General features: G+C 49.9%; 1 protein-coding gene and 1 long non-coding RNA gene across 2 annotated transcripts; both read right to left on the minus strand.

The window, feature by feature from the left end:
* Window positions 1-4,517: 4,517 nt before the first annotated feature.
* On the minus strand, window positions 4,518-33,220 carry LOC129643782 (uncharacterized). Its single transcript, XR_008710509.1, has 3 exons — window positions 32,792-33,220; window positions 5,166-5,250; window positions 4,518-4,579 (listed from the first exon to the last, which is right to left on the minus strand). It is a non-coding gene; the product is annotated as an uncharacterized LOC129643782 (long non-coding RNA).
* Window positions 33,221-55,121: 21,901 nt separating this feature from the next.
* EPHB3 (EPH receptor B3) lies at window positions 55,122-75,982 on the minus strand. The gene is given in 18 exon segments (XM_055570316.1): window positions 55,122-55,657; window positions 55,660-55,723; window positions 55,900-56,002; window positions 56,107-56,262; window positions 56,353-56,546; window positions 56,638-56,787; window positions 56,899-57,114; window positions 57,580-57,827; window positions 57,941-58,063; window positions 59,414-59,466; window positions 59,836-59,944; window positions 60,026-60,185; window positions 60,345-60,469; window positions 60,634-60,975; window positions 61,753-61,908; window positions 64,440-65,112; window positions 66,218-66,282; window positions 75,871-75,982. Coding segments are annotated over 18 exon segments (3,156 nt in total). The 3' UTR covers window positions 55,122-55,550.
* Window positions 75,983-143,574: the final 67,592 nt, after the last annotated feature.

Raw genomic sequence — 143,574 nt, forward strand, 5'->3', positions numbered from 1 at the left:
CTTTGTGACACCATGGACTGTAGCCGGCCAGGCTCCTCTGTTCATTGGATTGTCCAGGCAAGAATTCTGGAGAGGGTAGTCCCAGCCCAAGGATTGAACCCACCTCTCCTGCATTGGCGGGCAGATTCTTTACTACTGAGCCACCAGGGAAGCCCACCTGGCATATGACGGTGTTCAATATGCGATAGTTTTCTTTCTGGGAACCTCGCTTTGGAAGTCAAAAGATCCAAAGATGGGGTGGGGCGAGGGGGGCGGTGGTGGTGAGAGAGAGATTATTACTAGCACTTGGTGCCTTGAGCAAGAGCAGCCTGGCAAGTCCTGAGGAGTTTAGAGTTATAAACTATAAGTCACCTACCAAAAAAAAAAGAGAACTTTTTTGGTGACATGCTCACTTGACATATACCTCACAGTGATGAGTTTTGATGATAAGCAGGGCTCATAAATGACTGTCACTTGTATGATCATCAAGTGGCAAGTCTGAGTTCACTTGGGCCCTTTTAATTTTGTTAGTCTCCGATGTGCTCAACTTTATTTCCCCAATGGTGGTTCTCAACTAGAAGAAAACTTCAGAACTAGCTGAAATTTCTAAATATCCAGAATTCCTGACCCCTCCTCCAACCTTCCTCCCACCCCACCCCACCCCAACATCTGCTACATCAAGATCCTTGGGCATGGCCTCTGTCACCTTGCCAGGTTCTCCAGGTAGTCTCAGGGCAATTCCCACCCCATCTCCCTGGAGATCCACTGGCCTTCATTTTGCAAGTCCTATCCCTTCGGATATAGAAATCAATTGGAATTCATGGACAGTATGACCAGGATGCAGCTCCTCCTCACAAAGACTGTGTCTTATTTGTCCCCATGGTCACTTCAGAGACCTTATCTACACACCCTTAGCAACCAGCTTTAAGACTGGTGAAAACAAATGCCAAATGAAAGGACCAAGAATCTTGCTATCAAATTGCTATTGAGAAGGGGAGCTCAGAAAAGAGGTGACACCTCCTTGGCTAGGCCTTGAAGGATTTTGGTAGTGGGTGAGGGGGATGAGGTACCTCAGACAAGTGAGTCACCATGCTATGGGAGACCGTCATGTATAGCATCTCTTCATATTGGCTCAATGTTCCTTATGGGAGTCAAGGGTAGAAAAGCTCTGTGTGACCCAGAGGGATGGGGGGAGAGAGAGAAGGCCAGAGGATGATATGGTTTGCCCCAGAACAGCCCCACACTTTCACTAGCCCAAGCTGCAGTCCAGGCCTCCAGGCCAGGATATACAAGGTCCACGGTCTATGATACGGGCCACAGTCCATTCAAGATGTAAAGTCCAGGACTTCCCTGGTGGTCCAGTGGTTAAGAATCTGCCTGCCACCACAGGGGACATGGGTTTGATCAATGGTTCAGGAAGATTCTACAAGCCTCGGGGCAACTAAACCCATGCACCACGACTACTGAGCCCGGGCTCTAGAGCCTGAGCTCTGCAACAAGAGAAGTCACTGCAATGAAAAGTCCACAAATCACAACTAGAAAAGCCCTTGCGAAGCCACAAAGACCCTGCACAGTCAAATAGATAATTTTTTTTTAAGAGGTAAAGTCCTATCCTGTGATGCTTGAGGGAGAAAAGCAAGTACTATCAGGGTTGTGCATACTCAAGGGTTAAGTGCAGTCTTTCAGGTTCAAAGGACAATGAAGGCCCAGATGAAAGGGATGGGGTGAGCCTGCAGGAGGTGGCTTCTGGCCAAGCTGGGGAGTCAGTATTCTCCCACCTCCCTCTGCCACCTCAGTCCATCCATTATATTTTCTCTCACACTCGAAATCAGACCTCCAGCTTCCCACAACCCGGCCAGGATAACCCTGACCCAACCTGGCCAATATCACCTACCCATCCAGAGGTCCCCATCATCTTGTGTGGACTTGGGCAGCTGGTTCACAGTCTTCTGCATCTCAACATCCTGGGCAACCTGAACGTCCACATGGACATCCTCACGCCCTCACTTGCAGGCTCCTCTGTTTCCTCACCTCCATCGACTTTCTCTCCACCTCAGCCACCCTCATACTGCCTGGTACAGCTCCTATAAAATTTAAAATTCCAGTTTTCCCCTCTCGGGGCACAACTTTTTTCTTTTCCCTCTATAAAACTTGGTCTCCTTTCACAGAGATTTCTCCAGTTCTCCCATCCTGTCTTGCTCATTCAGCTATAGGCTGGAGTGCCAGCTTCGGCCAAGGCACCCTGCCAGCTGTCAGCTCCTTCCTGACTCGATTTCCTCCCCCATCGACCTGGCCGGGATTGGCCACATCATTCATTCTCGCTGGCATACTGGATTCCCACATCCCCTCGCCTTGCCTTTCTCAGCCCTGGAGGATTCCAGTCATCTGCTTTCCCCATCAGGATTCCCAGGCTACAAGAAGGCATAGGAAAATCACCCAACCGTGCAGCCTGGTGCCACTCCGGATTTATGGTCCCTGACGTCAGCCTGGCCCTCGGGCCACCAGGCCCCTGGTGGTCAGCTCCCATTCTAAACCTTTGCCACCCTTTCAGCTCCCGGCCTGCCCCGTCCCTCATGTATAATTGACAGAGAAAACAGAGATCCTCAGACCAGAACGCCCCCAACTTCTCTCTACTCCGCCTCCCTGCTTATCACAGACCCGACCCTGCCTATTTCCAATACCCAGTCTTCATTCCACAGACCACCCAGTCCCTGTGAGCTTCCTCCCAGACGCAGTGGCACCGAAGCCCTCTCTTAAGTTTCTAATCGGCCCTCCTCTTTCCTTTCACTTACCTCTTCTCTGCCCAGTGTGTCCGTTTGGTCCCCAGGGCTCCATCGACGACTTCTTTCAGTCTTGCCCTGCTCCTACACCCCACACGTTCTCATCTAACCGATAGCTTCTTGTTCCAATAACTCTGATACCTGTGGCTCTTTGTCCCCACCTGTCCTGATGTCCTGGATGTTTGTCTGTCCGTCCCATAGGCAACACCAAAGCAGCATGTCCCCAACTGGGCCTCTTAGTTCCTCCCCGCAAACTCTTCCTCAGTCTCTGGATGTTCAGTTAGAGTCACCATCCACTTAAGCCAGAGACCTGGAAGTCTCCTCAGCTCTCTGCAGCTCCCATCTCCGCCCCCACCGCCAGATCCTCTGTTCTGTCTCTGAGACGGTTCCCAAGTCTACCCTATCCCTTCCATCCCTCAGATGCTCTCTTATTTCTAGTCCTTACTGTCATTTGCAATTGGCTCTAACTGGTCTCCATTCCTCTCTCACTGCTCCCAGCTCCTGACTCTCTTCTACTTTTGTATTTAAGCCAGGCTTCCTTCAAAGGCCTCAGCTCTACAAGTCCCAGCCACTCTCTGCTCTCTCTCTCTCTCCTTTCTGCTTTTCTCCCTGACACCCCCACCCACCTGGGAGCTGCTTATTTCCCCCTGCCAGTGCATCTGCTGATCTTTATGTCTAGAATGCCCTCCCTCCTTTCTCCTTGGCTGGGAAACTTCATCCTCCAGAAGCTAAATCAGAGATCACCTCCCAGATAGCCCAGCCCCTCAGGAAGAACTCACCGTGCTCTTGGCGCTCTTCTGCTGCACTCAGTTTGCCCAGTCTACACTATCTGTTGGTTCTGGTTTGGTTCTGTTGGTTCTGGTCTTCATGACCAATGCCTGCCATGAACATTCCTGTCCATGAATCCACTCTTGGGGTGTGCATATCTTTGACATGACTACTGATGGGCTGCTTCCAAAGATGTATCTGAGAACTCCTGTTTCACATCTTCACCAACACTTTTTTTTTAAATTTTTTAATTGGAGGATAATTGCTCCAAATTTAAGAAGCCAACAATATTGCGTTGGCTTCTGCCATATAACACCGTGAATCAGTCTTGGGTATACATATGTCACCCCCATCTTGATCCTCTCTCCCCACCCCCTACTCCATCCCACCCATCTGTGTTGTCAGAGAACACTGGTTTGAGCTCCCTTTACCTATACAGCAGCTTCCCACTGGCTGTGTTTTACACATGGTAGGACATGACTGAAGCAACTTAGCGTAGCAGCAGTGTATATACATCAATGCTACTCTCTCAATTCGTCCCACCCTCTTCTTCCCCTGCTGTGTCCAGAGTCTGTTCTCTATGTCTGCATCTCTATTCCTGCCCTTCAAATAGGTTCATCAGTACCATTTTTCTATATTCCATATATGTGCATTAATATGTGAAATTGATTTTTCTCTTTCTGACTTACTTTACTCTGTATAACACCTATTTGTATCAGATTTTTATATTGTTGCTAATCTTTTTGAGTACTGTAGTGAAGTCTCATGAGGAGTTTCCTTGGTTACTAATCAGATCGTGCACATTGTCATATATTTTGGCCATTTGGATTTCCAAGTGTTCAGCTCTTTGGTTCAATTTGTCCGTTGGGTTGCACAATCATTTATAGGAGTTCTTCACATAGTCAAGAGATGAAGCTCTTCTTGGTTGTACGTGCTGCAATCTTTTTCCCACTCTGACTTTCCTTTTCACCTTTTCTTTTTTTCTGCAACATGTAGGATCTTACTTGCACGTGGGATCTTAGTTCCCCCACCAGGGCTTAAACCCATGCCACCTGCCAAGGAAATGCCGTCTTAACCACTGGACCATCAAGGAAGTCCCCCTTTTTACCCTCTCAGTGATGTCTTTGGAAGGACAAGTCTTCTGGATTTTAACATACTCAAATTTATTCATCTTTTCCTTTATGGTTGGTGTTACTTTTTGTGTATTGTTTAAAAAAACCTGCCCTACCCTGAGATCGTGGAGCTATTTTTCTACATTGTCTTACAAAAGCTTTATTGTTTTTCTTTTCACAGTTAGGTCCACGCTCTACCTGGAATACCACAGCACTTAGCACCGATTTCTACAGCACCGCTAACCCCATCTGTTTATGTGTCTGTCTCCAGCCAAACAAAGACGTTCTGTAGGGCAAAGTACAAGTGTACGTTTTAAATCTTTGTGCTCAGACGTTCTAGCACATTGTCTGGTGCACGGGAGCCACTCTATAACCGCCCTTGAGTGTGTGCATAGCCAAGTCCAGGCACAGCTGCTTTCAGGTAGAAAGGTGCTGTCCTCTGGGGGCCCCACCTCCCCTGACTCCCAGCCTCCCCTCAGTAAGCTAATGTTCTTGCCGATGATGGCTCAGTGGGTCAAGAACCCACCTGCAGCGCAGGAGATGCAGGTTTCATCCCTGGGCCAGGAAGAGTCCTTGGAGCAGGGCAAGGCAATCCACTCCAGTGTTCTTGCCTGGAGAATCCCGTGGATAGAGGAGCCTGGTGAGCAACAGTCCATGGGGTGGCAAAGAATCGTACACGACTGAGCATGCATATTGGCTACCGGCTTGTCCCAAGCAAGTCCCAAGCACCTACTGTGTGTAGGCTTTGGACACAGTGCTAGGGACGAAGAGCTAAGGATTGTGAAGTCTCAGCCTTCAAAGAGCTCACTGATTGGCCCCCAGTTTCTTGACACTGGCCTGAGGCCCACACGCTGATGTGGGAATCCAGACAGACTCAGATTCCAATCCCAGCTCTACCATCTGCACGACCTTGGGCAGCTAACTTCCATGTACTGGGTTTCAGCTTTCTACTCGGTTAAAGGAGAACAGTAGGTAACTTACTGATTTATTGTGAAGGCTGAATGAGACAGTAAATACAAAATTGCCAAGCAGGGCTTGGCCACACAGTGGGTGTCCAAAGACTGCTGAGTAAAGACAGAACGAAGGACCAAGTAAGGGAGCACAGGGGCCAGAAGGCGGGGAGCTGGGTGGGGCGGCAGCCGCAGGCCAGCAGCTGCCCGCGGGGCTGTGGCCGGCCTTCCTTGCTGTCATAGTAACTGCTGTCAGCAAACGTCTCCAGACAGGAATCCCCTTCAGGGCTCCCTTCCCCAGCCCACTGCATTTGTTGACTCAAAACCTCTCCACTGCCAATTTAGCCTGCAGTAAGGAAGGGAGTGGGGAGGGGGAGAGGTGTAGGAGGGGGTGGAACTGTACAGAAAGGGGTCTTTGTCTGAGCCCTCTGTGGCATTTCAGATTTCGGTGGAGGATTGTTTTTTTTAACCTCCTAAGGAGTTGAGTGGGCTGCAGTTGCAATAGGAGGTATCTGAATTAGACAGCAGGAAGGACTTCCAGTGGGCTCTCATTGTTGGGTGGTGGAATGATGGAAAGGGTTGCCAAGGCCCTGGGAAAACCCGCCTAGGGTTTGGGCACAGATTCAGAGCATCGTCCCAGTGAGGGGCTCTGAGGGGCTCCTCTCCCTGCTGAGCTGACAGCTCGTGAAGCCTCTCTGGACCCTTCTAGGCCATCTGTCATTCTCTGGTTTGGGGTCCCTCTCCTGGGGCTCCTGGGGATCAGCTCTGGATCCTGAAGTGACCGAGACCTGACCCAGGCTCTCCCCTGACCCCACAGAGCCCTTCCACCCAGCCTACTTTCTGGCTGTCCCTCCACCCCCAGCTCACAGCCAAGAAGAGGAGCCCAGCAGACAGGCCCTGACCTCCTCCTACCACCCTTATCGCAGGCCTGCCCTGGCCCCTCCCAGAATCAGGCTTGAGTCTTGCCTGTCTCTTCAGGTGGCCTCATGGCTTCCTCCTTGCTCCTGCATGCATGTATTAATGGCCCTTCCCTCAGGCATCTTGGACTCACAAATGTGTCTTTCTCCTGATATTTGCCCCCCACCCACTTCCTGTCCTCTCTGCCTCCCTCCCTTTTTGTCTCTCTGTTTGTCTGTCTCTGACTCTCTTTCTATGACCCCATTTCTCTCTTCGAATCTGTCTGCCTCTCTTGTGCTGTCTGCCTCTCTGTCCCTCTTCTATCACTGTGTCTCTCTCTCACTCCCGGAGGCCTCTCAGTGTCTGTCTCTGGTTCTCTCCTGAGGCTCTCTCAGCCCTTCCTGCTCTGAGCCTCTCTCTCCTGCATGCTCACAGGCCAGTGTCAGAGCCAGAGGCTACCCAGTGGCCCCTGCCTCCGACACCACTGCTGGGGACAGGCTCTGCCCACAGCCACCAGGCGAGCACAGGCCTTGCCTTGTGTCCCCAGCCCTGCTCCTGAGCCCGAGTCCCAGGGGGTTGCAGCCAACCCTCACCCAGCACCTGCTGAGACCTTTTTCCCATCTCCCCACCCCCCACTTTTCTCCCAGACTCAAACTTGCCCCCTGAAGTCCTTGAGTGCTGACTGTGAGCCCAGCACCACTCAGAGCTCCCCAGGGCCCCCTGGCAGGAACTCTACCCCGCACCCTGCAGGAGCTCACAGGCCAGCAGGGTGACCCCACACCCACACGTGGAAAGCAGTGTGGACAACACGGGGCAGAAAAGTCTGGGGCCAACCATAGGCCACAGGATGGAAAATCCCAAAGGAAGGGAGAGGTGAGGCTACAGATGGAGAGGGCACGAGATGACGCTCAGATGAAAGGACCTGAACTGGCAAAGGCCTCGAGGGAGAAATAATTAAGGGACCTTGAGGGGCAATGGTTTAAGGGCTAAAATTAAGGCTTGTGTAAGTGCTGGAGAGAGAAAGAAGATGAAAGCTAGCCATGTGATGGTAGGTGAGGGGAGACAGATATTTTCAAAGCAGATGATGACATCTGAGTTGGATTCTCATTCACCCAAGGTGACGAGGAGGGACAAGTCTCCGCGGGCTGAGGAACCAGCATGTGCCGAGACAGAAGGCACGGGCTGGCCCGCATACTGGGGCGGAAGGAGCTGGCTCCAGATGGTGCAATGGATGGTGCAAGGGACCTGCTGTGCCACCCTCGGACTCTCTGCCCCTCCTGTGGGCTGCCAGGGAAGGGCTGGGAGCAGGAGAGTGACGTCGTCAGAGCTTATTGATTTTTACTTTTTATTAAATCACCAGCAGCTGTTTGGAGGATGGACTGGCAGGAGAGGAGACTGAGGGTTAGGAGACCTGCAAAGACCTGGCAAGAGCGTAGGACAGGCCAGTCAGGGCTGTGGTGCGACGGTGGGCACCAGAGGATGCTCGGTGGGTACGGGGCGGCACCTTCTGCCCACCATCCAGAAAGGGAAGGAGTAGTGTGACCTCTAAAGTTTCCAGCCTTGGAAACACAGGGAAGAAGGAGACATTTAGAGAATAAGACCAAACGTTGAGGGTGTGTCTGTGGGACCTCCTAGGGGTAGGACGCCCTCCCCCCAGCTCTTGGCAGGTGTGAAGGCCTGAAGGCCCGGAGCCGGCAGCCCTGGGGTTAAGCAGAAGCTGAGCTGGGTCTCATCTATTTATGGCTGGTTGCCGCCCCCAAAGCAAGAAAGGGGGAAGAAATGACTCAGGAGAGACACTGCCTGGTGTTCCCTCATGAGTCCTGCTTCCTTGGTGTCTTCTCACCCACACCTCCTACTGTGCCTGCACCCTACATACACACAGAGACACACACACACACCCTGAACTGGATCAGCAATGGCGCCAAATGTTTCAGGCTAACCAACAAGTATTTTCAAATGCAAATTCCCTCCCTTCCACCAGGTCCCCCACACAACTGCTCTCTGAGCAGCTGGAGGCAGAGTCGGGGGGGTGGTGCAGCAAAAATAAATCCCATTTTCTGCTCCTTTTCAGTACTGGGCTGCAATCCCCTACTGCCGCCCCGCCCTCTCCACAGATGGGGGATTAGCTGGGCCTCAGGTTCGGCTCTGTCTCGAGGGGAGGGTGACGGGCAGGGCAGGGACTGAGTTGGGGGGGTCGTGGTGGAAGGCTTCAGTGACAGGGCTAAGAATAACAGCTTCCATCAGGCCTGACACCCTCTCCCACTTGCCATCGCTCAAGTTGTTCCGGGTGTGCAGGAGACAGACAGACAGATACAGCGTGTCTGCATGGGGCTATGTGTATTTATGCATGAGACAAAGACTGAAGCTGGGGTGGGGGGTCAGGGGGAGCTGACAGGAGAATGGCGTGGATGTGATGGGGAGAGGCTGGAGACAGAGCAGCCCTGTGTGACAGTGAGGCGGTGAGGGAGAGAGGAGAGACCAGGGGAGACTACGTTCCATGTGCTTGAGAGAAAGAGAGAGAGAGAGAGAGAGAGAGTGTGTGTGTGTGTGTGTGTGTTAGAGGTTGTAGGGGGGACATACTGTGGTGAGAGAGGCTGCTGATGTGTGGGAGAGAAGCCCAGACAGGCGGTGGGGGCGGGGGGCGCTGGGCCCAAGCGCGCGGTCATCGTCAGGCCGCACCTTAGTGGCCTGGGTGGGGCTGCAGAGGGCTTGGCACGAGGCCTCACTCTCCCTGGGGCCACCAGGCCCTCTCCCTTCAGAGGGACAACTGCAGAGGGAGCGTGCGTGCGTACAGGGGTGTGTCTGAGGGTGTGGAGTCTGTGCATTGCATGTAAAGGTGTGTCACATGTTAGTGTCTGTGCAGCTGTATATCCGCATATGACAGTGTGTGTTAGAATGTGTGTCTCTGGGCATAAGTGTGTATGGTCTACTTTTGGCTGTATGTATGGTCTGTTTATGAGTCTGTGAACGAATATGTCTGTGAGTGAGCATGTATATATGTGTGCCAGAATGCATCTGTGTGAGTGTGTGTCTATGTGATTGTTTCTCTGTGTGTCTGTGTGTGTGTCTATATGAGTGTGTCTGTGTGTCTGAGTGTGTGTCTGTGTCTCTGTGAGTGTCTGTGTCTGCACATCTGAATGTGTGTGTCTGTGTAAGTGTGTTTGTGTGAGTCTGTATATGTGTGTCTGTGTGAGTGTGTGTCTGTATATGTGTGTCTGTGTGAGTGTGTGTAGACAGATGATGGGATCCATAGGCCCTCAGCCTGCCCTGCTGCCCTTGTTGCCTCCAGCTCCCAGCAGATGTTAAGGGAATCCTGCATGTCGGTCTTTAAATGTCTCCAAGTTTCCGTGTGGAGTGAACTAAAGATCAGGCTGGGTCGGTGGGGGGTAAGAGGCTGTGGCATTCCTCACCCTGCCTAGGAAGGGGCAGGAAGGACCAGCACTGGTATTCACCTTATCACGATGCTTACGCCCATTCACCTCCACCCCAGCTGGCAGTTGGCAGGGCAGCGATGCCTCAGTTTACCAAAAGTACATGTTGGGGGAGGGGGACATCTAATCTGAATTTCTGTATATGAATCCCAAATGCCATGAGAGGTGCTCAGAACAGACTAACGGTGCATTCCTTGTCAGGCTGGCACTTCACGTGGCATGTGGCACCCCAGCCCAGTCCCGGCAGCTGTCTGAGCCCCAGACCTTGACTTTAACAGCTGGGAGGGTCCATGTGGCACAGGTACCCATCCATCTAGCACATCACCTAGAGGGGTTCTTTAATTCAGAACTTTATGAAGCCAACGAAATGGTTCATTGAAAATGACTAAACTCAACCTTGGAAAGAAAATCATAAACATTTTACTACCTAGCTAAGCCAAGCATGATTGCATATGGAAACTATGGACGCTACTCAGCGGGATTTTGATATTAATTTCCAATTTCCTCTTCACCGAGGAACTGATGAAAACCCAGTCTCTGCTGCTCTCCAGGCTAGAATCAACATCTTCGTTCACTGTCCATCCCAACTCTGCTGCTTCTCACCCCAACTCTTTGTCACTGGCCCCCCCTCCCCCCCAGTACCACACTGGCTACACCAGAGTTTTGCCTTGACCATCAGTTTCCAAGATACATACGCTCAGAGTCCATTTAAGTGCAACTTCTGTCGGTTGTATCAAGGAGAGCTGCCTCTACTCTCTGATCAGGCGAGGCCTGCTGTCTCCGGGGAGGGCCTCCCTCCACGGGCACCATGCTGGTCCTCCATTCTGCATCCTGTTCCCGGCGCCATATGTCTGCTTGTTCTGGCCTGTCCCTCCTACTCCACACTGGGGCATCACCTTCTGCCCCAGTGGGATAAAGGGAACTGAGTATTATCCCCTGCTTTGAGCAGGAAGCCGAGAACAGCTTCCCCCATCAGGCAGGTACAAGACACCTCAAGGCTTCCTGCATTGTACCTTTGCTATCCCTGCTGGCAGAAGGAGCTGTCACTCCATGTGCAATGTCATGGCGATGCCACTTAACCCCCACATTGCATGGAACAAGTAGCTTCAAGTGGGAAATAACTCTGGGGAGGGGCCCAGAACAGAGCTTGGAGACAGGCACAACTCAGTTTGACTCTCATCCCTGGCCCCATGTGACTGGGCAAGTCAGTTATTCTCTCTGTAACTAGGGTACATTCATAGGGTTCTCACAGGTATGAGAATGTAAATGAAATCATGTATTCATTCAGAAAGCTGTGGTACCCAGTAGGCATTCTGTAAATGATACTTATCACTATTAAGCACTCCATGGACCGAGGGGATCTTGAAGAACATCCAACCTTTCTGCATCAGTCAACTGGGAAGCTACATAAAAATGCAGATCCCGGGGCCCAGGGCCTTTGCCTCAGTGGGCCAGGCCTCAGGGCCTGCATCTGCCCCAGATTCAGAGTGCCAGGCAGTCTGTGGAAAAGGCTGGGCTATTCCAGCCTCCCACTCTACTTGCATTTCAGAGCTCCCGTGGCCCCAATGTGCGCCGGCTCCAGGGGTCACCTTGCCAGGTGAGGCCCCAATTGAGTCTGACATTGTCTTCACCTGAGAGCACCCTGGCGGCCACTTTGGTTTTGATCACAGGCAGCCCGGCACAGGGCAGCCATGGCCTATTCACCTGAACTGCCGGCCTGCGGCCCAGATGCTAACAACACAGGTACGTACTTACAGATTTCCCAGGAACAACAGAGATAATTTGTCTGCTGCATGGTTTGTTAGGAGAGAAACTGGGCTCTGGTGACTGCGTGGCTTGTAGACTAGGCCCATGGCCTTTCACTTCATCCTGCTCTTGCCTGCTGGTTCTCCCAGCCATGCCGATTAGAAGCGGGAGAAATTAAGATCTCCCCCTCGCTGCCCACCCGCCACAGGCTGCAGGAGGTGAGGCGAGGGATGGGGGCCCAGCTGCAAGGCTAGGCAAGGCTGAGGACATCCACAGAGTGGGGGTACCGGCCACCTAGCCTGGCACATGTGGAGACAGGGCGGACAGTGGGCAGGAAGCAGGGTGTCTCTCTGCATCTCCATCTCCCCTAGGGTCACGCCGAGCACTGAGGCCATTGTGACATGCAGTGTCAATAAGCCACCTGAGCAAGCAGGGGAGGGATGAGGGGGTTCATAAGCAAGGGCTGTGAGAGCTGGAGACGGAGCTTCCTGGGGTTCCACATGGAGTGGCAAGAGGGTGAGACACCCTGATGTTGGTCTTGACTGTTACAGGGTGTGAGAGAGTGTCCTATCCAGCTAAGAACAGGGTCTCGCCAGGACCCTGGGCCTGAACAGATTTATGTAAGAAAGGCAATGTAGATTTGGCAGAGCCAGTCTCCCTAACGGCAATGTGAGTGGTCCCTGATCAATCAGGCTTTGGGGCTGAAAGGGCCTCTCTCCTTGCTTCCTTCTGCCTGGGGGGATGAGAAGAGGGGGATAATCACTATGATTATTATGAACGTCGGTATCCCTTATACTTTTGTGTGTAGTAATGGTACTAACAGTTACCATTTATCAGTGGCCTACTGTCTGTGCGCCAGACAATGAAATAGGTGCTCTGTGTATTTGATCAGGTCTATAAGAGAGGCCGTGAGGTCCAGATTACAGATGAGGAAACTGACACTCATTCCCTTGACCAAGGCCACATAGTAAGATGCAGAACAAGGATTTGCGCCCAGGGCCCCACGTTGTTCCCTGGGCGCAGTTGACAAGCTGTCCCTCAAGGGGCTCCTCCCATCGTTGCTCCTTTACCACAGAAGCAGGATGCAGGCCTTGCCTACCCAGGCATGTTATTTTCTGAGAGCCTTATGCCTGGGGCAGTCTGGGGGGATGAGCTGTGTCCCCTAAGAAAAGTGTGAGCAGACCTACAGGGGATTCCAACCTTATTTTGGACCAGTGGAAACTCCATCAGGATAACCTTGCTGCACACCCTGGGCCACCCACCCCTCCCTCCATTCCCTCCCCCGGCCCTCTCCCTCTGTCCAGTAAGTTGCAGGCAACTTTGAAGGTAGATGGAAACTGTCCATGAGGGGATGGGAACCTAGTCTCCCCCTAGTGCAGAGGCCAGCCTGGCGTGGGTGATCACACAGGTGAGTCTGCAGTGGGGCTGGAACAGGAGCTGCTTGGCTGGCAAGTTGTGTGTGTGGTGGGGGGTGGGGAGCGGGGAGCTGGGTAGGGGGTGCAGTTGATGAGTAAAATGACAATGCCACCCCTTTGATCACCTGCTCTCTGATCCCTGGATTTGCTCACACTGCATCCATTTACATCTTTTCATTCCAGTTTCACTAATCATCATCTCTTTTCATTCCCTTTAAAATTTGTTGAAAAGCTGCTAGTTTGGAAGAATTTGTTCAAAGCAAGGAACTTCTGCCCACAGTCATCCCTTCCATCTCTCCACTTCTACCCTTGGGCCTAAGACTTCACTGCCTCAGCTGTTGAGTAGACTTCTCTTGACATCATTAATGTGCCCAAGATGCCCTGTTTGCACATATTTGTGTGCCTTCCAATTAAAATGATTCATTAAACCTCCGGTGGAGTTCGTTTTTATTCCGCAATAAGAACACTCAAATAAATACATTCAGCCATGGAAAGAATCCTTTGAGCAAGCCCATGTCCTAATTTTGGTTTGGGGAATCTAGTCCTGAAGTTGTCATCTGGGAATGTGCTGAAGAGACTGGGGGCCAGTTTTGCAAGGGAGCTGAGCAGGCCGACCTGACTCTGGCTACTTGGAGTGGGGCTGAGCAGCTTGGCTCTGTCCGGCCCTGGGGACAGCACGGCAGCTCCTGAGGATTCCGCAGGCCCTGCAGCCCTGTGGCCTAGAAGCAGGGGCTCCCTCTCTCCTTTGGGAGATTGTTGTGGAATGTAGTTAACACCAGCCTCAGCAAACACCACACTCCGCACACCGTGATGCTGCCTGGGGACAACCCGCAGCTATAGTTTCCATCCTGAGTGACTGGGAAGTAGCATGTGTCACTCCCAACCGGGGGTCTCCACAGAGGAGGCCAAGTGGCTACTGGATGCACCTGGATGGGGCTCACACCCAGTCTGTTCCGGGCTCTGTGACCTGATGATTTGGGGGTCCTTGCTGCCCCTCTGAGTTGCAGTTGTTTTCCAATGGAAGACATCTCTCAGAAACCTACCATGCTACCCAATTCGTATTTCTAAATCTTGCCAGCAATCCCACTCATTCCTGTTTTACAGACAAGGAGATTGTTGCTCAGAGAGATTCACTGACTTGACCAAGAGCACATGACTGGTAAGGGAGAGTGTCCAGAAACAAATCTAGGACCCATGACTTGGGATTCTCCTGAGACCTCAAAGGCAGCCAATGATCAATGTACCCTGAACCCAAGGTCCTTGCTGCTCCTGAGAAAACAGACAGGGTTTAGGGACTATAGGAGCTGGGCTTAGACTTTGAGGTCAGCTAGGAGTACAGAGCCTAGAGAAAGAAATGGCAACCCACTCCAGTATTCTTGCCTGGAGAATCCCAAGGACAGAGGAGCCTGGTGGGCTACAGTCCATGAGGTCACAGGATACAGACCCGGCTTAGTGACTAAAACCATCCCCAACCAGGGATTAAACCCAAGTCCCCTGCATTCGAAGGCAGATTCTTAACCACTGGACAACAGGGAAGTCTTCTCAATTAGTTTTAGATGGTCATCTTCTAAGCCTATTAGGTAGAAAGTGCAGCCAAACCAAAGGGAAAAACCAAACCACACTCTACCTTTGGACCCTGAGTTTCTAATGCTACACTGTAGACACAATGCCAATATTTTTTTTTAAGTTAATCCTGTCCACAGCCCTTTAAGAAAGCTTTATTATCTACATTTTATATTTAGATTAGGATACCAAAGGACAAACATTTTAAATAACTAGTTCGAGATTGTAAAGCTGACTATGTAAAACTGCTACGTAAATCTGTAACTGTGTAATCTACCATAGAATTCTACGTTGTGGTCATATTGTGGCCTTCGAGGGATAAATCACAGAAGTCTGTACTGGTCAATGCTCCTTCACACATGCTGCTTCCTGGAATTGGGACCCCCATCCCACTCCTACACCTCTCGTATTTGCCTAACAAAGCCTTCAGTGTATTCTGGAACTATACTTTTTTAGAAGCAATTTGGCAACATGTTTCAAGGGCCATAAAAATGTTCATAAATTTTGACCCAGTATTTCCACTTCTAAGAATGCATTTGTTCCAAGGAAATAACCCAAAAGGGGGGAGAAAAACCCTATACGCTCAAGGATGTTCATTACAGCTTTAAAAATAAGAAACAACCTAAAAATCCAACAATAGGGGAACGGGTAATTAAATCGTGGTCTACTCAATGACGTATCGCACAACCATTAACAGTAGTAATGTGAAAAAGGGCTATGATATAATACTATATTAAAACAACAAAATATATAATCAAACACATTATTAGATTGCATACTTGTGTTAGACTTCTCAGGTTGTCATAACAAAATACTATAGACAGGGTGGCTTAAACAACTGAAGTTTATCCCTCACAGATCAAGGTGCCAGCAGGGTCCACATGAGGGCTCTCTTTGGGTTGCAGATAGCTGACCTCTCATTGTGCTCTTGCATGATCTTAGTGCGTACACAAAGAGAATGTACTCCAGTGGCTCAATCTTCTCATTAGAGCACTGATCCCACCATGAGAGCCCCACCTTCACAACCTCATCTAAACCCGCTGCTGCTGCTGCTGCTGCTGCTAAGTCGCTTCAGTCGTGTCTGATTATCTTCCAAAGGCCTCTATCTCCAGATATTATGACATTCAGTTAGCACTTCAACGTAAGAATTTTGGTAGAACACAATTCAGTTCATAGCAATATTTAAATATATATGTGCCTTGAGGAAAAGACTTGAAGGGAATTTGCAAAAGTTATTGGCTTAGGGTGATGGATTATGCAGGTGGTTTGTCCCTGTTATCCAAATTTTCTGTAATGGTGTTATGCGATTTTCAACAGAATTTGGGGTGAGATTAGAATAAAAATGATCCATCTTTCAAGACTCAACTCAAATGCCACCTCCTCTAGGAAGCCTTCCTTGGTTTTTCCAACCACATCTTTTCTGAAGTTCTTATTTTACTGGACCATGTGCTCTTCTGGAGCTAAGGCCATGAGCAATTCTCCTTTGTTCCTGAATGACAGGCAAGTGTCACAGATCGAGAACTGACGAGGAGCCCAGTGCAGTAGAGGTGATGAACACTGGGGGATGTGTGCGGTCAGGACTCAGGGATGCGATCTAAGCAACAGGTCCAGGGCACCAGCAGACGCAGGGCTTGGAAAGTAGGGGCATAAATTGCTGGCCATTGAGTAAGAGCTGGTCTTTCTAGTTATTTTCAATGTGTTGTTGTTATTATATAGGTAATACATGCATACACACTCACTATAAAAGAAACTTAAATAGCTCAGTTAAAGCCCTCCTTGGCTCCTACACAGGCCCACTCCCCTCCCTAGGGACTGTCAGTTTGATAGGTATACTTTCAGAATATTCTTCCTCATGCACATAATTTCGAAGTCTGCATCCCTGTTTATAAAAATAAAGCCAGATTATCCTGTGACTTGCTTCTCTCTGGTAATGAGACCTTGTCACTTGAGGATGCAGAGGTCTACCTCATTTGTTTGAGCCTCAGAAAACCTTTGGGCTTCCCAGGTGGCGCTAGTGGTAAAGAACCCACCTGTCAATGCAGGAGACATAAGAGATGCAGGTTCGATCCCTGGGTCATGAAGATCCCCTGGACGAGGCATGGCAACCCGCTCCAGTGTTCTTGCCTGGAGAATCCCATGGACAGAGGAGCCTGGAAAGCTACAGTCCATAGGGTTGCAAAGAGTCAGAAACAACTGAAGCGACTTAGCATGCACACACCCAGAAAACCATTACTGATGTGGACATTCAAAAATGTGTTTAGCCATTTGTCTACTAATGGCCCCTTGGGTTGTGTCTGATTGTCCCATTTCCGCTGCTGTCACCAACGCTCACTGTGGTCGAGCTTTGTGCACTTGGAGCATTTCTCCAGCCAGAGATGTGGACTCACTGTGGTGGACAGTCTGGGCCCTTCGCTTTCCACAAGCACTGCCAGATCAAGTTCTACAAACACCACAACACACTCCATTCTCGCCAACAGTGGAAAAGGTGTTTGTGCCCTTAAATTGCTGCCAACAGTAGCTATCATGAATCTTTTTAAAATTTTACAAATCTGATGAGTAAAAAATGTTAGCTTGGTGTTATATGGCTTGCATTATTTTGCTGACTAGCAAGGCTGAGCTGTCTTCATTGTTATCAGCCATCTGCAGTTCTGAACTATTACTCGATTTTTCTTTTGAGTGGTTTATCTTTTACTTACTATTTGTAGCCATTCGTTATATATCCTGAATACTAATCCTTTCCGTTTGCATATGTTGCAGATAACTTCTTCCAGACTGTCACTTGTCTTTTAACAGTATTTATGGTGTCCTTTTTTTCTTTTAGATTTAAATGTAATCAAATTTAGCAATCTTTTCCTTTATGGTTTCTGTGTTTTATGTCTTGCTAAAGAAAGCCTTTCCTCCCCCAAGGTTATAAACAAATTCTCCTGTATTTTCTTTTAATAGTTTCATAGTTTTGTTATTTATTTATTTTTTTTTTTTACACATAGCTCTCTAATCCATCTGGAATGTATTTTGTAAATGGTGTGAAGCAGGAATCAACTTTGTTTTTTCACAAGGAGAGCCAATTGTCTCTACACTATTTTTTTTGAAGAGTTCATCCTTTCCATACTGTTTCTACTGAAATCCTCTTTCTTCAAGAATCCTCTTTAAACTCCCTGTTCTGTGACCTTGATCCATTCATTCGTCCTGTCCCGTGCCAGCACACCGCCATTTTAATTAGCACAGCTTGGCGGTGTTTTGTTATCTGATAGGCAAGTCGTCCCTCATCATTCTTCTTCAAATATTTCTTGGCAATTCAGACATAGTTACTCTTCCAGCTTAGCATTAGAATTGGCTTGTTAAATTTTACACACACACACACACACACACACACACACATATCTTGTTGTCGTTTTGATTGGCATTATGTTGAATTTATAGAATTCTTTGGTCAAAACTAACATCTTCACTGTATCAAGTATTCTAACCCAAGCGGCTCTGTGTATTTACCTAGGGCTTCTCCTGTGTCTCAGGCCTGACTCTGAAGCCAACTCCCCTGCTTACCAGCTCTAGGGTGATCTAGGGTGGGGCTCAGCCTCTCGGAGCCCTGGTTTCTCTGTCATTTTTGATGTAGGAATAGCATGTCCTGTCCCAGAGCTGATGGAACAAATATGTGGAAGCCCTGGATGCTGAGCTCCTAGAAGGCAGGCCTTAGCCTCACTTAATCTGCCGACCCAGGACAGTCAGCTCTCTGGCGAAAGAGCGGAGTGCAGTGCTTTCATTTAGAGAGATTCAGGGGGTTGGCCCATCACTGTGTTAGGTATTTTGCATGTATTATCTCATTTGCCCTCAAAACAAGCCAGTGAGGTACCTTCTATCATTTCCTTTCTATAGCTGAGAAAAATGAGACTCAGGGACCTGTCTGTACTCGGATGCAGGGCTCTAATGAGCCACAACCCACACCCTCTGTCCTGCTTAGTTTGGGAGCCAGGGCGGGCCTCTCTTGCTCATAAAGCTAAAGCTTCTAGACGATCTGCTGCTCTCCTGTCTGAGGTCTAATGAGCCTAGGCAGACCTGGCCCCAAAATATCCACTTGAGCATTCAACACTCAGCACAAGGTCTAGCACATACTAGGAGCTTGTTGAATCAGATTAGAACCAAGTCCAAACATCACACTATGAATGCCCCAGATAGTACAGAAAGTGTTAGACAAGCTCAGAGGAAGAAAGGGGCTCTGTGGACTGGGGAAATCATGGAAGGCTTCCAGGTGGTGGTGAGACATGGAGAGGATTTAGACAAACATAACAGAGCATTCCAGAAGCAGAGTTAGCAGGGCCAAGCAGGTGAACCAATTGGCTGGATAAGCAGTGAGTTTGAACAGAGAAAGGCATTTCTCCACGACCAAGAGCTTGGCTGAGCTGGGCAGCATCTCCAGGCTGGAGCAAGGCTGGAAGGCTGGAAGGTCTGGTATCTTCTAGACCCTTCTAGCTTAGCTCCCCACAATGTCCTAAGGTTAAACTTTACTTTTTACGAGCAGCCTGTTGCCATGGCACCAAAACACACAGACCAGCCATGGGAAGTTGGCTGGGAGGGGCAGGAAGGGGCTGCTTTCCTCATGCCCTCTGCCTGCCCCACACCGCGTCCTGACCCTATCTCTTCACTCTGACTTTGTCTCCCCACTCCGTGCATAGCATGTAGATGTGTGGGCACTTGGGCATGAGCTGTATGCCCTTAGGTGAGTGCCTCAGCTTCTCTGATCTCAGGAGATAATAATTTCCAGGTATGCACATATTCTCTGGGGGAGTCTACCTTGCTCCCATTAGAATAGTGGCATAGCCACAGTTAAGACCTTCACACACTCTGAAAGGAAAAGGGAAGAGAACAACAGTGCGGGCCAGGTGTTCTGTACACAGGAAGCCAGATCGACTTTGGGGGTTTAACAAACCAAAGCACATTGGTTCAGGTCCTCTGAGAAGCCATACCCCAAATGGGATTAGATTTGCAAGAGAGTTATTTGCCAAAGCATCTGTGAGAGAAAAAGGAAGCGAACCAGAACTGTCAGACGGTGTTGTGGGTCTGAGCCCTGTGAGGGACAGAGGGAAGGATGGAGCTGGGATGGGTACAGTCTCAGACAGCAGTGTAGTTTTTTTTATTGGTAATATTATTTATTAATATTTACTTATTTATTTGGCTGCACCAGGTCTTAGTTTGGAGAAGGAAATGGCAACCCATTCCAGTGTTCTTGCCAGGAGAATCCCAGGGACGGCAGAGCCTGGTGGGCTGCCGTCTATGGGGTTGCACAGAGTCGGACACGACTGAAGCGACTTAGCAGCAGCAGCAGCAGCAGGTCTTAGCTACAGGGATCTTTAGCTGTGGCCAGTGGGATCTAGTTCCCTGATCAGGGATTGAACCCAGGCCCCCTGCATTGGGAGTGTAGAGTCTTAGCCACTAGACCATCAGGAAAGTCTCTGAAGTGTAGTTCTTAGGAGGGTTCAGCCAAGCCAATAGGAAGTTTGTGAGCTAAAGAGAACTCTCAGGAATAGGCTTGTCTTAGTAACCCTGTTGTGCTCAGTGTTGGGCAGAGGGAGCAGCCCTCAGGAAGTGAGTCCCCAGCAACAACGCACAGCAGCTGGGGCCCTGGGTCAGTCACACTCCCCACAGTAGGAGATCTAATCAGTGCATTTTCACAGCCACCACCCAAAGCAACGTGGAACTACCACCTACTTCATAGCCCAAGGAAGTCTAGGGTTTGAGGTAAAGACAATGAGTTTGGGCAGAGTTCACTGTGAGGCCCCTTTGCTTACTATGTGATGCCAATTAGGTTTCTCACTAGCTTGATTTTCAACTTTTCCCAAAAAATAAGGTAACAACACTTTTCTTGGGTTGCTACAAAGATAATCTAGGACCCAAAACCCTCCCTCCCCAGCTCCAGTCAGGGGAAAACTAGATGGAACTGACTGGCTGCGAGTCTCGGTCAGAAGTCCAGAGAAGGAGAAACATGGAGAGAAAAGAAAGTCACCCTGAGGCCCACTCAAGGTAGACTAGACGCGGCACAGTCACTTGAGGGGGAAAGCACAGACTGTTCTGCACCGTCTAGACGTGAAGTGCTTCATAATCTCATAAAAAATGTATAGGTTCTACAATTATCTCCAAAAGTTTGTGGATAAAAAGTTTATTCACAAAATTTATCCATTAAGAATGTCTTTAGTTGCAGAAAACCCAACTAATTGTGTCTTAAGGGAATTCCCTGGCAGTCCAGTGGTTAGGACTTGCTGCTTTTACTGCTATGGCCCAGGTTCAATCCCCGGTCCAGAACTAAGATTACCCCCAGGCCATTATTTATTTAATAATAAATAATTTTGTCTTAAGCAGTAAAGTCATTGAATTACCTCACACAATAAGAAGTTTGAAAGTAGAGAGATCTGGGGTTAGTTTAATGCCAGTTGCTGGATCCCTGTCTCTGTTGTCTTGGCCTTTGCCTTGTGGTCACAAGATGGATGCCATATCTCCAAACATCACACCCTCATACAAAAGTGTCCCAAAGAAGAAAGAGGAATATATAAAGTGGGTATTTACCTCTCATTTTTTTCTTTTCAGGGAGAAAAACCTTTCCCAGAAGCCCCCTGAAATTAGTCCTTTAAGTCTCATTGGCCAGAACTAGACCACTCCCCAACCAGTCACTGCCAGAATGATCTCTGGACACATAGATGCTTGAAAAAGACCAAGATCTGTTAGCAAAACAGACTGAAGGAATGTCTCTTGAGAAGGCAACAAGAGCATCTTCTGTAGGAAAAATTTCTGGGAAGAGAATGAATCTTTCCATATTTCTGAGCATAGCTAAGGAGTTACACAAGCCCATAAATACATACAATGTAATGGGAACAATGATAAATAATGTACAAGACACAGGAATCAGGCTAAGAAAGACGTGTATTCAATCAATGAAGGGTGGGGACTCAGGGGTGACTAGAATAGTGGACATAGTCCATTATAGTGGAGATGACAGACTCTTTGTCCTGGGGGTGGGAACAGGTCAGAGAAACCGTCACAGAATCTACGTCTGAACAGAGTGCTGCCAGATGAGTAGGAGTTCACAGCTAAACTGTTTTGGAGATGAGCAGACTCACCCACGAAGAGCTATGTTTGTGCAGGTGAACAAACGGTTTAGTATTCTGAAAGGCTAAGGTCAAAGGATGGGCAGTATTGGAGAGGAGGTCAGATCATGCAGGGGCCAGGAATTGGATAATGGGTAGCTGTTGAAAAGTTGTAAGCAGGAGACTCAATTAAATAAGTGTTCACTTTTAAATGATTACAACATGGAAAGAATTTCAAAAACATGTTGCCAAGCAAAAGAGTACAAACTATATGATTTCACTGATGTGAAGTTCTATAGAATAGGCAGAACTAATCTACGATGAACAGCATCAGAGCAGTACTTCCCCAGGGGATCAGAGATTGACCGAAATGGATTACGAGGAACATTAAGGGATGATGGAAAACATCTATCTCTTCACTGGAGTGGTGGTTATGTTTATTAAATGCAATATGTTTATTAAAATTGTAATATTTTATTAAAATTTGTCAGATTGCATACTTAAAATATGTGCTTTCACTATACGCAAACTGTATCTCAAATTTTTACAAAGTATTGGTAAGAAGTATCCTGATGGGTGGACTATGGGAGAATCTGAAGGCGGGGAACCAGTGAGAATGCTGCAGGCACAGTCTAGGAGGAGCATCCCACAGCCTGACCTGGGGCAGGTGTGGAAACAGAGGAGGGATGGGGCTGAAGAAGGGACAAGGCTGGCTTTGGGAAGGAAGGTGAGAGAAAGAGAAGACTCAAGATGACTTCTGGCTGGGGTGAATGACATGGGTCACTGAGACAGGAACTCTGAGAGGAGGTACGAGTTGGGAGGAAGGAGAAATGAGCTCAGATGTGGAAACACTGAGTTTGTGATGGAGATGTTTCTTGGGCTATTGAACATGTGGATCTAGATTTCAGGAGAGGGAAAGATGGGCCAGAGAGAGCTTAGTCCTCAAAATATGGAACTAGATGGGTCATCCAAAAGGAACAAACCGAGTGAGAAGAGGTGGGCAGAGGCAGGAGGGGAGAGGGCCCTGGAGGGTTTCAACAACTAAGTGCTGGTCAGAAGAAAGGCACCTGCTCAGGAAATTAGGAAGGAAAGATAAGACGAGAGAAGAGCCAGGATGTAGGGTGTCCTCACAGGGGACAGAGGAAGGAAAGAGGGCAAGAAGGGGAAAGTGGGGACTTCGCTGATGGTCCAGTGTTGGAGACTCTGTGCTTCCACTTCAGGCAGCATGGGTTCCATCCCTGGTCAAGGAACCGAGATCCCGCATGCCATGCAGTGTGGCCAAAAATAAATTAATGAATGAATAAAAACTAGCCAAAAAGAAAAAAATGAGAAAATTCTGAACAGAAAATATTAAAAAGAAGAAGAAAGGATCATGGAGTTCCTACTGTTAGAGACATTAGGAAAGGGAAGGGTTGAGGCCCCAAGCCTCCTGCCAGGGGTGCAGGGATACAGAGAAGCCAGGCTGGATGGAGAAAGTCTTCACTGTGAAGGCAAGTTTAGAGATGATAACACATGCCTGGGAGCGCTGGGGCCTCTTGGAGAGGTCTTGAAAAAGGCCTTGGCAGGGCTGCCTGGACATGATCCCACCAGACCAGAGGAGGGTTGGGGAAACCACAGGCTTCATGGAGTCTGGGGGTTCAGCTTGTCCCACGTAGCCCTCTCTGCCCGGAATGCCCTACAACCCTCTTCCTGGCAAATACCTGCCTAACTTTGAACACCCTCAGATATGGCTTTCTTGGAGAAGCCTCCCCTAGCACAGAGGCAGAGCACATCACACACACACTATTGTCTTCATGCCTTGCAACTGCCACCTTCTATGTCATTAACCTGATTTCAAGTCTGTGTACCTTACCAACTGGTGTGTTCCTCCAGGCCATTATCAACCTGACTGTCAGGAAGACTCACCCACCCTGTGAGCCCACAGCTGGCAGGGCCCCAAACAAAGAGATTTTAGAGGAAATGAAGGCGTCCAAGAACAAGCAAATGGGTCTGTGCATGAAGAGATCCCCACACAATAACCAAACACTCCAGTGAGGACTCCCCCTCAGTCCAGTGTGGGCACCAGTGACCAGACCCAGGTGCTAGTTGCCTCCCCAGGCGTCACCCCAGTATGTGTCCTGGGGACCAGGTGCCAACTAGGTTTGACAGTCACACACTAAAAGCCCTGGAGAAGGAAGGGTTTTGAGAAAGGGGACCACCACCTGAGAGAAAGGAAGAAAAGCAGGAACTTAAACAAGATTCCGAAATTGGCCTTTCTGAAAGCTTTCTGCACCAAGCTTTGAGAACCAAGATGAAAAGCACAAAAACTGAATTTAAGAATGAAAAGCACCCTCTAAGGAGAAGGGGCCATTTCCACATAAGGCAACAAAATTAGGAGAAGAGAATGAAACTCTTCTGATGCATAAAACAGCTCAAAGGGACCCAGAGATTACTCATTAGTTATGCAGAAAGCTTCTCAGAGAACTAAAATGACTACGGCCGTGCCAAAGAAAGTGGAAATCAGGCCAGGTTACAAAGGAGGGGTACATACAAAAAAATAACAAAAGGCTGTGGAGATAAAATCAGAAGAGTCGTTCAGAAAAAGAAATGAGATATAACTTGTACAAGGCAGCAAAAGAATGAGAAAAACATTTTCTAACTCTAACAGGCCAACAAAATGGGATAAGGGGATTGCTGGCTCATTTTGAGTTGGGGAGAGAAAGCCTATAAGCAATGACACTAAAAATGCAGAGGCTTTTAATTTTTTCTTAGCTTAAAAAGGTCAGCTGTGATCTAAAAGCTAAAAGAGGCACCGCATGGGATCATGAGAAGGCAGAAAGCCAAGGGGGGAATGAGGGAAGAACTTGTGTATTCACATCCACGGTCCTGATGACTTACATGCTTAGGTACTTAAAGAATTGGCCCAAGGTGGAATCAGATCACTAGCTCTCACTCTAAGGGGATTTATGGGGAACTGGTGAGGGGCCTGGAGACAAGAGGGAGACCCGGGCAGCCTGTTCCTGCCTCTCTTTAAACCTGGGGGAAAGCAGATGCCTCTGCAAGTGCTGGGCCCATCAACCAAGCTGCTATAATAGAAAACTACTGGGACACGTCGTCAAAAAATCAATCTGCAAACACTAGGTCATAAGGAATTAGGTAATAACCAGCACTGCTTTCCAAAGAACACATTTTGTCAGAGTAATCCAATTTCCTTCCAGGACAGAATGATGGGCCTGGTAAATCAGGAACGGCAAGAGACACATAATCTTCCTTAACTTAAAGAGCACGGCATTTAATTTCACCTTCCATGAGAAGTCTCAAAGGAAAAACTGGGGAAATGGGGTCTATGGTTGGCCTTTCCAAGGTTGGCCAAACGGAAAGAAGTTGAAGGGTTAACCCAAATAGCAGTTCTTTATGGTCTAAGTAGAAGGCAATGGCACCCCACTCCAGTACTCTTGCCTGGAAAATCCCATGGACGGAGGAGCGTGGTAGGCTCCAGTCCAGGAGGTCGCTAAGAGTTGGACACGACTGAGCGACTTCACTTTTTCACTTTTATGCATTGGAGAAAGAAATGGCAACCCACTCCAGTGTTCTTGCCTGGAGAACCCCAGGGACGGGGGAGCCTGGTGGGCTGCCGTCTATGGGGTCGCACAGAGTCGGACACGACTGAAGCGACTTAGCAGCAGCAGCAGCAGCAGTGCGGATGGCTGAAAATGGGCAGAGGTAGGCATGGGTGGGGTAACTGCATTGGTGGTAACAAGTAACAGAAGAGTTAGGAGAGATGAGAGAGGCGGTGAAGACGGTACTAGTGACAAGGGCGGTGATGTTAGTGGAGCTGAGGACGGCAACTGTGGAGAAACGGCCAGTGATGATGGAAGTGGAGCTGGAGGTCCTGGCTGAAATGACGCTGACACGGATAACAGTGGCGCAGGTGGAGCTGGTGCTGAGAGTGGAGATGATGGTAAGCAGTGATGGAGATGTTGCTGAGGTGAATGTGAAGGTGTCTGTGGTTATGGGGATGAATACGGGCGTGGTGGCTGTGGTGGAGATGGAAACAGTGATAATGCTGGAGACGGGAGTAGCGGAGGCACAGGCGGCGGTGGAGATGCTAGTGGTGATGGCGGGGGTGATACTAGCAGAGGGGGTGATGGCAGACGCGATGTGGCCACCACAGTTGACGTGGAGATAATAGTGATAAGACTGACAGAGATACTGACACCGGCGGGTGTAGAGGGGGTGAAGATAGAGGTGGTGGAGACAGAGGAGATGGTGGTGGTGGAGATGGAGGAGACTGTGCTGATGCTGGAGATGGAGGCAGTGGTGGCATGGCGGTCATAGGCTAGACCTGGTAAATCTGGGTTTCACAACTGTCCCTTGTGATGGACACCCTCAATAGTGTGTTCTTTCCTCATCTTTCCTGAGAGAAGTGAGCACAGACTTTGGGTCGTTTGAGGCCCATCCTGATTCTGACCACCTCAGCATTGCCCTGTTAGTCTTGGGGCTAACAAACCGCTTCTCTGTCCAGATAGACTGGACGGCAGCAGACCCCAAGAAGTCTGTGGGATGGGAGGGTTTCCTCCAGCCCAAAAGGGGTAGGCATGGCCTGAGAGCCCTCCCTGGCCAAGGAGAGGGAAAAGCTCCCAGGGCCAAGTGGAGAGACCGGCTGTCTGCGCCCTATTGACTGAAGGCTATTCCCAGCTTGGGAAGTTTTGCAAGCTGGGGTCTGGGAAGGCCTTTTGCGGGTTCTGGTTTTTACACCTATTTCCAGCCTGAATGACTGCAGCCCATGGACTAGGGTTTCAGAAGGGTGAACTAAAAGACTTCCCTCCACCTTGGTTTCCGCCAGGATGTGGCTGTTTTGTTGAGTGGAAATAAAATTAAAATGCCCCCCAGGTGTACGGGCCAGTGTGTCTCGGAAGCCCTGAGGGTGGGAGAGAGGTGGGTCGTTGGAGCCTCTGGCAGGCTTCATGGGGTGTGTGGTAGACAAGGGGGCTGCCAGCGTGGGCTGGACTCCCTGAAAACATTCTTGAGACTGGGAACTCAGCTTCAGATTGAAAAATTCTTGCTCAGTTCCTTGCTATCTGCACAGTCCAACTGGCTGTGTGATTGGGGGGAGGTTCTTGAACCCATTTGGGCCTCATGATGTTGCCTTGTGCCCTAGAGAGTTGGATGAGATGATCTCTGAGATCTTGTCCCCTAAACCTGCTTCACACCCCAGCAATGTCCACAAGCCCATCCAACCCAGCCCTTTTCACTCATCCTCTCTGCCCATAGGGCCAGGGCCCTTACCCACTGGTCCTGACCAAAGGTCCAGCTCAAAGCCAGTTTACCTACAAAGACCACCTAAGCTGGGCAAGAGGAAGCAACTTCTTCATCTGCTAGATCCCCATGGCCTTTGTCTACCCTTTGAATTGAACTATCAGACAGGAGGGGGCCAGACTCTGCCTTCACCAGTTTGCCTGGACCTCACAGACTTGAACATCATTCACATCCTATCCTTCTTGGCAACCAGCACATGCCTGGCAGAGAGAATGCTAGAAAAGTGGTGAAGAGTGTGTGAATTTTATACCTGGAGGAACCAAGGCCCCAAGTAGTTAAGTAATCAAGACTAGAACCCAGATCTCTGGGCTCCCAGTGCATCGGCAGATATGGTCCAGGGCTGGAAGACCTGTCATAACAGAGCTTCCACCTGTCTAATCTTTGCTTCTTCTTCTTGCTGTTTAGTCACTAAGTTGTGTCCAAATCTCTGTGACCCCACGGACTATAGCCTGCCAGGCTTCTCTGTCCATGGGATTTTCCAGGCAAGAATACTGGAGTGGGTTGCCATTTCCTCCTCCAGGGGATCTTCCTGACCCAGGGATTGAACCTGTGTCTCCTGCATTGGCAGGTGGATTCTTAGTCTTCCAAATGCGTATGAACATACCTCTCAATAGGAATTCTCATAGATCCCGTCTATGAGCTCCCAGCAGTTCACAGACCCTGTTTGCGCCATCCCAACTTAAGGAACAGAAGTCCTAGACCATAAAAATGTTTAACTGCAAAGAGTTCTATCTTTATAACTGCTAAATTATTTTCATATATTAATGAAGTTTAAATCCAAATTTAAAAAACATTCAGAGAACTTAGGGATTCTGAGAATCATTCACAGGAAGGTGTGAATGACTGACATGTCCTTTTTACTGTGTTGCTAGGTCCCAGGATAATCTGCATTTTCAAACATACCCTTGGAAAGGACAATGCGTTAACTTATCAGGGAGCCCCATAAGGTGAAGTGACTGTCTTTGGGTCAACCAAGATGGTGAGAGGCTCTAGATAGCCTTCAAAATAAGCTCCATCCAAGGATACCAGCTCATGCTGTGCTTAAGTTGGGGGTAGATATGTGTGTGTGTGTGTGTGTGTGTGTGTGTGTGTGTGTGTGCTAAGAGGAGAATGTAGGGGAGAAGAGGTTCCAGGGAAAGGATGACTTCCCTAGATTCCTCTTCTAAACAACCACTCTGCTTCCCAGTCAGTCCCGTTGACAAGGGAGGGATTGGCAGACAGCCCCTTTGCCTGCCCTACCCACATACACACATACATATAGCTTCTCCCTTCTGGCTGCACTCACATGCAGAGATGAGGCAAAAATTTCACTCCCTCTAGAACAGCAGGAGCCTGGAAAAGTGCCTGGTTCTGAGAGTCACTGAGTAACCTTGGACACGTAACAACTCTGTACCTCTCTTTCTCCATCTAAACGACTTGTTTTTTTTGTTTTTGTTTTTGTTTTTTTTGAGCCCAGGCCCCAGCATTTGAAGTGCCGAGTCCTAACCATTGGACCAACAGGGAACGCCCCCTTTCTATGTCTATAATGAAAGAGAATTTGGATTAGATGGTTTCAGAGGTCCCTTCTAGTCCTGACCACTCTGTGCTGCGTCATTTCTCCTCTCCTTATGTCATGAAGGTCCTGTGGTGACATGGAAGAGGCTGGGGCTTCAGATTCATATGCAAATTCTTCAGATTCAGTGCAAATTCTGACTCTCGTTCTTTTTTAGCTGGGTGATCTTAGCCAAGGTACTCAGCTTCTCTGAACTTCACTTTTCTCATCTTTAGATTAAGAATAACACCTTCTTTTACATAGACTTGTTGTAAGTATTAGAGACAAAAATATAGTGTTCTTGGTTTACTCTCAGTTGCTGCTGCTGCTGCTGTTGCTTCAATCATGTTCGACTCTGTGAGACCCCATAGACAGCAGCCCACCAGGCTCCCCCGTCCCTGGGATTCTCCAGGCAAGAACACTGGAGTGGGTTGCCATTTCCTTCTCCAATGCATGAAAGTGAAAAGTGAAAGTGAAGTCGCTCAGTCGTGTCTGACTCTTAGCGACCTCATGGACTGCAGCCTACCAGGCTCCTCTGTCCATGGGATTTTCCAGGCAAGAGTACTGGAGAGGGGTGTCATTGCCTTCTCCGTACTCTTAGTTAATGGTAGTTATTATTATTATACTGACTGAGGAAGGCTGTGAAAAGCCATGTGTATAATGGCTGGAAGCTTGGCCTCTGAAGCCCCATAACCTGAGTCTGAATTATAGCTTAGCCACTTTTGAGCATCACAACCTTGGGTAAACAACTTAACTCTATGCCTCCATGTCTTCATCTCTAAAATGGGGATAATAATTATACCTATCTCATAGAATTATTGCAGGAAAAAATCATTCAATAAATGGAAACACAAGTCAGTGTCATATAATTAGTACTCAAAAATATCAACTATGTTATGAATACCCTAGGGATAGGAATGTACATAGGTGTATATGTCTGGGGTGGAGGGGTGGTCCCACCATTCCCCACCTCCTCCCACCCCCACTTTGGCTAAGTCAAGAATCTGAAGTCCTATTCTCTTTCCATCATTCACCTCTTCAGCCTATGGACCTCCCAGTTTCCATTGAGCACTCAGAACCTGGTGACCCTCATCTTCCCTGGCTCCTTCAGGAAGCTGAACTCATTCCTGGGCCTTCCCTGAAACCTGCCTTCCTCTGCCCGTGCAGCCTATTAGCTTGTTCCTGTAGCCTGGGCCCTGGTAGCCAGCCCTCAGGCTTCCTAGGTGCCCCAGTGGTAAAGAATATACCTGCAATGCAGGAGATGCAGGCTTGATCCCTAGGTCAGGAAGAAACCCTGGAGGAAGGAAATGGCAACCACTCCAGTATTCTTGCCTGGGAAATCCCATGGACAGAGGAGCTTAGTGGACTACAGTGCATGGGGTCGCAACGAGTCGACATGACTGAACGACTAAACAACACCAAGCCAGCCCTCACTCAGTGCTCAGTAGGCATCTGATCCACCCGGAGTACAGGAACGTGCTCAGAGAAAGGAGCTGAGCTGCCTCCCTCATCTAGGTCCTGATAGCATTCACTGACGTTAAGCTCTTCTTCAGCGCTGCCCTACGTCTCTGCAACTCATTCTTGAGTTTGTCTTCAGGTTTTCACAAACAATGCCTCCTTCAGCTAAGGGCCTCTGACTGAGCTGCAGAGAGTCAGGGAAACAGACATGAAAACAAAAGTGAAAGACTCTATTTTGCTCATTAGATTGGCAAATATGTATATATATATATTATATGATACTCAGTGGCAAGCCTGTGAAAGAATGGGGACGCTCATACTTTGATGGAGAGACTGTAAATTGATACAGCCTCTTTGGAGGGATGTTTAGTACTATTCATAAGAACTTAAAACAAGCATATACCTGATCCACTGATGCCACTTCTAGGAATCTATCCTGTGGAAAAAACTCTTTCTGCTCAAAGATATTCTTACAAAGATGGCTGTGCACTAAAGCACTCTGACTGCAAAACTGTGGAAACAATAGAAACGTTCAATGGTAAGAAAAAAGTAAGTAAACCGAATAACCATACAAAGGAGGAGTACACAACTTTAAAACAGGTGTATATACGGAAATACTAAGATAAAATGGCATTTTGCAGAAAAATATACATGGTTCAGTCTCATGTGGGGGAAAAAAAGCCCACTCTTTCCCCTTCCCCACCCCACCCCCCTCCCCCCATCTCAGCGGGGTGGAAGTTTCCTGCAAGTTCAGCCGGGCTCAGGACAGACCGCACGAGTCGAAAGCCCAGCCCTTCCTTCCAGCCAAATGGGTCAGTGCCCCAGGATGGCCACACCTGGGGAAGGAAGGACCGCCGAGGCCTCAGGGTCAGAACTCCTGCCCAGTGGAGCAAAATGGAAGCAGCTTCCGGTCTGAGGCAGAAAGACCAGGGTTCAAATCAGGCCTTCATCTCTTACCAGCTATGTGACCCTGGGCAAAGATCCTCATCACTCTCAGCCTCCATTTCCCCATCTATAAAAGGGGATTAATAACACCTACTGCTCTGTGTGGTAGGGAATTAAATGAAACAATGAATAGAAGGACATAAGGCGATCTCAGGAAACGCCAGTGCTCTCCTCTCACCTCAAAGATTTACTTTGCTTTCAAATCCTTGTACTCTAACCTCAGCAGCATCCTTGCTCATCAGCCCTTCCACCCTGCCCACTCTACTCCCAATTCTGTCTCCAAGGTAAATTCTTCCCGTGTCCACGCTTACTCCTCACTAGATGACCACATTGAGGCCTCCTCCACCGCTGAGCTGAGTAAGGCCAATGAAGCGTGTTCCCTGCAGGTCAAACAGCCTCTCCTCCTCCCACCACCTACCACTCCAAAGTGTCTCCAGTTCCTTCCCACTTGTGGTCTAGCTCCCACCCTTCCACCTGCTTCAGGACATGACCCCATCAGTCAACTCCCCTTTCTCTCCTTGGCATCTTCAATCCATCTCTCCCTTCCACCCCAACCTTATATTTAAGCTCCAGCGGGTCCTACCATAAAACACCCACTTCTCCTCCCTCCTGCCCAGCCCCCTCTCCCATCTTCTTTTACCACCGACCCTCCTCCTTCTGACCTGCTGCCATCAATCCGGGGACCCTTGTTGAGTTTCCTTCCCCGGGGCCCGTCACTTTGACTTGTGGGCACGTTTGACAAGTGGCTAACAGTGGGGACAGTCAGCCACAGGCCCTTGGAAATACGTCTCTGGTTTTTATGACTCTGGATGCTCTGCAACGCCCAAGATTCTGCCCTCTGCCATGTACCTCACACGTCCCGAAACTCGTCCCCTCTCCAGCCTCCACAGCAATCTGAGGGCTGGACTTGTTGCTGAGAGTGACCACCCTGGGAAGAAACTTGACCCGTGTCCCTTTTTTCAGAAAAGAAAACTGAAGCCCAATAGCATCTTCAAGTAACTTCCCCGAGGCCACTCAGCCGGGTGAGTAGAGCCTTGGAGCCTTTTATCATGGAATCAAGTGCTTCCGGAATTTTCCTCTCTCCGGAACTCCTTCCCTTCTACACTACCCACTTTCTCCGCCCTAGAAAAGCTTAGCCAGGTGCATATTAGCATAAAAACGTCTCTAATTAGACTCTATTTCCGCCTGAGGGGGTCAGACCCGGCAGCCTGGGTCCCAGCCTCTGGCCCGCGCACCACAACTCCATCCTCCCCTGGGTTGGGAAGCCAGAGTACCTGCCCCGAGAAGGGGCGGGAAGCGTCCACTGGGGCCGGGCCTCTGCCCCACCCTGGCCCCCACCTCCGGCCCTTCGCCCCTCGCCGCCCGGCGCATTCAGCGCGCGCCTCCCGAGCCGGGGACGGCTTGATTGACCTTGGCAAGAGGCAGCCAGGCCCTCCAAGGCCCCAGCCCCTCGCGGCCGCCCCGGCGCCGCGGCTCCAGTTTCTTTTACCGCCAGCTCTGTTTCTCGCCCAGCCGGGGCCCGGGGGAGGGGTGCTGAGAGGAGCCCCGTCCGACCCCCGGCAGCAGCGCTCCGCTGCCGGAGACGAGATCTGATGAGAATGTCTTCCTGCAAATTAAGCCTTCTCGGGACTCTCCATCCGGTGCCGGCAGCGAGCCCGGCGCGCGGGCAGCCAGTCCAGCGTCGGCGGCGGGGCTCAACACTCTTCCCAGCGTCTCCCCCTCCCCCCTGCACCCAGGGCCCGGCGGCTCCGGGTCGGAGGGTGGAGCCCACCTACCAGTGCTTCCCAGAAAGAGTGCCAGCACTGCCCCTCTGCCCCGCGCGGCCTGCCCAAAGTGTCCCCTCACCTTTCCTTCTTCTGCCGGTGGGGAGACCTCCTCCTGGGCTCTAGAGAATAGACCCCTGGGATCCAGTCTAGTTTCTACTCCGAGATAGCAGTGGTACTTAGAAAATTGCTTCTCTGTCTCCCCGGGTGTAAAAGATGCTAACAGTACCCTTTTTGGTTGGTTCTCGTGGAGATTCATGATCCTGTGGGCGAGGCACCCTGCTCTGCATCCAGGATTCTGTAAGCCGAGGGTCCTACCCAGAGTCAACCCTAGAGCTCAGGAACTCCTCCCACCCGGGTGTTTGCAAACGCTAACCACCTGAGCTCGTCCCTGAAAGGGATCTGAAGTCTTCTCTCTTATATAGAGGAGTCAGCAAGGGGTGCGAGAGTTTCAAGTGTATTTGTAAAAGGAAGTAGAATTCCTGGAAAATGTTATTCTCTTGGAAAAACCATAGACTGCAAGCTTTTCTCCAAGAAAATAAAAAGCTAATGTCCTAAAGAAAGAACTTTGCCTTGCACTGACTATAGGCAGTTTTATAGGCAAAAAATTTCATTATTGTTTAATAATAATTATTATCCCCATTTTACAGGTGAGGGAACTGAGGCTCAAGTGATTCACCCAGGATTACAGATTTGTTTAAACAATGGAGTTCCAAGTTGAATCTAGCCTAATTCCAAACCTTATTCTCTTCTTTGCTACCCTACTGCTGTCTCTGGACAGGACTCTTTTGTGCTATTTTTAGTTTCCGCACTTACCACTTTTTTTCCTTAGTGTTGGTGAATTATTTTAAAAGATTCCTGCTTGTTTTAACTGTTCTGAAGGAACACAAAGAGGAAAGTGTGTGTCTGCACTTGCATCTGAATTCAAAATACCAACTCTGTTGGGGGTGTTGGGGTTGGGTGGCAGTGAGCAAGTGGCAGGGAGGGTGAGATTCCAGAAGCTGGAGTGGCCAGGCATCTTGGGAAGCCCCTAGGGACTCCCTCTGGCTCTAACCAAGAAGAGCTAGTGCCTTAAAAAACGGTCCTCCCACACTCCCCACACCCGGGATCCAGGTAAGTCAGCAAGCGCCCAGCCCTAGGCCTGCGCAGCTCTGCAGTGGGGAAAGATGCTTGGCCCAGAGCGGGCCCAGCACCAGGCCAGCTCCCCTCAGGAGTGTCTGCCTGGTAGCCAGGGCAGGACGCACCTCTTGGAGGACAGAGAGGCATTCAGCGATTGAGACAGGGACAGACAAAGGTGGGGAGGAAGCAGCAGAATAAGAGGGAGACAGGAACCCAGAGGGGAACAAGGGAGCTATTCAGAGTTAGAAAGAGTGGGAAAGCCGCTGGGGGGAGAGAGAAAAGACAGAGAAAGAGGGGCGAAAAGAGAGACAACCAGGCAAGGGGGTGGTGGACACGAAAAGGGAGAGAGAGTGGAGGAGTGAGGAAATGGGCAGAAGCGGCAAAGCACGGAGATTCGATGAGGCCGGAGGAAGAAGGCGGAGGCAGAGACCAGAGCTGCGAGTGGGAAGAGAAGAGAGCCAGCGGCGACGAGGGCTGCAGGGTGGTGGGCGGGACCATGCGCTAAGCCTTTTCTTTCTCTTTTTTTGGGGTGGGCGGCGGATCTCCGCCGAGATAACCCAGCCAAGCCCCCTGCCCCGCGTCCCAGCGAGGGGCCGCAGCTGTATAAATACCAGGGGTGGGGGAGCGGGGCTGCTGCAGAGGGGTCAGCGACACCGGAGAAGGCTTTGCTGTCATTAGCTAATTGAGCCCCAGATGTTAAGAAAAGGTTACGTCCTCCTCCGGAGAGTTTTTCTTTTTAAACACTTTACTCCGATTCCCCGGCCAAAATGGCCGGGAGGCGCCGCGGCCCTTACCCACCCGGTCCCCAGCCCCCTCCCCTCGTCCCGCCCCCCCAGGGCCCCAGCACCCTCCTACCCCAGAGCTCCCGGAAGCCGCCCGCCGCGGCCGCTGCCCCTGTAATCCCAGTGGCCTGCCCGGAGGCGCGGCAGGCAGGAGCGGGGACCACCGGCGGCGGAGCCAGCCCCTAGCCCGGGCCGCCGACTGGGAGGTCAGCCCGGAGGGAGGGCGGCGGCGAGGAGTGGGGGACCCCGGGGAGAGGGGCTCTCAGGCTCTTAATCCCCCTGAAGGTTGCAGATCAAAGACGCTAGCACGGAGGCAGAGGCGGTGCGGGTGGGGGTTGGGGGGCCGGCTCTGGCCGCAGCCTACCCTCCTGAGCTGCAGGCTGGGGCTCCCCGGCCCCGGACCCCAGGCTGCCAGCCCAGGGGGAGGGGGCTCAGCCTGCGGAGTGAGGTCCGCAGGCCCACTGGAAAGTCGCCCCAGCGCTCACATATGCCTTCAAGAAACTTCCCCCTCCCCAGGGGCTGAGGAAAGGATGTGTGAGCCTTCCACACCCCCACCCCCGAGAACAAAACTTCAGAATACCAGTCACTTGACATGTATTCTTGTTTAATCTCACAGCAATCCAATGGGGTTGTAGAAATTGTTATTATTATTGGTTCATAAATGAGGAAACAGGCTTCTGAAAAGTTACAGCTAATTGCGCAAGGACCCACACGACTAGAAAGTCGCAGCGCTGGAATGAACTCCACAGGGTTCAAGGCCCTGCCCTAGCCCTCACTATATTCTTTCAGCCAGGTTACCCTTCCCTCTTCTCCCCCATCCTCTTCCTCTGTCCTCCTGGGCTCCTACCATCCGCCAGCAATGGAGCCACCCACCTGTGGCCTTGGCAAGGAGGGCGGGGTTGGGGAACAGCCTGGTGCCAAGGGCGCGGCCAACGTGGCAACAGCTCCAGGCTAAATGTGCGGGATGGGGCTGGGCAGGCATGTGCCTGGGTTGAATCTGAGCTGAAAGAATGTTCCTGTTGCCCCTGCCCCAGAGGTGGGGCTCCCTGCTCAGAATAGAACCAAGCAAGTTAGAGCTGGAAGGGGCCTTCAAGATGATCTGATCCAACCCTCCTGTTTGACAGATGCAGCTGAGACCAGAGGTGGTGTGTCCTCCCCAAGATCACATGGCTTGTTGGTGGCAGAGCAAGAATGAGAGTCCAGGAATTGCCCTTCACGGAGTGCCTCCTTGGTGTCGCACACTGCAATACGTCTGTACACACGATCTTCAGCAACACGTATAGTGGAGATTATCACCTCCCTTCTGGAGATGGGGAAGCTAAGGGTGCTCGAGGTCTCCCATCTAGAACTTGCCAGAGCTGGTTTTGAACTCAGATCTTCCTAAAAACTTCCCCTTCCACACTCCCAGAATATTGGGGCTAAGGAGTGGGGATTGAGGGCTAAAGAGGGTGTTATGAGCTCAACATTTCTAGGGACACAGGGGAATGGGACACAGGCTGGGAAAAGTCCCTTCCTGTGACTTTAGTCTTGATTGGCACTCCATACCTCCCTGAGTGGCCCAAATACTGAGGTCCTTCAAGAATTCCCTTTTGAGTGTCTGTGGAAGGGGGGGAAACTTTGGCTGGTGGCCTTTCTGGGTTCTGAGGGTCTGGAGATGTAAGACAGGCTTGTATCCACAGATTCCCCCTGATTTCCTGCCCTGGGAGGAGGGGGGCAGGGGACACAGTTTGAGTACAGGCAAGTGATGATGCCCTAGAGTTTAGCCACCACATGCCAGAGCCACACCTGGCTTCTCAAGGGCCAATAATGCCATCCCACCCAGCTCCATAGACGGACTCCAAAGCTTCATCCTCATACCTCTCTCCCTTCCTAGCCTCCTTCCGTGGCCTGCCTTACCTATTCTTAGCTTTCCACTGCCTCCAATTCACTCATTCGTCCATAAATATCTTCATAAAAATTTGTCAAGTGTGGACTATGTGCTAGCATTGTGCCGGGCACTGGGGCGACAGCAGAAAGCAGACTACCCTTTGGAGCTTGCAGTCTAGCCGGAAGACAGAATTAACCAAAGAGACATGTAAATAAATTTAAAATTACAAATTGGTGTTAGGAAGGAAAGTACAGGGTGTTTTGAGAAGTTATAACAATAAGAGGTCTATTTGTATGGGAAGATTATTGAGACAATAGAAACTCAATGTACAGGGTGTTTTGAGAAGTTATAACAATAAGAGGTCTATTTGTATGGGAAGATTATTGAGACAATAGAAACTCAATGATTATTACTAAAAATTATCCAAACAGGAGGGCTAAGGTAGTATCATGCCCCCAGAGCACCTGCAGTCCTAGGGTGGGTCTCCAGTCCTCCCCCAGCAATGACTACCCAGTCTGTCCCTGAGGGCCCAGCTAATGTGGGCGGAAGTGGAATGATTACACAGTGGTCCCAATACTGAGTGTCCCCTCTGCCGCCAAGCTTACACTGAGGGGGTGCCCAGTCCAGAGGTGAGGGGGTGAGGCAGCTGGGGGCAGGGGTGGGCTAGGTCTGGACAAGGGGACAGTGTGCCCAGCTGATGGGCGTGTAAGCTTCTGGCATCACTCCAGGGAAAAGTCCCTGCACTACCTTCTAACCTGGTTCCAAATAGGAAAAGGAGTACGTCAAGGCTGTATATTGTCACTCTGCTTATTTAACTTATATGCAGAGTACATCATGAGAAACACTGGGCTGAATGAAGCACAAGCTGGAATCAAGATTGCTGGGAGAAATATCAATAACCTCAGATATGCAGATGACACCACCTTTATGGCAGAAAGCGAAGAACTAAAGAGCCTTTTGGTGAAAGAGGAGAGTGAAAAAGTTGGCTTAAAGCTCAACATTCAGAAAACTATGGTCATGGCATCTGGTCCCATAACTTCATGGAAAATAGATGGGGAAACTGGAAACAGTGGCAGACTTTATTTTGGGGGGCTCCAAAATCACTGCAGATGGTGATTGCAGCCATGAAATTAAAAGCCACTTACTCCTTGGAAGGAAAGTTATGACCAACCTAGACAGCATATTAAAAAGCAGAGACATTACTTTGCCAACAAAGGTACATCTAGTCAAAGCTATGGTTTTTCCAGTAGTCAGTATGGATGTGAGAGTTGGACTATAAAGAAAGCTGAGTGCCGAAGAATTGATGCTTTTGAACTGTGGTGTTGAAGAAGACTCCTGAGAGTCCCTTGGACTGCAAGGAGATCCAACCAGTCCATCCTAAAGGAAATCAGTCCTGAGTGTTCATTGGAAGGACTGATGTTGAGGCTGAAACTCCAATACTTTGGCCACCTGATGTTGAGAGCTGACTCATTGGAAAAGACCCTGATGCTGGGAAAGATTGAGGGCAGGAGGAGAAGGGGACGACAGAGGATGAGATGGTTGGATGGCATCACCGACTCAATGTACATGAGTTTGGGTGGACTCTGGGAGTTGGTGATGGACAGGGAGCCCTGGTGTGCTGTGGTCCATGAGGTCGCAAAGAGTTGGACACGACTGAGCGACTGAACTGAACTGAACCTTCTAACCAGGTCCTGCCTACACACGTCCTGCATATACACTTACGCTTGTGCACTCTTGCACTCTCCCTGACACTTTAGGGACAGGCTGGACCAGCCTGTGAAAAGTATGGTAGAGTGGGATGGGCCTTGCCTTCAGGTCAGACAGCCTTGGTATCAAACCAAACTTCAGCAGGTTCCTGACCAAGTGATCTTCAGGCAAGTCTCTTGGGACCCTTGAGCCTCCTGTCCCCTCTTTGTTCCAGGAGAAAACAAGAGCCTAGACATGTATTGGAAGCTCAAAGCCGTGCTTGAGCTCATGCATGGAAAGCACTGAATATAGTGCCTGGCCCCATGGTTCACCATTAATAAATAACAACTGTCACTCTGATTATATAACATGATGATTAATATATAATGGTAATAAAAGAAACCTCACTCCTGCCCCCTGGGCTCCCACCTGGTTCCCTGAGCCTCTCTGGGAGGTCACTCCCATGGTTGACCTCTTGTGAGAAGGAGTTTTACAAGTCTGTGAAAGTCATCTCGACAACCCCAGAACCTCTTGAAGTCAAGGCCAGACTCACCTGAGGTGCTCAGCATTGACTGGGGCAGTGGAGGGGGGTGCTGGGGGGCGCTGGGGAGAGGTGGTGAAGCAGTCTGGGAGACGCCCATGTGTGCACCTCCTGGCTCTGAACTCTAGGCTCCTGAGCACAAGGTGGGCTGTCCCACCATACTGGGTAGCCCTGACCCCACTCTTCATTCTTCACAGGCTGGAGGGTCAGGTTGGAAAGTCTGGCCCGCTTGAACCTCCAGCCAGCCGGGCAGAGTCACAGCCGCAGCCACCGTAGCTGCTTCAGCGGCTGCAGGGCGCACTGCACACCTGGAACCCATTAGGCCCGGCCAGGAGCTGGTTCCCTTTCTGCATAAATTGAGTGAAGGGTTTGTTTTGACTACTTTAAATGGTACAGATTTTAGGGCCTGAGAATTGGAAGCCCTCAGTGCTCTGATGGACAAACAGACCATGAGACAGAGGGCTGAGGCAGTGGGAAGCGAGTCCAATCTGGTTCTGGTTCCTTGTCACTGTCTTCAATCAGCTGAGATTCCAGTAAGGATACAGCCACACTCTATGGATGGGTGTGATGCTTGCTCAGGTGTCTTATCTCCCCAGCAACCTCCAAAGTAGCATAAGCGGCCCTGACTTGTAGATGAGGAGGGGCAGTGAATTGCCCAAGGTCACTGGGCCAGTAAGTGACAGGCCTGGATTCCATACCAAGCTTCTCTGACGCCAAGACCAGTGGAGGTCTTTCCAAGGACCACCAAGATTGCCATGGGGGTGGGGTGGAGCTCTGGGTAGGTGTCAGGAACTCCAGACACATAGAACTACAGTTGCTCAGACCCTCAGCCCAGCCAGAGGACAGGAGTCTGGACCTCTGCACTGGCCTTCTTCTCCCAAGTCACCAACTCCTGACCTCAACTGCCCCAGGCAATGGTGCCCCCCAGGTCAGGGTCAGGTTGACCTTGGCGGGAGAGAGAGTCTGTGGGCCCTGGGCTGCTGCCAACGCCTCACGAAATGAAAGGGAACCTTGTCCAGACCCACACAAGGCCCATTCTCTGAGCATCTCGCGCCAGCCCAGCCCCCATGGACCAAGACCTGATCCCTCTTCGCCAACTATTCATAGACTCGTGGAAGAGCATCCGTTGCCAGGGGCAGAGCCCTTAGAAGTCCCCAGGCCCAGCCCATAAAGTTTGCATTTAGGGAAACTGAGGCCCCGGGAAAAGGACTTCCTCATTAGTTAGTGGTGAGCAAAGACTCAAACCCTGTCCCTTACTTCCCAGGCCTAAACATTTTCCGCAGGATCTAGGCCTCACCCTAAACAAGCAGCCTGCCTTATCTCCCTCCCTCACAGAGGCATCCCAGCTGTGCTCCCCAACCCCTCTTCACTTCCACAGAGGGACCAGCCTTGAAGGCTTGTCAGACGCTCCATTTCTAATTTCTCAATCATCTCAACCACCCAACTTGGAAGGGGCTACCTTGTGAGTTGCCCAGTCCTTGGGAATGGTCAAGCAGAGCCTGGTTGCCTGCTTGTTATGCAGGTTGCAGAGTGGGGACCCTGCTGTCTGAAAAATGGTCTCTCGAGACATTTCTAGCTGAGCTGGCTAGACTCCTTAAAGCTCAGGGGCAACTCATGTGAAGATGAGGCCTCTTAAGGGCAGCGGCCCCAGCAGGCCAAAGTGCTCCCACAGCATGCCTGTACTAACCCCATCCTCCAGCGGAGAAGACAGATTTGTCAAGGTTCTCTCTGAGAGCCTGTAAGCCAGCTCCTCACCTCCAGGCTTCCTTCACCATGGAGAGTCCACACCTTCAGATATCAGAGGTCTGGTCCCTACAAGAGCCATTCAGTGAAGTCCAGGCCTTCTTAGGCCTCTGATTCCATCATGGTTCTCCTATCTTGGGGCGTGGACCCTTGGGGCTGAATTAGGGTATGAAATCCCAGAGGAAGGCAGGGCCTCCTGGGAAAGGGGAACCCCTTCCCCTTCCAGTTCTCCCCAAGCTGAGCCCTTGGCTTGGCCCAGTCTAGTGTGTCTGTTCAGACTCAAGAGTAGAGACCTGGAGTGGCCTGGACCATTGTCTCCCCACTCCCTAACCATCCAAAAACACACTTTGTGGGTTTCCCTTGATGAAAGGGTCTTGCCACCTGGAGAAGAAGGTGAGCCTGGGAGTGAGGAGGGGAGCTGAGGGTAGAAGACAGGTTGGCCAAAGTGATTTTCCTGGGGAATAATCATATAATATAGTTGCAAAGAAAATACTACTTTCTAAGATATAAACATACTGCTGTCCCTCGGCATTCTCACAGAGGCACATACTGTACGTCAAAAGTCAGCCCGTTTTGCTGGTTGCAATGTCTCCATGTACCATATCAGGGATCTAGTTGAACCGGGTAAGGCCTAGGTCCAGTTGGGACTGGAGGGCAGCCCAAAGAGATCCCCAGGGGCTCTGACAGTAACCAGAGGGGGGACTTCCCTGGTGGTCCAGTGGCTCAGAAACTGCATTCCCCAAGCAGGGGGCCCAGGTTCAATCCCTGGTCAGGGAACTAGATCCCACATGCCGCAACTAAGAGTTCACATGCTGCAACTAAACACCCAGTGCAGTCAAATAAATATTTTAAAAAAACACAGGGATCTGAATGGGGATGGAGTAAGGACCAGAAACAGGATATTGAGAGGAGTACCTAGAGAGGAAGGACTGAGAAAATGGCATTGTTTCTTTGCAGGAATAGGTCAGTGACCAGCAGGACTAAAGCTTAGGACAGCAGCTGATGCTCAAGGGCACGCGCTTGGCTGCACCATGCTGGCGGCATCATCCTGCCAGAGCCGAGACCTTTGGTGATGGCCCATGAGGCACAGCCCTGAGTCCCTGTGTCCTGAGTGCAGCAACGGGTCAGGAGGGCACCAGCCAAGCCAGGATGGTGGGAGGAGAAGCACAGAAATCTCAGGAGTCCTTGGAAATACTGAGGGGGGCAGGTTGCAAGGGTTTCTGTGTCACAGGTTTGGAGCTGGGGCCACTTGATAGTTATCCTTGGAAGGCTAAAACTTGCAGACACTCAAGAGGTGGACACAAAATAAACAACAGCCTTTAACGAAGAAGCTGCCATCCCAAGCACTTAACATGCATTGTTTCACTCACTGGTGTAACGGCCCCCACCAGGGAGGCATTATTAGGCCCATCTGACAGATACAGAAACTGAGGCTCTGAGAGGTTATGTGTCCAGCCCAAGATCACAGCTATCAAACAGCAGCACCTTGACTATTGTCTATTGTCGTGCCAGCTCCTGAGCAATATTCTTTGCTCCACACAACAGTACCGAGAAGAGCTGGGGTGCAGTGTCAGGGCTTGGCAGAGTGGAGCCAGACCACTTCCCACGCCCATCACACACTCTCTCACATCTGAGGAGACTGAGGGGTCTGGAGAGGTCAAACGCTTGTCTGAAATCACACCGTTCCTCGGGAGCTGAACCAGGCCAGAACTCAAGGCAATAAAAATGTTCTGAATAGCTGACCAGAGGGAAACCCCCATACCCATCAATCTGTCACAGCCACCCTGGTTCAGCTCCTGTACTTGTAACTTGTTTTCTCAGACTCCCTCCTTCACACACACACACACACACACACACACACACACACCTGTTGTTTTGAGGGGCCTGAGGCAGGGCCTCTGAGCAGGATGCTACCCCTCATTTCGGCCTTTTCTCCTTCACAGCCCCTCAGATGGCTTGCACCGCCCCACTCTCTGCCCCAGCCCCCAAAGGACCCTGGGTCTCTGGTTTTTGTCAGGCCTGAGAGCTGATGGGATTGATTTATGAGAGGAGCCCCTGCCCCCACCTCACCCTGAGCCCCTTGTCCTCCTCCCCCCTTCTCCTCCTCTTCCTCTTCCAACTCCTCCTCCCCTGCCTGACTGCCTGCTCAGTTTTCCACCGAGTCAGGATTTCCCTGGGGTGGGGGGCTCCAAGCCAAGAACAACACAAGACCGGTTCCCCCACCTCCCCTGCCCCTCCCATCCCCCTCCAGCTCACACACCCGCCACAGCAGCCCCCTTAGTCGAGAGGAGGGGTTGAGAAGAGAGGTCCGGGCCCAGCCTGATTCCCCAAAGGAGGAGCCAGAAGCCGAGGCCTCTCCCATCCTGAGCCATGACTCCCTAGCCCCGTCCTCCCCAGTTCCCTCAGAAGTACCTTTCTTCAAGGACTCCTGTTGGAGAGGTCATGGAGGAGGACTCTGGGAGTGTGCACTGGGCTGAGGGGGAAACAGGAGAGCTTGCTGAGATGGGGGGGTACCCACACTCTGAGGGGGCAGGTCAGTGAAGACCCCCAGAATCTACACTGAGGGCAAAACAGGAAGGCATCCGGTGCCTCTTGTTGGCTCTGGGAGGGGGCGGGCAGGGCAGAGAGGCCTCCAAGACCCCCACACTGGAGGTGATGGGGAGCAAGGTCTCTAGAAGGTGAGTGGGCTCAGGTAGGAATGGGGACAGGGATCCCCATCAGTCTCTGGTTCCCTCTCCACAGCTTGGGACTTGAGTCACAGGGAGGAAGGAGATAGGGACAGAAAGTTCAACAAAAGCAGAGGCCAGCCTGATGGGGGTAGTGTCAGAGGAGCAGCCAGCAGACAGACCCCAGGGTGGGGATCAGGCTAGCGGAGGGTCAGGGCAGAAAGGGGGCCAGATCAGGGCTTGAGTCCAAGTCCTCCTTCCATCCCATTCTCAGACTTGATTTTGGCCCTTGACTCTGGACCAGGAGGTATGGGAGTTGGGGGTTGAGGAACCTTGCTTCCTCCTGGAGAAGGGGTCCAGACACCCAGACCTCTCCCGAGAAGAGCGCTCCCTGCGGGACAGGAAACTAGCGCTGGAAGAGCAACCTACTGTCCCGCCAGCCAGCCTCTCCCTCCCTCAGCCCGTCCTCTAGCCGCTCCCCTACCCCGCCCGCATCAGATGAGGCCTTCATGCCTCTCCAGGCAGCGTGAACCCGGGTGACCCCTCAAAGGTTACCTCTTTCACACAGCAGCTCTTTGATGGGTCTCTGAAGGCCTTGGTTTTTCCTGACTGTGTGCCCCCGCCTGGCCCCGCAGTGAACCCCCCATTGCCCACCCCTCCCCTTCTTTCCGACCCATGCCTGGTCCTGGCTCTGACTGGGGAGGAAAGGCCCTTCCCCAGACCTCCCAGGGCAGCTCTGCTCTGTGAGGGGCACCCCCAAGACACCTCCCCAGTTAGGACAAGGAATGAGAATCTGTTTTTTAAGTCACACCTCAAAGCCTTAAGCAATCCACTCCTTTGCGCCGGGCTGAGGGCTCAGCCAAGTTCATCCGTGTACCCTCAGGCTTAGAACAGAGCAGGAGGAAACAGAAATTTTGAATGAATACTTGGTAAGACGGGGAGTCACAGGGGCTCCTCTGCTTCAGAAGTAGAACAGGAGCAGGGACGGGGCAGGGAGGCGGCAGAGGCACAGCTGTGCAGTGCTCGAGAGTGGCAATGGTGGCCTAGCCCTGTCCCCTTCAGGAAAGGCGCAGGGGTGGCTGGGGCACCTGGCTTCTCCCCCCTGTGTCACAGCAAGCCGCCCAGGGGACGGCGGCCCCTTCTCCCCATCACAGCTCAGGCCTGGGCTCCTCCTGGGAACACACATCCAAATCCTGTCCAGCCCCTCCCCCCTCATTCGGGGCCCAACCTCCTCCCCTCCCCTGGTAACCCCCCCTTCCCCTCAGGCCAAATCTGGCCAATTTGTTCTGAGACAGGGTTCTGGTTTCATAGCCTCATTTGAATGATTTCCAACCAGAATTCCTGCCTCCTCCTTTGCAAAGCTCTGCCCTCCCCTCCCCCAGTCTCCCTTCTGCCTAAGCGGCTGGCTCAGCCAAGGCCTGTGTGGAAGAAGTAATGAACCCCCCCACACACTGACCCCTGAACCCTAACACCCCTTCTCTGGGCACTCCCAGCCTCCACACAACTTGTGGCCCCCAGAAGGAGGGTGGTCGCTCAGACCTCTGCCTCAGGCCTGAGAATGTGGGCGCTGGGGCTCTGCCAGCTGTCCTTCCTGGGGCCTGGTTCACCCCACCTGTGCTGGGAGCAGAGGATGTTCTAGAGCTGAGCCCAGAGCCCAGCCCTGCCCTCAGTAGAACTTAGCTGCCAAACTAGATGCAAATCTCCATCTTACTAGCCATCCCTGCCTGCCTCAAACACATTCTCTAGTCCCCTGGAGCAGAAAAGCTCTATGTTTCGGGTAGTGCAGCAGGGGTATCAAGAGGAAGCTGGCCCTGTGCACAGCTAGCCTTGTGAAAAAAATCATAGGCAGCCCCCCCAGGGTGCTGGTTCATGCTTCCTAACTGTCCTCACCAGCAGAAAGGTCAGGCGGAGAACCGGTTCAACTCCCACCATTCCCAAGACTTTGCTTTGGCCCAGAGTCAGACCCCCACAGCGTAGAAGGTTTCTTCCTCCAGGCCCTATACACAGAAGGTAGGCAGAAAAGGTTTTCTTCCTTTGTTTATAAAAAAAGGAGTTTGAGGCCCAGAAATATTTAGTAATGTGTCTAAGATCACAGCAGGACTTGAGCCCTGGCCACCGCCGAGGCTGAGTTGCCCACCACCCTGCACTGCTGGGTCTGGGTCAGCCTGGAGGCCACTCTTCAGCCCAGGACACCTGGCCCTCATAGGGGCTGCTGATCAGCCATCTGCAAACCCCTATCCTGGGAGATGATCCTGGAGATGGGTCCAACAATCTGTTCTGCAGTTCAGGTGTGTCATTTCCTGAGCCCTCGGGTGGGGGCTGGTTTGGGTACGGCCCTGTTGGCACTGATTCAGCATCTTCATTTTGCATATGCAGAACTAGGCTCCTAGCACAGAGAGGCATGTCAAGCCACAGCCCTGGTGCTAAGCCAAACAGAAAAACACTCCAGTATTCCCTGTGCCGCTGGAGCCTCCTGCCTCCTCTCCCAACCCCTGTTTCAAGGGCCCCTTTCTAAGTACCGCTCTTGTCAACTGTCAGGTACCCCAGGGTTCAAATTCAGGCTCTAACCTTCAGTGGGCATGTGACCTTGGGTGAGTTACTTCCCTGAGACTGTAAAATGGGGTAATAACGTGTTCTTCATAACCTCATAGGGTTGCGGTGGGTGTGAAAATACATCAAGTCTAGCACAAGATGTAATCATTCGCTTTTCCTCCCTTCATATATTCTGCCCAGTACAAGCCTAGTTTAGGAGGAGAAAGTGCCCCCAGCTGAGTCAAGTTCAGCTATTCAATATGAGAGCTCTCTGTGAAACCCAAGGTAAGACGCCCAGCCTCTGTTCTTCCACCTGAAAACATGTCAACCTGGTGGAGATGAGACAAGAGAGGGGAAAGGAAGAACAGTGGGAAAGGAAAAAGGTATAAATCTCAGTTTCTCGCTTCCTTTGATCAACATGCTCCCCACACACTCACAGGCTGTGGGAGAAGGCCCATTCCTGGATCGGAGGGGGAATCCTCTCCCCTTCCTTCTTCCCCAGGCCATTCTAGGGCCCCCATGACTCATCCTCCACAACAAGCAGCTCTTTTTCATTCAGCATGGAGCAGGGTGCCCTGCCTGCCTGGCGCCTGGCCCAGAGAGGGAGGCTCGGGGTCTGTGGGGCTGGTCTGGCTTCCTCAGGGGTTCCATGGCTGGATCCACTCCCACCTGTACCCCGATGCCACTGCTCAAGCCTTGAAGATTCCCAAGGAACTGAGCTAGTGGGGGCAGAAAGCAGGAGAAGGCTTCACCAGGAGGTTCCCATGACGCTATGCTGGTTCTCCGAGGCCACGGGGACCTTATACCCATGACATCAATTATCCCCCCAAACCTATACTTCTTCCTAAACAGACACAGAGCAGGGAGTCCTTAGCTTATCTTCCCCAGAAAAACTGAAACCATCACACATTATTACTTCTAGGAAGCATCTGTTACTGTGTGCTACACATTTTTTTTGCATCATCTTGTTTCATTTTCTCAGCGACCATGTGAAGCGGCTGCCATTAATTCCCCTGTGGTAAAGCTAAGGACTTCTAATTGAATGTCTTCAGAGATGGAGCCTGCCTCATTTCTTCTAGCTTGCCTGACCTGACTGCTATTCTGAAAACGCCTTCTCTACTTAAGAATAGATGTGGCTGTCCTGCCAGCCCCAGAGAACACTCCTTTCTCCCTAACACTGTGCCCCTAACACCTTCTGAGATGCCTGTTGGTTTCCCACTTTAATCTCAGCCTTCCATCCTGGCATCTGCTTGGGTCCTGGGGCCCTGGGTTAGGCCTATTAAAGAGACCACACAGGGGATGGAGCGGGGAGCACCCATCACCCCCATCCTCCCCCTCAACCACCACTCGCCTTCTTTCTAGGCTGGTTATTTGGAAGGTGCTTTCCCTGGACATCAAGGCAGAAGACCAGGAAAGGAATCAGGATTGCTGGAATGCATTCCAGGATGTCTCTGTACTGGGGGCTGTGGGGAGGTGTTTAGGACCAAACTTTGGTGCTTGGCTGTGGGTTTGCAGAGGGTGGGTAAGGACAAGATATACTCCATACACCAATGTGGAAGAAATGGCTAAGAGAAGTCATAGCTACATAGAGGGAAAAGGATAAAGGCTATAATTTGTGGGTTTTCTTATTCTCTTTTATAGCCCCAAATATAAGAATTCATTCCTTTATCCAGCCAACCATCTAAACATCCACTCATCCATCCAACCATCCAATCATCCAGCCATCTAATCATCTAATTATCTGTCCATTCATGTATCCTTTCATCCATAGGCCCATTGTCTTATCCATTCATGCTACCATTAATCCATCTTTCCATTCATCCATTCATTTATCTACTCATCCATCCATTCACCCATTCATCTGCCTAACAATCTTCTCATCTATGCTTTTGTATCCATTCATCTTTCCATTTCTCCTTCTATCCTTCTATCCACTCACCAACTCACCTATTTTTTCATCTCTTCACAGTCATTTATCCGTCCATCCATCCATGCATTCTCTCATCCATACACCTGCTGCCTATCCTTTCATTCATCCTACTATTAATCCATCCATATATCCATTTATCCATTCACCTACCTGTCATCCATTTATTCAACAATTCATTCATACAGACATTCACTTATCTATCCATCTATCCATCCTGCCACTTATTTTTTCCTTTACTCATTGATTCATTAATCCATAATTCATCCACTTGTTTCATGTATGTGTGTATATATATGTACTACATATTTTACTCCATCCACCGAAACATTTATCTATTCATTCATTTATATAGAAATAAATTAAATAACCTAATAATGTTCTTAGCACAGTGCCTGGCACAGTAAGCATTCAGTAATGGCAATCAAGAGTAGCTGATTTTATTACAAGATTTTATTTGAGAAGCAGAATAGTGTGGGAGTAAAATGCATCAACTTTGGACTTAGACTACCTGGATTCACATCTTAACTCTTACTTCCACTTGATCTCGAACAAGTTATTTAACTTTTCTTAGTCAAGTTTTCACATGTGTAATATGGAAATGGCAAGAGTACATTTCCATTGAGAGTTGGAAATGTTAAGTTGTCCTGAAGATTAAATGAATTACTAAATGTAGAGCACTTAGAAAGGTGCCTGGCACATAGTAAGCCTTCAACATACTACTCGGAGAAGGCACTGGTGACCCACTCCAGTGCTCTTGCCTGGAAAACCCCATGGACGGAGGAGCGTGGCAGGCTGCAGTTCATGGGGTCGAGTCAGACACGACTGAGCGACTTCACTTTCACTTTTCACTTTCATGCATTGGAGAAGGAAATGGCAACCCACTCCAGTGTTCTTGCCTAGAGAATCCCAGGGACGGAGGAGCCTGGTGGGCTGCCATCTATGGGATCGCACAGAGTCGGACATGACTGATGCGACTTAGCAGCAGCAGCAACATACTACTATAATCATTCTTCCATCCTTCAGGCATTAATGAGCTTCTATCTTGTGCCAGACCCATGTATATCTTCCTGGGAAATATGCGTTGTAAGGATGTGTTGCCTCCTTCAAGGAGCCCACATCCAGGGAGAAAAGACAAACAGATAATTCATGTGATAAGAGCTCTCAGAGAGGCATGAAGGATGCCTAGGAACAGTGAGGGGGCATTCCCCACATACCCACCTCAACCTCTCTTCTCTTCTCTGTACAACTCTCTTGGGCAATCCTGCCCACGATCTGAACTTCATCCCTGGACTCCACGCTGTGCCTGGTACTCCAATTCAGACCTCTCTCCTGAGCTCCAGATCCATATATTCAATGGCTTACTGGGCACCTTCTTTGAAAGCTTCAACCTGAGCCCATTGTTCTCCTTCTCATATCCTGTTCTTCTTCCTGTACTCCTAAATCCATAAATGGTACCAAAGGATGCCTGATTGCCCAGTCCTCAGAATCTCCCAGGCTCAGACATCTACTGTATCTCCCTTTCCACACCCAATCAGTCACTAAGCATGTTGCTACTTACCTTTGCACCTATCCCTCACACCTATCTTCTCCTCATCATCTCTGCAGCACCTCCTCACCCCATCTCCATCCAGGACTTACTATCCTCCACCTAGACTGTGGCCTCCTCCCCTGTCTACCTGCTACCATCTCTGTGTCCTCCAATACATCCCACACTGGCCTCACTTCACTTCCCAGACACTGTGCTCATGACGTCATTCTCCCCTTCAAAATCCATCAGTGACACCTGGAATATCCCTATATCACTCTGTCACTTGCCTTTATATTCCCCTGCTGGAGGCTTCTTGAAGGCAGCACACTTATCTCCATTGCCTGCAACTCAGTGCCTGGCAAGAATGCATTATTTTAGTCAAGTAGGAGGTAAGAAGGGAAGAAGGTGCAAGTGTGGGCTCAAGTAGCATAGAAAAGTCTACACAGCTGCTGCAGAGGGAATTTTATTGGAAATGAGCAAAACAAGAAAAACGTTGCTCAGAAAGATCACGGTGGGATTGTTTGGGAGTGGGAATAGTCCAGGTTGGGCTGGGAGAGAAGTTTACACCAGGAGGCCCCCAAGTGGGGAGAAGGGGTTTGGGGACCAAAGATTTTGAAACTAGGCAGAACAGGAGGAAGTGGTGGGAGCCCAGGGTATCAGACTTGCAGTCTGGAGGAGATGGCTAAGTGATATAACCAGGATCATAGAGTACTCCAGTGTGCTGTACTAAGTGGAGGCCAAGTAGGAAGGAGGAGGAGGTCACTGCAGGTGAGAGGTCAGCATCTGGGTGTGAAAGCCAAGAGGCTGGAGCCAAGAAGAGTCTGGTTGGCCAGGTACCAAGACTGAGAAGAAGCCTAACTGTGAACCTGAGGCTCAGAAAGGTCAAGGGAGGTGAGGTTGGGAGGAAGGTGGGACAAGGGAAGAGTGCAGTGGTGACTTCAAAAGTAGGTGGAGAGGATGTGGGAGGACCATGCCCGGGAGCGGTGCTGGGGTGGAAGGAGTGGTAGGCTTGTGGGAATCAGGGGCTTCAGGGGACAGCAGCCTCCTGTACACCCCCCACGGTCCCGCAGACACACCCTTCCTGGTCCCCTCAGGCAAATGCCACCTCTTTCATTCACATGCCCCAAGTTCAATGCCCAGGGAAGGGAGAGGGGTTCAGGCAGGGTTGTCTCCTGCCTTTCTCCTTCTTCCTGTCAGGCCAAGACAAAGTGGGGAAGGGGGTCTTCCCCAGCCCCCAATAGTCAGGGTCAGGGCAGCCACCTCGGGGCTGATGTCACAGCAGGCCTCCAGCCAGATCTCGAGTCTGTTTTCATTCCTGCTCCATGAGACAGGAATAATTAATGAGAAACAGAGAGGGGCAGGGAGGCAAAGTGGAGGGACAGAGCTGCTTGCCTGTCAGACCTGCCCCCCAAGGTGGAACCCTATCCCACTCTTGGACTGTACTCCTGACAAGGGCCTTCAGCACCTGGGGGCCTAGCTCTCCTCCTCTTTCTTTCCCTCCCTTCTCTGAAGAAGGAACACTGAGGCAGCCTTTGTCCACAAGTGCAGACCCCCCTCCAGGGTAGGGTCAAGGGGAAAGAGTGTCACTCTAAAGTGGTCCAAGTGCGTTTCTAGGTTCCCTCAGGCCCCCTTCCAAGGGATCTTGATGTAGTGGGAAGAACACAGAATCGTGGATGGGTTAAGTCTGATTCAGATCCAGGCTTTGCCATTGACTGGCTCTGCGACTTCACCCAAGCCACATCATCTCTCCTGTAGAATGGGGATAGAAGACAACAGGTGCTCAGAAATGCTGCAGACAGATGTGCTATGTGTAGCAGGGAACAGGCAGAGCAGAGGGCTACAGAAGTAGGAGAGGATAGGATGCTTGAGTTGTAGACCTGCTGGAACCACATGCCCAAGACTAGCCAGCCCTCTGGGCTGTGAGAAATGGATGGCCTGATGGAGGAGGAATCATGGCAAAGGGGAAGTCTTTGTCAGTGTCATCTTTCCATGACCCTGTTCCTTCCTCATCCTGACTTGGAATGGCCTCTGTGCCCTGCTCTTACCTAGCCTGGGACCTTTGTATATACTGCTCTCTGCTCCCCTCTTGCTAACTGCAAACAGCCTTCAAGGCTTAATTCAAGCCTGGGTCCCTTCCTCCAGCCCTGGGTGCTTACATAGCTGTAGTACTTACGCACCACATTGTATTAGTTGGTTTATATATCAGTGTCCCCCTGTGAGCTGTGTCCCCCACACCTTAAGGGAGTGGGAGCTGTAACCAGTTCATCCCCACACCCTCAGCTCCATACACTCGGGCTGGCATATGGAAGGGACCAGTGAAGGTATGTTGAATAAATGAAGTGAGGCAGGGACAGAGTGAATGAAGATATACTCAGAGTCAGATACCAAAAGGCTAAATAAAGGGACCTGGAGAGTCATGAGGGCCCCGGCTTCCTCTGCGGGGCATTAGAGGACGTTCGACTTTGCACTAGACTAGTTCAGGTCACTAGAGCTGGAATTTGATCCTGTACCAGTAACATTTACCTTGACTTGTAATTATATACATTTTTTTTTTGCATTATTATTTGAAGAGCATCTATACCCCTATTAGACTAAGCTCTTTGAAGCAGCATCTGTCTTTGTTCTTGTTCATCACAGTATCTTAGTGCCCAGCACAGTGCTTGACACACAACAAATATCCAGTAAATGTTTGAAGAATGAATGAATATTGGAGGGCAAGAATCCCCTCCCCACCCCAGACACACCCAGGATCAGTGCACTAAGAGGTCACATGCAGAAACCACGGTCCCTCAGCCACTTGCTACATTCTCTACCCCTTAGTGAGCTTCAGCACCCTCACTCTCATTCCTTTCCAACCACTCGGGCCCCAGTAGAACTATCCCAGGAAGTGGGCCAGCCTGGGCTAAGCCTGCAGCAAAATGCCAATCATTCCCATGGCCAGAATGGGGTTGGTGGATTTCCCCACCCCCTGCCTTAGTTTACTGGATCCCAGCTATGCACCAAGCACTACACGGCATTTTCCTATCTGTTCTTATATTTTATTCAAACGTCATACTAATAAAAATAGTAGCTGACATTTTTGAGTACTTACTATGATCCTGGCACACACTTTACATGTATTAACTGATTTCATGTTTGCAACAATCTTATGAGGTAGAAATGATCACTACACCTTTTTATAGATGAGGACATGGAGGCACAGAGAAGTCAACCTGTCCAAGGTCAAAGAGCAAAAAGCTGGGCTCTGACCCCAGGTCTGCCTGTACTCTAAATCTGCAGCTGCCCTGCCCCAGGTGCCCCAGATCTCCAGATTCGAATTCAGGGTCTGGCCACCCAGGCTTAGATCTAATAGTTCCTTGTCCAGGACCCTCTCCCTGGGGCCACTGTGGAGGAGGGGGATACTGTGGGGGGCTGAGTACAGCCTAGAGTAGCTTACTGTCTTTACCTGTCCCTACTCTCTGCACTCAGGCACAGAGAGGGGCATGACATGGGTCATTTGGGGCTGCAACTGCCTCTCTGGGGCAGATGGGATGAGGGAGGTGAGGGGAAGCAGCCCCAACTCTAGGCTCAACACTCTCCCCCACCCCAGCCCTCTGGCTTCCCTTTTCAAGCACTAGCTTGGGAGATCAAATGTTCTGCCCCCAGGAGTGTGTAATTAAGGAAGACTCTAACCAGATCAAGACCTCACTACATCTCATTCCTTCCCTGCCCCCAGGAAAGCCAGACTCCTCCTGAGTATCCTCATACTTCCTTTGCCCTAACCACACCCCATCCCTCTACATCACTGCTCAAGGACTGAGAACACTTCTCAGACCCCAGTGAGACACAGGTTGTTAGTAGGGTTATGAGGCCCAGGTAGGAATGCACTGGGGGGAGGAGCCTTCAATGAAGGGGATGGCTTTTGTTCTCCCTTCTTTGCATCCCTTCCCCCACCTCTTCTCTACCGTGGGAAGCTCTTAGGGTGTGTGGGCTGGGAGGTGGGGCCAGGCAGAGTATTGTAAGGGGACGTACGAACACGGGTAAGGACGTGACTTGGGGACATGGTGTGCTTGCAGAGGAATAACAAATCCGGACACAAGTGAAGGGAGGTATGTGTCCCGTGCTGCACAAGGCACATTCAACAGAGTACTTTATGCCCCCTTGAAATCTTCGTCCTGGAGCGCACCCACCAAGTGCCCCCTCACTGTGCGGCTCCCAGACCCCACCCCTCCCTCGGCGTTCAAAGCCCACGGTCCCGCCCTCTCTGCCTACCCACTGCGGCGATGCCCTACCTCTTCGGGCCGAGCCCCCATCCCAGAGTCCCGCTAAAATTATTAGAGTGAAGGAATAAGTGAAGGGGTCACTCCAGGAGACGCGGGCCATGGACCTTCCCCCATCCCGGGGCCTCAAGAGTAGGAAGGGGACACTTGAGCAGGAGCTTGGAACACCCCCTCCCCTTTATCTGAGCTCTCAGCCCGGGAATGCGGCGCAGGACAGGATGCGCAGGACGCCACTCAACACCGCCTCCCCTCCTCACCTCGCGCCGATGACAGCGGCGGCGCCTGGGTCCCCCACCTCGTCCCCTCTAGCCCCCGCCCTCGGCAGAGTTCCCAGCTAGGGAAGAGAGGAGGGCTCTGTCCCAACGGGTCCCGGATCCCCGATGCTTCCCGTCCCACCTCCCCGCCCCCACCGCCCGGGGCCTGAGCCTCGCGGGGCGCTTTTCCCCCGGGCAGCCTCTGCAGCGCCGCTGGGCTCCGTGGGGGGAATACTAAGGAGCCGCGCTACGGGTGCAGCCCCAGCGCGGGAGCGCGCGGCGAGGGACGGAGCGGCCCCTGCCCCTCTCCCTGTCAGGCTTTGGGCTCGCGGGTCGAATGCCTCAACCTCCGCCTTGGACCAACTCTACTCTCGCCGGCCTGGTCTGCCTTCCGGGGTCTGGCCCCCTGCACCTGAAATAGCCTCCCGTTGCCTCCAGCCCTTCAGCATCGCCAAACCCTAGCTACCGCCCACACTTAGAATTCCCCTACGGAGCTCTGCCCTGCCTGGAAAGAAGTGCGGGACTGCTCCGTGTGAACCAGGAGATCCACAAGGCTTTGCCTACACTCCCTACCGGGTACAGCCAGACTCTAATTTGGGATCGACAGGTTCCTTGGAAACCTGTTCCATGCGCCACAAAGGTTTACTGCCCAAGGTTCCCTCCTTCTGAAACTGGGAAAGTCACTGCATATGCACCCCCCCCCTCCCCCGCCACAACACACACACGTTTCTGCATCTAAGGGGCCTCTGAGTCCCCATTCCCACTCCACCCCCTTTTTCCTTTGACATTTATTTTCAGAAGCTGTTTTCCTAACCCTCTCCCTGGTTCTGGTTATTTATCCTCTGAACCTTTCGAGTGTGCAGGCAGTCTCAGGGTGGGAATCCCAGCCTCAGGCCTCACTTACTGGCTCAGCGACTTTGGGCAAGTTACTTAACCTCTCCCCTTCCTCCTCTGTAAAAAAGAGATAAAAATACTTCCTTCCCTGGCTCAGTTGTTGTGAGATTAAATAAGACCCATGTATAAATGGAGCATTTTAGCCCAGTGCCAGCAATATGGGAATTGTTCAGTAAAGAGTAGCCTTACTTCTCCACTGACACTTGCTGAAAAGGACTGCCCTCTGCATCTGAACACCAGTGGGGTCCCATCCTCTTTGTCCTGGGCCCTGTGACCCTGGGGGCTGATCAACGCCCTCTACCCTCAGCTCCTTCTAGACAGTGAGTGTGAAAGGACTCAGTCTATGAAACACCATCCAGAAGCAAGTGTCTGCCCAGACAGCCCCTGGAACAGGAATGGCTGGGCCTTAGAAGGAAGGAGCTCTGAGGGAGTTTGCTCTATACTGTTATCACCCCACTTCCAAGAAGTTAGGTGCAACAAGGCTGAAACACAAAAAGGAAGTTGAGCCTGGGGAAGCCTGGATTTGGCCTCCCAATGACTCCTGGGAATTCTGAAGGGCCAGGGCTGAGGGGCCATGAATTTGGGAGGTGGAATGAGGAGGGGCAAGAGAATCATCTTATTGCCTTTATTCCGCTGACGGCCCAACTGGCCCCACGTCAGGGCACAGGGCCAAGCCTTTACACACTCACCCATGCTCTCTGTGCAGGCCAGTGCATGCACACATACGCTCACACACACTCACACACACACACACACACATCCGACCTCTGGCTCTGAGAGTCAGTCTCTGGGGGGCAAGGGGCTGCTCCTCAGCTGGCCCCTGCTTGCCCTTTTATGACAGCACCAAGGGCGGGGGTGGGGCAGGGCCCTCAGCCCCCAGAACAAGTCCCTGTGCAAACTGGAGGTGCCAGCTGGCTTCCGGCGGGGGGCTTACGTTTCCCCATTCCCAGGGTTCCCTCCTCCAGTTCCTGAGGGAGGGACTGCTCTCTGCCTACCTGGGGGGCCAGACCCCTGCCAGGGCTGGGCCCTGGAACCCAGGCTTATTCCCCACCTGACCATGCCAGGACCTCCAGCACTGATGAACAGCCAAGTCTGAGGTGGTGGGGATCCCCCCACCGGCGAGCAGGAAGGCCTGGGCCCCGAGGGGCTGGGGAGGGGTCGTCACCCCCTCTCCTAATCCATCTTCAATATGAAGAGGTTTGGGGCACACTTCCTGGGGAGGGAGCACAGGCCTGGGGGAGAAGTCCCAGCTTGGGCCTTTCCCAGTCTTCCATCTTCTGGGCCACAGCCTAAGGCTGGGCATCCAAAAGTCCAAAGTCCAGTCGGCTGGTCGGAGTTCCTGCACAGTCCTTGGTGGAGCACGCACCCAGTGGGAGTCGGGTGTCAGACCTGCACAGGCAGCGTCTGGTTCATCTGCAGCCGCATGTCCTGGATACTGCTGAGGATCTTCTTCTGGTGGCCCGCCAAGGTGACCCCAATCCGGAGCAGGTCTCTGCAGAGGGGCCAAGGGCAGCGTCAGTGCCTCCCCTCCTGCCCACCACCCGGGCCCAGCTCAGAGTCCCCAGCCCCAGCCCTCCAAAGGTGAGGCACACTCACTCTGCAGTCATCTGGGCCACCAGGTCAAAGGATGCAAACCCCGCGCTGACAAAGCTCTCCTTGTACCGCCCCATCTTGATGGCGTCTAGCCAGTCACCAACTGTCGTGAAGGTGGTGTAGTCGGGGACCGTGCGGTCCAGGAGGGGTTGTGACATGCTGTGGGAAGAAGAGGGGAACTGATGAGTCCTGATGTCGGGGGAAGCAGGGTAGGGCTGCTGGCTCTGGAGCAGAGGCTGAGGTACTGACCCAGACTGGGCACTGGCGATGACCTTAAGGCTGGCGGCATTACGAATGAGCTTGTCCAGGGTGTTGACGATCTGGGAGAATTTGGGCCTGAGGTTCCGGTCCCGCACCCAGCAGTCCAGCATGAGCTGGTGCAGTGCTGTGGGGCAGTCCATGGGTGGGGGCAGCCGGTAATCCTGCTCCACAGCATTGATGACCTGAGCCAAGAGCCAGGAACCCTGGAGTGAGCCACCACTCGGCTCCCCAGCAGCTCCCACCCACCCGAGCACTCTGGCAGGTCCAACTCACATCCTGGTTGCTCATGTCCCAGTAGGGTCGCTCGCCGTAGCTCATGACCTCCCACATGACGATGCCATAGCTCCAGACGTCACTAGCAGAGGTGAACTTCCGATAGGCTATGGCCTCTGGGGCAGTCCAGCGGATGGGGATCTTCCCGCCCTGGTGAGGGGGGCACACGCCCTTCACCCTATGTCTTGGGGCTGGTCCCCAGCCCCGAGCCCCTGCCTGGTTGGCCCCGCCCCCAGTCTCCCTCCCAGCTGCTTCCTGTACCAGGGAGCTGGTGTAGGTGGGATCAGAGGGGTCATCCTCCAAGAAGCGGGAGAGGCCGAAGTCTGAGACTTTGCAGACCAGGTTGCTGTTGACAAGGATGTTGCGGGCAGCCAGGTCTCGATGCACGTAGTTCATCTCAGACAGGTACTTCATGCCGGCAGCAATGCCTCGCAACATGCCCACCAGCTGGATGACCGTGAACTGTCCATCGTTGAGCTGGAGACAGTGAGGAGGCTCAGGAGGCAGCCCATCCCCTATAGCCCGGCCCTGGCTCTGTCCAGGACCTGCCTGCCTGCTCGCCTTCCCAGGTCCTTCAAGACCACGCCTCGTCTACCCCCTCTGACCATATCCACCGTGCACTGAGTGTAAGGAGCTGCCCTCCTGTGTGGCCAGCATCTGTATATATCACCTGATGAACCCCTGTGAATACCCAAAGAGCTCTTCCACTTCTATTTTACAACCAAGGCAACTGAGACTCAGAGAGGTTAAGTAAAGCCTGAGGTCACACAGGCAGCAGGGGGCAGTCAGGGTGAGAACTCTGGTCTTCCTGGCTCTGAAGGTCCAGCTCTCTCCCTGCACTGTGCCACCTCAGCAAATATTTGGGCTTGTATAGGGTCTAACTTGTGGGAGCAGGTGGTTTACCTAACCTAGCTGTCTTAGGGAGTGGAAGGGGGTTCTTACCCGAAGGAAGGAGTCCAGGGCGCAGTTCTCCATGAATTCCGTGAGGATCATGACTGGCCGACTTTTGGTGACCACGCCCTCCAGCCGGATTATGTTGGGGTGGTCAAACTGACCCATGATGGAGGCCTCGCTGAGGAAGTCCCGCCGCTGCCTCTCTGTGTAACCCACCTTCAGGGTCTTGATGGCCACAAACACCTCCCGGCGGCCGGGCTGTTTCAGCCGACCCCGGCACACTTCTCCAAACTCCCCTGCACAGCACAGGGCACAGGTACTAAGCTATTTCTGTACCTAACTGGCCTCCACCCTCCCCCAGGGGTAACCCTCAGCCTCTCCTCCCCACTGTGTGCCCCAACAGACTCACCAGCTCCAATCACCTCCTCAATCTTGACACAGGACACATCAATCTCCTTAGCAAATTCCCGCACAGCCTCATTAGGGTCTTCATAGGTAAAGGGGTCAATATAAACCTTCATTCCAGGAGCAACTAGAGGAAGAAAAGGTGGGCATGAGAGGGAGCCAGATCCTTGGGCTGAGGACAGTGAGGGAACTCTGCCACCCGGATCCTGCCCCAGTCTTCCTCCCTATCCCCCACCCCCATAGGAGCACATTCCCAACCTCCCTGCTAAGCCTGCTCTGTATTCCTTTCTGAAGAAGCTAGAGCTCCCCCGTTCCCACCCTACCACTGTCCCCTTGGTGAGAACTAGCAACCATAAAGGCTAGACACCTAGTAGTCTTCTCCTTCCTCCCTCATCTCTCATCACGTCAAAGCCTGTTTCAGACCCATCCCTCCCCTCATTCCCTCAGCCCCTGACCTTGCCAGGCCATCAACACCCAGACTACTGCAACAGCCGCCCAGCTGGGCTCTCTGCCTCTGGACTTTTCTCACCTATCCAGCCTGCATACCTGTCTTCCTACAACAATGCTTTCATTGTATTGCTCCCCAGCTTGAGAGCCTTTCAGATTACCTATGGTGCAGTCAAGTCCAAACTCCTCTGCCTGCCTTTCACGACCCTCCAAGGACTGGCCGCAACTACCCGGCCTGGCTTCCCAGCAGCTGTCAAACCAGTCTTCTCACTGCCCCCACAGTTGGGCACTCTCTCCACCCCACCCACTACCTTCCAAAGGTTCCTCTAGCCCAGAATGCTCCCCCTTCCACCTCTCTGCTACCGCTACTGCTGCTAAGTCACTTCAGTCGTGTCTGACTCTGTGCGACCCCATAGACGGCAGCCCACCAGGCTCCCACGTCCCTGGGATTCTCCAGGCAAGAACACTGGAGTGGGCTGCCATTTCCTTCTCCAATGCATGAAAGTGAAAAGTGAAAGTGAAGTCGCTCAGTCGTGTCTGACTCTTAGCGACCCCATCAACTGCAGTCTACCAGGGTCCTCCATCCATGGGATTTTCCAGGCAAGAGTACTGGAGTGGGGTGCCACTGCCTTTTCCTTCCACCTCTCTAAACCCCGCTAAATCTCACCTGGCTCAGCTCAGCCCAAGGCTACCTCCTCCAGGAAGCCTTCCTCTCTTCTGAATGCTCACTGCCCTCTGTAGCAGGAACCCCCGACTTAACTCTGAATTGTTTTCTCATTGTTTCCTGTGTGTACGTATGTTGCCTTTCTCACAAGACTAACTACCCCTGAGGACAGGGGTCACATCTCACTCATCTCTGGGGCTAGCAAGAGTGAAGTAGGGGCTCAGGAAATGGCACTTAATTGGAAGCAGGACAGGGCAGCCAGGGGAGAAGTTAAGGGAATGAAGTCCCAGCCAGGGAAGAGGGTATCCCCAAGCCCTGCAGGGACCAAGGGAGCTTTGGGAGGTGGAAATGAATAGACAGACTCACTGTATTGCTGTAGCTTCTCCGTATACTCTGAATCAGAGCTGTGCCGCTGCTTCCTAGGGGGAAGGGGAGAGGGGAGGCCTGAGACAAGTCCAAGCTCCCTCCGTTCAGTGAACCCTTGGGCTCATAGGAGGGGCAGAGTGCACAGGGGACGGCCCAGTGCCTGGTCTCATAGTCAGTGGTTACAGCTGCCTCTGGGTCTGTGGCAAGGGGCTCAGTGGTCTTGATCCCAGAGGGAATTTGGGGACAGGGAGGGCATAGAATGAAGACATGGGTGTGGATTGGAAAGGGCCTCTCCAGCAATGACACCCTGGGCCTAGGAAGGCTGTGGTTCCAGGTCTGATGTGGGTGATGGTCACCTATACGCTGAGAGGGCTCAAGGGCACTAAAGGAATGCTCCAGTGGGCCCCTGAGCCCATCAGTACCTGAGGCAGACGACAGCAATGACCACCACAGCCACCACGAAGACCAGCCCAGCCGTGGCTGAGCCCACGATGAGGGGGAGTTGCTCCTGGAGCTGCTGGGCACCGGAGCCTAGAGACGAGGGGGAGGCACAGGTGAGTGGAGGGGTGGCAAGCGTGGGCGGGGCGGGGACAGGTGTGGGGGGACATGTACCTCTCTCGCTTGTGGTCTCAAACTCAGCTGGGTGGCTGTATTGCCCATAGCCAGCTACCGTGCGGGCTCGGACCTGGACCACATAGCGGGCATCGGGCCGCAGCCCATCCAGCTGCACGGAGTTCTTCTGGCTGGTCACGGTGGAGGCGATGCCCTCACTCTGCAACACCAGGAGGACACTGAGTCTCAGTGGGTCCTGACGTCCCTTGGCCCCTGCCCACCCTCCTCAGTACCCAAAGCTTCCCTCCCAGGGGCCCCCAACACTATCTGGGGTGATCTTCTTGCCCCAGGGCTTCTTCCTGCCCTGTGAGGCTCTGACCTTCTCAAAGTACTTCATCTCGTAGTCCAGGATGACTCCATTGGGCCGCTCTGGGGGTGCCCAGGACAGGGTCAGGCTGCTCCCGGAGCTGCTGTGCAGGCGTAGTGTCGGCACTTCGGAGGGGGCTAGGGAAGGGGTGGGGCTCAGCACGGGCTTCTCGGGCTCTGGCATCCTCCCCAAGGACCCAGGTCCCAGGGGCCCCCCGGTGGTCCATGGGCAGGCCCCAGACAACTCCGCTCTGGGTGGGGGAAGATGAACCAGGCCCTACCCTCCCATGTGCCCTCCTCACCAGCCTGGTTGGTGGTGATATTCACAGCCGCGTAGCGGGGGGGCAGAGGGCTCTTGCCCGAGACGCCATTGACCGCCTGCACCTCGAAGGTGTAGCGCGTGTGGGCCAGCAGGTGGCTGACGTGCACCCGGCGCTCGGTCAGGCCCAGCTGCCGAGGCACAAACTCCACGTTGTCATCACAGCGTGAGCAGGTCATGGTCCCGGGGCCCCCGTGGCACTTCTTGCAGATGACATTGTAGAGGAGGTCGTCCCGGCCACCCAGGTCCCGGGGCTCACTCCACTCAAGGATCAGTGAGGTCTCATTCACATTAGAGATCACACCCCGGGGCGGAGATGGCACCGCTGTGGGGAAGATGAGGGGGAGAGCAGTGAGCTGGGGTCCGGGGACCACCCTCTGCCCAGAGCGCCTGTGTTCTCCAAGCTGCTTCCTACCTCTGCTTTTGTCTTTGCTTTCATATGCAGAATACCCTTCCTATGCCTCTTTACACTCCTATTTGGCCTTTAAGGCTCAACTTGAGAGGTCACCTCCTCTTGGAAACCTTCCTTGATTCCTCCTCTTCCCATCCTCTGTACTCCCGTAACCATTTCTGGGCATCCCTCCAGCCTTGCATTTAGCACATTATACGGTTGTTATCTATTTCCACATCTGTTTCTCCCACCAGGTTGCAAGTTCCTAGGACAGTTGACTGCATCATTCCTGGCGCCTGGCAATGCCTGGCACCAAAGGCCAAAGTAGAGAAAAAGCAGAATACCAGGCTGCCCCAGGGATGTGAGGCCCCCTCTCTGGTTAGAGCTGGACCAAAAGAATAGCAGTCCTAGACAGAAGAAGCAGCAGTAGACTGGAGGGTCCTAGACAGTTCCTGATACCCAGCTAGGAGCTAGCAGATGCTTATTAAGTATTGGTGGAGGGCTAAGCCTTTCAGTTCACCTGGATTCTGGCTCAGGGGCTGGTCACTTCCTACCTGCGCTGTGGTTGAGCACAACATCTAACCCCCACCCTGAGCCTCAGTGTCCCCATCTGCAAAGTGGAGATATTCATAGAGACTGTTTAGGCATCCCCAGCCTGGCCTGCAGAGGGAAGGCCTGGAATAGAGAACATGAAGACGCGCCACCACTCACTGGTACAGGCACTGTCTGCGGAGTCGGAGTCTGCGCGGTAGAAGTTGTTATGGCAGGTGCAGATGCCAGCAGCTGGTGAAGTGGTGCGGCTATTGGGTGGACAGGGGAGGCAGGGCCCTTCTCCCTGCTTTGCCTTGTAGCTCCCGGGGGGACAGGCTGTGGGGGAGAAGAGGATGGAAGTCTCAGCTCCCTTCCCTGCAGACACAACCCTCCACACCTCCATGGGAATCTGGCCCTTCCCCAGCACAGGTCTTGGCCCCTCCACCTCCCAGACTGTGCAGGCCATGCTAGTATTGCCTAACTCTGACTGCAGCTACAAAAGGCCCTTCTGCCTCGTGGAAACCCCATGTCAGCGGATTCCTCCCCACCCCTCCCCCACCCGCACCCCTGGGGCCTCATAGAAGAAGACGTCAGCTCCATCACCTGGACAGCCTGGACTTGTCGAGACAGGGAAGAGAGAGGGAGGAGGAGGAGGGGGATGGGAAGAGACCACTAGCAGGCTGGCAGCACCCTCTACTCTGCTGGGATGCCCCCACCCCTCCCTGAAACTCAAGGACAATTACTCCTGAAGAGCCTCAAGAACACTCCAGAACAACCAGCGGTGGGGACTCTGAGGACTCTGAGTTTCACGGCCCACCTCTCTCCCCGCCCACCAGGAGCAGGGCAGCAGCTCCTTTCTGCCCTGGGGCAGGGGTGAGGGCTGAGAAGGGGTGAGAAAAGGAGAGAAAGAAACCAGGCAGGAAGGCTGAGGTCACCTGGAGTTCAGAGGCCTCAAAGTGTCCACGAGGGGAACCCCAATCCCAAGAGGGAGCCCAGAGCTCGGTGCCTGAACACCTGGCACCTCTATCTGGACTTGGGTTTCTGGAGATCCCCTATATCTATGATGGCCATATGATTTATTACTCAAACTGGACTGTTTTGAGAGTGAAAGGGGTCACAAGTAATAATCACGATAGCTTGATGGGCGTAAACCAGGGCTGACCTGGACACACTAACACATATGGTCACCCTGTCCATACACAATTGCTTTCTAGAAGGTTATCCTGAGTGTGGGATGCCCGGAGTTGGGGCTATGCCTTCTCTGGGGTTTAATCTCCCCTGACTAAGGTGATATTCCATCCAAGCTCTTTTGAGCCAGTGGGAGAGGGGGCAGGGGCCAGGCCAGCCTGGTTGCCATGGGAACCAGCATGCATTTCCTGCCAGGGACCTGCAGAGTGTTAGCCCCTCTTCAGGCTGTCAGGCTCATCACCCCCACCCCCTTTCTCCACTTAGGAGGAGGAAGTCTGGGGGCAGGTTCCCATAGTGAAGTGGAGAGGCGCCGGGCAAGGCACTGTTCACCTTCCCATGACAGCACAGACATGAAGTCTCACAGCCAGGTTGGGCCACCAGCCCCCCACACCGGGGGCTGTGCTAAGAGCTGGCTCCCACCCTTTGGCGCTTCAGGCTGCAAGCCCCAGGAGGGCAGACAAGGCCCTCAGCACCTTGACACGCATGGAACAGCAGCTGAATGAGGCTGTGGTCCCAGTGCCCACATTCCCCACCATGAGACCTGGAGAGCAGAACCTCTCTGAGCCTCCTTATTGGCTAAACAGAGGAGGTAACTGGAATCTACCATACAAGACTGTGTGAGGCTCAGATGAGAGAACCTCTCGTGAATGGGGGTTATAGCTGGAAAGTCTAGTACTCTGTGAGGTCTTATGAGTCTTGGCAAGCTACCAGAGGCAGGCCCCTACCCTCCTTGTATGCCTGCGTCTGCATGTGCTCAGCTGCTCAGTCGTATCTGACTCTTTGCGACTCCGTGGACTGTAGCCCTCCAGGCTCCTCTGTCCATGGGATTTCCCCAGCAAGAATACTGGAGTGAGTTGGCATTTCCAAGGGATCTTCCCAACCCAGGGATTGAACCCACATCTTCTGCATTGGCAGGTGGATACTTTACTACTGTGCCACCTGGGAAACCTGCTCTTGTGTATGAATCAAGGACAAAACAATCCCTGTCCCCTTCATCCCAGGACTCCTGCAAGTCACAGCAGACACTTACATGGTGCTCTGCTTCCCCATGTGCTGGGCACTGTTCCAAGGGCACCCATGCATTGACTCAGTTCAGCCCCATTACAGCTCCATGAAGGAATCACCACTAATGCCCCCATTTTGCACATAATAAGGAAACCAGGGTTCAGAGTTCAGTGACTTGCCCAAGGTCTCACAGGTGGTAAGTGGCAGAGTCAGAACTCAGGAGTTCAGAGACTGGGCCTCTGATCTCTGCACTATAAATGTAGGGTCTTAAGATGCAGACGAGATCCCCAGGTTAAAGGGCCAAGCATAGGTGCCTGGAGCTCCAAGGCCCACCTAATATTTCCAGGTGACACATACACTTGGGCCTGGACAAGCGGGCATCTCTGCTGGCCTCACGAGGCTCTGGGCATGTTCTCCAGGTGCCTCTTTGTCAAGGATTCCCCATGGTTTCCTTCCTCTCTCTTTAGTTTCATTATTTCTCTTACGATCCTGGTGTCTCTCCTCATTTTCTCTCATCTCCCTTCTTGTCCAACATTTTTGGCACCTGATCCCCCTCTTCCCTTTCCTCCCTCTGCCCCAGATCTGGCAGGCAAGAAAGTGGTGGTTAGGGGGCAGTGGGCAGTGGTGGCCCAGGCCTGTCCTCCATCCCCTCCCCTAGGCCAGTCCTCACTCACGGCGGCACTGGGACTCCTTGGCGGCTGGCTCGTGGCCGGTGGCACAGGTACAGGCGCCCACAGGCACCATCCACTCCCCATCACCGTTGCAGTAGAGCTTGAGGGGCACAGACACCTCCACGGCGTTGGCGATGCAGGTGCCGGGGGCGATGACCAGTGAGGTGGGCTCAGCCCCAGTTAGGGTCTCAGGGAAGAGTGCAAAGCCTGCGGTGGTGGACGCACACTTCTTGTAGAATGCGCGCACGGAGATGAGTGACATGCAGGCGCCCTGGTCCTGGAAGGCCAAGTAGAAGCCAGCCTTGGAGAGCGGCCCAAAGCTGCGCACCTTGGTGTTGACACGGCCAGCATCGAGCCGGGAGAAGCTCTCATCGGGTGCGATGGTGTCCACCTTCACATAGGGGTTCTCCATCCAGAAGGGGGAGGAGGCTGAGGCCACGTCACTGTCAGCCTCATAGTAGAAGAGGTTGAAGGTCTCCTTGCAGGAGCCAGGGATGTTGGGAATGCTATTGCAGTCCCGCACAGTGAACTTGAGCTCCACGTAGACCCGCTGCACATCTCGCCGCCAGATGAACCCTGTGCGAAGCCAGTTGTTCTGGCTGGACTCCCGCACATTACACACCTGGTACGTACGGATGGGGTTCATGGCTTCATCATAGCCGCTCACCTCTTCCCACTGTGCAAGTGAGAAAGACGGACAGTGAGACCAGCATTTGCCGGGTGTTGATCACAAGCCCAGATCTGACCTGTTATATTTACTTCACAGAGATGCTTCCGTGGTGCCGTGGCTGAGCATATAGACTAGTGGGCTCCAGTCTCAGTTCTCTGTTTGCTGTGTGACTACAGGTAAGTCATTTAACCTCCCTGGCCTCCCTTTCCCCATCTGGAACATGGTAAGAATAAAGATATTTAAAGAATAAATGACTTTAACTGAATAAAGCACTTAGAATGGGGCACCTGATAAGTACTTTGTAATTATCAGCTATATTACTTATTATCGTTATGCCTCAGTTTCATTGTCTATAAAATGGGACTGATTGAAAGTAAATGAGGCTGTGAGGAATTAAATAGGTCCAATAAGCACTGATTACTACTATTACCATCACATTTAACCTTCACAGTTCCTTGGAAGACACATCTGTTGTTCCCACTCCAGAGAAGAGGAAGCCAAGACTCATAAAGGCAGGGACTTGCCCAAGGTCACAGAATCAGGTCTGGTGACTTGAGGGTCTGTAACATCACCCAAACCCAGACTAAGTGTTCCAGAACTTAGTACAGTTGTGAAGGCCATCGAGGGAGGTCAGTTAGAACACTTTAGAGATGTCAAGGGCTATAGGAATGTAACATTCAAGAAACGGAGGCCCAGAAAGGTAAAACTGTCTTGCTCAAAGTCACAGCAAGTCAGAGATCTGGAACCAAAGCTTCCTTGTTCCCAAGCCAGTGCTCTTCCCAAGGACCCAGGAAGGAGGGAGATGACAGACATGCAAAGGGCTGCCAGGTAGAAAGGGATGGGAGCAGGTTGAAGACAGGCTGAGGGGCGGGCAGAGGGAGAATGGGACAAAGATGGTGTGTATGTGGGAGGAAGGACAGAGGCAGGCTGAAGGGTCAGAGAGGAAAGCATTTTCAGAGATGGACCAGCAGGTAAGGGGGAAGGTGACAGGTGCAGACAATGCGGATGCCACAGGTGGGGAAACTGACAAGTAGGGCACAGAGGCAGCCCTGCTGAGGCAAAGGGGCTAACTGGCAAGCAGCACTCAGGAGAAATGGAGAGAAGGTCTTACCCCACTTTCTGGATGAGAGGTCCATGCCAACTCAGATGTCACCCATTTTGTATCCATGAGGGTCTCTGTGGAAGCAACAAGAAAAAAAAGGCCAGGGGCCAAGCTTAGGATAAGGAGAAAGAGGAGGTTGCCCAGGAAAGTCCAGGATGCCAGACATCAGTTCCCACCAGGTACTCCCAGGTTCCCAAAGCTCTCAGCTCCCCAGGCCCAGAGGAGACCCTGCAGCCACTCCCAGAGATGTCACAGCCTCAAAGATGTCTTGTCGGGCCAGCTGGGAGTGGGTGTTAGTTGCTGACCCCAGGTCTGGGTTAATGAGGCAGGATCCAGGGCCGGTTCACACACCTACAGGCTCTGCTAATCTCCACACAAAGGGGCTGGCAGGGCCTTTATCCTGGAACAAAGGGCCGTGTGCTTCAGACCCTGTTGCCCAGGCCTCCCCTGACTCCATTCCCAACACAAAGGCGCAGCCCCACACACGCCCAGGGGAATGGGAGAACAGTCACAGGCCAGAGCCCACACCCACCCAGCCTCCTACACAACCACTTCTAGCGGACAGGACAGGAATGCTCTTTGAGAAGGGGGTGAGGACCACCAAGGCCCAGTCAGCTCCTCTAGAGCTAGTTCAGTTGTTCCTGCACTCCTTGGATAAAAGTACTGTTGGTGTATCCCTTTTACAGATGAGAAAACTGATGCCTGGATACAGTATGTGAAAAAAGTAAAAGTATTAGTCGCTCAGTTGTGCCTGACTCTGCCATCCCACGGACTGTAGCCCACCCAGCTCCTCTGTCCATGGGATTCTCCAAGCAAGAATACTGGAGTGGGTAGCTATTCCCTTTTCCAGGTGTTCTTCTCAACCCAGGGATCGAACTCAGGTCTCCTAGAGTTCGATAGCAGGCAGATTCTATACAGTCTAAGCCACCAGGGAAGCCCAAGTACAATATATATAGGACCTAAGAAAGCTGAGCGCCGAAGAATTGATGCTTTTGAACTGTGGTGTTGGAGAAGACTCTAGAGAGTCCCTTGGACTACAAGGAGATCCAACCAGTCCATTCTAAAGATCAGCCCTGGGTGTTCTTTGGAAGGAATGATGCTAAAGCTGAAACTCCAGTATTTTGGCCACCTCATGTGAAGAGTTGACTCACTGGAAAAGACTCTGATGCTGGGAGGGATTGGGGGCAGGAGGAGAAGGGGAAGACAGAGGATGAGATGGCTGGATGGCATCACCGACTTGATGGACGTGAGTTTGAGTAAATTCCGGGAGTTGGTGATGGACAGGGAGGCCTGGCGTGCTGCGATTCATGGGGTCGCAAAGAGTCGGAGACAACTGAGCGACTGAACTGAACTGAAGGTAAAACTGCTAGAAATTGAGGTGAAAAGTTTCGAAACGTGTCTCAAATTCAAGTCTGACTCCACAACCAATCTCTTAACCAGGGTACTATGACTGCAATACGCCCTTCTGTAAAGGGAAAACAGAAAGCCTGGAAAGCTCCTGTGTATACTTTGTCTCAACCAGGCTGTCACCTCCTCCAAGAAGCCTACCCTGAACCCCCAAGTCAGTGTTAGATGCCTTCCTCTGTGTATCCAGGGTCAGGGGCTTTGTTGCAGCACCAATCCCATTCTAAGCTTCGGGGTTTTTGTCTGTTTCCTTTTGCTTGGCCATGCTGCTGCTGCTGCTAAGTCGCTTCAGTCGTGTCCGACTCCATAGACGGTAGCCCACCAGGCTCCCCCGTCCCTGGGATTCTCCAGGCAAGAACACTGGAGTGGGTTGCCATTTCCTTCTCCAATGCATGAAAGTGAGAAGTGAAAGTGAAGTTGCTCAGTCGTGTCCGACTCTTAGCGACCCCATGGACTGCAGCCCACCAGGCTCCTCCATCCATGGGATTTTCCAGGCAAGAGTACTGGAGTGGGGTGCCATTGCCTTCTCCGTGCTTGGCCATAGGATGGGTCTATTAATGCTTCTGACATAAACTTGCTCCCCTAGGAACTGGATCTGGGTTCTGGCTTAATAACTCTTTTCTCAGCAGTGTAACCCCAACATTACACCTAGGAGTGGGAAAGAGGTCCTGAGTCTTTTCTCATAGTCTGGAAGACAGCCAGTGGTTCTCCCCTCAACTCCAAGCTGGAATGGGGCAGGATTGCCCCAGAAGTCCTGGGGGCCTCAACATCAACAGTGGGGGCAGGCTGGAGGTACTTGGAGAAGGGAAAGACCCAAACCCTACAGACTCCCGGCTTATGGTCTTCGCTAGTTTCCTGCAGTCTGGCTCTGAGCTGGGGATGGTGGAAGAGGCAGCTGTGGGCCCAGGCCCTCACGTGAGGCAAGGGGGCCCGCCAGCAGCAGCCATTCACTTGGGAAGCGTGGCTCCCTCCTCCTTCCTGCAGCAGCAGCTGGCCCCTGGAGGCCGGGCTGAGGGGTGAGCCATCCCAGCTTCGTCGTCGGTGGCCTGACAGGCCCCTCTGGCAGACAGACAGACAGACACCACGTTCAGCGCGGGGGTGGAGGGGTCGGGGAGAGAAGAGGGGGTGGGCTGAAGCAGGGGCCCAGAGACAGGCAGAGAGGGGTTGGAGCGGGTGGATGGTGGGCGGCACCCAAGCTGGAGGGATGTGCTGGGCGTCGGGCTAGGACCAGACAGCCCAGACAGCCGGGATGGCCGGCGGTGGACTACAAAAGACAGCGAGATGGAGAGACAAGGAGGCCCAAGGAGACAGACACGGAGAGGGAGTTGCCAAGTAGCCTCTTCCACAGCCAGCAGCCCAGAGTGCTGCGGTCCCTGGGAGCCCCTGCGAGCCGCGAGCCAAGTGCACCCCCTCCCCCCAGCCAGTCCGCCCGCTGGTCTGCCCGCTGCCCGCTGCCCGCCGCCCGCCACCGAGCCGGCCAGGGCTCCCACCGCTCCCTCGAGCTGCCTCCCTCCTCCCTCTCCCTCACTTCCTTCTGCTCAGCCTGTGCCAAACCCATCTGGAACTGTTTAAACCCAAATATTCAGCCCCCTCCCCCCTCCAAGCCAGATTCCTCCACAGTTTAAAACAAGCCCTGCGCTGGCTCTGAGAGGCGGGAGGGAGGGGGCGCTGGGGAGGGGGGCGGGGGGAGGTTGGTGAGGGGAGGCTCTTCATTTCTGTTTAATTTCTGGGGAGCGAGAGAGGGAGGGGGCGGGGGGATCGGCCCTTGGCCATCGCTCAGCCTTGGCCATCGCTCAATCTCGGCACATTTTTCCCATTAATGAGGAGAGGACTTAGATTTCGAGTCATGTGTGCCTGAGGAAGGGCTCGGTCACCCTGGTGGGGAGGGGCTTGCTCTCTGGGGGAGGGGAAGGGCTTACTCCCTTCTGCAGGAGGGAGACCCTGAGGTGCCCGTGTCCCAGCCTCAGGAAGAAGGTGGGGCGGGGGTTGGGGGGGCGGTGAATCTATCTGTCTGTGGTGTTGAAGGGGAGAGACTCACCTCTCCAGAGCCCACCTTTCCTATGTGTAGGGTGTGTGTGTGTGTTAGTACACACTTGCTGGAGTAAAGGATATAGGTACAGGGGATAAGGACAAAAGAGGAATGAAGGCGCGGTCTCCAAACTCCCCAGCTGCCCACCTCATGCCCACCCCCTTCTGTCCCACCATGGCTGCTGGAGGGAAACCAGAGGGCGGTGGACACTTGCAGATACAGGCTCTGTTGGGCAGGGAACCCCACCACCACCCCCGCCCCCGCAAGAAAGCAGAGGAAGTGGCCACCAGTCCTTTCTGGAACTCTCTGGGACTGGGGCTTCAATGCTCAGAAGGAAAGCAGCACCCCTTTCAGGTTTCACGGGGCCAACGGGAATGGCCACGTGGCAGCAGCTGTGTGGCTCTCGCTTGTGCACACAGAGGCACACACTTCACCAAGTTCTCAGTGGCTGGGCTCCTTCCCACCACTGGGGCTAAAGAGCGACCAGTCCCACATATGGTGGACAAAAACACACAAAGCCACAGCCACCCGCAGACACACACGCTTTCACACACAGTCTGCCTTTCACAGACACACGGATGCATCTGGTCCAAACAGATCAGTCTTCCTGAGACATCCATATACAATGAATCTTTCCTACACACAGATTCGGCATGCCTTAGGCAAAGACTCAGTCTCTCAGCCTTCATATGTGCGGATTTCCTGAGACATATGCATCCGCGAGGGCGTGTGCAGCCAACAGTGCGTTCTCCCTACACACCCAGCCGCACGCTATTGCCAACCACACGTCACAGTCTTAAGTGTAGTCAAGTGCAAACACAAACACCAGTTTGCCTGTACAGATGCCATGACATGCTCTTACACAGTCACACACAACTAGCATCAGCTGCACACGCGCAGATGCCCACTTGCACTGAAACATTCCACAGGAGCGTGCAGACATAGTATACGTATCAATATCTAGAGGTGGCGTAAAGCCTCAGAGTTGCATTCTCGATGCACATGCCACACACACACATTCTGCAAGCCTGTTCTTTCTGAGATGAGTTTTCAAGCAAAATGGAGAAGAGTTGGGAGAGGGCACTCTTCTGCTGAGAAAGCAGAGAGACTGGGGCAGCCTTGACCAGAGTCACAGGGAAGGAACAAGCCCCAGACTGGCTTCCTGTGGCCCTGGCCCAGGCAGGAGCTGTCACAGGTCACGAGGCTGGGGTTGGGGCAGGGGCATGAAGATGCTTCTGGGTGTGGCAGGGTGCAGCCTCCCCAGGTATAGCCCTTCCCCAAGCAGCAGGCCACTTCCCTGCTAGCACAATGGTACCATCCCCAGCTCTGGGGCTGTGGTAGGGTGGGGGTGCTAGGATGAAGGCAGGTAGCCTCAGGAGCTTCGGGCAACACGTCCACGCGTAAGTTGGGGGCCCAGGAGGAAAACATCATCGGCAACCAGCATGTGTCTGAGGGTCTCATTGGGCCATACTGGTGTGTGTGTGGGGGGGAGCCTGGCACCTGCCCTAGTGAAGGGCCAGGGGCACATGACTTTATGGAGCTACTAAATCCCACAGCATCCCCAAGCCCCAAGTCACACAAAGCACCCCACCCTGTGAGCAGGTGTGCCAGTGAGACCCAGAGAATAAGAAACAATCTAGAGAACAGGAGCAAGAAACAACCAGCCCAAACTCCAGACCACAGACTGTGAGGCGACAGGAAAGGTCACACTCCTGGACTGGGCCAACAGAGTGTGCAGGGGCAGGAGGACAGAGACACAGGGTCTGAGCAAGGAGGCACACCCTGGGACCCTGCCTGCAAAGACAGGGGGAAGTCTCCTCCAGAGTCGGTCCCCCTCTTCCACCTGGGATCCCTACCTCAGCCAATCCACCTGAGTGATCTGTCCTGTCTTCCCCCCTCCCGCCCCTCCCCTGTGTCTCAGCGTGTGCACATGCATGTACCAACCTGCACACCCAGGGTGGTCAGCCCAAGGAGGAAGGGATCTAAGCAGACCCTGCCACAGGACCTGGAGGACCTCCTCTCCCTCCCCCTGCCACGGCCCCAAGGCCCTCAGGTCTGGGTCAGAGGGGAGGGGAGCATCTCAGAACAGGGAACACATTTTGTTTTTCATTCTTCCCCTCAGATCACGGGGATTTATAATTAAATAAACCTGAGAGGGAGGAGAAGGGCGGAGGAAGCAAGGGGCAGGAGCCCAAATGCCTCAGTGCTCATCCATGGCCCCCACCCTGCAATGCAAGAGACCCGGGTTCGATCCTTGGGTTGGGACGATCCCCTGGACTGAGGAGCCTGGTGGGCTATACAGCCCATGGGGTTGCAAAGAGTCGGACACGACTAAAGCGACGGACACTAAGAGGACTAATGGCCCCCACCCCAGTTGAGGCCCTGCCAGCCAGCCAGAAGGCTGATGCACAGCTCGCCTTTAAAGGCTTCCCTGGGATCCTGGCCACAGCCGGTCTGACCAGGAGTCTAAGGGCAGAGAGGCAACAGGAGACCGGGTGCCAGGGCCAGCCCTCGGGGCAGGGGGCCTCTCCCACTCCATCAGGTGCCCAGCTGTACCCAGTCTCCCTCCCCACCACCCCCAGCTGCCCAATCCCGACAAACCAGTTTGACTCAGCACAACAGGCAGGGCTACAATTTTCAAACTATGCAGGCCTGGTGATTCAGCCTCTTCATGCTGTTTAATTAGTGGAAGGCTGGGTGGCAGAGGCCTTGCCCATGGCAGCTTTTGGCTAGCTCGCTGCCGCTGAGGCCACAGTGGTGGCGGCGGTGGCAGTTCTGGTTAATGGGAAGACGGTGATGGGCAAGCTGGTTCCCTCGAGTACCTGCCACTGTCTCTCGTCGCAGCTCTGAGGTGCCAGCTCAAGACAGACGGGTGGGGGGCACCAGAGGCCACTCAAACACATGGGAAAGCCACAGAAACCCCAGCCCACTGTCACTTTTCAGCTGCCACCTCCTCAGTGGTCACTGCCGCTGAGAAAGAGATGGACTCACACACGCCTCTCTCCCCAGGGAGCCTGCCACTGCAGCAACAGAGCTTGCCTGGGAGAAGGCCGACCAGCCCCACCTCTTATATCTGGTAACTGTTTCTCTTTTCTCCAAAGCGTCTCTTCCTAGCAGGGACCTCCCCATCCTATCTGAGGTAGAAGGACCCTGTGGTCTGGACATCCATCCCACGCCCCGTTCCTAGTCCGCTCACCTACTGGACTCCGCTCATGATCCCCAAGGGGAGAATGATCTTGGCTTGGGGGACTGGGGAGCATGATACAAAAGAAGAGTGAGCAACCAGGTGGCCCTGTTTCCCCATGACTGAGGGTAAATTCGAGGGCAATTTGTGTGCGTGTTGGGGGCGGGAGAATCAATCAGAGGGCAAGGAAAGGTGTTTCTTTAACCAAGGAGGACAAGCAAGAACCCTGGCTCTATCTTCATGGAAAACTGAAATATTTGGAGGCAGAACCTTTGTGAACCCCAAGTGTGTAGATGGAAGAGCAACTAGGTGCTAGTTGGCATCTAACCAATGAGACCATGAGGGACAGCACCCACAGCTCAAGAACCTGGCCTAAATATAACGACCCCAGAGGCCAAGGGCAAACCAAATACTAGCAAAATCAAAGGGAAGGCTGGAGTAAAGGGGTGAGATCCTCCACCCATAAAGCTTGGGGATGCTGAAGAGCTCTTTGGTGCTGGGTGTCCCACCTAGCCCTGCCCTCTGGCCTAGCCCAGGACCCCCAAATCTACCCATCCCCCATTCAAGTTCCTGAATAAGGATGGGGTACAGGCAGGAGTCAAGGTCAAGTCTCTCCCTACCCCATCCTTTCCCTCCCAAAGCTGGAGAGAAATGGAGGTTGGGGGAGGAGGGGGATAGCAACTTCCCCAGACCAACTTCTCCGTGCCCCATCATTGCTTCCTCTAAGCTCCCTCCTGCAGAGCAAGTGTACACACCAGTTTCACTTTCTGGAGCTCCCCAAGGAGCAGACCCTAGGGTAATAATAATAACAACAGTTAATCCTTGAATAACAATAGCTATGTGCTAAGCACTTGACACACATGAAGGATTCAATCTTCATAACACCCCCTAGGAGGTGGGTTCCACTACTATCCCATGTCACAGTAACGGGGGCAGGAGGGTGGGTAGGGGGACCACTGGGCTGGGGTCAGCGCCTGTGGCATCATCTCTCTTCTTTCTTTCATTCTCACACTAACTGAAAACCCTAAATTCTGATATATGGCAAACGTGAAGGAATTCATGAAAGCCACACTCGGGAGGCACTGTCACCTTCTTAGGAGCGCCCCACACTGGCCTGGCCTCCCAGCTACCACCCACGCAGTCAGGGAAGAGCCCCAGACCCCACTTCACAGCTGAGGGAGGAAGGGGCAGAGGAGGGGCCACAGCCCCACTGCCCTCTCTTTCCTGGGCTGCTGCAGCTCACCAGGCTTCTGCCTCCTAGTCTGCCCCTCACGTCCTGGGCCTGGAAACCCGGATGCCAGCTCCCAGCTAGGGCCTGCCAGCTAGGGTCTAAAGGGACCAGCAGATTGTGAGGAGTGAACAGGAGAAATCAAGGAAGGGAAAGAGGAAGAAGGGACACAGGGAGGGAAGAAGGAAGGAAGAGGGTGAACCTTTGCAGGTAGCCCTTGCTCACCTGACCCAAACCACCCCGCTTCGCCCCACTCTCAGCATCAGCACCCACCGCAGCCCACAACAAGGGCTCTGGGGCCTGGCACACACAGCCCCGTAAGCGCGTGTGCCGGTGTCGCCTCTCCTAGGCTAAGACACAGACCTGAGAACTCCAGCAGGCTCACACCCTTGAGGCGATCAACAACAAAGCTCCACACTGGTTTCTCACGCCTGTGATCCTATCACACACATGTGGGTGAGTGTGCGCCAAGTGTGGGTGCGACCTCGGTGTGTCTGTCTGGATTTGCATGTGTCCACCCGTGTGAATCAGTCTGTCAGCACCAATGGGCTCAGAGATAAAAGACGATGGGGATTCAGAAGAATGTTTTTTTTTTTTTCCTCCTGGAGAAAATGAAAAAGCACCAGAAGATGCATTACTCTCGTAACTCTGTTTTTTTTCCTTCCAACCTTCAAGTTTACCGACTGTGAACATGCGAACAAACCAAGTCACACAGAATTCATGTTTTTGTTCTTAAACTAAGAAAGTGACTAGATCGGTTAAAGATACCGAATAGAAGTACTGCCTGTCATCTCAGTTTCCCCCAGTCTGTGGTGTCCTTCCCTCCACATTCAGGAAGGGTTTTATTCCCTCATTTAATGGCTCCAAAAATTTTAGAAAACCGTGTGTGTATGTATGTGTATCTGTCTGTCTGTCTATTGTTTGCCCAGTGTCAGTGCCTCTGTCCCCGCAGGCTTGTGTCAAGTGGATGTATGTGAGCTCTCCCACGGGGGCCAAAACCACTTAGGCTGTTCATCCAGGCACAGTCCTGTGGAAGTTGCAGCAACCCTTCCCCCCCAGCAGCCCTCTCTGCAGGTTTCACACAACCCACGGAGAAGCCTGGCCTTTTCCACTGGGTAATGGGTAAGGCATCAGCTCTAGCGCTACCTGAGTCAAACCCCACAACCTCTGGAGTTCGGTGGAGACCTCAGCACTGGGGGTGGGTGTCCTGCAAGAAGGCAGAGGGGGAGCGCCAGAGCAGTGTGCAACGGCGGTGCACACAGCACCTTGTGGGTAGTTGGCGCTCGGTAAACCGTCAACAATAACAGGCTCCCGCCTCACCATCCCCGCAGCCATCCCCTGACAAAGCGGAGTGCACGCACTCACACTCTCACGGTTAACTCCAAGAGGTTCCTCGCCGACGCGGCCCCTCAACCTGGGGAGCCCAGCAGCAGCCTCAGAGCCCCGGCCTTGCCTGGTGGGGGTCGCGCACACTTCCCTGCAACCAGGAGGTGCGGAGGGCCCCGCTCCTCTGTCCTGAGTGCCTGGCACTCCTACAGAAGCTCACCGCCGGGCCATGACTTTTCAGGGACGCTCACCCAGGTCGAGCTGCCTGCGGTCCCACAACCGGCAGACAGCCGGCAGCTGGAACCTACGAGGTGGCGCCCAAGGCGTCCCTGCCACCCCAGCTCCAGCCTCTGGAGAGGGTGCGGGTGGCCGAGCCTCCTCCGAAGTAAGCCTGGACCGCATCGGACCGACACCGCGGACCCACCCCTGGCCCCTGCTCGGGCGACCCCGGACACCTTAACCCTTGGACGTACTCCCCCGACGCCGCTTACCTTCCAGCGCCCGGCAGCCGGCGGGCAGCAGCAGGGGCAGCAGCAGCAACGGAGAGAGCAGCGGCAGGAGCCCCGGCGGCAGCGGCGGCGGCGGCGGGCGGGCTCGGGCCATGGCCGGGGCTGGCTCCGGGAGCCGAGCCGGGCCGCGCCGGGCCGCGCCGGCGGGGCTGCGGGCACCCGCAGGAGGATCCGCTCGGCGGGCGCGAGAAGGCTCGCGCACGGTCCCAGGAGATCCAGGCAAGGAGAGGGTGCAATCCAGGCAGGCGGCTCCGGGACCCAGGCGGTGCCCTGAGCCGGGCGATCCTGGGGTAAGCAGGCAGGTCGGTCCTGGGGGAATCTGGACGGACCGGTCCAGGAGGATCCCGGGCGCTTGGAAAGCTCGGAGCCAGAGAACTCGGGGAGGCGGGTCGGGGCGGGAGGGAGCGAGTGGTGGTAGTTCGGTGTGCACAGTAATCCAGCGGTCTCCTGCGGGCCCGACTCGGATCTGAGACTCCGGGTGCGCGCGCCGTCCGGGGTCCGAGCTGGGTTCTTGCTGCGCCGCTCACGTACTCACTTCTGCTGTCCCCAGCGCTGGCGCGGCCGCTCTGGACGAGAGGGGCGGGGCTGTCCGCCTGCCTGTCATCGCGGAGGCCCCGCCCCTAGCCACCCGCCGCCCACTCACAGACCGCCAGGCGCGCTGGTTCGGCCTCAACAGCACTACGCCGGAGTTTAGTTGGCAGCGGTTCCATCACGCCCACCCTCAGGTTCTCCGAGGCCTGGGGTGGGCAGGGCCAAGGAAAAGATGAATTAGATTGGGCGGAGCGATATTGTCCATCAGAGGGAGAAGCCCGCCTCCTGTCCCCAGTGGTGATCAGTAACCGAACCTGAGTCCGAAGTGCCATTCACGTAAAACGAGCCGGGGGCGCCCCCGTGTGGTCTGTGCGTGCCTGAGGCCGCCCCCATGTGGCTGTCTTTACAGGCACGTCCGGACCCAAGCTAATCGCGGCTTACGCACTACCAGGTGGGCGTCCTCCGCGACACATCCTGTGACCAGGACCTTCTCACTTGTTTATTCATTCATTCATTCGTGTATTTCATCATTCTTTGAGCCAAAGACTGACTAGAGTTTTCTGGCGATACAGCAATGGATAAGACAGAGGTTTGTGTTCTCTGGGAGCTAACATAGCGGTGGAGGCAGGCATGAAGTCATCACCGCAGAGTGTAACAGTTATTATTATGGAGGAAGGACAGAGTTGCTGGAGCACATGTGAGAGGCACGGCTACGTCTGGCCCTGAGGAAATGACATTCAAGTGGAAATATGAAAGATGAATAGTAGGCGAAGAATATGTGTTTGGGGACCGAGGCGGGCAGTTTCAAGCAAAGCAAACACGCTTTGTATGAAGTCCCAGGGGCAAGAGAAACTGATATTCATTGGAGGAAATGGAAAGAAGTTCAGAGTATCTTAAATGCAGAGTTGGAGGCTGAGGGGAGCCAAAAGGAAGCTTGGGAGTAGGTGGAAGCAGAGGAATTTTTTTTTTTTTTTTTTTTTTTTTGGACTCAGAAGGCCTTCCTAAGAGCTAGGGTCTGAAGCAGGGGCATTACTTTATCAGATTAACATGGCTTCTCTGGGAAGGACTGAATGAGAAGAGGCAAGGGTTGGAATCAGGGAGGTCAGTGAGGAAGCTGTGCAGTGGTCAGGCAGAGGAAGATGGTGGCTTGGACCAGAGTGGTGGCTGTGGGGATGGAGAGAAGTAGGTAGGTCTAAGATATTTTAGGACACAGAGCTCAGGGGAATTGTGATTGGGTGGTTGAGAAGCTTGGGGTAGATAGAGACATTAACAAGAATCCCCAAGTTTCTGAATTGGGCAAATAGACTCCTACCCCATTTGTTCAACAAACGTTTGTAAAGTGCAAAAAACACTCTGAAAAAAATCAGTCAAGTTTATTAAGATGTAAATGTTGTTATCGGAGAAGGCAATGGCACCCCACTCCAGTACTCTTGCCTGGAAAATCCCATGGACAGAGGAGCCTGGAAGGCTGCAGTCCATGGGGTCGCTGAGGGTCAGACATGACTGAGCGACTTCACTTTCCCTTTTCACTTTCATGCATTGGAGGAGGAAATGGCAACCCACTCCAGTGTTCTTGCCTGGAGAATCCCAGGGACAGGGGAGTCTGGTGGGCTGCCGTCTATGGGGTTGCACAGAGTCAGACACTACTGAAGTGACTTAGCAGCAGCAGATGTTATTATAGCCCCATTTTACAAACAAAACTGACATCTAGAAAGGCTTAGTGACTTGCCCCAAGTCACAGTGCTCATAAGTAGCAGGGTGGGATTTGAATCAGAGTGTATAGCTCTTTTTTTTTTTTTTTTTTTAAGGATTATATAGCTTTCAGACTCACTCATTCTACTTCATCAGACACCTTAGGATCACTTAGGTGCCTGCTAAAAACTCAGAATTCTGAGCCACCCATCCACCTTGGATGTTGGGACTCAGAATTTCTGGGGGTATGGAGGCCAACAGTCTGCATTTCAAATAAGCATTCCAGGTGATTCTGATGCACTCTAAAGTCCAAGAGTCACTATCACCATGCAGCCTCTCACTGTCCTTACTGAAGAAACATCTGTCCCTCTGAACCTCCCCCAGATACCATGAGATTTCTCAGGACAGAGAGTAAGAGATCAGATTCTGAGCTGCCTCAGAAGCAAGATGGTCACACTTAATCCTTTGACCATGAAGTATCCTAGATCCAGTCCTAAAAGTTCCATTAGTGTAAACGAGGTCATGGATCCAGTGCTCAGGGACATTGCTCTAGAGAGGTTAGTCCTACTGGCCAGAGGCATGTGAGGGTACATGGGGCTGGAGTGGGAGTGAGGGGCGGGGAAGATGCCATAAGATTCCCAGATTTCACCCCTTCAATCTGTTCTCAAGCCCCAGAGACTCCCAGAAACATCGTTCAGGGTTCTAGGTCACAGAAGGGATCTTGGAGATCACCTTGTGCAACTCTCCCATTGCAGAGCTGGAAGCCTGAGGCCCAGAGCCAGGAGGGCTGGCCCCAGAGTCCCCTCTGCCCTGGGGTGCTGGTTGCAGCAGGACAGGGTAACATTTCGGCAGGTGGCCCGGCAGCAACGCCTCCCAGCTGAAGTCCTGCTCGTAAGGCGGATCTGTGAGGCCGGCAGTCCTGTTTGCTCAGCATCTGTGCCAGGGTAGGCCTCGCCCTGGACAAACACAGCCTGCCTGGCGGCGGGCACCAGGTTTCTTTGTTCTCGGGCCTGATAGCAGAGGCTGCAGGGCCAGCAGGTAACGGAGGGCCCGTCCTCACCGGATGTTGGCACTATGGTTCCCACGGGAATGGCTCCTGATCAAGAGGCCGACAGGCTGGAGGGCACCTGAGTACTGGCCACAGCAACCTTGGGCAGGAAGGTGACCACCTGGCAACAGAACAGACGTGAGCAGAGGGCAGGTGGAGGGACAGGAACTGAGACAGGCCAGATAAGGAGGGCTTTCATCTCTGCAGGGCTAAGTGAGCAGACGGTCTTCACTCTCTTATCTTTTCAGGCTGATGAAGTATCAAGGAGCCCAGGAGCAGGCTCCTCTCCAGCTTTTGATTTGGAGTGAAGGGAGAACGTCCAGACTGAGGTCAAGATGCCTCTCTCTGGGCCAAACATTCTTTGCCGGTTTGTTTCTAGGAGGGAGATTAATGTAGAAGCAAAACCTTGGACTTTGGCATCAGAGGGAGCTAAGTCTAAATCCTAGCTCAGTCATTTACCAGCTGGGGGACTTATGATAAGAAGCTGAACCTTTCTGAGTCCAAGCATCAATGGGAATGAAGGTGGGACAATGATCATACCGCCCTCACAGGGCTATGATGATGCTCTGGCCACAGGGCCGGGAGCACTGCAAATATCTAATAAATGCAGGTGCCATATAATAATTAACACTCATGCCCCAGAACCAATCTGGACACACGGTCAGTTTTGGGATAATTATAATAGAAGAATGTATGCAAATTGAATTGGGGCTGGGACCAGCTCCAGATTCTCTTTTTAAAAAATAATAAATGTGTGTTCCTCGGTTTGTGGTTTGGAGATGGTGGTGAGAAAGACAAAACTAGGAGAAGAGGGCTTTGGGGAAATAAGTGATGGGGGATGAGTGCTTTTTGGGCTTCAGTTAAGAACTAGTATAGAGGCAGAGAGTCCAGCGAGCAGGGCAAGAAGTGATGGTGACAGGGCTGGCTTTGTATAGCATGGTAGTCTGAGCAGTGGGATGGGTGGTCATTTATAGGAAGAGAAGTAAAAACTTGAGGAGGGGCAATTTGGTTGGGGCAGGAAGTGGGAACAGGGACTGAGGATGTCATTTTGGACTGGCTAGGCTTGGGAGGCCTGTCAGCATTCAGATGGGCTCATGGAGCTGACAACTGACACCACTCCCACCTCCTTCGCTGACCGTCTCCATTGCCACCTAGGCAGCCCCAGATCTAATCTTTCTCTGTCACTTGTAGGCACCACCTCAGGACCTTTGCACTGGCTGTTCCCTCTGCACACCATCACTGTCTCTCCCATTGCACTATTTTATTAGTTGAGGTTATATTACATAGTCATTTGTCTATGTATGCATTGTCTGTCTCCCTTTCTAAAACGTTAGCTTCCTGAGAGCAAGGGCTTGTCTTATTTTCCACTGAATCTGCAGTATAAGGACCACTGACCTGCATGAAGTAGCAATTTACTGAATCAATCAGTAAGAAGGGCAAATATATGGGATTCCTACTGCCGCTTCCTCCTCCCAAGCCTATGGCAGACGTTGCTCATCAACTATGGGCTCTTTCCTCAATGCGATGCTGCAGACAGCCCTTGTCCTTGTCAATCTCTGACTGTTGGCATAGGAAGTTCCACCAACCTGCCATCCCTGTAGTAGACAAAGGTCCTCTGCTGGCTACCATGTGATCATGTGTGAGTCTTTTAAAACTCCTTGGGGGGCTTCCCTCGTGATCCAGTGGCTAAGACCTCGAGCCCCCCATGCAGGGGGCCAGGGTTCAATCCCTGATCGGGGAATTAGATCCCACATGTTGCAACAGTGTTCACATGCAGATCCCGAGTGCCGCAACCAAGACCCAGTGCAGCCAAATACATAAACATTTTTAAAACGTAAATAAAGCTCCACGGGCTTCAGTTTCCTCATCTGATGTCTCATCCGAGAGGTAGGGGAGACTCTCCACTCTTCCTTTATGAGCAGGGCTTCCTGTCAAGAACTGTGGTCACCTGCAGACATTATTGAGTCACAATCACTCCTGCACTTTTCTCACTCTCTGCTTCCTCCGTTTTCTCACCAGCCCCAGAAGGCAAGCCTAGAAATAACCTTTGACACCTGGCCCAACAACACCCTCATGTTCGGATGAGGAAACTGATCTCAGAGAAGAAAAGTCAATGGAGCCAGAAACCTAACAAAGCTTAGTTGTCCACACACAATGCTCTGGCAACAGCCATTCCTCTCCTCTGATCCCCGCAGGGCCGGGCACTGGCTGCCATCAGCACCTCCTCTCCGGGATGGGAGCCGGGGCCGCAGCTTCCTTTATTCTCGGGCTCATTCCCAAGCCCCAGGAGGCGGGCAGCCTGGCTTCCATCCAGGCCCTGGGCAGTTGGCGGAGGAAAAGGATGCCCTGTGGATTCCTGGCTCCTTCCCCCACTTCCGAGCTGCCCATTCAAGGAGGCGAGAAAGGTACAGGCCTCTTCCTCCACAGTTGCTTTCGGAAATTGGAAATTGCCTCGGGGTGTTTGGACCAGGGTGAAGTTCTCAGCTGTTCCAAAGCCAATTAACGCCCTGTTGGCAGCTTCTGGCCTTCATCTTCTTCCGATCCAACCTGGATCATCCCCTCTGCTTTCTTGAAGCTGTTCTACAGCCCGTATCTTCTCTGACAACAGCTCAGTTCTGGCTTCCCTTGAGGAAGGGTGGAGGAGGAAATAGAGGAGTATTGATTAAATCTCTCTGTGATCTTAAGTGGAGGTGCTTTAAACATCTCCCAGAGAGGGGGATGCCTCAGTTGCCGCTGAGCCTGCCTGCGCAGAGCTCCTGTTTGCAAACTGTCTTTTCTTGTGGAGACACTGCACTTCCTTTTTCTAGGAGCTATTTGGGGAAACACTAATGTTTGCAGGAACAGAGAGCCAGCTCCCCGCTCAGGAGGACAGTGAGGACCCAGAGGGATCCAAAAGTGCTAATTAAAGACCAATACCCATAGCCATTTGGGGAAAGTTAAAAAATGGAAAAGACTGAGGCTTTCATGTTTAATTAGGAAGGAAGAAATATCAGGGACTAAGGATGATTTTTTTTTTTTGGCTGCACCTTATGGCTTGCAGGATCTTAGTTCTCAGACCAGAGATGGAAACCCGCGCCCCCTGCAGTGGAAGTGCAGAGTCCTAACCACTGGACTGCCAGGGAATTCCCTAAGGGTGACTTTTAGGAAGACAGATTTTGACTTGATATTTATCATTTCAGCCATTTATTGAATAGCTACTGCATGCCAGGTGTGAGGGAACAACTGTGATCAGGTCCCCTGACCTCAGGGAGGTCACGGTCAGAGGGGGAAGGCAGGTGTCCAGGAAACACAGGACAAGCCCAGGACAGTAGGGGGCCCAGGCACAGACATGCACCCAGCCCACCTGGTCAAGAACACCATGATGGGAGTGAGGGAAGTTTTCCTAAGGAGGCAGACATGGAGCTGAGACAGGGCTGAGGCCTGGCGAATAAGAGAAGCTGGCCAGGAGAGAGTGACAGACAAGAAGGCTGAGCAGCAGGCGTTCTCAGCTTCGACACATTGGAATCACCTGGGCAGTTTTTAAAAATGAAGGCTGCTCATGTCTAGGGATCTCAGAGGGGGGCAGGGCCTGGCACTGTTGTGTCTTAAAAGCTCCCCAGAAGGGGGATTTAGGGGAGAATGGATCCATGTATATGCATGGCTGATACCCTTTGCTGTTCACCCGAAATTATCACAACATTGTTAATGGGCTGTACCCCAATACAAAATAAAAGTTCAATAAATAAATAAAAAGTTGAGCCTAATGTTGAAGGGAGGTCGGGAGAAACACCAGATCATAAAGTAGGTGTTGGGGGTGGTGACAGTCCAGGAGTCACTGGTGGGTCAGCAGTGGCCACATTGCAGAGGACTTCAGCAGCCATGTGAAGGAGGTTGGAGTTCTCCCCAAGGAAGATAGGAAGTCCCCATAGGTTTTAAGGTTTCAAGGAGAGAAGTCTATCAGTTACATTTGCTTTACAAAATAATGCCTTTGCGTCTTGCATTTCCCCTCCTCTTCCCTTCACCTCCACCTGATGTGAAAGGATCCCTAGAGAGGCCCACTCGGGACCACCAGGGTCAATGGTACACCCCCCACCCCCCCACCACCAGGGGCTCTCCTTTCCTCTGCAGAGCTCAAGCCCTCGCCAGGCCCTGCCTTGAGTCTCTGGGTAGTGCAAGTCCTCTGTACCTGCCTCGGGGGGCGGTGGGGGGGGTGGTCACTGGAATCCCCAGCTCCTTCTCCCTGCTTGTCCCCGCTCCCCAGTATCTGCCCTGATACTGGCTCTGGCCAGTTTCATCCAGTGCCAGCCCAGCTGAAAATGGCCCCTGACCTGCCTGAGTTCTGTGGTCACTGGACAGGGGAGGCATTTGCTTCTCCGTTTGCCAAAGCTACCGCTCTGGGGTCAAACCCAATAGCTTCTTCCTTCTGGGAATGTGTATTGTCAGGCCTGTCTAGGTCCCTGCTGCTACTCTCAGAGTCCCCAGGGCACCTCTTGCTCCCAGCTGGAGGAGAACAGTACAGCGGTGAAAAAACAGGGCTTCAGAGTCCGTCAGACTTGGCTTACGAACCTGACTCCACCTCTCCTCAGCACTGTGACCTGAGCAAGTTGCTTCCTCTCTCTGAATCTCCACTTCCATATTCCTAAAATAATAACACCGACCTCCTAGGACAGTTGGGAACTTTAAATGGGATAAACATGTAAAAGCCTGAATGGAATACCAAGCCCACAATAAGTCATCAATAAATGGTAGGGTCATTTACTACTATTAGTCAATGCTAATTATTATTGCTAGTGCTGGACGCTCTGCTAAATGAAAAAAAGTTGTAGAATAAGAAGACAGGACACTCAGCTTGTAGAGTTACTTTGAACGCAGAACACAGGCAGTCTGAGAGACTTTTATCAGAGCTGGAGGCTACTCATGGGCCAAGGAAATGCTACCTACCTAATCGGCCCTTTGGACCTTTGGACTCCTGCTCCGTTCTTGATATTTATACCGCTACTTGCTGGTAGACCGACAGGGGCCTTTCAAAAATGCGTCAGGATGAAGCCTGGGACTGTTGTAATGTCAGCGTTGTCTGGCACGGTGTGCGGACTGTGCACACAAGAGCACTGCCCAGGATTTGCATTGCATTCAGAGCTCCGAGACTGATGCATCTCTGTCTCCTGTCTCCCCGTGGACAGAGCATCATAAACAGCTGTGATTGGAGGCCAGAAGCCTGCTCTGGTCTGTCCAGATCTGCCTTCCTTCTTTCCCTGATTAAATGAGGTGAAGGGTCCAGTAGGTGGCCAAGCCTTGCCCTCCCATCAGCCTTCCTTTCCATAAAGTTCCCAAGGCACTGAGGATAAAAATAAGTGAGAAACCAAGGTTCCTCTTTATTATTAATATTAGCTGAGCGAGTGTATGAGAGATCCCAAAGCTGGTGTCTCTCTGAGCCGATGGAGCACCTCCTCAGCCTCACAGCCCAGACCAGGGCCTTATCAGGGGCACTGGCCCAAATGCAGAGCCCTCCCAGGGACCCTTGTGTAGAAAAACAGGAGAGGAGAAGACACCAGCTCCCAAGATAGCCTGGCTGTCCATGGATTCAGGGGCACAGGTGAAGGAAGGGGGAGAAGGGCCAGAGGAATGTGAGTGAGTTTTAATACATGAAACCCGGTCCCCATCTGAGCCTTAGAAACTAACCACGTAAATAGACATCCCTGGAAGAGGGCAGGGAGTGTCTCCACCTCCTACAAGGATACCCCAGGGAGACAAGCATGGCTCCTGCCTGCATGGAACCTCAGGTCTAGCAGGGCAAGTATTTACTGACCTGATTAAGTTGCTATAATGTGGTAAGTGCTGCAGCGTCACAAAGCGCACTCGGCAGGCCAGACCAGGCTCTGCTCAGGAAATGCTCTGAACATAAGGACTGACTTACAGACTGGGTGAGGCACGGTGGGGAGAGGGGGCGGGGCAGAAAGAACCGCACTGGTGGACAGTAATGAATGAGAGCCCTTCCCTGATGTTTTCTCATGAAATCCAGTCCCTGGGAAGTATTCTGAATGGCCCCTAAATGCTGCAATCCCCAGGCTTGCCTTTGGGAGTCTCATGCTACCTGGTGCCCTCGGGGGACACCAGCTATGCCAGCGGCTCTTTCCCACACTCAGACCCCATCTCCACGGGCTCCCCATCTCCTCTTGGGGTGTACTTCAGGCATCTCAACTCCAACATGTCCAAAATTAGACTCATCTCCCTTTCACCCTCAACCCCCTACCTCCTCCTCTGGGTTCTGCTCCAGGAAGGACAGTGCCGTCCACCAGGTGCCCACACAGGACACCTGAGCGGCTGCACAGACTTCTCTTCTTCCTTTTTTCCTTCATCCCATTCATTATCAACTGTGACAAGTCTTAGCTCCTTAACATTCCTCTTCCTGCTCTCCAGTCATTCATGTCCTCCCGTCCATCTTAACTCTTGCCTTGATGTAAGTTAGTCCTTCCTCTCTGGCCTGTTTGATTGTGATTCCCTTCTAACTGGTCCACAAACTCTCCACCACTATGTTATCCTGTTAAATTACTGTTTCTGATCAAGCGAGGTATTCCCCCCACCCACGTCCCCCATCCATGGTATAGAGATTAAGAGTGTGGGCTCTGCAGCCAAGAAGTTTGGGTTTAGGTTCTGTCACTCACCATCACTGTGACCTTGAGCAAGCCATTTAACCTCTCTAAGCCTAGAAGGTGGAGATAATAACAGCATCCAGACGGTACATGGCTGCTGTTTTTGTCCACCCCCAATACACCACCTGGGCTTCCCAGGTGGCTCAGTGGTAAAGAACTTACCTGCCAATGCAGGAGACATAAGAGACACGGGTTTGATCCCTGGGTCAGGAAGATCCCCTGGAGGAGGGCAGAGCAATCCACTCCAGTCTTGCCTGTAAAATTCCATGGACAGAGGAGCCTGGCAGGCTACATACAGTCCATGGGGTTGCAAAGAGTAGGACCTGACTGAGCACACACTCATGCAATACATTGCCCTCCTTCTCACCCTTCCTTTTGGGTGACCTCCCCTTCCTCAACTCCACAAGGCAAGGTTGCCAATCACAGAACCTGATCCCCCATCACAGACATGGGCATCGGCCCAGGTCAGGTCAGTCAGAGCCTTGTTCTAGGTATTGGAGTCCTGAGAGAAGTTGCTGGGACAGAAGGTAGCTGATGCTGAGCCCGTGGAGCAGCACCCTCTAGAGTCCACATACAGCCACTGCAGGCCCTGGTTCCATTCCAGCTAAGTCGCTTCAGTCATGTCGGACTCTGTGCGACCCCATAGACGGCAGCCCACCAGGCTGCCCCGTCCCTGGGATTCTCTAGGCAAGAATACTGGAGTGGGTTGCCATTTCTTTCTCCAATGCATGAGAGTGAAAAGTCAAAGTGAAGTCTCTCAGTCGTGTCCGACTCTTAGCAACCCCATGGACTGCAGCCTACCAGGCTCCTCCGTCCATGGGATTTTCCAGGCAAGAGTACTGGAGTGGGCTGCCATTAAGCGGGGCTGTCCATGGTTTCCTTCTGCTTGGTGAACTGACTCTCCGATTCTCTCTCTCTTTCCACCCTCGCATTTCCTCTCTCCTGTTTTTTTTTTTTTTTTTTCCTTGAGTAAGGACCTGTTTCTGACTCTAAGGCCTAAAATCTACAGCATAGCACTGTTGCCAGAACGAAATGGGGCTGTGCTGTCAAGCCCAGTTCTGAGAATGTTGGCTGTTGGGAAGTTGGCCCCACTCCAGTCATCCTGGAATCAAAGCCTGCTAGGAGGTGAGACTCAGTGGAGACCACTCAGTGGACATAGCCATCAAATAGGTGGCCAGCCATGGGAAGGCAGGGGATGTGTCGGGCTTGCTGACCACTGAGCCCCACCCCCACCAGGCCTGCACGGTGTCTGGTATTGAGCAGGTCCTCACTTAACATCCATTCACTGTTGACTGATGTCCAGAACCTGCAGGTATAACAACTTGTTGCGCTTGCAGAGGGGATGTCCTTGTAAAACTTGGCCGGGCCTAAGCTCCTTGGCTGTGATTATTAGAGGCTCCCAGAGTCCTCTAGCTCTGAATCTCTCTTCCTAGGAATTCCTCAAGCTTCAGTGCTATGCTCTGGATGTCCATTAACTCTGTCTTTTCAGGACTACCTCAATCCCCTCACTTTGGGGAGCTGTCTCTCCCCAGTGCAACCATAGGTTTCTAGTGGGCTTTCCAGTCAGAGGGCCACCCCCCCAACCCCCACCATGGCCCCAGGCGTGGTTGAGGGACTATGGGAAGCCCATGGAGCTGCCTTCTTTTCCCAGAGCAGAAATGCTAAGAATTAGGGCTTGCTGGTGACCATCCTCCCCGAACATGGAAACAGTCTGTCTGCACAACAGAAACTGAGACAGACAAAAATGAGGAAGGCAAAAAAGAGACATGACCTATCATTTGAGTTCCTCTATCCAGTCAGCTTCCGGGATCAACCCCTCTAGGTGCAGGATTGACTCGTTTCTTCATTCAGGAAACTTGTACTAAGCGCCTAGTGCATAAAGGGGAATGCAGAACTAAATGAGATCCTGTCACTGTCCTTGGGGGAATAATTCTGCTGTGTTAGGCATGTGTGTGTGTGTGTCTACAGTCATCATGGATCATGGGGGAGGCACAATTGCAAGAGGGCACACTATTATCTGGGCCTAGGTGGGGGTGGGGCGGTTCAACAAAGACTTCATGGAGGTGGTAACCCCAGAGGCGTCTGGAAACGCCACTGGTAGGAGTTATCCTCAGTGGGTCTATTCTTTAAAGTAAGAGACTCAGCTGCTGAGGCGGCTCAGTTGGAAATCCCACGTGGATAAGCCTTTGTCACATGAGCATGCTGCTAAGCTGGTGGCCTGTGCTTGGGAGGTGGCCCAATGCTGGAAGAGAACCCCTGAATGCTGGTGCCCTGAGCTGTCTCCCACCACAGGTCACCTATTGTGCCCTGTCATTTCCTCCGGAAGCTTTAATGCTGGAAAGCCGCCCTGACCTACCTTTTCAGGTTGATCAGATGGCCCAATTATCCATCTAGGATCCCAGATTGTCTGGAAGTGAATGGACAGGAGTGAGGGGGCCGTCTAGAAACGAAAGCGCCAGGGGGAGTCCAGCCATCCACAAGCTGTTAGCTGGAGCCGGCTGCCCACAAAGGATCTCTTTGTAATTCCAGGAGGTGGTGTCACAAGAGCTTGGCCACAACTCACGAAGCACATCCAGGAACCGTTTTTGTGAACGGGCTGGCAGGGAGTGCTGTCTGGTGGCCTGGAACAGATTCCGATCTTGAGGAGCCTGGGAGGGGGAGGGCCTGCCAGGCTGCCCGGCACCACCTGCCCCTGAGCTGGCCGTCCCATGGGCAGTGACTGGGAAGCAAGGCCAGGCCTCCTCGGTGAACACACCAGACCTTCTCAGGGGAAGGGGCTGTGGTCAGCTGTCTGAAAGTTTCTGAGGGCTTGTACCTCCATCTTCAATCTTGTTTTTGCAGCAACAGTGGGGGCTCTGGCCCCAGGATTCACAGCCCCCAGGCTCTAAAGTCCTCCATCATCTCTGCATCAATCCCAGCAGAGCATCAAGAATCAGAACACTTTGGATAGGAAATTGATCTGAATTGTTGCTCTTATAGCTAGGGTGACCGTGTAATTTATCTTTCCAAGCTAAGCACTTTGAAGAGTCAAAGACGATGCTATTAATACTTTTGCTGGGACAACTGGCATGAACTAGGATCATGCCAGGCAAACCCAGAAGATTGAGCTCCCTGTTTATTCCCTCAAACACAAGGTCGAGACAAAAAGATGGTGCCTTGAAGCAGATTGCTGGTGGAGATGGCCAACAGGCACGTCCAAGTTCCCAGCACACTCCACGTCTCTCACTCCATGTTTCTTAACAGGATGTTCTTCCTGAATTAATAACGGCACAGCTTGCCTTAGCGACCTCCATCCAGACTTTGCTGAGGACTTAACAGCCAAGAACTTGGTCTAGATGCATTCCCTGTGTAACTGTTCTGTTGTTTTTATCACAAAAGGCTATTCAGCCCAGAATAGGAAGGTAAGCTGGTACATGTGAAATCTGGCTCCACCAAATGTGGGGGAGGGCATAGGGCACATAGCTGGCACATAGACTACAGGAATTGAAGAGCACAGTGCCCTGAGCCCAGGAGCTCCACTCCTACATGTACACCCACCCTTGTGAAACTCTCCTATGCCTGCACAGGGTCACCCACACAGAAATGTCTGTGGTAGCATTGTCTATAATAGCGGAAAACTGAGAGCAACCTAAGGGGCCATCAACAGAATCATGACTTTTAAAAGGTGACTATAAAAACAATAGAAAAAATGGGCAGAGGATCTGAGTAGACATTTTTCCAAAGAAGACATACAGATGGCCACAGGCACATGAAAAGGCTCACAGCCATTTGCAACAACGTGGACGGACTTGGAGGGTAATATGCTAACTAAAATAAGACAGAGAAAGACAAATACTGTGTGATCTTGCCAACATGTGGAATCTAAAAAATAAAGTAATGAATATAACAAGAAAGAAACAGAGGGGTACATTAGGAGTAGGGGATTAAGAACTATAAACTATGATGTATAAAAGAAGCTGCAAAGATATATTGTACAGCACAGAGGATATAGCCAGTATTTTGTAACAATGATAAATGCTGTATAACCTTTAAAAATTGTGAATCACTATGTTGTACACCTGAAACATATATAATATTGTACATCAAGTATACCTCAATAAAACAATGTTTAACACACTATGTACAGGGTGCACTAAAGTGAAGCTCAATAAAATGAAGTATGCCTGTACCTTTAAAAGAAAGAAAAGGTTCAACATCACTAATCACTGGGCAAATGCAAATCAACATGGTAATGATAAACCACTTCACACCTGTTGGAATGGCAATTATGAAGAAAAACAAGAGATAAAAATGCTGGTGTGGAGAAAAATGTAAATTAGTGCAGCCACTGTGGAAAACAGTGTGGTGATACCTCAAAAAATGAAGATGAGAACTACATAGAGAACTACCATACGACCCAGCAAATCATGTCATTCTGGGTATTTATCCAAAAGAAATGAAATAAAACTCAAAAAGATATCTGTATCCCCGTGTTCGTGGCAGCATTATTTTCAATACCCAAGACACGAAAACAAGCTAAGTGTCCACCAACAGACCGATGGATAAAGACAATGTGGCGAATATACACGATGGAGTGGTATTCAGCCACAAGGAAGAAGGAGATTCTCCCGTTTGTGACAACATGGATAGACCTTAAGGACATTATACTAAGTGAAATGTCAGACAGAAAAAGACAAATACTGTGTGACCTCGCTCATATGGAGAATCTTATAAAAAAAAAAAAAAACAGAATTCATAAATACAGAAAACAGATTGTGGTTGCCAGAGTAAGGAGATGAGGGGTTGGCAAAGTGGGTGAAAGTGGTCAAAGGAGACAAACTTCAAGTTATAAGGTAAGTCCTGGAGATGTAACATACAGTATGATGATGACAGCTAACCAGACTGAATTACATATTTGAAAGCTGCCATAAGAGTAGGTATTAAAGGTTTTCATCAGGAGTTCCTGGGTGGTCCCATGGTTAAGAATCTGCCTGCCAATGCAGGGCATATGGGTTCAATCCCTGATCCGGGAAGATCTCGCATGCCTCTGAGCAACTAAGCCCGAGCACCACAGCTACTGGGCCCGCGTGCCCTCAAGCTTGTGCTCCGCAAGAGAAGCCACTGCAATGAGACGCCCGCACTGCAATTAGAGAGCAGCCCCTGCTCGCTGCAACTAGAGAAAACCCAAGTGCCGCCACGAAGACCCAGCACAGCCAAAACATTAATTAATTAATTAATTTTTTAAAGTTTTCGTAAGAAGAACATCTGTAACTCTGTGTAGTGATGGATGTTACTTGGACTTATTGTGGTGAGCATTTCACAATACAGACATACATCAAATCATTGTCATACGCCTGCCACTAATACAATGTTATATGTCAATTATATCTCAAATTTCAAAATACATAAGTAAAGATTTTTAGGACTTCCCTGGTGGTACAGTGGATAGAACTCTGCTTGTCAGTGAAGGGGACAGGGCTTCGATCCCCGGTCTGGGAAGATTCCACATGTGGCGAAGCAACAAAGCCCGTGCACCAGAACTACGTAGCCTGTGCCCTGCAACAAGAGAAACCACCGCAACGAGAAGCCCAGCACCGCAATGAAGACTAGCCCTTGCTCCCCACAGCTAGAGAAAATCTAGGCACGGCAACGAAGACTCAGTGCAACTAAAAAAAAAAAAATTTAAGTGATGATAAAACGTAATTTACAGATACATGTATCAACATGGATAAATGTCAAGAACTATTTTGAGAAGAAGACACCAACAGCAAGAGGTTTTCATTGCTCTGACACTGTAAATGGTTCAAAACATGCAGTAGAATACCATATGCTATTTATGAATTTTTGCGCGTGTGGTAAAGTTATACAAAGATGCATGAAAATGATAAACACCAAATTCAGGAGAATGGCTGTAGAGGAGAGAGTTAAGGAGTTCAGTTGGGGACTACAGAGGCTTCAACTGTGTCTATGATATTTTATTTCTTAAGCTGGATAGAGAGTAAGGCAGATTCCTTCTACGCTTTTGTCTGAGACAGGTCTGCATTCTAATTCAGTCCAAGACTTAACTTCGGGTGTCTTAGACAAACCACTTAACCCGGTGCACCCATTTCTTTCTCTGTAATGGATACACGTGGTACCCACGTCACCGAGTGGTGGTGAAAATCCTTCCATAATGTTTTTGGGTTCTTTTAAGATTTTTTTGACATGGACCATTTTTAAAGTCTTTATTGAATTTGTTACAATATTGTTTTTGTTTTATGCTTTGGTGTTTTGGCCGCAAGGCATGTGGGATCTTAGCTTCCCAAGCAGGGATTGAACCCACACCCTGTGCATTGGAAGGCAAAGTCTTGACCACTGGACCACCAGGGAAGTTCCCTTCCATAATGTTTTGCAAGGATTTACTGTGTTGCCTGGGCTTCCCAGGTGGTGCTAGTGGTAAAGAACCTGTCTGCCAGTGCAGGAGACGTAAGAGACTCAGGTTTGATCCCTGGGTCGGGAAGATCCCCTGAAGGAGGGCATGCCAGTCCACTCCAGCATTCTTGCCTGGAGAATCGCATAGACAGAGGAGCCTGGCAGGAGTCCATAGTGTTGCAAAGCGTCAGACACAATTGAAGCAACTTAACATGCGTGTGTGAATGTATGCACGCACTGTGTTCCCTATGTGAGAGTGCCATCTTGGCTCCTTCTATAAGTCTGGTGGCAGATGCTCCAGAAATGGCAACTGCAATGTGTGGGTGCCCACGGCTGTACCCGTGGCCTGGAGTGCAGCAGTGTCTGTGTGATGTGGCCATTTGCAAAGACACCTGCCTGCAGCCTCGTGTTCTCTGGCCGGGTACACTGCCCAAGATATCTCTCCTCTTCTACTCTCTCCCTCCCTCCTTCCTGTTCCTCCTCCAGATCATTTCCAGCACTACAGAGGTAGATGCCACCGGCACAGCTGTCAAGAGGCAACACTGGGATTCTAATCCAGGTGTCTTGAAGATGAAACTCTTCCCAATGAAATCAGGGGCCCGCACCCTTACTCATCTTAGAAACACCTGAGGATCTTTAAAAACCACCCAAGCCTGGACACCACCCTTGGACTCTCCAGATACCACGACCATGTGGCTTCCTGGGTGAGTGATACCCAGCCAGCAGTGATTTGACACTCTCCGTTCACGTGTGCTCTGCCCTTCCTTCACCCTCCACCCAGTCCAGCATCATCCTCAAGGAGCTGTAACTCCTTGCCAGCCCAGATCCCCTGGTCTGTGAACTTTCTCGAAACAGAGTTTACACCTTGCATCTCTATGCTCCAACATGCAGCATCATCTCCAGCAGGCTTTTGGAGGAGTGATCAGAACTCTGCAAAGGGGAAAAAGAGGGGCCGAGACAAGGAAGTTGCCAAGAGGCAGACAGACTTGGCCTGCCCAGCATCTGAAGAGGAAGAAAGGGCTGCCCATCAAGTTCTGTGCTCCTCCCTGGAGGAAGTGTTCCAGAAGAAGCAGAGGCTGACCCTTCCTAAACGGGTACTGCCTGTGTTCAGATTCTACTTATCTTGCCACCACCAACAAAGTGGGAATTTCCTTCTCACATTTCTTGTTTCCAGAGATAGAAAATTCTGGCACAGGAAGGCAGCAGGAGATGACCCACCGCAGCCCCCAGTCAGCCTTGTACAGAAATCTTCTCAGAACTAGCTCTGCACGGTCCCCAGCAAGACCTCACCCCTTGTGGAGCAGACAACCTGAACGGCTTTGATTATTAGAAAATGCCTCCCTTCCTGTGTCAAAGTTCAAGCTCTGCCACTCCTATCGTTTGGTCCTGGGCCCACCCTCTGGGATGACATCTTTCTACACATAGGCCACAGGGAGGCGTTTGGGTTTTATTTCAAGTGAAATGAGGAACAAGTGAAGCCTTCTTAAACAAAGGCCTGGCAATGTGATCTGGTTTATGATTTTAGAAGAACTTTCTGGCACTATATGGAGTCTGGATTGTAGGGGAGAAAGAGCAGAACCCAGGCAATGTGCCAGGAGGCTGTGGGGATAAGTCAAGTCGGAGGTGATGGTGGTTCTGGCAATGGTCTGGCTGTGGGGATGGGTTTGGGATGTGTTTTGGGTTCAGAACCAATAAGATTTGCTGATGGATTAGGTGTGGGTGTTAAGTATTAGGTTGATAGGAGAGAATTTTTATCTTTATGTGCCATCTTGCCTTAGATACCTTTTTTTTAGCTAACAGAATCAAGGCATCTGTTGAGTCATTTTTGCCTGAGAAGAGAAAGAGAAGAGAGGGTTGGGAAGAAAGCTGTGATCTGACTTTCCTCTGCCCCTACCCTTGGAGGGCTCAGATCTGGTTGGCTGACTTCAACCCCCTCCCCAGTGTGACCCCAGCCTCAACCCACACAGCCTCAGCTCCTACTGAGCCTCGCTCTCTGCATGACAGAAGGACCAACAGTAATGGAGGCCAAGCCCAGTTGGCTTCTGGGGACAAACTTCTAAGCTTTCCAGCTCAAGGATTTGTGTCGCCACAAGTTAGAATTTATGAGGTTCAGAGAGAATCCACTAGAGGGCACTACAGCACTGCCCAGAATAGACCATTCCAGGACTGGTTTTTTACCTATTGAATTACAGAAGCACCTACAGAATTGAGCAACCTTTTAGCCAGAGCCCTAGGTTAGATGCTGAGATACAAATATTACAATATTATATTTGTATATAAAAATATGCACAGATGCTGTCTGCAGTCAAGTTGGGAGAACAGGGTGGGGCTCAGTGTCCTCAGAGGTGGAAAGGCACCAGGATTGTTCCCAGGAAGGGTCAGTCTGAGACTTTTTCCTGCTTCTGGGGACTTAACTATAGGACACATGCATACATACAACACATAAAGAGCACACACACATACATACAAACAATACACGTATGCACAAACCACACAAACCACATACACATACACCCTGCTGTCCTGGGCTCAGGGTGTCTGTGAGACCGCAGGCTACGGAGCAGGTGGGCTGGAAACACTGAGAAGAGTGTGGAGCAGAGCAGTGCCGGGTTTACAGCTTGAGAGAACAACCCCTAGCCCCAAAGAATCCACACATCATCGGAAACACTGTAAACAAACCTATTAAAATACACACACGTAACCACATATGACCCAAGGGTTACATGAACTCATCGACACCCATAGATTTACTGAGCACTGGGGTAGGGGTGGGCTTTTTGTCAGAGGGTCACAGGGGAGAATGCTAGCCAGCCCTTAAGGGGCTGACTGTGTGCAGACACCATTTGGGGGCCTGTGTGTTTTCTTTCTCTTAATGCTCACAGCACCACGGTGGGCTCTGATGTTATCCCCAGTTTACAGAGGGGGAACATCAAGGCCCAGAGAAGTGACGTGGTTTGTCCAGGATCCCAGAGCTAGGTGGGCAGAGGGGCTGTGATCCTAATTCTGCCCTAAAGCAAGCCAGAACTAGTTGGGAGACACGTGCATACAACGATCCAAAACAACACACAATGGGCTAACTTCATTTTCTTTCCGGTTTGTCTTTCTAAGAACTTAACATGTTTAGCTTGCAGATCCTCACCTGAGAAGGAAGGGGAAGCCCCTTTTAGGTGCCCACCCCCCACACTAGTATCTGCAGTGGCCCTGTGTTACCCAACAACACACGCAGCTCTGTCACCTGAGCCATATGACCCAGCTGACATTGCGGTGCTGAAGTCCTCGGTGGTGGGGAAAGGGGCCTTGTGGGGTTGGTGACAAGCTCTGGGGAGACTCACAGTGAGACCCCTGGGTTCACTAGCAAGGCTATGCTCTCTGCAGCAGAGAACTATGCATCCACCAATAAAACAAAGCAAACACACACAGGGCCGAGCAGCCAGAACTGCCCACTGTGAGCTGGGTCTTGTCAGGCCCTCCTAAGATCTGGCAGGCCCAGCATCGGTCCACTGTGAGGTGGAGATGGCTCAGCCAGGGCTGAGCAGGGGCAGGACCAGAAGGCACAGGCCTGCTGCCCAGCCCCCACCACTGTGGCCCCAGTGCACTGCCCTCAGCTCACGCCCACGTGGGACCCCCGGCCAGCCAGCCAGGGGAGGAAGAAAAAGCCTGAGCCTGGGTTACAGATGGGCCAGCTTCCCATACAAGTGTAAACTGAACGTGATGTTAGCCACACTACAGCCTCCTCAAGGGTGGCCTTGAAAAACGGGGTTGAAGCCCTCCAATAAACAGGTAGTGTTTCAGATGCTACATCTCATCATCCCCTTTGAGTGGAAAGAGAAGTGTCCTGAAGTTAGAATATGTACAATGCATAGGCGGTGACTGATGGCTTGGCTGACTGGTCAGGGGCCTGGAAGGAAGAAGATTGGAAGATGAGGGCTGGGCAGAGGATGTGAGTAGACACATGAAAATGGGCCCAAGGGTGCAGATCTCAGTATTACATGGTAACATCCACCAGACAGCATCTAGTGAAGAGGCGCAGAATAACCAAGTAGATGAAATGACCCCGTCAACAGACGTCAGCCAGCCTCTGTCAGCTAGCTTCTGCCAGTGGTGCCCTGGAACCAGAGTGCATCAGAGCCCCTTGTTCACAGCAAAGCACACTGCATGCATGCAAAGGTGCAGCTCTCGACCTTTACCTCAGGTGGGCCTCAGCACTGCCCAGCAGGCAGACTACAATCCTCCAACCCAGTGGCCTTCAACCTGGCTGCACTACAGCATCTCCTGGGCAGCTTCTCAAAGATGCCTGGCCCTGCTTACCTCAGGCTAAGCGTGGGGCCCTTGGGAGCACAGAGGCTCCCAGGTGATACTGATGCAGGTGGCAGACAAGGACTCCTCCTCGCATCACTGCGGGGAAGAGCCGATGATGCTGTCTCATCTGGATACCCCCGTGCTGCACAGAGGAGGGGCCTACGTGACTGAAGTGTGGGGGAAGCAAGTTGGTGTGAAACTTGCTTTCACATCTTGTCTTTCACATCCCTTGTCTTTCTCCATGAAGCATTAGAGCAGTGATACCAGCGGGAACTGAGGCACTGAGAGCCCCTGCTTCCCCTGCCCAGGACACACAGAGGTTCACAGATCAAGCCATAGTAGTCCCGGGGTGTGGCCTCAGGCTCTTAACTGCCATAACAGAAGCCACTTGTTTTAAAAGGACCAGGCCATCCTGTACACCTTTAACTTACACAGTAATGTATGTCATTTGCTGCTGCTGCTGCTGCTAAGTCGCTTCAGTCGTGTCCGACTCTGTGCGACCCCATAGACAGCAGCCCACCAGGCTCCCCCGCCCCTGGGATTCTCCAGGCAAGAACACTGGAGTGGGTTGCCATTTCCTTCTCCAATGCAGGAAAGTGAAAAGTGAAAGTGAAGTCGCTTAGTCGTGTCCGACTCTTAGTGACCCCATGGACTGCAGCCCACCAGGCTCTTCCACCCGCGGGATTTTCCAGGCAAGAGTACTGGAGTAGAGTGCCATTTACTTCTTATTAAAACTGGAAAAACACAATAAAGGGCCCTGGGATAGAGGCTACATTCTGCCTCTCTAACCATGAACCATAGGACCTTACCTTAAGTCTGATCCTCTATTTCTTCATCTATAAATGAAGATAAATATCATTTCTCAAGATTGTTTTGAAGTTTGAATAAAAACCATATATATATATTTTTTGACAACATTAAAACACTAATACAACACAGTATGTTCTTTTTTAAAACTTAAATTTTACTTATTTAAAAAAAACAAACAAGAAATGGACATATATGGGCAAAATTCAAAAAATAAATTACCCTCCCTCCCATGCCGCTGGTAACCATTTCTACTTCTGGGAGGCAACTACTGTTTGCAGTCCCTCAGGTGGTAACCAATGTATTCCTAACAGGAGTTCTGCCACACCAGACAATTTCCTGTACAGACCACGAGGCCTACTGATTGTGCCAGATTCAGGCTTCTCTAATGTTATGGAGCACTGACTACATGCCAGGCTCTTTCACACCAACTCTCTTGCAATTATCAAAACCGAAACAGCAAGAAAACCTGTAAGGTAGCATTAAGACTCCTACTTTTCAGCTCCGTAAACTGTGGTTAAGCAGTTTGGCTAAGATCACTCAAGAAAGTCATAATACCAGGGCCCCAGTCCAGGACGTGTAACTCGCACGCCCTAACCACTGCTCCACAGCCTCTCCAGAAATCTACCCGTGTGCCTGCCATCCGCCATCCACAAGCACAATCGCAGCCCATTTAGCCCCTGTGGGTCCTTAGTCAGCTAGGTCTTCACTGCACATGGGTGTTTTCACGTCTTTTACTCCTTTCTGTAAATACCATGCATGGTGCCCGTAAGCAAGCCCGCATGCATTCCTAAAGTCTTTCCTTTCTAAGGAGACTGCGTTCCCTGAGGAAGGCAGCTGGTGAGGTACCTCCAGTGGGCCTTTGCACCCAAGCCAGTGCCGCCACAAGAACAAATGCCCCAGCGGTAGTGGCTGGGCAGCAAGGGTTTCTGCTCAGGGGGTGGGGACCAGGCCTCCTTCTGCACACACACACCCACTGCACAATCATTCTCATCTTGTTTTCCCTGGAATCCTCCCCTGCCCTGGAGGAGGTTGCCACATCCAGGTGGGGATACCAGAAGCCATGGGTCCTGCATGCAGGACGTGATCCAAACTCATCCAGTATCTGGCTATCCTCAGCTCCGTGCTGTGCCCGCAGGAGCCCCAGAGAGAAATCCTGGGACCTGTCTGCCCAGCAGCCCCTTGAGAGCAAGCACTGGGCTTCCTGCGGTATCTGAGACTGAAAGACGGTCCTCAGGGATCCGACAGTTCCTGTAACACATCTCTGATCCACACGAGGAAAAGCAGGCTTGGAATAAGGATAGGGGTCTGGGACGGAATTTCTCATTTAAACAGATTTCTCATTAAATGGATTTCTCATTTTACAGATGGGGCCTGTTGAAAGTCAGCATCTCCCTTCTGAGAAGTTCAAGAAGGTTCCCAAGGGTGCGGCTTGAATGACAAAGAGGGAAGAGGCAGGAAGGAAAGGTTGGGCCTGGCAGGGGCTGGGAGAGGCCATGGAAGAGGGTGAAAGAAGAGAAGGAAGAAGAGGGTGGGAGCAGTCCCCAGACACCTGGTGGGAGAGCCTTGGAATAGAGAAAGAACACGTGAGAGCATGGAGACCACAGCCGACTTCCCAGTGGGTCACCTCTTCTTGGTGGGTCATCAATCAATTGATCAGTCAGCATTCCGTAGCCCATCCCTCCCATTCGCTTTCCAGGAAGGTTAGATTTTCACCAGACTAGTCAACTTTCCACTCTATTCCATATTCTTAACTGAGAAGCAAAGAGTATTTTAGGATTTTGGAATTATCTACCTGAGTGGAATTCTCAACCTACCCTGTCATATGAAAAATCTAAAAAGAGGTAAACTGCATTTATGAGGTTTCCTAAACTATTTTGTTGGGGGTGGTTTTCTGCTTTTAAAAGTAGTGCATCCACATTGAATGTCTCCAAGTCCCAGTTCCCTCACAGGTACAACAGGGTTATTAACGATACAGACTCCAAAGGTTTGCCTCAAGGGTTAAAGGAGACAAAGTCTATAAAGTGCTGAGCACCATGTTTGAGGGTGTTTGGTGCACAGTAAGCATTGGTAAATGTTAGCTATTACTCTGTAACAGCTGAATCACTTCCAAAACTGAGACCCAATTTGCCAGCTTCCAGTCTGGTCCTTTTCTCTATCTTGACTTTAATGGCTGTTAATTGTTTCACAAGCTAAATTTCACTTATTGAGGCATTTCTCCTAGGCTGTCTTGGAGAGCAAGCTCCCTTAGTAAGTAAAAAATGTGACTCAATTTATAAAACTTCTATTTTTGTCCCCCCATTTTTAGAACTATCTTCTTCTTCCATCAGCTGAGTTGGATCAGATAAAACCGTGAAATCTCTCCCCATGCAACATTGATAACTCTGTTGTATAAAGTGAGGAACTGTCTGTCTACTCAAGTATCTTAGGGCCAACTATCAACAAAAACAGATTAATATTTTGTAGAGAGCAATTTGCAAACTTAGAGAGCTGAACCAAAACATTTAACATCCAGTGATGAACGGCTTGTCAATAATGAGGTCCTTTGTATGCAATGCATAATTCAGAAAGGAAGTAGAGACTCATCTGCCTAATTTAGCAAACTTTAAAAGATAAAAAAGAATGAATCCTAAGGAATTAATCTGTGATGGAGGGGAAAAGAGCTGTTAAGATGTTCAGCAGTGCATTATTTATAGAGGCCCCAATGATACATAATCTAAATCTCTCACAATATGAAAATGGCTAAGTAAAATTTGGCTCATCCAAACATTCAGCATATCATGCAGTCTTTAAAGAGGTGCAGCGTTAAAATGGTGGTTATGGCCACATGCTCTGGTCTTAGGTTGCCTGAGTTCAAATCCAGACTCGACCTCCTAGACAACCAATTTCTCTATATCTCTATTTCCTCACTTGTAAAATGGAGAGTAAACTAGTATGTACCTCAGAGTGTTGTTGATTAAACACAAAGTCCTTAGAACAGTTGCTGGTGAGCAGTAAATACTTGACACAGGCTGGCTAATAACACGCTGTGGCAGGGACTGCTAACTTATCAAATCCTTTTCATCACCTTCTAAGGCTGTTGGCTAGACTACAAAATGACCCACCTTTCATCAGTTAGGTATAGCTATGTGACTAAATTCAGGCCAACAGAAGGAGAGAAAAATGATGTGTGTCTCTGCCAGGCATGGTCCATACAGACCTCGAATGCACTCTCTCAGCTCTAACCATACTGCTGGCTTGATGCAAACAAATGCAATGATCAGGAGCACCCATTTGGCTTCCTGTGAATTAGAAACATTTTAGTGTTAAGACAGTGTAATTTAGGGATTCATCAATTACAGCAGCAAACATTAACTACTGTACAAACGGATTTTTACATTATGTGAAAAAAATATATAGGATATATAAATGACATATCAGAGCCTGGGAGATGTCCCCCAATATTTGTTTTTCCTTTTCTAAAAAATCTTTTGGCTGCATCACATGACATGTGGGGATCTTAGTTCCCTGACCAGGGATCCAGTTCCAGCCCTACAGTGGCGGTGTGGAGTCTTAACCACTGGACCAACCAGGAAGTCCTTCCCCCTTCTTTTTTGTTGTTGTTGAGGAAAACTTAAGCACAGTGAAGTGCAAAGATCTCAAGTGTATAAGACAAAAGGTTTCAATAAGGTGTTATTCCTATGCAACCAACATATTAATCAAAACACAGGCTATGTCCATCACCCCAGAAAATTCCCTTGTGCTCAAACCCCACAGACAACCGTCATTCCAATGTCTACCATCATAAATCAGTTTTTCCCTTCTTGAACACCATGTGAATCATGCCTTAGATACCCACTTGTGTCTGGTTTCTTTCACTCAACAAACATGTTTTTGAGCTTCATACATGCTGCTGCATATAACAGTACTTCATTCTTTTTAAGTTGCTAAACAATATCCCATTGTCTGATTATGGCACAATTTGTTTATTAGTTCTCCTGTTGATGGACATTTGGATTATTTCTAGGTTTTCACTATTGTGAATAAAGCTACCAGGAATATTCATGTACAAGTATTCTTACAGTGTTTTTTGTTTTCATTTCTCTTGGGTAAATGTCTAGAAGAGAAATTGCTGAGTGTATTCATGTTTTTATTGCTCCTGTAACAAATTACCACAAACAGTGGCTTAAAACAACATAGATTCATTATTTTATAGTTCTGTGGTCAGAAGTCAGACACAGGTCTCGCTAGGCTAAAATTGTGGTCATCAGGGCTACATTTCTTCCTGGAGGCTCTAGGGGTAACTTAGTCAACTCAGCTGCCATAAGGAAATACTATAGGCTGGGTGGCTTCATCGACAGGAATTTAAGCTTCTTGGGTTTGGCCCCTGGAAGGCTGAGATCAGAATGCCAGCACAGTCAGGTTCTGGTGAAGGTTTTCTTCCTGGCTTATAAATGGCCCCCTTCTTACATAAGTGTGCTCACAGTGGTAGGGGGCTGGAGATGGAGGGGTGCTCTCTGGTGTCTCTTATTTTGAAGGGCACTAATCCCATCATGAGGATCTCATTCTTATGACCTCATCATGCTGGAGAAGACTCCTGAGAGTCCCTGGACTACGAGGAGATCAAACCAGTCAGACCTAAAGAAAATCAACCCTGACTATTCATGGGAAGGACTGAGGATGAAGCTGAAGCTCCAATACTTTAGCCACCTGATGCAAACAGCCAGCTCATTGGAAAAGACCCTGATGCTGGGAAAGATTGAGGGCAGGAGGAGAAGGGGACAACAGAGGATAAGATGGTTGGCTGGCATCACAGACTCAATGGACGTGAGCTTGAACAAACTTTGGGAGATAATAAAGGACAGGGAAGCCTGGTGTGCTGTAGCTCATGGATTCACAAAGAGTCAGACACAACTTAGCTACAGAACAACAACAAACATTAATGACTCCCAAAAGGCCTCATCTCAGTACCATTACACTGTGTTTAGGGTTTTAACATATGGGGACCCATCAATTGTGGAGGGTGATCAGTCCATAGCAAGGGTGAATCAGTTTCTGGACTTTCAGCTTCTAGAAGCTGCCTGAATTCTCTGGCTTATGGCTCCCTGCCCTTGTGATTACACTGAGCCCACCTTGATAATCTGAGACAATTTCTTAATCACAAAATCCTTAATTTAATCACATCCTCAAGGTCCCTTTTGCCACATATTGTAATATAGTTACAAATTCTGGGGATTGGGATGTGAACATCTTTGTATGGGTCAGGGGGTATTGTTCTGCCACACACACCGGGTTATAAGCTGGTATATGTTTACCTTTACATAAGAAGCTACAACACAGTTTTGCTAAATGGTTGTCCCATTTCATTGATACATAGACACCAGCAATATATGGAAGTCCAACTGTTCCACATTCCTGCTAATCCTTGGAATTTCAGTCTTTTTAATTTAATTCATCCTAAAGGGTGTAAAGCAATGTCTTACTGTGGCTTTAATATATATTTCCCTGATGACTAAAAAGTCAGACATCTCTTGTGCTTATTGATCAGAGAATTTTGTTTTATGAAGTTTTTGTTTTCAAGCCTCTTATCTATCTTTAATAAGGTTGTCTTTTTATTATTGATTTATAAGAGTTTGTTTTGGAGGCTGTGCCATGTGCCATGAAATCTTAATTCCCTGACCAGGGATTGAACCCATGCCCCCTTCAGGGGAAGCACGGAGTTCATTAGACCTCCAGATAATTCCCTACAAGAGTTCTTTTTGTATTCTGAATAAAAATTCTTTGCCATATATATGTACTGTGTGGAGGAGGGGTAAACTCCTCTCTACCCTTCTTGACCGGTTCTTTTGCCTGATCTAATAATAAAATCAACATGAGACAGATTAGCAGGAGAAAAAAAAATTGTACCCACAGAAATTTTGTAGAACAGGAGCCCCCAAAGTGACCAAAGCAGGCTATTCATATATCATTTTTAGACAAAGAAACAATTATTTGTGAAGATTTAACAAAGAGGCTTGGGCTTGGATGGTAGATGAATGAAGAGGTAACAAAGTTTGTTTATCTAGCTCTCTTAGCCTTGAATTCCCTAACTTGGGTGACAAGAATGATTTCTCTCCTGGTATAGGGAGGATAACTTCACACAGAAGATTCAGTTCCTGCTTTCCGGGGGAAAAGGGTAAGGGTGATGGTGGTCAGAGTGTTTTTTAATATTTTTCCCCATTTTTTTCCAGATATTTCTCAACGACCTCCCATCTAACTGGGTGCATGAATGTGACCCAATCCTGGACAGCAGCACGTGAGTTAATGTGTTGTGCAGGATTCCCAGCTCAGGCCCCGACCGGGACTGGAGGGTACTGTGGCTTCAGTGAATTGTCTTCCCTCAGTCCACTAGCTGGAAAGCAGACAGGATGCCAGGTGCTAGAACAGACATCCCAGAAAATGAGATAGAAGTTATGTGTTGAGAACAGAAGGGCAACAAGAAAGGAGCTTAGGTCCAGACCGCCTCAGGCTGCCATACCAGATCTGCACTGTCCATGTGGACTTTCATCCAACAGAGAAACCAGCTTCTATTTTTTTTAAGGCACCTATTTTAAGATCTTTTTATTGCAGTCACCCTGTTCATTACTTTAACTCAAACTCCTCTTCCTGTTAATTCTCTGAGATGGCATTTGGGTATATAGGGGATGGAGTTTGTATGATCTCGTGGCGAAGGGGAGGACAGGTCCCTAAGTTCCTGAGCATAGGTACTGGTACTGCCTCTTATTTTTGTAGCCATATTTCTACTTGGTCACTGAGCACGCATCTTGCTGACATTTGTTGCTAACATCTCTAGCTAATAAACTCGAAGTCTTTCTTAGCTTGTTCAGAATCCAGTGGTCCTTTCAATGAACTCTTATCCACTTCAGTCCTATTGGTGCCCCATGAAGCCTGGCTGCAACTCCCATTTAGGTCCCAGCCCGGAAGACTGCTCAGTCCTCACTTACAGGGTCAGTCCCTTCTTCCCAAGGATATGCAGGAAATTCTGGACACCTTTCATGCCAACAAACACCAGGACAGACTCTTGGTAGCTAAATGCTGGACTTTTGTCTACCTAAACAAGCAGAAGGGCTGTGCCAGGACAGGTACCTGGTGAGGCTTCTCTTCCCAGAGCCCCCAAAGAAAACAGAGTTAGAGGCCTCTTTTTTAATAATTTTATTTAATTAATTACTTACCTTTTGGCTCTGTTGGGTCCTCGTTGCTGCATGGGTTTTCTCCAGTTGCAGCAAGTGGAGGCTACTCTCTAATTACAGTGCACCAGCTTCTCACTGAGTGGCTTCTCTCGTTACAGAGCCCGGGCTCTAGGACTCACGGGCTTCAGTAGTTGCAGTTCCCGGGCTCTAGAGCACAGGCTCAGCAGTTGTGGCGCAGGGCTTAGTTGCTCCAGAGCATGTGAGATCTTCCTGGTGGTTTAGTCACTAAGTCGTGTCCAACTCTTGCGACCCCGTGGACTGTTCCCCGCCAGGCTTCTCTGTCCATGGGATTTTGCTTCCCTTGTAGCTCAGTTGGTAAAGAATCCACCTGCAATGCAGGAGTCTGTCTGCAATGCAGGAGACCTGCGTTCGATTCCTGGATCCAGAAGATCCCCTGGAGAAGGAAATGGCAACCAATCCAATATTCTTGCCTGGAAAATCTCATGGACAGAGGAGATCTTTCTGGATCAGGAATCAAACTTGTGTCTCCTGTATTGGCATGTGGATTCTTTACCACTAGGCTACCAGGGAAGCCCAGGGGTCTCTCTTCTGTTTTGACATTCCCTTCCATCTACCTATCTACAACTCTGGGACAGTCAGGATACACAGCTCTCACCAACTGCTCCTCCTGACCTCCTCTTCCGCCCACAACCCTCCCTGAGGGCTGGCTATGTTTCCCACTTCCTCTTGGTAGTAGTTCTTGCTGTGTAGATGTTTATGCTCAAGTCCATCCAACTTGGTCCTTGATTTATTAAAGGCTAAGCTTCAGGATAAAATCATTCTTCTTCTTTTCTCCACAAGGCTGGCGCCTGAGACCCCTGTCTTGCTAACAGGGTGAAGGAAGTTAGCATTGAGACTAAGTCCCTCAAGGGCCTCCCAGCCCCAGGCAGTCCCTCCCCTCTTTTTCTGGGGAGTGCGCTTCATGGCTCAGCCTTGGAAAAGAGAACCTGAAAGAAAGAGTGATTTATGGAGAAAATTAAAATACATGAATATTGTTCCTGCTGCATATTTTATCTCAGTTTGTCGTTCATATTTTCATTTTGTTTATGGTGTCTTTCAAGGACAAGCCTTGTTAATATTTATGGTGTCAAATCTGTTAGCTTTCCTTTAATGGCTTCTGGGTTTGGTGCCCTGCATAGGAAATCTTTCTTCACTCTAAGACCGAACAGAACTTTTAATGGCTGCAAAATATGCCATGTGAAAACATGCAAATATGCTCTAATTTATTTACAGATGAATACTTAGTGTGCTTCTGATTTTAAGATATCATAAATAATGTAATGAACATTTTTGTAAATACATTTTTTTCTTCTGCAATTTAAATCACTTCTTTAGGATAGATTCTTAAGAGGTTCATGGGTCTTTTCCACTATTTTAAAAGCCTCAACAACAGTTAAATATTTACCTTTTATAAAGTTGCACAGGCCAACAAAATGCCAAATTCCCTTCTTTTGCATAGAACTGCAGCTGCTTAGTGTGGTGACATTTATATTTATGTTGATTAGAAGCTGCGGTAGTTACCAGTGACTTTGATTAATAAAAGAACACAAAAGCAATTATTAGTCAAAAAATGCAGTTGGTTTTGTCAGTTGCTCCTCGGTTCTGTCTCATCAAAACAAAGATTTGGAGCGACGGACATTAAAGCCCTTGGCGCGTCACAGCTCTCCAGTCTTGGACAAGCCATGTTATAGCTCTTAGACAAATCAGTGTTACTGCTCTATTTTATTTAGATAATAGCAGGAAAATCCATCCTCAAAGCGTGAGGGCATGCCAACCCAAAGACACGAAGAGAAGAGAGTGGAGGAGTGCGCCAGAGCGTGGGAGAGAGAGAGAGAGAGAGAGAGTGCTTTGGCTCCTCTTTTTATATGTTTTTTCCTCCCCCTGGGCCTGCCCTATGTAAATTGGGCTAGCCAGGAGTGCTGTTTGTTCTACCTGAGGTCCTCACTCAGGTCCTTGGACCTTCCTTGGACCTTCCTTTGTCCTATTTTCGCGGGCTTTTCCCTTCCTTGTCTTTTATCCACTGCCATTTTGGACTCCTGTTTCCTATTCTAACTACCTAACATTGCCCCCTCAAGAGATGGGAGGCCCAATTCTTTGGGAATAGGGACATCGAGGTCTTTCTGGCTACTTCCTGTTGAATTGGGATGGTGAGGGGTATTGGGCCTCCCCCTCTTGCTAATCTCAGGCCTGAGAGTCCTCATAGCAGTGTCCATCTAAGGATGAGTGATATTTTCCATGGTCAGCTGTAGTTTTGTATCTTTGTTCAACTGGCACCGCATGTTGTAGCTTGTTGACCTGCTGCTGCTGCTGCTGCTAAGTCGCTTCAGTCGTGTCCGACTCTGTGAGACCCCATAGACGGCTCCCCCGTCCCTGGGATTCTCCAGGCAAGAATACTGGAGTGGGTTACCATTTCCTTCTCCAATGCATGAAAGTGAAAAGTGAAAGTGAAGTCGCTCAGTCGTGTCCGACTCTTAGTGACCCTATGGACTGCAGCCTACCAGGCTCCTCTGTCCATGGGATTTTCCAGGCAAGAGTACTGGAGTGGGGTGCCACTGCCTTCTCCTCTTGTTGACCTGAGCAGAGACAAAAGAGGTTAGACAATTGATAATACATGGAACAATCATAAGCAGCATCAATATGGCATAATAAGGACTAGTACGGGTATTACCCAATTCCAAATTAACATCGCCAGGATGGCTCAAGTCCCTCCTTGTTCAGGGATCAGAAGATCTACCTCCTGTCTGTTTTAGAACACAATCCCTGCCAAGCTGTGCTGGCTCTTTAGAGCGATCCTGAGAAATCTTATCCCCAGAAACCAGATTTTGGGGGTGTTCATTAGAATGGCACTCATTTGCAGTCCTGAATAGGTATCTGAGATCTCCCAGGGCTCACAGGTGTATTGAGTGTCCTCTTCTGTTTTCTTCCATGGCTTGACTCGTGAGTAGTGAATCCAGGAGTCATGTCCTGGTACCTTGACTGCTGTGGGGGTAGAAAGTATTACAGGGGAGGGGCCCTTCCATGTGGGCTGGAGTTGAGCCTTTGGGGACCCATCTTTCCAGACTTTAATTAGGACTTGAGTCCCTGGAACATATAGTGGTGACTCCTTAGAATCTTTTGGGTCTCAGATCATACCCCACAAATGTATATCCTGTTGGAATTGCCCGGTGGCCATGGTATAAGATGGGAGGGTCTGAACCTCTGGATCTAGGAAGAGGTCATTGACATAAACAAAAGGTCTCCCATATAGCATCTCATAAGGACTAAAACCAGCCTGTTCCTTAGGGGCAATATGAGTGTGGAGGAGAGCTATTGGTAAAGCTGCCTTACATCCCAGGGAGGTCTCCTGGGTTATCTTTTTTATCACTGATTTTAAGAAGTGATTGGCTCTTTCTACTTTTCCTGAAGACTGAGGCCTCCAGGCACAATGGAGATAATAAGTAATGCCCAATGCTTTCGAGACCCCTTGGGTGACCTTAGAAGTAAATGATGTCCCATTGTCACTTTGTAATGACCTGGGCAGACCAAATCTTGGAATGATTTCATGGAGCAGTATATTTTTACTACCTCCTCAGTCTTCTCAGTCTGGGTAGGAAAGCCTTCAATCCATCCTGTGAATGTATCTATCATGACTAATAGGTATTCCCTTGAGAAACTGGCATCCAGGTGAAGTCCATCTGCTAGTCCTCTCCTGGGTAAGTCGCACGTCATTGAACGGGCTGGGCCAGCTGGGGTCTTCGAGTTCCTTGGGGGTTAATTGGCAAGTGGGACAAGAGGAGACCACTTGCCTTACAGTTGTTTGGAAGGCTGTTCCTCTGAAGGACCTTTCTAATAATCTTTGGAGGGCCTTTTCTCCTAAATGAGTGGTGGCAGGTAAGGAGTTAACCAACTTCCATTGGAGGTTCCCAGGCAGAAAAAGGAGTCCCTTCTTTTGGAACCACCCAATATGATCTTCTTGAAAGCCCTCACTCTTAGCTTTAAGAGTCTCACCTTCAGTATATGAAGGAGTTTCTGGCAAATTAGTCTGTGGAACTAGGGTGGCAACCCCTGTTAGGTCATTGCTCTGTAATGCTGCTCTCCTAGCTGCCTGATCAGCTGTTTGGTTCCCTCGTGCCACTTTCATGCTCCCTTTTTGGTGTCCTTTACAGTGGGAGACTGAAACCTCAGTGGGCAGATGGACTGCCTCCAAGAGTCTAAGAATCTGATCACCATATTTGATTGGGGACCCTCGGGTGATCAAGTGGCTCCTTTCTTTCCAAATAGCCACATGTGTATGTAGCACCAGAAAAGCATACTTGGAGTCAGTGTAAATGGCTATTCTTTTTCCTTTTCCCAGCTCTAAAGCTTGAGTCAGGGCTATGAGCTCAGTTAATTGGGCTGAAGCACCTGGTGGCAGAGGCTTAGCCTCTATGGTCTCAAAATTGGAGACTACTGCATACCCGGCTCTTCTTTTTCCATCCAAGACAAAGCTGCTTCCATCAGTGTACCAGATTTCCTCAGGATTGGTCAGAGGATCTTCTGACAATCCCTCTAGGGGTTTTATCCAGTGGTCCAAGGTTTCTCTACAAGAATGAAAGGGGAGAGAGCCCTCGGGGGTAGGCAGGAAGGTGGCTGGGTTAAGAACCTCACAAGGGGATATAGTGAGGCCTGGATTTTCCATCAGCATTACTTGATATCTGAGGATTCTTTGATCAGATATCCATAAATGGCCTCCCCCATTTAGGAGTTGTTTTACTTGGTAGCTGGTAAAAATAGTTTGCCCCCAAAGGAGAGTTTTAAAGCATCTTCTATCATGATTGCAATAGCTGCAAGATTTCGAAGGCAGGGGCGCCCCCTTGGGTAGTTGGATCAAGCCTCTTGGATAAGTAAGCTACAGGCTGGGGCTCAGATCCCAACCTTTGAGTTAACACGCCCAAGGCTATTCCCTCTCTTTCATGGACATAAAGTTGGAATGCTTTTTCTGGGTCTGGCAACCTCAAGGCAGGTGCCTGAGTTAAGGCCTGTTTTAGTGTAGCCTCTGCCTTCTTTGATGAGTTCCCCACATCAGTGGGATTGAATCATCCCATCCCTTTAAGCTTTCACATAAGGGCTGGGCAATTAGACCATAGTTGGGTATCCAGATTCTACAATATCCAGTTAGCCCCAGGAAAGCTTGCAATTGTTTTCGAGTCGTGGGGGAGGGCAACTCGAGGATTCCTTGTACCTGATCAGAGGACAGCCTCCTGGACTTGTGTGTAATCTGAACTCCCAGGTAAGTGACCTTTGTCTTGACCATCTGTGCCTTAGCACGGGAGACTTTATATCTCCTTTCTGCCAAAAAGTTTAGAACCTGAATTGCATGTTGTTGGGCATTTTTTTCATCTGGAGAGCAGATTAGTAGGTCATCTACGTATTGTAATATTTTCCCATTAGGTCCCAGGTCCAGATCTAGGAGATCCCAGCTCAGGGCCTGTCCAAACAGGTGGGGGCTATCTCTGAACCCCTGAGGTAATACTGTCCAAGTCATCTGTTGGTGTTTTTCTCCTGGGGCCTCCCACTCAAAGGCAAAAGTTATTGGGATTCTTTAGCCAGTGGTATGCAAAAAAATGCATCTTTGAGATCCAAGACTGTAAACCACTTGGCACTGGGTGGGATTTCTCCCAAGATTACATAGGGATTGGGTATTGTGGGATAGAGGGGGACTACAGCTTCATTTATGATCCGGAGATCTTGAACCATTCGCCAGGTTCCATCTTTTTTCTTTACTGAGAGGATTGGGGTGTTACATGGTGAATTGGTGGGGATCAATAGCCCACAAGCAAGGCATTTATTTATTAAATGCTGTAGTCCCTTCCGAGCCTCTCTTTTGAGGGGATATTGTTTCCAGTTAGGAAACCGAGTGGGCTCTCGGAGGACAATGATGACCGGTTCAGCTTGCTGGGCTCGTCCAGGAAATCCCTGGTTCCACACCTGGGGGTTAATTTTGTCTTCCCATAGTTTTTGGTCCCTCTCTATTGGAGAAGGTGTAATGGGCTCTTCAGTAGTAACCAGGAGCTGTAGGGTTCTAGGGGCTGTAAAGCTTCCCATCACAAGGGTGTTTCCCAGTTTAGTGAGCATATCTCTTCCCAATAAGGGAGTAGGACACTCAGGGACCACCAGAAACTGGTGGGAAAATATTTCCCCATCCCAGCAACAAAGAAGTGCTTGGGTGAATCTTTTAAAAGTTGCTTTTCCTGTAGCACCCAAAATGGTACAGGTTTGAGAGAAGATTCCGGAGTAGGAGATCAAGGCAGAGTAGGTAGCCCCTGTGTCAACCAAGAAATTCTCGGACCTACCTGCCACCAGTTGCACCCTTGGCTCCAGCCCCGTGATGGTTATCTGTGACAGGCGGGCTGGCTGGAGCGGGCCACTTCAGTCCTCTTGAACCATCGTGAGGGTAGGCTTGGCGCTTGACCTTGAGGCTCTTGGGTCCTGAAGGCAGAGTGCCGCCCAGTGTCCCAGTTGATGGCATTAGTGGCAAGCCGTTCTAGAAGACTTGTTATGTTTTGGACAGTCTTTGGCCCAATGGCCTGCCTGTCTACAGATTAGGCATTTGCCTTGTGCCTTGTCCTTCATACAATTTCTGTCCTTTATCGAGCCCATCTTTGCATGAAATGTTCCCTTGGTATCTCTAATTTTCTTGAAGAGATCTCTAGTCTTTCCCATTCTGTGTTTTCCTTTATTTCTTTGCATTGATTGCTGAGGAAGGCTTTCTTATCTCTCCTTGCTATTCTTTGGAACTCTGCATTCAGATGCTTATATCTTTCCTTTTCTCCTTTGCTTTTCGCTTCTCTTCTTTTCACAGCTATTTGTAAGGCCTCCTCAGATAGCCATTTTGCTTTTTTGCATTTCTTTTCCATGGGGATGGTCTTGATCCCTGTCTCCTGGACAATGTCACGAACCTCAGTCCATAGTTCATTGTTCATCAGGCACTCTATCTATCAGATCTAGTCCCTTAAATCTATTTCTCACTTCCACTGTATAATCATAAGGGATTTGATTTAGGTCATACCTGAATGGTCTAGTGGTTTTCCCTACTTTCTTCAATTTCAGTCTGAATTTGGCAGTAAGGAGTTCACGATCTGAGCAACAGTCAGCTCCTGGTCTTGTTTTTGCTTAATATAATCAATCTGATTTCGGTGTTGACCATCTGGTGATGTCCATGTGTAGAGTCTTCTCTTGTGTTGTTGGAAGAGGGTGTTTGCTATGACCAGTGCATTTTCTTGGCAAAACTCTTTGCCCTGTTCATTCTGTATTCCAAGGCCAAATTTGCCTGTTACTCCAGGTGTTTCTTGACTTCCTACTTTTGCATTCCAGTCCCCTATAATGAAAAGGACATCTTTTTGGGGTGTTAGTTCTAAAAGGTCTTGTAGGTCTTCATAGAACCGTTCAATTTCAGCTTCTTCAGCGTTACTGGTTGGGACATAGACTTGGATTACTGTGATATTGAATGGTTTGCCTTGGAAACGAACAGAGATCATTCTGTCGTTTTTGAGATTGCATCCAAGTGTTGCATTTCGGACTCTCTTGTTGACCATGATGGCTACTCCATTTCTTCTAAGGGATTCCTGCCCGAAGTAGTAGATATAATGGTCATCTGAGTTAAATTCACCCATTCCAGTCCATTTTAGTTTGCTGATTCCTAGAATGTCAACGTTCACTCTTGTCATCTCCTGTTTGACCACTTCCAATTTGCCTTGATTCATGGACCTGACATTCCAGGTTCCTATGCAATATTGCTCTTTACAGCATCAGACCTTGCTTCAATCACCAGTCACATCCACAACTGGGTATTGTTTTTGCTTTGGCTCCATCCCTTCATTCTTTCTGGAGTTATTTCTCCACTGATCTCCAGTAGCATATTGGGCACCTACCGACCTGGGGAGTTTCTCTTTCAGTATCCTATCATTTTGCCTTTTCATACCGTTCATGGGGTTCTCAAGGCAAGAATACTGAAGTGGTTTGCCATTCCCTTCTCCAGTGGACCACATTCTGTCAGACCACTCCACCATGACCCGCCTGTCTTGGGTGGCCCCACACTGCATGGCTTAGTTTCATTGAGTTAGAAAAGGCTGTGGTCGTAGTGTGATTAGGTTGACTAGTTTTCTGTGATTATGGTTTCAGTGTGTCTGCCCTCTGATGCCCTTCTTGCAACACCTACCGTCTTACTTGGGTCTCTCTTACCTTGGACGTGGGGTATCTCTTCATGGCTGCTCCAGCAAAGCACAGCCGCTGCTCCTTACCTTGGACGAGGGGACTCTCCTCACCACCGCCCCTCCTGACCTTGAACGTGGAATAGCTCTTCTAGGCCGTCGTGTGCCCGCACAGCCACCACTCCTTGGACATGGGGTAGCTCCTCCCAGCCTCCGCCCCTGACCTCGGACGTGGGGTAGCTCCTCTCGGCTGCTCCTGCGCTGTCGCAGCCTGGCACTCTAGGCCATTGCCCCTGACCTTGGATGCGGGGTAGCTCCTCTCGGCTGCTGCCCCTGACCTCGGACCTAACAGAAGCAGAAGATATTAAGAAGAGGTGGCAAGAATACACAGAAGAACTATACAAAAAAGATCTTCACGACCAAGATAATCACGATGGTGTGATCACTCATCTAGAGCCAGACATCCTGGAATGTGAAGTCAAGTGGGCCTTAGAAAGCATCACTACGAACAAAGCTAGTGGAGGTGATGGAATTCCAGTTGAGCTATTTCAAATCCTGAAAGATGATGCTGTGAAAGTGCTGCACTCAATATGCCAGCAAATATGGAAAACTCAGCAGTGGCCACAGGACTGAGAAAGGTCAGTTTTCATTCCAATCCCAAAGAAGGGCAATGCCAAAGAATGCTCAAACTACCGTACAATTGCATTCATCTCACACGCTAGTAAAGTAATGCCCAAAATTCTCCAAGCCAGACTTCAGCAATACATGAACTTCCAGATGTTCAAGCTGGTTTTAGAAAAGGCAGAGGAACCAGAGATCAAATTGCCAACATCTGCTGGATCATCGAAAAAGCAAGAGAGTTCCAGAAAAACATCTATTTTTGCTTTATTGACTATGCAAAAGCCTTTGACTGTGTGGATCACAATAAATTGTGGAAAATTCTGAAAGAGATGGGAATACCAGACCACCTGACCTGCCTCTTGAGAAACATATATGCAGGTCAGGAGGCAACAGTTAGAACTGGACATGGAACAACAGACTGGTTCCAAATAGGAAAAGGAGTACGTCAAGGCTGTATATTGTCACCCTGCTTATTTAACTTATATACAGAGTACATCATGAGAAACGCTGGACTGGAAGAAGCACAAGCTGGAATCAAGATTGCTGGGAGAAATATCAATAACCTCAGATATGCAGATGACACCACCCTTATGGCAGAAAGTGAAGAGGAACTCAAAAGCCTCTTGATGAAAGTGAAGGAGGAGAGTGAAAAAGTTGGCTTAAAGCTCAACATTCAGAAAATGAAGATCATGGCATCTGGTCCCATCATTTTTTGGGAAATAGATGGGGAAACAGTGTCAGACTTTATTCATTTGGGCTCCAAAATCACTACAGATGGTGACTGCAGCCATGAAATTAAAAGATGCTTACTCCTTGGAAGAAAAGTTATGACCAACCTAGATAGCATATTGAAGAGCAGAGACATTACTTTGCCAACAAAGGTCCATCTAGTCAAAGCTATGGTTTTTCCAGTGGTCATGTATGGATGTGAGAGTTGGACTGTGAAGAAAGCTGAGCGCCGAAGAATTGATGCTTTTGAACTGTGGTGTTGGAGAAGACTCTTGAGAGTCCCTTGGGCTGCAAAGAGATTCAACCAGTCCATTCTGAAGGTGATCAGTCCTGGGATTTCTTTGGAAGAAATGATGCTAAAGCTGAAACTCTAGTACTTTGGCCACCTCATGCGAAGAGTTGACTCATTGGAAAAGACTCTGATGCTGGGAGGGATTGGGGGCAGGAGGAGAAGGGGACGACAGAGGATGAGATGGCTGGATGGCATCACTGACTTGATGGATGTGAACCTGAGTGAACTCCGGGAGTTGGTGATGGACAGGGAGGCCTGGTGTGCTGCGATTCATGGAGTCGCAAAGAGTCGGACACGACTGAGTGACTGAACTGAACTGAACTTGTCCTTCAAGGACTCGGGGTTTGCCATTGGGCTTCCCTGGAGGGTGGCCAGCATCTGGGCATGCCTTGTTTCTTCCTTTCTCTCCCTCTCCTGGGCCTTGGCCTCCTTCTCCTGTTCTCTGTTATAAAAGTTATTGGTGGCTGTCTGGACCATCTCATCTAAAGAGGCAGCAGGGTCCTGCTGCTGTAGCTATTGTAACTTAATTCTGATGTCTAATGCACATTGGGACAGGAATTTGTCCTTTAAAATCACCTGTCCCTTGTAAGAGTCTAAGTCCAGATTGGTAAACTTTTGTAGTGCCTCTTTTAGCCTTTCCAGAAAGGCAATGGGGTTCTCATTGGGTTCCTGAGTTATTGCTGAGACTGGGCACAGTCCCACAGTAATAGGCTTCCTTCTGTTTCCATGGTTGGACTTCCTTAGGGGTGAGTCTTTCTGAAGCTTATTCTACCCAGTACTATTGCAACCTGAGAGCCAGGCATCTCCGCCTGGGTCAGGGTGCAGATCCCCAGGCAGACTGAGGCATGACAGCCTCCTGGAGATTGAATCCCCAGACAGGTCGAGACGTGACGGCCTCCCGAGAATTGGGTCCCTGGGCAGGTCGAGGTGTGACGACCTCCTGGGACTCCTGGAACTGGCGGATCCCCAAGGAGGTTGAGACATGACAACCTTTTGAGGACCAGATCCCTAGGCAGGTCAAGGCAGGTTGACCTCCTGGGATCACCGGACTGGAGTTGGGTGTCCCCAAGATCTCCAGCGTGACTAGTGCTTGGTAGGATTAAGGGGTTGAATATTATAGAGTATTTCCCTCCCAAGGCCAGCTATTTTCTGGTTGTCCCTCCAGAAGACTGTAGAGGTAACATTGTGGGCCCAGATGGGGCTCAGGAAAGGAGCGTGAAACAGGAGAGAAGGAGGCAGAGCACAACCTTTGAAAGAATGACATAGGGCATAATGTAAACCGAATAAAATCAGTTTGGTCCAACATGACAAATCAAATTCAAGTAAACCTTAATCCCCAATCTCTAAGCCAATAGACACACCCAGAGGTGGCAGGACAGCTCCAAGACACTGTCAAAAGAGGGAGGAGTGGGTGGTTCCCCAATGGTTGGGGTGATCCTCCCAGTCACTAGCATATGAATTCACCCCGCTTGCAAAACCTAGCCAGGCCACATCCCTTGGCCCCAGCCCTTGCCCTCAGCAATGGGCCACACTCTGAAGAGTGGCTTCTCTCTAAAACCTAACAAATCCACCTCTTACTTATTGCTTTGTCTCTCACTGAATTTTTGCAATGAGACATCAGAGCCTGAGCTTCATTAGGTCCTGAAGCCAGGCATCCTGGCTTTTGGCTGGGCTCAAGTCCCAGGAGAGAGTTGAGGGACAGGAGGAAAAAGCAGTGGGGAAAACGTGCCAAGGGATCCCCTTCATAGCCTGCCGGAAAATCTGCTAAATACCTGACCTGTGCTCACAGTTTTCATTGGCCTGATCCTTGGCACAGAGAGGATTAAGGACAGAAGAACCCCCACTGGCTTGGGTAACAGCTACTGGGGCTCAGCAGATAGTGCCTTTGGGACATACCAAAGAGTAGCCTCTTCAGAGTCCCTCAATTCACCCACTGCCTTAACTGTTTGTGGCAGGTTGAGGAGACAAGAAACGAGAGATTGTAAAGGAATTAAGATTTCGTTAGGCATATGTCCCTCCAGCCATAGGAGCGAGGACCTCCTACCTTAACCGGAGGTCTTCTGGAATCTGAGACTGGGCGAAGTGAGCTCTGCTGAGTTTGTTTTTCAGTGTCCCAGTTTCCAGCATGATGGGCCTCTTGTCACTTCCCTTGCGAGATGTCAGGCGAGTGTATGCTCCTCGGTTCTGTCTCGTCACAACAAAGATTTGGAGCAACAGACATTAAAGCCCTCGACGTGTCACAGCTCTCGGGTCTTGGACAAACTGTGTTATAGCTCTTAGACAAATCAGTGTTACAGCTCCATTTTATTTAGATAATAGCAGGAGAATCCATCCTCGAAGCATGAGGGCATGCCAACCCAAAGACGCGAAGAGAAGAGAGTGGAGGAGCACGCTAGCGCAGGAGAGAGAGAGCATGCTTTGGCTCCCCTTTTTATGTTTTTTCCTCCCCTGGGCCTGCCCTATGTAAATTGGGCTAGCCAGGAGTGCTGTTTGTTCTACCTGAGGTCCTCACTCAGGTCCTCGGACCTTCCTTTGACCTTCTTTTGTTCTATTTTCACGGGCTTTTCCCTTCCTTGTCTTTTAGCCACCGCCATTTTGGACTCCTGTTTCCTATTCTAACTACCTAACAGTTTGATATACTAAATCCTTTTGTAGACAGGGGAAAACATAATAAAAGTCTTTCTTATTTTGCAGAGAAGTCTAGAGAAGAAAAAAAGATTATCTTAAAGACATCCAGTTAATTCAAAGCAATCAGCTTCTGGGCTTCCCAGGTGACATGAGTGGTAAAGAATCCGCCTGCCCATGCAGGAGATATAACAGTCGCAAGTTCAGTCCCTGAGTCAGGAAGATCCCCTGGAGAAGGACATGGCAGCCCTCTCCAGTATTCTTGCCTGGAAAATCCTACGGACAGAGGAGCCTGGCAGGCTACAGTCCATGGGGCCCCAAGGAGTTGGACATGACTGAAGTGACTTAGCATGCCCGCACAAACAGCTTTTAGATTTCATAGTCACATGAATAAACTCATCATCCCCACACTGCCATCATCACTCTTTCCTTCCATATGCCCAGTTTTGCTTTAAGGGAGCCCACTCAGCTCCCCCACACCAAAGACTGAGCCATGCTGTACAGGCTTTGTCACCCCTGACCCCTGCACACACCCACACACCCACACACACAAGAAAACAGAGCTCCAGAGACGTGGTTACACATGAATTGGAAGGATAGGTTTCTGAACCTGAGTCCAGTGTCTTGTGAGATGCAATACAGCACAGAAGTCAAGAAATTAGATTCTCAAGTGAGACATTCTGGGTTAAAAGACTCAGGACTCGGCATCTTACCAGTTGTTGGCCTTGGGCAAGTTTATTTAACTCCCTGAAGTTTAGTTGCTTTTTCCATAGAAGGGAGACAATACAAGCACTCACCTCCGAGGATAAAATGATCAATACGAAAGTATAAACTACAGGATGACATAGAAATGGAAGAGGTTATCCATTCATAACACTAAGGTTTCCAGGCTCAGGGAGTACATATAATACAAGCAACAATATAAGTGATAGTCACTAAGAGCATTTCACGTTAATGCTTCTATTCAAACGTACTCATAGAGTTTGCTGTAACCAAATTTACCTCAGTGGGACCTTGTCCTGTGTGGTCACTCAGGCAGTCATACATGTATAGGGGGTTTATGCAAAACTCTAGCACGATGAAGGTGTCACGCGAGTGTATGTTCCTCGGTTCTTTGTCTCGTCACAACAAAGATTTGGAGTGACGGACATTAAAGCCCCCTCAGCGGGTCACAGCTCTCAGGTCTTGGATAGACCGTGTTATAGCTCTCAGGTCTCGAATGGACCATGTTATAGCTCTTAGACAAATCAGTGTTACAGCTCAGTGTTACAGCTCTATTTTATTTAGAAGATAGCAGGAAAATCCATCTTTGGGGCATGAGGGCACATCGATCCAAAGACACGAGGAGAAGAGTGCCCCAGCATGCAGGGGAGAGAGAGAGCGAGCTAGCTTTGGCTCCTCTATCTATATGTTTATCTCTCCCTCGGCCTGTCCTATGTAAATTGAGCCAGCCAGGAATGTTGTTTGTTTTACCTGAGGTCCTCACTCCAATCCTTGGACCTTCCTTTGTTCTATTTTCGCGGGCTTTTCCCTTCCTTGTCTTTTAGCCACCACCATTTTGGATTCCTTTTCCCTATTCTACCTACCTGACATTCCCCCCTCAAGAGATGGGAGGCCCAATTCTTTGGGAATAGGGGCCTTGAGGTCTTTCTGGATACTTCCTGCTGAACTGGGATGGCGAGGGGTATTGGGCCTCCCCCTCTTGCTAGTCTCAAGCCTCAGAGTCCTTATAGCGGTGTCCAAGGGTGTATGATATTTTCCGTGGTCGGCTGTAGTTTTATATCTTTGTTGAACTGTCACTGCATGTTGTAGCTGGTTGACCTGGGCAGAGACAAAACAGGTTAGACAATTGACAGTACATGGAATAATCATAAGCATCATCAATATAGCATAACAAGGACTAGTAGGGGCATTAGTCAATTTTAAATTAACATGGCCAGGATGGCTCAAGTCCCTCCTTGTTCAGGGATCAGATCTATCTCCTGTCTGTTTTGGAGTACAGTCTCTGTCAAGCTGTGTTGGCTCTTTAGAGCAATCCTGAGAAATTTTATCTCCAGAAACAAGATTTTGGGGGTGTTCATTAGAATGGCGCTAATTTACAGTCCTGAATAGGTATCTGAGATCTCCCAGGGGCTCACAGGTGTATTGAGTGTCCTCTTCTGTTTTCTTCCATGGCTTGACTCGTGAGTAGTGAATCCAGGAGTCATGTCCTGGTACCTTGACTGCTGTGGGGGTAGAAAGTATTGCAGGGGAGGGGCCCTTCCATGTGGGCTGGAGTTGAGCCTTTGGGGACCCATCTTTCCAGACTTTAATTAGGACTTGAGTCCCTGGAGCATATAGCGGTGACTCTTTAGAATCTTTTGGGTCCTGGTTCATACCCCACAAATGTATATCCTGTTGGAATTGCCCAATAGCCATGGTATAAGACTGGAGGGTCTGAACCTCTGGATCTAGGAAGAGGTCATTGACTTAAACAAAAGGTCTCTCATATAGCATCTCATAAGGACTAAGACCAACCTCTTCCTTAGGGGCAATGCAGGTGCAGAGGAGAGCTATTGGTAAAGCTGCCTTACATCCCAGGGAGGTCTCCTGGGTTATCTTTTTTATCGCTGATTTTAAGAAGTCATTGGCTCTTTCTACTTTTCCTGAAGACTGAGGCCTCCAGGCACAATGGAGATAATAAGTAATGCCCAATGCTTTCGAGACCCCTTGGGTGACCTTAGAAGTAAATGATGTCCCATTGTCACTTTGTAATGACCTGGGCAGACCAAATCTTGGAATGATTTCATGGAGCAGTTTTTTTACCACCTCCTCAGCCTTATCAGTCTGGGTAGGAAAGCCTTCAATCCATCCAGTGAATGTATCTATCATGACTAATAGATATTTATACCCTTGAGAAACTGGCATCTGGGTGAAGTCCATCTGCCAGTCCTCTCCCGGGTAAGTCGCACGTCGTTGAACGGGCTGAGCCAGCTGGGGTCTTCAAGCTCCTTGGGGGTTAATTGGCAAGTGGGACAAGAGGAGACGACCTGTCTTATAGTTGTTTGGAAGCCTGTTCCTCTGAGGACCTTTCTAGTAATCTTTGGAGGGCCTTTTCTCCTAAATGAGTAGTGGCATGTAAGGAGTTAACCAACTTCCATTGGAGGTTCCCAGGCAGAAAAAGGAGTCTCTCCTTTTGGGACCACCCAATATGATCTTCTTGAAAGCCCTCACTCTTAGCTTTAAGAGTCTCACCTTCAGTATATGAAGGAGTTTTTGGCAAATTAGTCTGTGGAACTAAGGTGGCAACCCCTGTTAGGTCATTGCTCTGTAATGCTGCTCTCCTAGCTGCCTGATCAGCTGTTTGGTTCCCTCGTGCCACTTTCATGCTCCCTTTCTGGTGCCCTTTACAGTGGGAGACTGAAACCTCAGTGGGCAGATGGACTGCCTCCAAGAGTCTAAGAATCTGATCACCATATTTGATTGGGGACCCTCGGGTGATCAAGTGGCCCCTTTCTTTCCAAATAGCCACATGTGTATGTAGCACCAGAAAAGCATACTTGGAGTCAGTGTAAATGGCTATTTTTTTTTTCCTTTTCCCATCTCCAAAGCTCGAGTCAGGGCTATGAGCTCAGCTAATTGGCCTGAAGTACCTGGTGGCAGAGGTCTCAAAATTGGAGACCACTGCATACCTGCTCTTCTTTTTCCATCCAAGATAAAGCTGCTTCTATCAGTGTACCAGATTTCCTCAGGATTGGTCAGAGGATCTTCTGACAATCCCTCTCGGGGTTTTGTCCAGTGGTCCAAGGTTTCTAGACAAGAGTGAAAGGGGAGACAGCCCTCGGGGGTAGGCAGGAAGGTGGCTGGGTTAAGAACCTCACAAGGGGATATAGTGAGGCCTGGATTTTCCATCAGCATTACTTGATATCTGAGGATTCTTTGATCAGACATCCATAAATGGCTTCTCCCATTTAGGAGTTGTTTTACTTGGTAGCTGGTAAAAATAGTTAGTTTGCCCCCAAAGGAGAGTTTTAAAGCATCTTCTATCATGATTGCAATAGCTGCAAGATTTCGAAGGCAGGGGGGCCAGCCTCGGGTAGTTGGATCAAGCCTCTTGGATAAGTAAGCTACAAGCTGGGGCTCAGATCCCAACCTTTGAGTTAACACGCCCAAGGCTATTCCCTCTCTTTCATGGACATAAAGTTGGAATGCTTTTTCTGGGTCTGGCAACCTCAAGGCAGGTGCCTGAGTTAAGGCCTCTTTTAGTGTAGCCTCTGCCTTCTTTTGAGGAGTTCCCCACATCAGTGGGATTGAATCATTCTGTCCCTTTAAGCTTTCACATAAGGGCTGGGCAATTAGACCATAGTTGGGTATCCAGATTCTACAATATCCAGTTAGCCCCAGGAAAGCTCGCAATTGTTTTCGAGTTGTGGGGGAGGGCAACTCGAGGATTCCTTGTATCTGATCATAGGACAGCCTCCTGGACTTGTGTGTAATCTGAACTCCCAGGTAAGTGACCTTTGTCTTGACCATCTGTGCCTTAGCACGGGAGACTTTATATCCCCTTTCTGCCAAGAAGTTTAGAACCTGAATTGCATGTTTTGGGGCACTTTTCTCATCTGGAGAGCAGATTAGTAGGTCATCTACGTATTGTAATATTTTCCCATTAGGTCCCAGGTCCAGATCTAGGAGATCCCGGCTAAGGGCCTGTCCAAACAGGTGGGGGCTATCTCTGAACCCCTGAGGTAATACTGTCCAAGTCATCTGTTGGTGTTTTTCTCCTGGGGCCTCCCACTCAAAGGCAAAAGTTATTGGGATTCTTTAGCCAGTGGTATGCAAAAAAATGCATCTTTGAGATCCAAGACTGTAAACCACTTAGCACTGGGTGGGATTTCTCCCAAGATTACATAGGGATTGGGTACTGTGGGATGGAGGGGGACTACAGCTTCATTTATGATCCGGAGATCTTGAACCTTCGCCAGGTTCCATCTTTTTTCTTTACTGAGAGGATTGGGGAGTTACATGGTGAACTGGTGGGGACCAATAGTCCACAAGCAAGGAATTTATTTATTAAAGGCTATAGTCCCTCCTGACCCTCTCTTTTGAGAGGATATTGTTTCCAGTTAGGAAACCGAGTGGGATCTCCGAGGACAATGATGACCGGTTTAGCTTGGTGGGTTCATCCAGGAATCCCCTGGTTCCACACTTGGGGGTTAATTTTGTCTTCCCATAGTTTTTGGTCCCTCTCTATTGAAGGTGTAATGGGTTCTTCAGTAGTAACCAGGAACTGTAGAGCTCTAGGGGCTGAAAAACTTCCCATCACAAGGGTGGTCCCCAGTTTAGTGAGTATATCTCTTCCCAATAAGGGAGTAGGACACTCAGGGACCACCAGAAACTGGTGGGAAAATATTTGTCCATCCCAGCAACAAAGAAGTGCTCGGGTGAATCTTTTAATAGTTGCTTTTCCTGTAGGAGCCAAAATGGTACAGGTTTGAGAGGAGAAGGCTCCGGAGTAGGAGATCAAGGCAGAGTAGGTAGCTCCTGTGTCAACCAAGAAATTCTCGGACCTACCTGCCACATCCAGTTGCACCCTTGGCTCCAGCCCCGTGATGGTTATCTGTGACAGGCGGGCTAGCTGGAGCGGGCCGCTTCAGTCCTCTTGAACCATCGTGAGGGTAGGCTTGGCGCTTGACCTTGAGGCTCTTGGGTCCCGAAGGCAGAGTGCCGCCCAGTGTCCCAGTTGATGGCATTTGTGGCAAGCTGTTCTAGGAGACTTGTCTCGGTTTGGACACTCTTTGGCCCAATGTCCCACCTGTCTACAGATCAGGCATTTGTCTCGTGCCTTGTTCTTCAAGGACTCGGGGTTTGCCATAGGGCTTCTCTGGAGAGCGGCCAGCATCTGGGCATGCCTTGTCTCTTTCTTTTTCTCCCTCTCCTGGGGCTTGGCCTCCTTCTCCTGTTCTCTGTTATAAAAGGTATTGGTGGCTGTCTGGACCATTTCATCTAAAGAGGCAGCAGGGTCCTGCTGTTGTAACTTAGTTCTGATATCTGATGCACATTGGGACAGGAATTTGTCCTTTAAAATCACCTGTCCCTCGTAAGAGTCTAAGTCCAGGTTGGTAAACTTTTGTAGTGCCTCTTTTAGCCTTTCCAGAAAGGCAATGGGGTTCTCATTGGGCTCCTGAGTTATTGCTGAGACCCGGGCATAGCTAATTACTTTTTGTGGGGCTGCTTTCAATCCTGCCTTCACACAGATTAGAAAATGATCTCTTTCCCAGATGTGCTCAGGGTCATTATAATTTCAATTAGGATCGGAGGAGGGGACTGCAGTTTCCCCTACTGGCTATCTATAACTGGACATGTGAAGCCCTGTTGCATACCTCCGGGCTTCCTTTAAGACCCTAGTATGTTCAGGGTCAGATAAAGTTTGACTAAATATGACCATAATGTCTTTTCACGTCAAGTCAAAGGCCAAGGTAATATGTTGGAATGTATCTATGTATTTGCCTGGGTCATCTGTATAGCTTCCCAGGTCTTGTTTGATCTGTCTTAGTTTTAAGAGGGAGAAGGGCTTATGGACCCAGGTTGGTCCGAATTCTCCTCCAGTTTCAACTAAGGGACATACTCGAGCTGGCTTTTGTGGAGGGGGTGCTCCCGGATATGGGGGCACGTTTGGATACAAGGAAGGAGCACTAGGCAACTTGGGAGCTGTGGGAGGTTAGCCTTCACGAGGGGGTTACTTTTCTTGGTTGCCTGTGCCTAACACCATTTGCCTAGTGGGCTCACTTTTAGGGCGTACAACAATCCCATACTTAAGACAGAGTTCCTTCATATCTCTTAGTAGGAAGAAAATTTGGACATAGGGGATCTCTGTCCATTTCCCTTGTCTTTTGCAAAATAATTCTAATTGCAGGATGGTATTATAATTTAAAGTCCCATCCTCAGGCCAGTGTTCCTCATCCCCCAGTGGCTATTGTGGCCACACAGTGGCACAAAAGAATTTCAAGCGACTTCTCCTTAGAGCTAGAGGGCTGAACAGCTTCCAGTTATCAAGGATGCATCTCAAGGGCATCTGCCAGGAAGTGGATTGGTTATTTCCCATCTGAAAGACAGTCATGACAGGGAGAAAAGAAAAAGACCTCTTTCGATTTTTATGGGTGGACTTCCTTAGGGGTGAGTCTTTCTGAAGCTTATCCTACCCAGAACTGTTGCAACCTGAGAGCCAGGCGTCCCTGGGTCAGGGTGCAGATCCCCAGGCAGGCTGAGGCATGACAGCCTCCTAGAGATCGAATCCCCGGGCAGGTCGAGGCGTGACAGCCTCCCAAGAATTGGGTCCCTGGGCAGGTCGAGGTGTGACGACCTCATGGGACCCCTGGGACTGGCCGATCCCCATGTAGGTTGAGGCGTGACAACCCTTCGAGGACCAGATCCCTAGGCAGGTAAAGGCGTGATGACCTCCTGGGACCCCCAGACTGGAGTTGGACGTCCCCAAGATCTCCAGTGTGACCGGTACTGGGTAGGATTAAGGGGTTTGTAACTCATTGCTTTGCCAACAAAGGTTCGTCTAGTCAAGGCTATGGTTTTTCCTGTGGTCATGTATGGATGTGAGAGTTGGACTGTGAAGAAGGCTGAGCGCCGAAGAATTGATGCTTTTGAACTGTGGTGTTGGAGAAGACTCTTGAGAGTCCCTTGGGCTGCAAGGAGATCCAACCAGTCCATTCTGGAGATCAGCCCTGGGATTTCTTTGGAAGGAATGATACTAAAGCTGAAACTCCAGTACTTTGGCCACCTCATGCGAAGAGTTGACTCATTGGAAAAAACTTTGATGCTGGGAGGGATTAGGGGCAGGAGGAGAAGGGGACGACAGAGGATGAGATGGCTGGATGGCATCACTGACTCGATGGACATGAGTCTGAGTGAACTCCGGGAGTTGGCGATGGACAGGGAGGCCTGGCATGCTGCGATTCATGGGGTCGCAAAGAGTCGGACATGACTGAGTGACTGAACTGAACTGAACTGAACTCATTGTTAGTTTGCCCACCGTGGACGGGAATAGATATGTTGTAAGTTCATCCTACCTAGTACTGTTGCAACCTGAGAGCCAGGCGTCCCTGGGTCAGGGTGCAGATCCCCAGGCAGGCTGAGGCATGACAGCCTCCTAGAGATCGAATCCCCAGGCAGGTCGAGGCGTGACGGCCTCCTGAGAATTGGATCCCTGGGCAGGTCGAGGTGTGATGACCTCCCGGGACCCCTGGGACTGGTGGATCCCCGAGCAGGTTGAGGCGTGACAACCTTTCAAGGACCAGATCCCTAGGCAGGTCAAGGCGTAATGACCTCCTGGGACCCCCGGACCGGAGTTGGGCATCCCCAAGATCTCCAGTGCGACCAGTACTGGGTAGGATTAGGGGGTTGGATATTATAGAGTATTTCCCTCCCAAGGCCAGCTATTTTCTGGTTGTCTCTCCAGAAGATTGTAGAGGCAACCTTGTAGGTCTGGATGGGGCTCAGGAAAAGAGCATGAAACAGGAGGGAAGAGGTCAGAGCACAACCTTTGAAAGAATGACATAGCACAAGGGTATAATGTAAACCAATTAAAATCAACTGGGTCCAAGATGACAAGTCAAATTCAAGTAAACCTTAATCCCCAATCTATAAACCAACAGACACACCCAGAGGTGGCAGGACAGCTCCAAGGCACTGTCAAAAGAGGGAGGAGTGGGTGGTTTCCCAACAGTTGGGATGATCATCCCACTCACTAACATATGAATTCACCCTGCTTGCAAAACCTAGCCAGGCCACATTCCATGGCCAGTACCCTGTAGAGTGGGCGCTACTCTCTGAATCTTAACAAGTCTACCTCTTACCTATTGCTTTGACTCTCAATGAATTTTTGCAATAAGACCTCAGAGCCTGAGCTTTATTAGGTACCCGAAGCCATTCTGGGATTTGGTCGGGCTCAAGTCCTGGGAGAGGGCTGAAGGACAGGAGGAAAAAGCAGTGGGAAAAATGTGCCAAGGAATCCCCTTCATAGCCCGCCGGAAAATTTGCTAAATATCTGACCAGTGCTCACAGTTTCATTGGTCTGATCCTTGGCACAGAGAAGAGAAAGGACAGAAGAACCCCCACCGGCTTGTGTAACAGCTACTGGGGCTCAGCAGATAGCACCTTTGGGACATGCTGAGGAGTAGCCTCTCCAGAGTCCCTCAGTTGTGACCCCTGCCGCCCACCTGTTCACGGGAGGTTCAAGGAAACAAGAAACGAGAGACTGTAAAGGAATTAAGATTTCGTTAGGCATGTCCCTCCAGCCATAGGAGCTAGGACCTCTTACCTTAACCGGAGGTCTTCTGGAATCTGAGACTGGGCCACGTGAGCTTTCTGCTGAGGGTTTTTCTCTGTCCCGGTTTCTAGCACGATGGGCCTTCCCCTGTGCTGGGTTTTCTTCACGTTCCACCTCTACCACGGGAGCTTCGCTGAGTTGGGCTCCTGCTGTGCCTGGAGGTTGTTTCAGGCAGGTTAAATCTGAGTCATGGCACCATAGATGTCACACAAGTGTATGTTCCTCGGTTCTTTGTCTCGTCACAACAAAGATTTGGAGCGACGGACATTAAAGCCCCCTCGGCATGTCACAGCTCTCGGGTCTTGGATAGACCATGTTATAGCTCTCAGGTCTCGATAGGACCATGTTATAGCTCTTAGACAAATCAGTGTTACAGCTCAGTGTTACAGCTCTATTTTATTTAGAAAATAGCAGGAAAATCCATCTTCGGGGCGTGAGGGCACGTTGATCCAAAGACATGAGGAGAAGAGCGCCCCAGCATGCGGGGGTGGTGGTGGGGGGTGGGGAGTGCGTAGAGAGAGCTAGCTTTGGCTCCTCTATTTATGTTTATCTCTCCCTGGGCCTGTCCTGTGTAAATTGGGTCAGCCAGGAGTGTTGTTGGTTTTACTTGAGGTCCTCACTCCGGTCCTTGGACCTTCTTTTGTTCTATTTTCACGGGCTTTTTCCTTCCTTGTCTTTTAACCACCGCCATTTTGGACTCCTTTTCCCTATTCTACCTACCTAACAAAGGTAAGCCCAAAGGCCAAGTTTCAGGGACTGAGATTCCCATCCCCATGCAGTGTGTAAACAGATGTCCCAGGAGGTTAGATGAACAGCTAGTCCAGTTGAGGGAAATCTGTGAACTTCTGCCTGAGTTTTCTTTTTAAAATAGGTAACTTCTGTGGTTTTGAGAGAACCTCTTTTCTTGCAATTGGAATATATGTTTATTGAAGAAAATTCAGAAAATAATGATAAGCAAAAAGTAGAAAATATCATTTTTCATCCCATCTCCTAGGGAAAAATAGAGTTGGTATATTTTTTTGCATCTTTTTTGTGTATGTATGCATTTATGTGTTTGTGTAAGACATGCTTTTTAAAAGGCCCAAATGGCGCCCATCCCATATAGACTATTTTATTTCCACTTTACCATAAACCTAAATATTTCCCCATGTCAACACACAAGGCCTTACATTCTTGCTGCTCACTATGGTGCTGAGGCAGCAGCACAGGTCCTACCGGGGAGGTAGTGAGAAATGGAGCATCCCAGGTCCCACTTCAGATCTGCTGAATCAGAATCTGCATCTTAACAAGCTCTCCCAAAGGATGTGCCCCACAGGGTCTGAGGAGCATCAGCTGACAGCATGTGTTTAAAGGCCACACAGTCTCCCATAGCATGGCTGAACCATAATCGATTTCACCTCTCACTGGTGGGGATTTTCTTGCTTGACAGAAGCAGATCCCTGGAGGATCTTGGACTTCCCAAAGCTGTCCTTGACCTTCCCATCCTCCCTCTAGCAGAGAAATCTTCCCTGGCTGTGGGTCCCCTCTCTGTTCTCCCTGTTTCCCAGATGACCTCTTGGACCCTTCAGAGTCCACCCCCAGGAGACTCCTGACAGCTAGGGAGATACATCCTTGCATGTTCTCCATGGGCTGAATGCACCTGCTCACCTTTGTCATCACCTTCCTCCATCTGGACCCCCGGTATGGAGCCACAGACTTTCCTCAGGCCCCCGTGGAGGCTTGGAGCAGAGCCCTTGGCCAAAGCAATGCCCAGGCCCCTCCAGGGGGCAACCCAGGCTCAGCAATGCCTCAGCCCTTCCTGAAATTCCTTTCAACCTGCTACTCTCATAATCCCTTCTCACTGTGGTAAACTTCAGCCCGATCTGAACTGCCCCCTTAAATGCTGCCTGGGCCTCCATTTCCGGCCCCCCACCTCCCTTCTCCCTGTCCCACTCTCAGCCCCTCCCTTCCTCTGGTCCCCTCTCTGATCAGGACACCCCTCTCAGCCCCTCCTCTCCACCCCCAACGTTCCTCCCCTCCTTCCCCTAGAAACGGCCTCCCACTTCTCACCCACGCCTTCACGCCTCCCTTTCCAACTTCCTCAATTTTCACCTCTCCCCCAAATTCCAATCCGGTCCCTGGGAAAGGAAAAGCGCCTCTGGTCCCACCCTGCCTGTGTGTGGTCCGAGGTGGGGTGGGGGTCGCTGGGGGCGGGGGAGGAGGATGCCTTGCCGGTCCGCCCACCCGGGCTGGAGAGGGTGAATGGAGCCCAGTGTGCCCCTGCTCTGTGGGCGGATGTCAACGGCCGGGGTGTCACTGGGTGAAAAGGGACCCATGACGGCTGTGAGGCAGCCCTGAAAATTCTCCCCAGTCCGCCAGCCCAGGGGAGAGCCAGATGCGTGCGGCGAGCTGGGCAAGAAAGAATGACAGTGAACAGTAAACTATGACCCCGACCGCGACCCACCTCGCTGGGCTTCCGTGGGGGCTGGGCGTCCCGGATCAGAGCCACCGTCCCCAGGGCGCCGAGAGCTCAAGTCCCGAAGAACCAAAGGAGAACCGAAGCCGGATGCTCTAGCTGCACCTGCCGCGGTGCCGCAGGGAGAGACGATGGGTTCCATGGCGCCCTCCACAGTCGAACTTTCTCCCTTTATACACGTTTGATAAGCAATTGGGGAAAATATTCTCAAAATAATACAGATAAGCTTCTATTTTCACCGATCAGAATAGTAAGCTTCTTTTTTAAAAAAAAAATGAGAAAGTGTCTTTGTGCTTAGTACTGATAAAGATTCAGAGACAGGTAGTCAACCATGCACTGCCGGGCGGAGAGTGAACAGGTACATTTCTGGGCAAAATGTAATAATACTAAGAACTGAGGCTTCAGTGCTCACACAGTTTGATACTGTAATTCTACATGTGAAAATGTTTCAGAAGGAATAATCCCCAGTACTCCCCAAAGCACAGACATCCTTTGTGCTGAAAAATGACAAAGAGCTTATTAACACTGGAATCAACATATTGGGAATTGGATAAGTATATTACAAGTTGGGATATCATTCTGTCATTAACAACATTGATGAGTTTTTGATAACATGAGGAAATCTTAAGAGAAAGAAACAGAATTTCATATATATGGGATAATCACAAGTATAGAAAAATAAACATAAGAGACTGTAGAAAATGGAAGTGGGTGATTTTCCCTTTTACCATTTTATGAACTATTTCAGAGCTACATCTAGATCTAGAGAATAATTTAGCCATCACTAAGCACTAGAAATGCAACATTCTGCCTGATGTGGACCCCTGAGGGAAAACTCTACACGCTTTTATTAAATGTGAATGAGTCCTGAACATTATATAACATTGCTTTAACTACTTCAAACTTTCTTACTCGGATACTTCTGTGACTTGCTTTTTCCAGTCAACATGATTCTTTGGGGATTTACCCATCCTGACTCACGGTTGATAAATTCAAATCTGGTTCACTTAGTAAATGAGTTCATATTCATAAGGAACTTTGAGCAGCGTGCTACATGAGTTTTGGGGTTTTTGATAAATACAAATCTATTTTCCCTTAAGTATAGTGTACTATTGTGTTAATATTAGGTTGCATTTATTTATCCATTCTCCTACTGATGAAAAAATCAGACTGTCTTTTGTCCTGACTACAAACAATGGTGCTATGGACATTCTAGTCCATATCTGCTTGTGCACGTGTGTGAGTGTGAGAGTTTCTGTAGGGTGCACACCTAGAATCAGGGCTGCACTGTTGCAATGGATGCTCAGCAGCAGTGTGGCAAGTTACTGCCAACGAATGAGTCATTGTGTTCCCAATCCTCACCCCCACACTTGCTATGGTCAGATTTGTTCATTCCCCCCCCCAATTTAATGGCTCTGTAGAGAAGGCAATGGCACCCCACTCCAGTACTCTTGCCTGGAAAATCCCATGGATGGAGGAGCCTGATAGGCTGCAGTCCATGGGGTCGCTAAGAGTCAGACACGACTGGGTGACTTCACTTTCACTTTTCACTTTCATGCATTGGAGAAGGACATGGCAACCCACTCCAGTGTTCTTGCCTGGAGAATCCCAGGGACGGGGGAGCCTGGTGGGCTGCTGTCTATGGGGTCGCACATAGAGTCGGACGTGACCGAAGCGATTTAGCAGCAGCAGCAGTATATTTCTGGATGGTTTTAATTTGCATTTCCCTGATAACCATGAGTTTAGAGGTGAGGTATCTACTCACATGTTTACTGGTTATTCGTATTATTTTTATTCTGTAAACTCCTGTTCCTCACCTTTTCCTTTCTTTGTACTGGCTGTTGTCACTTTCTTGTTGACTTACAAGAATTCTTACATATTTTGGATATTAACTATGACAATAAATGTGAATGAGCTGACTTTCCACATAAAATACAGCAATTATTAAATCAAACAACAAAATACAAATATATAACGTTTATAGGAAGCACACTTAAAATGAAGTGATACAGAAAGGTTGATGATTAAAGAAATGGCAGATAAAGGCAAACAAAAGGAAAGCAGAAATGACAACATAGATGATGTGAAACTTAAGATAAAAAGTATTAAATAAGACAAAGATAATCACAAAAGGCACATTTTAAGGAGAAGGCATTAGTCATAAACCTCTAAAACTAAACATCTTGGCAGCCAAATATATAATGCAAAAACTTTTAGAAATATAAGAAGAACCTCATTTTAAAACATGCATGCATAATTAAAGGATTCTAATATAATTCTTTCAAAATCTGACAGATCTAGATGATAAAAATTTAGCCAGAACATAGAGGATTTGAGTATTAAAATCAACCAGCTGAATTTAATAAATGCATATAGAACTTTGAAACCTAAAAATACAGAACATGCTTTTTTTCTTATGTTAATAAAACATTTAACTATTTATATAGCATATTTCAATGTCATGTATATTTCTATATTCATGTATCACATATACTATATATCCACCATGTACTTGGCCACAAATAAAACTTGACAAATTCAAAAAAGTGAAGATTTTGTAAGATGTGTTCTTCTGAGCAGCGTTTTAGAATTCAAATGAATAATAAACAGAAGACCCCCAAACTATTAGCAACTTAGAATAAAAATAACCTCTAAATCAATACATAAATCAAAATAGAAACCAAGAACTATCTAGAAAGCAATGAAGTGTATGTTTTAGTATGTTAAACCCATATTCTGGGGAAAATTATAGTCTTCAATGCCTTTACTGTTAAAGAAGGCTGAAATTAAAGGAATCAAGAACTCTTCTTAGGAAATTAAAAACAAACAAACAATCTAGCCAAACAGATTAATAAAAGTAGAACTCCAAATCACTGAAATAGACAAAAAAGAAAGAATAAATCATAAATCTAATTTTTGTATTGTGGTAGAATATACATGATATTTATCATTTTAACCTTTCATTAGTGTGCAATTCCATGGTCTTAAATACATTCATAATGTTGTATAACTATCACCACTATTTATATTCAAAGCTTTATCATCCTCAACAAAAACTTTGTACCCATTAAAAGAAACCCCTCCTTTCTCCCTCCCCCCAAACCCCTGGTAACCTATTTTCTGTCTCTATGAATTGTTTACCCTAGATACCTCATAAGTGGAATCATTACAATAGTGGTCCTTTTGTGTCTTGTGTATTACAGTAAGTACAATGTTTTCAAGATACATGTTGTATCATGTATAAAAATTTAATTTCTTTTTATGGTTGAATAATATTCTACTGTAAGTATATTCTACATTTTGTGTATCCATATTTTGGTTACTGTTGACAGACACGTGGACTGTTGCCACCTTTTGCCTATTGTGAATAATTCTACTATGAACATTGGTGTACAAGTATTTGTTTGAGTTTCTGTATTCAATTCTTGGAATGTATACATAGGTGTGTAATTCCTGAGTCATATGGCAGTTCCATGACAAATGTAAGTGTTTTGTAAGATCAGCTGATCTAACAAACAAGAGAGACAATGCCCACCATCAGGGACAAACAAGAGAGATCAAATACAAGTGGTAGTAGAAATTAGAAAAGCTATACAGATACAAAAGAGAGAAAAATAATTATAAGACAATATTATAAACAACTCTATAACAACCAACTTGAAAATCTAGAGAAAACTGTTGAACTCCTAGAAAAATACAAATTGACACCAAAAGGAACAGAAAATTCAAATAGATTGGTTACTACAAAAGAGACGAAAAAAGTAAAAACAGTACAGTATAGGAATAGAAGGACACTTCTTAACTGTGATAAAGAATATTTATCAACAATCAGTAGCAAATATCTTACTAAAACAGTGAAACCTTCAAACCATTTCCATTAATATTATGCAGGAAGAAGGGATACTCACTGTGACTGTTACTAGCTAACTTACTCTAAAGCCTCTATAAAGTGAAAGTGAAGTCGCTCAGTCACGTCCAACTCGTTGAGACTCTATGGACTGTAGCCTACCAGGCTCCTCCGTCCATGGAATTTTCCAGGCAAGAGTACTGGAGTGGGTTGCCATTTCCTTCTCCAGGGGATCTTCCCGACCCAGCGATCGAACTCCGGTCTTCTGCATTGCAGGCAGACGCTTTACCATCTGGGCCACCAGGGAAGCCCTTAAAGGCTCTATAGCATTATTAAAACAAAATAAACTTGTAAGAATAAATTCTGAAAGTAGAAAAAAAGTTCTGTACTTGCAGATGGTGTGATTGTATATTGAGAAGAACCCAAGAGACCGTAGTTAAAAAAAAAAAAAAAATCTATCAAAGAAGAAATAAATAAACAAGATATTTACAGACTGCAATAACTACTCTGCAGGAAAGGAACAGAGTAATGATAGAAAGTAGCTAGGCGAAGGACCCTGCTTTAGACAGGCTGTGCAAAGAAGACTCTTCTTTAGGGGGTGGATCCTGAAACTGGACTTGGGCAATGAGAAGGAAGAGCTCAGGGTGGCATTCCAGCCAGGGAAAACACTGTGTGCACAGGGAGCTTGAGGAACTGCAGGAAGGCCATCATGGATGGCACCGCTGGGAGGAGGTGGCGCAGGCTGGTGGTGGGCAGAACCCCGGGTCCGGCACGGGTCGGTACTCGGCGCGCAGAGCCCCGGACCTCAGGAAGTTCAGAGCTTGCCCACTGGAGGGCAGTGGCGCGCTTCTCAGAAGAGACAGCCCGGGAGCGTTTGGTTCTCGATCCCGGCTCCAGAATCCCACCGGAGGTGTGGGGTGAAGTAGTCCTCAGACCCCACCGAGTAGGTTAGGAAAGCACGCCGCCAACATACACACAGGCCGTGGAGAAAACGGGGGCAGACCGGTGGAAGAAGCCAGGTTAGGGATCAAGTTAAGGTGGTCCTTAACGTGGAGGGCAGCAGGGGTACCTAGTCCTCTTTGAGACCGAAACTCCTCTCACGCCAGCTCCGAAGCAATTTTCCCAGTGTTGCCACCACGCCTAAATCCCCACGTTAGAATCACTGCACTTATTACGGAAGACCCCAGTCAAATACGCATGTGTTAACCACTGCTGCCCAAGGACAACTCGTTAGTCGCATGGGACACAGTGACACATTAGCACAGATTAAATTTGCCCTGAAATGGGATTGGGGAGATCTTTGGGCTGTAGGTTGTCGGGGATGTTGTTACTGCCTCAAGGACTGCAATGATGACCACTGTTTATTCACTTGTTTCTTGCCAGGTATCAAAGAGCTTTGTTGGATTATCCCTCCTAATAAAACAGCATCTTGAGATCTCTTGATCTGCTGGATTTTCCCACTGCAAAGTTACTGTTTTTCCCTTCGTAATTAATGAATACTGGGGGGAAGTTACTGAGACTCTGCAATATTGTTTAATCTCAAACTTCCCGTCACTTCTCCATATCCTTGGACTGCCTCTGCAACACCCCTCCAGGCTGGCATTGGTGGCTTTTGCTCTTGGTTCAGATTTCCTTTCACTCCAACCTCACCTGAGTAACTCACTGTGTTTGCATCTCCCTCCCCCTCAACTCCCTTCCTCTGCCCACTCCTCCCATCCTGCACCTGGCATTGGCACTCCTGTGGGTTTCGACGTCCAGGCTCTGGACCCCTCTGTGGACGTCTTCCTCTTTCATCTAACTCCACTCTTTTCCTCTCTTCTCCCCTCCTCCCTAGTGGATTCTTCCTTGGTGGCTCCTTCTTTGTTGAATTCCCACATCCTTCAAACTCCACAAATCATATCCTTTACCATTTGCTTGGGAAGAACCAAGCCTAGATCCTGAACCACACTGTTGGGGTGCATCCTCCAGGACCACAAGCTCTGTGCTTGCCCAGTTTCAAGACCAAAGAAAGAGCCTGGAGTCAGAAACACCAATGGTCTAATACATGTAGAGCTTACTTGTCTGAAGCAAGGTTCTGGAGTGACACCCCACCATACTCAGCAGGCAGGACATGGCAGCTTCACTCGCCGGGGCAGGGGAGGTTATCAGTTATGGGGGGATTTGTCAGGTTGGCTCATGAGTTACCAGGAAAACCAGCAGAAAAGCACGTCTCTCACCACTCCTTTGATAAGCTATCAGGTGGAGACGTTCTGCTCTAAAATTAGAACGCTCATTAGCTGGGGTGGGGTCAAGTATGTAGGAAGGTCAGTCAGGTGAACACAGTGTAGGTGCAGCAGGCACTGGTTGAGCAGAAGACATACAGGCAGCGAGAGAGCCACCATTTTGGGTGGCCTGATGATAGGTATTGTTGTTGGTGTCTAGTCGCTAAGTCGTGTTTGACTCTTTTGTGACCCCATGGACTGTAGACTGCCAGGTTCATCAGTCAGTGGGATTTCCCAGACAAGAATCCTGGAGTGAGTTGCCATTTCCTTCTCCAGGTTATATGTATGTTAACTTCCTAATCCTTTCTCTATATTCTCCGAACATCTCCACCTCCACAAGCATCCTTTCCTCCACCCATCCAATCTCAGGCAACTAGCAAAGGCCTTTGGGGCCAGCTGGAGCTCTGACACCACCTAGTAGAGTAGAGCGAACACTGGCTTTGGGGGAAGTCAATTCTGATGTGGCCCATAGTGCCACCGTTTACTAACTATATGACCACTGTCTTTTCCTTTGAACTTTCTGAGCATCAGTGGACCTATCGATGATGTCTGGATAAAAATACTGATTATTAAATATTTTAAGAATTAATATTGATGTGTGACAAGTTCCTGAAACAGACTCTGACATGTAATGCTCAATAAATGGTGCGGGCGTGCTCAGTCCTGTCCAACTCTTTGCGACACTATGGTCTGTAGCCCGCCAGGCTCCTCTGTCCATGGGGATTCTCCAGGCAAGACTATAGGAGTGGGAAATAAAATAAAATTTATTTCCTCCTCCAGGGGATCTTCCTAACCTAGGGATAGAACCCACATCTCCTATGTCTCCTGCCTTGGCAGGTGGATTCTTTACTCTGTGCCGCCTGGGAAGCCCTCAATAAATGATGACTATTATAATTATTCATGGTATGGGTCCGACTCTCTCTAAAAACTTTATGCATTACCTCTCCTCTCTCCTGTATTTTCAACCTCTCACTTCCAACTGGTTTCTTCCCTCAGCTTATGAACAAGGTCAAACCTCTCCCAACTTGAAAAACAAACTAAATAAATAAATAGAAAAACAAAAAGTCCTCTGTAAAAAAAAAAAAAAATACTCCACCAGCTCCCACAAGTATTTTCACACCTGGTCAGGAAAGGAGAACTTCCACAGGAGGGAATCTTTGGCTTAACTAATGCCTGGTTCTCCAAGATTCCTATCACCTGTGGGAATTTCTTGTCTGGCCTTTCTGAATCAGAGAATTGACTTGTCATCAATTCTGGAAAATTCTCAACCATTATCTTTTCAAATACTGTCTCTGCTCCATTTTCTCTCTCCCTTCCTTCCAAAACTCCAGTTAAACATATATTGGACTTTCTCACTCTATTGTCTCATTTATCTTCTCATCTGTATTTTCCACCTTGAAGCCCTCTGGGCTTCGTTCTGGATGGCTTCTGACTTATCTTCCTTTCCACTTTCTTGTTAACCTTATTGCATAATCCTACTTTTCAGTTCTATAATATCTAGTTGATTCTTTTTAAAGCCAGCAATCTGCTTTCAGAACTTCCATATCCTTACATAAAACTCTAAATCCTGCTTTTATCTCCATGGACACAGTAAGCATTGCTTTATTACAAGTTGAGTCTAGTGACTCTAGTATCTGGGCTCCCGGTGGGTCTGTTTCTATGGCTTCTGCCTATTCTACCACTTATTTTGTTGTTTGTTTGTTTTACATGCCATGTATGCTGGTGTACTTTCTGGACATTTTATCTGAAATGACTATTTTGAGAATTAATTTGAGACCTAGGCTCTTCTTCCAGAGAGGGTTTTCTTTCCTTCTGCCAGAACCTGAGGTCACTCAGTCCAGGAACAAGACCTGAGGATATTCTAGACGACCACAGAGTCAGTCCCTGCCCCATATCCAATTGCAGCCCTTCGAGGTCTCTGCTCAATGCAGAAGGTGGGCGTATTGGAAAGAAGAGCAGAGGGAGGCGGAAAGAAGGAAGGGAAAGAGACAAGGAAATGTGTCTTTATATACAGGGTGAAGATGGGCTTGGGTAGAGATGAAACCCTTTACCTTAGGCAGAGTTCTTAGCCACAGACAACAAAACTGTCTCTGGCAGATTTACTCAGAAAGGAAGTTTAGTAAAGATATCATCTGGAGGGCTAAAATGCAAGGTAGAGTCCAGGGCGGGTGTGTAGCCTGTGTCCACTCCAAGGGAGGCCATGAGGGACAAAGGACAATTCTGGCATTTCTAGGTCCTTGTGAGGACCTGGACTCTTGCTGTATCTGCCCTGTAGGTGGGGAATTCCTTAAAAAGAGGAAGGGGGTTCAAATACTGAGCAGACAAACAGAATAACTATGTCCATTAAGCTCCCCCTCTCCTCCACCCCTGAACAGTGCGGGCTTGAGGTATGTCCAGAAAAGAACGAACTTGAACTCTGTTAATAGCCAAGGTTCAGAGATCACTGACCCCCTGGAGTCCTTGACAAGAACCATTGCAAGAAGAAACAATACAACGCCAAAAAGAATATTGGCTGCAAAGAAGGAAGTCATCTTCTACTACAAACCCCAATTCTCTTCAAACCCAGAGGTCTAAATGAGAATGGCTTCAGAAAAACTGGGAGACTGGCCCTCAGCCTTCTCCATCCAGCTTCCCGCAGCCACAGGTATTGTACTCTGAGAAGATAGTCTAGGTGGAGGACCAAGGAGAGTGATCTCACAGAACGGGAGAGCCCCACAGAGCTCCAAGAATCTTCCTGCATGTGGGGTCCCCTCTGTCATGGAAAAGGAGCTATTTCCACCTTACTTGGCATGAGCATCATTCCCTGGGGAGAACTGCCAGGGAGCTAAACCAAGACCAGGGCCATCCAAGCTGTCTATCAAGGCCATTGCCCATGGAGCCCCAGCCCAGAGACCCAGCTAGGCCAGCAGCAAGCCTGGGCAACCCTTGGTGATGGCAGCACCACGGGCCAAGAAAGGGCTGGAGGCCAGCAGCCCCCAGGCCACAGCGTCCCTGACGGCCTGCTGAGGGCAGCAGCTGCAGGGTCAGTGCCCAGCACACAGCATGGGCAGTGCGTCTACACCTGACCAGCAATGTGCTGATGGAAAAGGGCCGAGAGCTGACTCTTGCAGACAGAATTCCATAGAAGAGAAGTTCTGCACGATCCTAAGACCCTCTGTGACACTGCAAATCCTGGTGGCAAAGAACCACTAATAAGTAGACACTCGTGTTCATCAGACTGGACTTGTAGTCCCAGATGGTGAAACCTGGTGTGGTGGTACCATGGTTGTAACAACACACACAATTGTTACATCGTGTAGCATTCTCACATATTAGCCTGATGCTGGGCAGACATCATCTTTGAAAGCACAGGGAGCAAAGTGGCATTACTGGGGCACCACCTCCTGCCTCCTCCAGGGAACACCTTCTTGAGAGGTAAACTACCTGTTTATTTGTTGAGCCTTTGCCAGGCTTCTCCCGGTGGGATGCGAGGGGCAGCTGTCCCCTGTGATGAGTCCTGGGCTCTTCTCAGGGGGATGTCTCTGCCCTGCTGGGACCACATTCAAGAAGAGACCTGACAGCAGAGGTGATGGCAGCAGGTGCCCTTGGAAGAGGTGGGGGAAGCAGTTGCCTTCTTAGTATCCGTCATACTAAGTTCTGTTTCCCAAAGTTAAGCAGATGGTGATGGTGGACGAGAAGAGGCTGAGAAGCTGGTCCTTCACACGCCAGGGCAGCAGGTACCTCGCTCTTCTTGCTGGGATTTTGGAGCCATGATGAACCAGGCATGTTTGGCAGAGCAGCACATGAAGAGGGATTGGACGGCCAATGCCTTGGGTGTGGGTGTTCAGGGCACAAACAGCCCACTGAACAGCCCCCTGGCTGCTGCAGCTGCGGGTGATCATGTGACTCCCCCCACTTCCTGCCAGAGACCCCAAGCTTCCTCACCACCTTCTGCTAGCCTCCGACCTGAGGAGCTATTGTGCTGCCACCATCTGCAGCCTCTGGCACCACTGTTGCCGCTCCTGTGGAAAGGCATGTGCCAGGTCCCTCCATGCCCAGTGAGCCCCAGGCTGGAGCCCAGGAAGCTGGGGGCAAAGGTCATGCTGCAGCATGGAACTCCAGGCTCAAAGCTGTCCTTGGAGGAGCCCCACAGGTGGGCAGACTAAAGTGTCCTGAGAGTCACTGATTGTCTATCCCATGAACTGTGTTCTTGTTTCCTGGAGCTGTTTAGCTCCTGAGATGGCTTCAGGACCTGTCTGTCTGTCTGTCTCATGGTGTAGGGGTGGGATGGATTCTTCATACTGATCCAGAAAGGGTCTGGATGGAGAGGGAGGATTGAGCAACATGTCTGGACGTGAGGTTGCTGACCAGCTTCTTCTTTCATTGAAGCATAACAAAAATACAGACAAGTGGGTAAATTATAAGTGTGTAGCTCAATAGATTTTTCCAAAATCACCTGTGTAACCAGCATCCAATCAAGAAATAGAAATGTGCCAGAAGTCCCTCCTGACACCTCCTAGCCACTCCCCCTCACAAAGACCACTATCCTGACTTCTGACACCATAAGTTAGTTTTGCCCATTGGAAGACATAATAAGAATAGAATCATAAGATATTGCTGATGGACTTTAAAAGAAAAAAAAAAACAGAAATATCCAATACCTAATGCTGGGAGTTTGCTTTGGATGATATTATCGCCTAACATCATCATCCTCACACTTGTAATAAATCCAGGCTCCTCTGTCCATGGGATTCTCCAGGCAAGAATACTGGAGTGGGTTGCCATGCCCTTCTCCAGGAGATCTTCCTGACTCAGCGATCAAACCTGCATCTCTTATGTCTCCTGCATTAGCAGGCAGGTTCTTTACCACTAGCATCACCTGGGAAGCCCGAGCTCGCCTCGGGGCAGTGCAAAAACAGACCAAGGAGTGCTGTGCTGCAGAAAGTGTTTAGAGCAGATTCACACATTCAAAGTCTGAAGGGAGGGTAACCCCAGCCTTGGGATGCTCAGGAACCTTGGACAGAGTGTTGATTTCAGAGAGTCTGGGATGGGTAGGCAATGAGTCAATTTCACCTACATCTCAAAAGGTAGGGCAATTGCTCCACTAACATCTGGTCACACACTAGATAAGCACGACATTTCATCAGAGGAGATACAAAAAACTGTGCATAGGCATCCTTATTTAACATTAACTGGCAGATTTATTCCTGTGTGAGTTAAACCTGCATGAATCACCTGACAGGGCTGAAACAGAAGAAGTTCCCAGCCACAGGTATGGAAAGGGGCCAGAAAGAAAGCCTGCTGGGAGAGGTATCACCATCCAGCCACCCAAGAAGAAGTGCTGTGAGGGGCATGGAGAGGGTCTCCAGGGCCAGTCTTGGGCAAGGGACAGACAAATCTTAAAGGGACAGTGAGACTTCCTCACGCCTTTCCCCAGCAGCAGCAATAAATGAAACCCGAACGGCTCCAGTTTGAGTCTCCCAAGGGAGTAGGAGGCCAGTTCAAGCACAAGGGCAAAACCCGTCCTTCCATCACTCACCACAAAGAACATAGGATGGTTTTCAACCTGACAGCAAATGACGTCACCAGGAGAGAGGTCATCTTTCACTCAAAAAAAAAAAAAAATTGTGGTTAAAAAATACACAACATAAAAAGGTACCATTTTAACCATTTTTAGGGATACAGTTCAGAGGCATTAAGTGCATCAATACTGTTGTGTAACCATCACCACTATCCCTTTCCAGAACTCCTTCATCTTACTAAACCGAGACGGTCCTCATTAAACACTAATACCCATCCCCCCTCCCCCAACCCCTGGCAACCAACCTACTTTCTGTCTCTAAGGATCTGACCACTCTAGGTGCCTCACATAATAAGGATAGAAGTGGAATCATACAGCATTTGGTCTTTTGTGTCTGCAGGGGAGATTTTAAAAACATGAATGCCCAGGCCCAACAACTCCTGATCAATAAACCAGAACTTGGGGAGGGGGCAGGAACCCCTCCCCACAGCAAACACATCCGAGCACCTGCTGGCTAATGCCTATAATTCCTTTAGATGTGGATAAAGCTAAAGATTTTTCCTATTTCAACTGGAGATGAAAGGTTTAAAATGACTGACTGAGCTATCACAGTGACTGAAACTCATCTGCTCAAGATTAATCTATCAGTCGACAAGCACAGATGACTGTTATCAGGCGCTGTCTCCTTCTGAGACCCAGGAGCACTCAGATGACAGCAGATGATAAAATGGGGTGAGACAGACAAACTAGAGACTCGTGGTCACTTTTGGTGTGGGGGCTGGTAATAAAGGTTAGTTCTGTTTACCTTTACTTACCCTGTGGACAAAATAGGAGTTGGGAGTAGAGGAATTTAGGTCCAACACAGCTGTGTACTCGCCCAGTTTACTGGAACGTGGCCACCCTGACATATGGTTCCCATCAACTATATTTTTGCATGATTCTTGAATCCTGCCTCCCACCCCCCACCTTTTTCTGTTCGACTGCACTGACTTCATTACAATGGAACTTCTCTTCCATGGGTTCTAATTGAGGCATGACCAGTGCCTTGTTCAAGAAGAGTTTCTTCTGCTGCTTGTTTCTGCAGAACTAGGAATACATAGAAAACCATCAGATGGGTTGGAGAGATACAAACATATGCAAAATAACAGAATGGCAAGAAGGGTTCACACCAAGTCTGGCCCTACCTGTGAACGGAGAAAGGTATGGACAGGGGACTGAGAAGGACTTGAATGTTTGCTTATTTTTTAAAATCCTGAAGCAAAACATGACAAAATGTTAACACTTATTCATTCTGTGTTGGCATTTGCTATGTTATATTACTCTTTTTACTTGTCTCCATGCCCCTTGGTGTCTTTAAAAGTTGCCAGTATTGCATATATATCTTTATAAATAACTGTACACATGATTATAGATGTATAAAGAAATATTTTGATGACTAAAGAGAATTCTTACAGTTTTTTATGTTAATGATTTTATCATAAAATTAAATTAATAAAGCCTCACAGAAAAGTTGAAAAATATAAGAAAATAGAGATGCAAATTAACATTTCCCATAAAACTACCATCCAGAAAGTGCCACAGTTAAAAATTTTTAGCAATTTATTTCTTTTTATTATTTTTGTTTGCACTGGGTCTTCATTGCTGTTCACGGACTTTTCTCTGGTTGCGGTGAGCGGGGGCTACTCTCTAATTGCAGTGCAGGAGCTTCTCATTGTGGTGGCTTTTTTGTTGCAGAGCATGGGCTCTAGATGCATGGGCTTCCGTAGTGGCAGCATATGGGCTCAGTAGTTGAAGCACACAGGCTTAGTTGCTCACAGCCTGTGGAATCTCCCCAGAGCAGGAATCGAACCCATGTCCCCTCAATTGGTAGGTGGATTCCTATCCACTGTACCACCATGGAAGTTCCAGAATTTGCCACATTGTGATGTCTTGATAGCTAAGCTTTTTCTCCAGGCATTAAATAATTGCAACATTGGTTTTAAGTTTTCAGATAGCTTCTGATTATAAAAATAATACTTGCTAATTATAAAATGGAGAAAAAGATAGATAAGGAAAGAAAATTACTCATGGCCTTAATACCTGGAGTGTCTCTGTCAAGGTTCTTGATGGCAAAAACCAAAATCTGATTCTAGTTGCGAGGAGAAAGATATCATCGGAAAGACTGGAATAGCATGCATCGACAGTGGGGAGGTGGGTTTCACAGGGCTGTTTTTATTTCCTTCATCTCCTCTTCTGGTCTTTATGTAATAGGTTGACCCAAAAATTCAGTCAGATATTGAATAGCTAGACCCTAATACCAGAGAAGGAAATGGCAAGCCACTCCAGTATTCTTGCCTGGAGAATCCCATAGGCAGAGGAGCCTGGCAGGCTACAGTCCATGGGGTCGCAAGAAGTTGGACATGATTGAAGCGACTCAGACAGTAAAGCATCTGCCCACAATGCATGAGACCGGAGTTCGATCCCTGGGTTGGGAAGATCCCCTGGAGAAGGAAATGGCAACCCACTCCAGTGCTTTTGCCTAGAAAATTCCATGGATGGAGGAGCCTGGTGGGCTACAGTCCATGGGGTCGCAAAGAGTCAGACACAACTGAGTGAATTCACTTCAGCACACACACAGAGACCCTAATGCCAGTTTGATATTGGTTTAAACATTATTTCTATGATGGGAAGGAGTCACTCAGTGTCACAATGGCCTTTTTTTGACGGGAGAGGGCTTATCATTTGTCATTCTCTAACGTTTTTCTTGTTTTCTTAAGTATTTGTGTCTTGTCTCTCTTCTCTGTTGTATTCTCAGGGTTGGAACAGCATCTGGCGTTAGCAGTATTCACTGTTGAATGAATAAGTGAATCAAAGAGCATTCGGTGGTCTTACCTACAAAGTACCTTCCTTTAACTACCACTGGACATGTCATCTAAGAAGCGAACCTGGTGAAGCACCATCTTTCATCTGCATCCCTACCCCCACCTCCTTGTGCAGCAGCAATCCTAATACATCTCTGTGTCCACTACCTGCAGCCAACACCATATCCCTCTTTTTAGCCTGTTTGCCTTGCGCCTTGAGGAGCCTGAAATATCCATGTGACGCCTCCGCTTCCAGTTCAATGACATCATCAATGTGTCCCTTGATGGGTATATTCTTCCCTTTGGTGTTAAAACTCTCAACCCTCAGGGTCTAGTGTTGCTAGGATGGAAAAAATATTTTTATATCCATTCACTAATGCAGCAGCCATAAGTTGGTGTTTTTTTCCTTTGGCTCATCATTTATCATT

Source organism: Bubalus kerabau, chromosome 2 (genome assembly GCF_029407905.1).
Source record: "Bubalus kerabau isolate K-KA32 ecotype Philippines breed swamp buffalo chromosome 2, PCC_UOA_SB_1v2, whole genome shotgun sequence".
Classification (NCBI taxonomy): Eukaryota; Metazoa; Chordata; class Mammalia; order Artiodactyla; family Bovidae; genus Bubalus; species Bubalus kerabau.